The following is a 144,179-nucleotide window of genomic DNA, read 5'->3' on the forward strand; positions in this document are numbered from 1 at the left end:
AAATACTCGATATGACCTTATGGTAATATAATAAATACTCCCATGATCTTTGATAGTTCAAAATCACAATTTATAGTTTAAAGCTTCCTTGCCCCTTTAAATATGTTCATCTTAATAGTGACATATGAATAAGGACATGCAATGTAAAGTCAGTGTCATGTGAGTCCTTATTGCTCTATTTGCTTCATTAAGATGCATAGACCACATGAAAATTCAGTGATTATACTTTCAATAATTAAGAAATAACATATAAAGATATTTTTTAATTTGATATTAGCTGAAAAAAATATTTTTTCAAATTTTGGTATGTGAGCACAAAGTAAAAATATAATCTTTTATAAGGTTAAAACAAGTAGATAAATACGTATTATGTGACAATTTGCATTTAATGTGACATCACTACAACAAAACAATCTTTAGCGGCAATAAATTAACATATTAATAAAGAGTCGTAAAGTTTTTACCGGGATTAGTTAAGTATCATTTAGATCTAATCTCGCTAAAAGTTTTAAGGACATATACAAAGAGTGTTAATTGCCGCTAAAAGTATATATTTAGTGACAATTAAGAAATTATTTTTTGTGATAGTGCGTCCTGTGTGTATTTATGTAACATAACACTTGTTTAACTTTATATAAATTTATATATCTAGTTGTACACGTCCAATGTTAGATGATGTAAATATCAGTTAACACCAAATTAAAAAATACGTTTACGTTTACCCCATAAATTAAAATTTGCATATTATCAAAATCCCAACTCTTGGTTTATCATAAATCTTTTTTTAAAAAAAAATATATTTAAAAGTTTGGGGTCGGGGAAGAGGAAATCAGGGAAGGAGCACTCGTCGATAAAGTAAAAATTTGAATCGTGAATCAATTAAGCTACTAAAATGCTCTCCGATTTATCATAGGTCACTTTTCATCAACTAAAATTAACATACAACATTAGTCTTTGTTTTTTAATTTAGGCATGTCATGTCTCTATATCTTGAGGAATTTATAGGAAATTTTCAAATAAATATTGTACAACATAAAATATTATGCCACATAATTTTATATAAAATGTGTTTGTACATAAATATGGGCTAAACACATCTTATATTGGATTATATACTATTACAATTTTAAAAAAAAAGGAATTAATGACGGATAAAATTTTATAGCTATATAACAAACGTCTCATGCTATTTAACTACAGAAAATTCAATTAGCTAGGAGCTATTTAACTACGGATTAGCCGTGGATTATTTACAAGTCATGTATTTTCTATTAGTATATGTGATTTAATTAGTTTCTCCCAAGTAAACATGAAGTTTAATTTCCCCTCTTCATTTGAAATTGTCTTAGTAAAATATAATAATGCGATAATAAATTTCAAAATTTTAATGAAGTAGTATTTAAATTGTTCCAAAATGACTTTATTATCTACAATTTGTTTTAGGAAATGAATGTGACATGAATATCCTAGTGAGAACTGCCGGCAATGCCGGCTCGCAAAACCTCAAAAACCAAATGAATTTGGATTTGGTCGCCGATTTGAATTGCGGTGCAATGATGGTACTGCTTCATTGTTAATCAGAAGTTTTGTAATCGAGATCTGAATATATTAAAAAGATATTTAATTTGAAATATCATTCTGAATGAGTCTTGTAATACTTGATCATGAATTTAATTACAATTCGAGATATTAAACGAATGAAAAAAATAAATTGAATTCGAAGTTAATAAAAATAAATAATTGATAGATGGGGAATTAAATAAGCTCACGAGAATTTCCACATATCTACACTACTTAGCCAGCAATAAAAACCATTTATTTATTTTTAGGTATATGAAAGTTGTGACTATTAGAAGAAGGCAGGCCATGACTTGGCAAAATCCAATAGTACCAACAATTAAAAGTGGGAAACACATATAAATTTATCGTTTCAATTTGTTCGTTTTATTTATTTTTTTAGTTAATTTAAAAGAAAATATCTCTCATTTTTTTAGAAAACTCGCATAATATATTTTATGTTTATATGATTAGATTATATTTTGAATTTGTGATAAGTTAAAATCAAAAAAATAAATCAAGAAAAGAATGTTACTAAAAAAAAAAGTCAAAGTAGAGTGCTTTTGTATTTAAGACAAACATGAGGAAGTTGGGAGCATAACTTTTTATTAATTTTGATTACTAAGTCAATATTTAATGCGCTACGAATTTGCTTTAGTTTTATATATTTTATTGGCAATTTCATTTTGTAGGCCAGACAATCGTACAAATATTTGAAGACAATCTAGATTACATTATGGCAGCCTGCTGCTTAGATTAATTAATTATCCTTGATTTCTTTCGCTAATTTTTCATATTATAATCAATAATCAACAGGTTTGACGCGATTTTTTAAAAAAATTCATAGAAGATAGACAAAAAAAATAGTAAATACTTATGCTTTTAGTAAATTAACTTTTCGTGTTCCTTGAGCAGATAAATTTATCGGTAAAAAATGGAATATCACTATTGGTATGACTCTTTTTTATATAATTGAAGATTTGGATCCACCATGTGCCTTTACTGGAAGTGTTTGTTAAGAGTTCTTATGATTTTGAGGAGAGGCCAAAATAAAGCTAAAAAGTGATTGTCTTTTCTCTTTTACTGTTTTTCACTTTTAAATGAAAGGTGGTGATGTCAAATCACTATGATTGTATCCTAATTTAATCAATTGTAGGAGTAATGACAATGGATTATGATTAATGACTCTGCTAAGCATTTTCAGAAAAAAACAGTAATTGTGCATTAATTTCCCAAGAACATGGGGGAGTTTTTAATGTGGAAACATGTTTTTCATTAAAGTCCACCCTCAAATAATTTCCATTTTGCATAAAGAAATGATATTGCAAATTCAGCCCAAACCAAAAAGAGTTTGTAGCCCAATACTATAAATGGATGGATCTCTAATTTTTTTTCTAATATAATTGTCTATGAGGAGGTTAGAGGTGTTGTGTAACGAACGTAAAATCCTACTAAATAGGGTCTAGAGAGGTAGCTGCAAGCTTTACCAGACTGTTTCTGAAAGACTCTCGGTATTAGATGAATTCTGGAACCTCGCTCCCTTCTTCCTTTTCTATTTCTTCTTCCCTCAGAAGATTTGGTTACACCCAACATTAGTAAAGCTATTAAACTTGGAACTCAACACACACCAACATAACCTTAGCACAACTCGTTCGTGACTTCGTGTGATCAAGTGTAAAACTATTTTTAGCAGGAGCTTAGTGTATCGAGTGAGCCTATTCGTAGAATGCAAAAACAAGTTCAAAGACTTGATTTTCCAATTGATTGCATTTATGAGAAATGTTGCATCCATATAAACATCAAAACTTTGTAACTCACAACATCAAAAATTACTAAAACTTTTCCAAATTAGTACAAAACAAAAAGACATGCTGTGAACTAGACAATTATAGAAGTTTTGGCTATAAATAGCAAATTGTAGCTCCAATCAAAACTTTGAATGATGAGCAAAAACCAAATTTCAAGATTCTTGATTTTGCAATGATTTCCATTTATGAGCTAATGCATCAACCACACCATCAAAGCTACCAAAATTTGAACTTACCACATCAATGCCAACACCCAAACTCTCAGCACCAGCAGCTGTAACAGGGCCATGAGCTGCCACCACCATTCTTGGACATCTCCTCCTCACCATTGACCAATCCAATCCAAATTCCTCCAAACTCTTCAACAAACCTTCCACTTCTCCAGTACTAGTAAACACAATTGCATCAAATCCACACTCTTCTTCACTCTTTGCCACCACATCCACAGCGCATGTCGCCCCTGCCCATCGCGTCTCATACGCGTCTAATCTCAATGGAATCCACCCCCTTTTCGATAAATCATCAAGGAATTTCGGCACAACAGGTGGTTCATTCAACCCAATCACTAATGGAACTGGGCATAACACTTTTCTTCCTTGACCTAATCCTAATGCCTCCACTAACCCAGATGGGGTTGCAACTGAAGGAACCAAAACTCGAATTCTTTCAGGGTTTTCACACATTTTTCGAATGAAATCTCGATCCAGAAGCTCAGCATCATTACCCAAAGCTGCAATTGTGAGAATTTCTCCATTTGGGGTTAATGGGGGTGTGGGGTTCATAGATAAAGCTTGTGAAAAAGCAGTAATCCCAGTTCTTGAAGTGAACGCTAGAGCTGAAAATTCTTCAAGAAACGAATTGGGTTCATCGATACCAGCTTGTGGGTTGAGGTAGTGATGAATGGAAGAGATTGTTTGTTCCGTAGATTCAACAATGACGGTAGGACACCAAAGGGGTGTCCATCCTTTGAGATGTATGAGTTCAGATAATCTTGGTGCGTAGTTTTGGGGAGTGGTAAAAGCGATGACACAGTTTCTTCTACTGTTTTCAGGGCTGGGAACTGGAAAAGGGAATAGCGGAGGATGCTGCATATTTTTACAACTATCATTGGCTTATCACCTTGGCATTCAGTTTTATCTATCTATCTATGTCAAGTAATGAATGGAGTAGAAGAAGGTCTTGTAAAATCTAGTAATTGTCAACACCATATTGGGGTAGTACAATTAATAATTTATCGTGTTGCATCATTGACTACTAGATCACATTCTTGGTGGGTGACTTTCACCTTATGTTTTTATCTATCAGTGGTTTCTCTTTAGAGGTTGACAAAAGAATACTGCAACTTTAAAACATGGTTCCATTATTACTATTTCTAGTAAAGATAAAGAATCTGTCTTGTCAGCAGCTAAAAGAAGGTTTGAGGGAAAATTCCACAATAATCAGTTTTCAAGAATTGATGTGAAATCTTTCATTTCAAAATGCAAAAAAATGCAGCTACAAGGATGATACTGGGAAAATATTACCCCGTGTCCTCAATTAAGGGGATGAGAAGTCTACCCTCAAACTAACAAAATCTTGAAATGAAAAGTTACAAGACCTTCAAAACAGATGCAACTTATGAATTTATCTTTGAATGCTTGGAAATTGCCTACTTTATTGCTCTGCCTTGGCATAAGATTTACTAAAATTCCTTAAGTTTTCCAAGGTAGTTCGGATTTGATCAGATATAGTCATGTACAGACATTTTTGTGCTGCTTCGTTCAATCCCCCGAGGATGTTTCTTGGCCACTGCCCACTGGAAGATGATGAATCCCGAGACTGAGATAGAGCCATCTCTCGCAGTTCAGGAAGGTTGAATTCCATTGGCTCACCAACAACTATTTTTATCTCCTGGTTCCATAAAGGGACTGGAGGTCTTCTCCCAAAAGCATAGTTCTCAGGCATAACCTGAAAATTGATCAAAGCACACAATGCATCACAATCCCAAGGATCAAATTTGAATTATATAAATAAACGCTGGTTCAATCTCATAATCAATACTTAATATGGATACGACGGATGCATGTGTGCATGTGTGCGTATTTTATCTCCTCAAAAATGGTTTGAGCATAAAGAAGAACAGAAGATTGTTAGACAGTCGCAGCATTTTGGCCACTCTTATTTTCTTTTCCTAGGATTGGACAGGAGGGAAAGGAGAAAGCAACTACGGTATTGGCTCAATTTATTGGTGAAGTTCACAAAAGAATCAATGAACTTCATAACAACAATGAAGCAGTGCCATAAATGCAACAGAGTGATTTTAAAACACTTTCGGAACTGCATAACCTCTATCCTCTAAGCTACACTACCTTATTCTTACGATAAAATTAGTACTGAAACACGTGAATTAAACAACCAATGTGAAATATATAACTAGACAGGTACTATAAATTACAGAATAACAATAATTCGAACATCCTAAGGCCTGCCTACACAACCGAAACCAAATGAATCCATTGTCCCTTGCTATTTAGGCATTAGCCCCATTGTTCGTTTCTGTGTGTGGACAGCTATCATTTCAAGAACCTACCTTTTCAAAACCATGATGGATAATTGGCAAGACAATTGGAGTCACGGGGGCACGAGCAATGAGACTGGCAGTTCCCCACTTCAATCGTCTTATAGGAGCATCTTCTTGACAGACCTTCCCTTCTGGAAATGTATGCAGCTGCCCATTTGGAAGTTGGTCTTTAGCCAAACATGTCATTTCAATTTAGCGGAAACTTAATAGGAAATGTTGACAAAATTATACATCATTCTCATGACTTCTGGATGAAATGGAGGTTATGTTAAGTGACACTGGATCATTTCAAATTCAATCCTCAATTCCAGAATAACATAATATCATATCATATGCATATCCATTTTAGTGTAACAAAATAACACCTAGAGCGTACTAAAAGATCAATTGACTAAGCATAAAAAAATTCACATTAACATCCATTACTAGATGAAAGAATACAAGGGTAAAAGGCGAATTACCCAGGCTCCTTCAGTCAAACGATCAAGAGCTTCGTTCATATGTTCTTGATATATTCCACCCCCTCTTGTTATTGGTATACATTTCCCTGCACATCTTCACAAAGTGAGTAGTAACCCCCACCAACAATTACATTCTGTATTAAATTGAGGAATTCATGTAGGCCTGCAAATGAAACCCAGAACCTCAAATCCCCTAATGCACATCAAATTAAGAGTCCTCTGTTTCACGTTTTGGCAAGGGAAATAAATAAGAAAATATAAAATTGACTGTTATACATGTCAGTGGAGAATAAACCACACAGTGACAGATCCAGATCTGAATGGTCAATACGGAAGCATGTTGAACAGAAGTATAGGTGCAGAAATGAATAATTGCTCGATATGGAAGCTTGCTCTACAAGAGGATGGATAATCTGAATAACCGCTCAGCATGAAAAGCTTAATATCCATGTGAATGGTACAGAAACCACAGGTGCGCATGCAGATTCGAGTAAGTGCTAACATGGAAATTTCAAGCTAAACCTAAGTCCTATTCCACCAAGATATCACCTTGAGTTTTGAGGCACTACTTCAGTTTATATAAGCATAGGTAGTTACACATTTTTATCACGATTATGCAGCTGATTCCAAAGACATTTATTGCATCATTCCTACACCCAAAAGCCCCTTCACTACTGAACCATTAAAAAGTAAATGATCTCCAAATATTCTCAAAGTTCTTGATAGAATATCTATGCAAGAACATGCTCTGTCCTTCCTAAGGGAACCTAATATTCTGCTTCAAAAATGCATGTCCACTGACAAAGCATAACTTGCATTTTGCTTTTCACTTTTGAACCCTACTATGATATGGAGTTCATTTTTGAGGAATAGTAAGGTTGTAAAATGACGCACTAGGATTATGCCAAAAATTACATACGGATCAGTTCCTTTACGATTACTGTAAGAAGCTGAGAAAACCTATCATCCTATTAACTGTATTTGACATCTTCTAGCCTACACCAAAATCCCAAAAGGGAAATAAATATATATTTCATAGTGTAAATATTCTCATAGGGAATGCATCTGCGATGAAAATACATGTCCACTTTCAAACATCTTTGGTTCCTCTCCTTCCAATTCACCCACCAAACACACTGAGGAATGGTCTACCATATATCCCACTGTGATATAAAGTTCGTACAAGTAATAAAAACACCAAAAGATAGGGCATGAAAATACAAGAACAGAAGTGTACCAGACCAACAGATTACACACCGATCCGGAAAAAGTATGACAATACTGTATTTTTAAAGCATATGTCTTCCGCTGCCAGTACCCATCGAGCCAGCTTTGCATCACAAATTGGAAAACCTTTGAATGCCCACATAACTGGGTCATCTAAACTGCAGTTAGAAACACAATAGGAAATAAGAGACATGACTACAACAATCAAAGTATTCGAGAAACTCACTCTATCAATGATTAAATCAACTATGCTTCAACCCCAAAATGGAATTTTTATATGAATCCTCTATACGCATACCAAATATCAGCAAAATATTTCTGTAATTCTTCGTCCGTTAAGCATTAAATTCAATAATAGCTAGTTTACCCAATAAACAATTTCACCAAATTTCTACTAACAAGTTTTTTCTGTCACAGGAAGCTCGTAATGAAGAGATAAAGTGACTTACGTGGACATGTGATTGCTGACGGTGAGGAGAGGAACGCCGGCTGGGCGGGATCGAACTAGCCGGATAAGGACGTCGCCGTTGTGCACGGTGGTGGTGTTCAATAGATTGGCCACCGCCTTAGCGAAAGTACCTATCGCCGTGATCACCACTTTCCGAGGTATACCCCCCAGGTGGTTTGCTCTCGCCGCCCATTCCATCGTCCGGCCACCCATTTCCCAAAAATTCCACACTGATGTCAAAGTCCGGCGGCATAAACTCCTTTCATTGGGCACCAAGTTATTACAGACTAATTAAGTATCAGAAATAGACACAATTGGTCCCTTATATTTGAGGATAAGTGCAAATATGAGCCATTTTGATAGATATGCAGTCCTATTTTTAAAAAAAAATGATTTTCTAATTCGATATTGGTATTAGATTCTGATAAATTTAGATTTGTGTTATGTAGGTCTCATTTTGTCTAGCAGCAGTATTTCGATTAGGTTTACTTATATACATAGAATACGGATCAAAATCTCTGATTAAGGGTTAAAACATCTTAATCTTTCCATCGAGATGTGAATTTAGAATTTGAAGACTTTGGATGTACCGATAGCGAATCTAGGATTTTATTTAAGAATTTTATTTAAGAATTTTATTTGTTTTAGTAACTTTTAAGTGTATTTTTGCTTTTAATTCGCGTATAACACACCTTTTTACTAATTAAATTAAATTAAATTAATGACACATATAATGGTTAAATAAATTTAAAGTGCTATTTTATTGAAAGTTAAGTACCTAATTAAAATTTCATGGAATAGAAAACTCTAGAGTTAATATAATGAGTCAAACATAAAATTTTTCCAAATCATTTCATATATTTCTAATTATGCAATTTCTAACTTTTTCTAGATATATTATTTCTCTTTAAATTATTTTAAAATTGAAAGAAAATTTTAAATAGGAAAAGGTTAAAATATATCTCTCAATTTTGATTTTTTAGTTGATTATATCCCTGCTATTAAAATAAAATTATTTATAACCTCACAGTTACTAATTTCACTATTTATACCCCTCAATTGACGGAAATTTCCAAATTAAATTAAATTAAATTAACCCAATTTTTTTTTAAAAAAATCCGTTCCTCAACTTAAACCCAATACCCAACCCGTCTAAAAACCTAACCCAATTAAGTTGGGTATTGAGTTTAAGTTGAGGAACGGGTTTTTTAAAAAAAATTAGGTTAATTTAATTTAATTTTGGGGATTTCAATTAATTGAGGGATATAAATAATGAAATTAGTAATGACAAGAGTATAAATAACTTTGTTTTAACGACAGAAATATAAAATTAAGAGTATTTTTAACTCTTTTATCTTTTTTAAAATCTAATCCAAAATTTTTATATTAAGAAAAATGTTGTTCCTTAAATTTGAAGGAAGTCATTAAAAATGGTGGGGACAAACATAAGGTGAGAAATTAACTACTCTGTCTGAACAAACACTTTCTTCTTCAAAGAAAATTCAACTAACCATTGGAGACTCCAAATGTGAACTCTTTACTCTTCTTTTTTTTTTTTTTCCATCTAAACGAAAAACCCTATCCACAATGCCCAACCCCACACTCAAAATTAGTCTAGGTTTTGCTATACAGTGAGAACAAGTGATGATGGCTGTTAAACTTCCGTTCCCTTTGTTTCTACTTTCTTGTTTTCTGCTTCACCTCTGTGCTTCTACTTCTGTAAGTAAAGAAAAGATTATAGTAATAACTTTTTATTTAGAGAAAAGGGTGTCTGAATATGTTGTCAGAATTCATTTTAGTGTGTGAATTTGGAGAAAGTTTTGATTTTTATTTTTTTGATTTTTTTTTCAGGTTTCTAATAAGACACAAGTAGTTTCCTCTGCTGGGAATCAAAGTCATGATGATGGTAATGTTTTGGAATTAATTAGATTATTGTTCTGTCTATTTTCTTTGAACTGATAGATTGGCTTGTGCTGATTAGATTAGAGCTCTTTTCAGAATCAGTAATGGAGTTGCATCTATAATCATCTTTTCAACTTAATGTTCAACTACTCTATGTTACTTTGTGTATAATATGTTGGGATTTCTTACTGGTGCTTCTTATGTAATGCGTGTATATCTATGTGCCAATTGCTTATTTAAACTAGCATAGTGAACTTTTGGATTTGAAGCAAATAAAGGATGACAAATACAATCTTGTTTATCAAGTTTCTATAGGTTTAAGGTCTACAAGTTCGGGTGTTTTGTGCCAAACTATCATTCATAAATCAAGATTTTGAAAACTACGTCACTTCCCAGCATCATTAAGCTCAGGCCATAAAAGACTGTCTTGCAACTAGTTATCCCACAAAAATAGAAGATGAACTTGCAACTATTTATTTATCAGCTTCCTACTTCTTCTTAAAAAATTAATTGACCAGCCTCTCATTTCCAGTTTGCAAAGTTATGGATTTCCATTCCTTCAAGACAGTTGTTCTTGGAATATTCTTAGAACAATATTCTATTTGACTGATCGATTATCCTTCTAAGAAATCCTGGTGGTCATAATCACCTGATTGAATTTTATTTTTTCGGTCGAGAAAGGAGCAGACGTAGATTCTGCTCATTTCATGCTTAAAGGCATGTTTAGGTTACTCTTAAAGTGAAACTTTGGTTCTATTTGAGGGAGATAACATATATGCTTTTATGGTGGATCAATGATGGCGTTGATGAATAATGTTGTCCAGTTCCTTTCCTATTGAGGAACTCCTCCCTTGGATTATATTAATACACTAGTTCAACTGGAACTTATTTGGACCTCTCAACGTGGTTTTCTTAGTGTATATTTTTTGTTTTTACCGGTCAAGTTATTATGTCTCATCTCTTTGGCACCGTTGTTTATTGTTTCGCAAGCAGGAAGATGTGATCCTGGTTGGTTTAACGGCCCAAAAGGGAAAAAGTGCTTCAAATATTATGCTACGTCTTTGCAATGGAATGAATCAGAGACTTACTGCAATGGTTTTGGAGGAAACCTGGCTGCCATAACATCTTCAGAAGAACTGAACTTTGTCCAGAAGCTCTGTGGCAATGATAGTAACGGATGCTGGGTTGGTGGAAGGAGCATCAATATCACAGCTGGGTTGGGTTGGAAATGGTCTGATAATGCTTCTAGCTGGAATGAGAGTATTGCTCCTAAGACAACTTTGGACTCAAGTTGCAAAAATTTCTCATGCTATGGCTTTAAGTCGGTGGATTTGTGTACATCGATAATCAGTGGTGCTATTATAGCTGAGAGATGCAATGTAACTCATGCTTCTATATGCACACTTGATGCTGGTAAGTGATTGCAGACCAATTTATCTCTAATAGTTTCTTTCACCCAGTGTAATTTTGAAAAGTAGTAGCAAAACTCTTTCCCTGATATAGTGTGGTTATAATATGTGATTAAAAACTTCATAGTCCCCTTTTTTTTCCCCACGAGAAGTGCATTTTAGCTAACCATTATACAGGCCTACATTGTTATCTGGATAAATCTATTACATTCCTTAATTGTTTTTTATATAATCTTCTAAATTTTACATTAGGGAGCAAGTGTCGCCATATGCGGTGCCACAGGGAGTATCTCATTATTCTTGCAGTTGTTAGTGGGTTGATCCTTTGCACTACTTTGGCTATTGTGATATGGCTTCTTGTATTTAGGCGAAGTAAAAGACGCAAAAGATCATTGCGTGCTTCATTAGCATTAGTTCCCCCGTCTTGGAAAATTTTCAGTCGTGATGAAGTAAAGTCCATGACAAAGAATTTCAGTGAAGCAAATCGTCTCCTTGGGGACGCCAAAACAGGTGGTACCTATAGTGGGCTTTTACCTGATGGTTCAAGGGTGGCTGTGAAAAGATTGAAGAGGTGCGGTATTCAGAGGAAGAAAGAGTTCTACTCTGAGATTGGAAGGGTTGCAAGACTTCATCATTCAAATCTGGTATCTATCAAAGGATGTTGCTATCATCATGGTGACCGCTATATTCTGTACGAGTTCATCATCAATGGACCCCTGGATAGGTGGCTACACCATATTCCTAGAGGAGGTAGGAGTTTGGACTGGAGCATGAGAATGAAGGTCGCCACCACCCTTGCTCAAGGGATTGCGTAAGTAGTGTTCCAACATTATCTTCATGTGCATTGTAGATTAGGAATAAATATTTTAACTCATCCTTGAGGTGTATTGATTTTAGTCAGAAATGTGAGTTTATTCTTTAAATTTTATCATACTTCCATTCTTAGTCATGAGTATGAACTCATATATACATGTTTAGGTTGATGTCCAATGAAGATGTTATTGTGGAAGTCAAACAAGGGTGAAAATAGATGATAAGAATGCATTATCTATATTGTTAAGAAAAAAAGGTATTATACCTGTCCTGCAATATTCCTTTGCCTATTTTCTTTTTTCTTCTCTAGATATTTCATTCAGAAGAAATTCAAATACTGCACATCTTGACCAAGATACTTCTTGTTAACATATAATGCAATTAATAAATGAAAGCCTTTTTGGTTTACAACATCAGTTCCAGTGCCATGTAGAATTCACTTCCTAGGGATCTACCTATCTGCTTTTCCTACTCCAGCTAGATCTTACCATTGTCAAACGTGTCTTTGCAGCACTGCCCTTCTGGCTTCTCGTGTTTTCTTTCAGGTTTGGGGTGGATCTTTCCTTTCTCAATTATCACATACTCGGTTAGGTCGCCCGTGTGTGTCTTTCAATTTAAATTGTTTAAGCAGGAAATCTCTTCATGAATCTCACTAAATATTGTAGGAAAGCTATGATTGATTTTCTATTCGGGGATTCATTATTAAGTATTATGACCCTATTTAGGTGACAGAATTGTTGAACTTTTATCTAGTGAATATTTCCTTGACATGGAAATTATGGCGAATAAATTTTTCAGGGGTTTGTGAGACTACTCAGACCTAACCCCCAACAACAAATATACATGGAAGAAATATTGAAGTGTACAAAAAGAAGCCAATATATTATCCAATTATTCACGATGAGATAGTGAAGTAATCAGCATAAGATAGACAAAACCTTAGGCTTATCTACATCACCAGGTTTAATATATGCAATGCATTATGTATGGTCCCTGGTAGTTTAACTTTTCATGGACTTCTTTATTAAGAGGTATTATTTTCCATAATTTATTCAGTGTAAGTTGAAAAATATAGGCCACTTGAGTAAGCTGGGTTCGTTTTATAATGTACATACTTTTAAAGATTTCAATAGTTTGCAAGTACTTTGTAATTTTTATATTCTACAAGGAATTCAGACAGAAGTGAGTGAGAAAAGATGAAATACTTGAGGAAATGGATACCAGCGACATCTTAGTAAGAAAATAAAAACTGCATATTACTGTCCTGTTGTCTTCATGAGTTTTTGTTCCAGTCTGGTTGTGTTATGGTTGTATTTTTAACCATGAAAGGTGGTGACAGTTTTAAGACTCTGTTTTGTGCCACTGTCTCAGCTATTGCATAAGAGGAAGTGAGAGTGGCCAAAAGCATGACATCGTTTGTTTGCTAATGTCTATGATGGCAGTTTCTTTGCTTATATTGTTTAGTGCTTACTTCCATCAAATGTGACAGGTTTCTTCATGACAAAATGAAGCCACAAGTTGTGCATAGGGATATCCGTGCAAGCAATGTCCTTCTTGACGAAGAATTTGGCGCCCATCTAATGGGAGTTGGTCTGTCTAAGTTTGTGCCATGGGAAATCATGCACGAGAGGAGAGTCATGGCAGGTGGTACTCATGGGTATCTTGCTCCGGAGTTTGTTTACAGAAATGAGCTTACTACAAAGAGTGACGTCTACAGCTTTGGAGTCCTCTTGCTTGAAATAATTAGTGGACGAAGACCAGCACAGGCAGTAGATTCTGTTGGATGGCAAAGTATATTTGAATGGGCCACGCCTCTGGTGCAAGCTCATCGATATGTTGAACTCTTGGATCCTCTCATATCATCTTCTTCCTCTTCTCAGATTCCTGAAGTTGGAGTCATCCAAAAAGTTGTTGATCTTGTTTATTCTTGTACACAACATGTACCATCAATGCGTCCGAGGATGTCACACGTCGTCCATCAGCTACAACAATTAGCTCAGCCTCCTATTGTAAAGTAAGTGGATAAGAGTTATAGATCAGCATTTCTTTTGACTGAAACCAGCCTGCAATCTTTTATCCTAGTTACAAGGGCTAACTGTATTAGGCATTTATTTTTTAAAACTTGCCAATGACATGCAAGGCCTTGAGCCTTGAACCAGTCCATGATGGTTTGAGATGTTATACAACAACTAATTTGTATTACCAAAGCCAGTATGTTTTCATCTGCTGCTGCTGCTTTGCATTGTTTACTTGTAACACCTATATTTCTATAATTTGTTTCTGTTTCCTGTGTTAAAACTATCACTATGCATTACAAATAATGTAATAAAATGTCCATGAAATTTTCATGAAATCTTGCTAAAGTTTTTCCAAATGGTCTTTCTACAAGACTTCATAAACTTTATTTTGAAGTTCTTTCCATTACAAATTATAGACACGTAATTTTTTATTGAACTTTAAGATACTATACTATTTTTAGTACATAAATATTGCTTTTATATATAAATTAGATATTTTTATTTTATTTAAAAAGATTCGAAAATAACAAAAAAAATTATTTTATTTTTAGTTTAATAAATAAGCTAGCATTTCTTATTTATAATTTATTATTAGCCACTCAATTTTTATTCGTTTAAAAGTATTTTATATTATATTATATTATAAAAAAAATGCACTAAACTACCCACTCACCATCCCCTATACACAAATATATACTACTACACCAAAAAAAACAAAAAAAAAATCAATCTACATTTACACGCACAAGAACAAAAAAATATTAGGAATCACTCCCAAATCAAAATTTTCAATTTTTATTTTATTCTTCTTTCAACAATAATTACACATTCATATATTTTCTTCTTTATCCATTATTTTCATATCAACGCAAATATGTATATCATTACAAATCATATACAAAAATATGGCGGACGTTCTAATCGAGGTTCGATCAAGGTTTTGCGGTATTCAATTTCATCTGACTCTTAATTTATTTATGGAATTTGATGTAATTATCATGATAGTTCTCATACACGTTTATTTTATTCGTAATTTGATTGAAATGAAGAATGTGTTAGAGAGTTGTATTTTTGTATGCTTTATTAAAGATTTTTGTTGTTTATTTTGTCCAATAAAAATTGAGACTTATTTTAGCAAATTTATCATTGTTTTGTTGGATTAATAAGAAATTACAATATGCATGCCTAATTTTGTCATTAACTTTAAGGTAAATAAAAATAAAAATATAATATGTGTTAGCTTAATTTTTACATTAACTTTAAGGGTGAATTAAAATAAAAGAATACAAGATAATTCAAAATTCATCTTGTATCTTAAAATTTTAGTATTTGATTTAATTTAATAATTTCTTATAACATTAGATGAATTTTAGGCATATTAAAAAATATTTGTTTCAATTAAGAATGCGATTACACATCTTTGTTGAGACACTAAAAGAAACTCAAGGATGCGGTAACACACCTTGGTCAAATTATTTTAATAATTAACTTCTATGTAATTTAAACCAAGAGGTGTAAATTGAGATTATTAGGCGTGATGAACTCGAGAGGGGAAGATAGTTATGTCTCTAAATGTCAAGATTGAGAATGCAGTTATGCATCTGGTTCAAGAATAATAGAAATTAAACATTAAAAATACGCAAACCATGGCATAGAGACACAAATTATCCAAAAATATATCCAAACGATAGTTAAAATAAGTATAAGTAAATTAACGCGATCGTGCTAGAATCACGAAAATCGAGGAATGCCTAATACTTCCCTCTCGGTCAACAGAATTCATTATCGAAATTTCTGATTCGCAGACCAAACAAAGAGTCATTTCCTTTTGATTAGAGATTAAACAAAACAGAGTGACACAAATTATAAACTTTTCTAAAATAAAGAACTTCAAAATATAGCAGTACTTTCTTTTTTCACCAGTTAGCCATTTCTCAAACAAAAAAAGCATCCGCAATGCGTAAACTCAAAGAGTTTAAACTACGAGCTAAACCAATTTTTGACACCATTAACCACTTACATAATTTTTCAACAAGTACTTAAATTTTTTCGAAAGTTTTAGCGAGGTTATTGGTTACTGTATGTTCTCATCATTGCATGTCATATCGCCGCTAACTCGAATCGAGACTTCTGATAAAAGGTAGTTCAAATTAAGTAACAGGTCAACTTGTTTTATTGCAAATATACATTCTCATTACTACAACTATAGAAATTGAATGGATACATATATATACAAAAATGGGATTATGAATAGCAAACTAGCCTACTAGTTTGCATTGCAAAATGCCAACAATTACAAGAGTGTCTCCAAAAATGCAAGGACAGCCATTCCAGCTGCCCAAACATCATCATCCAATACATGTTCTGCTGGAGAATGGCTGATGCCTCCGCGACAACGCACAAATAGCATTCCCACCTATCGAAAAGTAGTCAATCTTTAGTAAAAATAAGAAGGAAAATTACATTCAAGTGTCAATGAACCAGGTTAAAACTTTGAAACACCTATATAGGATGTAATAGTATAGGTGCACAAGGTGGCTTGGATAAGAAAACGAAAAAAGATCACGTCTGGAGTAGTAAAATACAAGGTTTGAGTATAACTCACCTTGGTTAGATGAGACATGGCCATTGCATCATGTCCTGCTCCACTCATCAGTACAGGAACATCACCTGGATCCTCATCAGTTATTCTTTTCAAAGCAGTATAAGATGCAGATTTTAGCTGTCTACTCAGGCTAGGATCGCAAACCACAGCATTTGCATCATGCTAAATCAACAAGACAAGCGTTAGTCATGAACATGCATCAGAATTCGCTACATATGATCTAAGAATCTCTCACCTTTCTCTCAACGTTACAGAAGACAGAACGCCTATCACACATATGGTAGAGTCTATTAGAGAATTCATAAATTATAGCTTCTCGTCCTAAGTCATCCATCGCACGTACATCTACGGTGAATGTGACCTGCAATAAATGCACATGTAGTAATGAACATTCTAGAAATTGGAGTACTTACCCTGTATGAATAACAAACAACAATATGTAACTTGTGTGTCAGCAGTTTAAGGAGAGCTTGCCTGGCCTGGAATGACATTACTTGCACTTGGCCAAGTTGATATCTCTCCAACAGTACAGACCAGAGATCCTGCAAGAGATTCCACTGTTGAAGATGTGCATTGACCATCATATGACAGATAATAGTCAGGTTGTTTACAAAGACTTTCCAGAAATACAATTAGTTCAGCAGCTGCAACCATAGGATCCTGTCGCATATTCATGGGTACTGTCCCTGCATGTCCTTGTGTGCCTTTCACTGTCACCTGCAATGCTTAATTCAAAAGTCTGGTCAAGCAAGCATTACTTAAACCAAATTTATAAGCGGCAGTGTACACCAAAGGAGATTTTAGTCGTGACAAGTGGAAGTAGCCAAGCTGTAGATTGTGCCAACAACACATTTCCCAGGGAGATAATTTTCTCACCCTTTAGAGCTCTGACTTAACTATTCCTCTCTTACTGATCAATTGATTTATTGCCCAAGGGCTTGAAATATGTTTCTTGAATTTATTAATTGCAATCTTTAGAATTTAGCTTCAATGCACCAAAGTAAGATCCAATTCTCCCATAATAAGGATCAAGATTCCAACTTGGAGTTCAATCAAGCAAAGTGGTACATACATCATATAAGTACTTCTCTACTTTGTAACGCCATATCATCACAAAGACGAAAACTACTTGAAAATGTGCTCCTACTAAGTTACATTAAAAAACTTAGAATAGAAGTAGACGACTTCTGCTGTAGAAAATTCAGACTATCTTTGATGCTGCGATCACATAAAGCAGCCGAGAGGCGGTAGGATAAGAATACACACCTTCAATCTTGTCTGCCCTGCAATGCCTTTTACTGAACCAAGAGGGAGACCGACATTCTCCAGTACAGGTCCCTGTTCAATGTGAACCTGCAAAAGACCATTATAATAAGATTTATCATCAGCAACTACATTACCTGGGATCTTATGAAGTAGTTAGTGACTTTGATATGGTATATAGAGAACTATTATTGACCTCAACATAGCCCCAAACAGATTCTGGTTCATATTTGAGCTGCAAAAGGTTTTCTTCTGTAGTCTCTATAGAACTTGCTCTCAGAGCACCTTGCACTGTCACACCACTGAAACACTTGCACATTAGTATACTGTGACACAGTAGCTATACGAACAAAGACAAGCTTTTGGGTTAGCCATACAAACTTCTTATCATGTACTTGCAACGCTGAAACTGGTAATATGCCAGCAATAGCTGCACTACCCAAGAAGGTTGACTGAAACCTTACTCCCTCCTCATCACTAAATGCGATTACCTGCAAAATAGTACATAAGAAATTTGCAATTTTTAATACTAAAAAGCAGGAGAAACAAAATATTTTATGATATGATATCAACTCAAAATAAAAAAGATGGAAGGAATACAAAGGAGAGTTGACAGCAATTACACATTGAGCCACTGGACTACTACTTGTGCTGTAAAACTTGCTACAACTTCTCCTTAAACAACTTTATTTTGTCATTGCACATTAAGTATATTCTTTCTGACTCCTGATAATCCTGCTACCACAAATGATGACTGGTGATATAAAATTACTTAAGTGCTTATGCCAATATTTAGATCATAGACAGACTGGTGCAAAAGTGTGATAGTCTCCCCTAGAAGGTCTACTATTTTAGATTCTAAACAGACAGGATTATTTGTTAGATATAACTCAATTCTCCCCTAGAAGGTCTAGTTATGTCAAGTACATGAAAATAAGGAACGTAAACTCAAATTTGCATGTTCAAGGTTATAGCATTTCAAAGAGGACATGACATACCATTTGAAGCTAGGGTTAGATGGGCAAGAGGGTGAAATTACAAAGCTCATTAGTGAGTTCATACATCTCAAAGCTGAAAGACAAGGAGATAAGAAAAAGAGATGAAAGATGCGAGAAGAGGGAGAAGTAAAACCAGGGAACATTAATACATACTCCAAAACTCTAATAGATGGATTTGATATTGTCCGTGCGCAGGTTACAACTATGTCAGCAAGAATCAACTCGAATGTTGTGATAATATTTTTTAAGTGTATTACCGTAGGATTCTATTTGATCATAATGATAATTTCTTTTGGTAATACCATAGGATTATTTGTGCACTCTCTTGCATGTTGCTCGGACTCTCCAATAATGCTGCACTCATGTCAGATCCTTAAAAAATGTCCTGTTTTTGAAGGATGACATGAACCTAGCGGTTTACTTAAGAGTCCAAGCAACATAGTTCTCTTGTACTTTAGCTCCCAAGTTCCTCTCATCGGTCAACAATTTAGTTATCTAGCAACATGAGGCAGATGTGGACCTAACTGTTTGCATGTTCATAATTGTGAACAAATATATACCATGAAAAGAGAGATAGCATAATGATAGAAACCCCAGGTAGTAAGGATTTATCTAACTCATTATTCAGATATCAGCATACTAGACTATGTTGGTCAAGTCAGAGACGTACCAAGTATTAACCCCATTTACCATCCACTTTCATCGCCTCATATGCAAAACACATTTTTAATGGAGCTTGCAACCACAAACATAAGCCTCTTCAAGGATTGGTTTTAAGTGTAAACCCAAAACAAAATTGGAACAGTCTGAGACTTAGCAGTCGACACCAGAACATAGCCAAAATTTAAATGGGAAAGCTCATGACTAGTGCCTGAACTTTCTGGAGTTAGAGTTAAAGAGCAATTACTTTTTGGACTTCAGATTGAGCAGTTCCGCTAACGGATTTTGTCTTTAGGAGACACAAATAAAGTACAGTGCCCCCACTCCTTAAAAATGCATTACTAGTGTGATTGAAAAAGAAAAATGAACTTCTGGTTGCAACAAAGAATAACAGGACAGAAAACATGAAAGACGATTGACATTCCAGGCTAACATGTTTTATGTGTCTCACCTCAACTGGCCGCCGGAGTTTACCCAACCTTCCAGAGGAATTCAGTGCCTTCAATGCAGATATTGCACAAATTATGCCCAATGAACCATCAAAGAATCCAGCATCAATAACTGTATCCTGTTGAAATACAAAATATTTAATGGCAGGTCCTTCTGCAGCATCTTGAACTAGTAATGCTGTGAAGTTAAGCAAATCTACTATCAGAAGAAGATGTAAGTAATCAATGCTTCACCAAATGAGAGCCAATTAACAAAGCCTTTTCACTTGGATTAATTCCTTCAGCCCGACCATGGACATTGCCCATTTGGTCCACCCACCTGGAACCAGGAGTGCTCTCAATTAAGTTTCTGAAGCATTAAAAATACTGTAAGATAAGTTGAAAACATACGTTTTCAAGCCTGCATCTTCCATCCATGCACGAAGAAGATTTCCTGCTCTGACCGATGCAGGGCTCTGGAAGGTCCTCTCTAGGTAGCCATTTGCATCACTTACCTGTCACACAACACAACAAATTTGTTAAATCAACACAACAAATTCATTATTCATTGATGCATAATGAATTGTACACTAAGAAAGATAAAAACTCAGTTAAGATACAAGAAAAAAATGCTTCCCGGGAAATTTGACTTCCACTAATAATGATTAGATTAAAGTAGTTTGTCTTGCTTTGATACCTTTCCAAGCTCATTAAGTCTTCCTACAGCTTCCTCCTTGAGGATTTCAGGGAAAAGATCATACTTTATGCCTTCTGTATTTTCAGCACCTAATCATCACAAAGAGCACCACATTATTACAGATTTTAGGTATTTAGCATAAAAAGAGCAACTGAATCAAGGGGGATGGGGGGACGGATGAATCTTGTTTAGTGAGATGAATGGAACAGTTCATTGCGATAAAGAACACAACATTTGGGTTTTTTAAAGAATCATTGTTTATAGAACTTCACATTGGAAAACAATCAAACTAATGAAAGAAACAGAATCATAGCTGTGTACATCATATAATGTTACAGTTCAAGACGAAACAAATTGAAAATGGCATGAATATACAAACTAGTGAGAACTTAAAGGAGCTAATTTTTCCATCTTGACAATCACTAATTAATTCTTATGAAACAGCTAGTATAACTTCAACCTATGTAGCTCGGACTCTCCAAAACTCTTTCCCCATCCGTATCGAACCCTTAAAAAATACACTACTTTTAGACTATCCAATACGCGTAGACATTTTTAAAGATTCCGAACAAAACATAGATTTCAAGAACACAAAGAACCAGCTACCTAAGAAAAACAGGTCACAATATAATTCCATTTTCACAATAAAGAAACCATCTTTTTTTCTAAATAGAATCAAATCAACACATAAACTTCAAAGACCTAGTAAAGTCAGACAGAATATACTTCAACTTTTACACGCAAGCTTTCCACCTGGAAGAAAAAAAAAAGTACAAATACTTGCAAAATCATCACATTTCCAAAGATCCTAACAGAAACATTAAAAGGGTTCATTCATTACCCAAAAGGGTGTAAAAAAAATCAAAACTTTACATGTGAAGAACACAAATAATTACCAAATGATGTGTTAGCCATGGCGAACAAAGGTGAAAGAAGAAGAATGAAGGATAAGATTGACATAGATTTCATCATGATTGCATGGGGAACTGGAAATGAGAATGTAATAGAAGGAGGAGGCGCCGCCATGGCTGCTTGCTGCAAAGGCTTATAAAAGCAAGCGAACAACGCCACGGCACTCCAAAATTGGAATGAGAGAAGATAAAATGAACTTAGATCGTCGAAATCCAATACAGACCACTACTATATACTCAACTATTTACAACCTAGCAATTTTTTCACCGCAATAAAATGATAAGTATTCTTGTTATTTATTTATTTAATACGATATATTTATAGTAACAAATATTTTAAAAGGTTGTAATGTTGGTTTCATATTTGATTTGGATTTTTTCAATAGGAAATTATTTTTGTTAAAAATATGATACAAATTTAATTGAATTTTTATATAAATATCGAATTTCGACGAGAGGGAAAAATAATATTACTTACCACCTTGTTATTTGTTCGTGACTCGTGAAGGCTTTATTTGGCTTTTCTTTTTTTTTTCTTTTGACGATGTGGGTCCAAAATTGGACACGGACCCCAAAAAGATGCTGTGGGTCCCAATAAATATTCATCCTATTATTTATATTAATAATTAATTTTTAATATATAGACTGTTTCGTCATTGCTTTGTCTCAATCTTCGAGGATATAATACGTACTTTTCATGTTAATTATTTCTTAATTCGATTTCTCTTTCGTCTTTTATTATATTTTTAATTTATTAATATTAAATTAATATTTTCAAAAATATAGGAAATAAATATCAATATTTTATTAATTAATTAATATATTTTTTAAAATCTGTGTCAAGTCAAAATTTATATAACAAGTAAAAAATTGATAAAAAATATTTAATTTATTTAGTATTTTAAAAATATATTTTTATTTTTATTTATTACATTAAGTTTAAACATATATAGAAAAAAATTATATCTTATTTTGAGGTTAAATTTTTCTCAATTATAATAAGATAATATATTTTTAGAATGACCTAAAAATGATGCCACATAAATAAGATAGAAGAGATAAATGATATGAATATTATAATAAAATATTAATATTATATTTTCTTTTAAATAGTGTCTAAAGTACAAAATGAATCAAAAAAAAAAATCAATATAGGCAGAATTGCAAGAAAATCTTTTTTTTAATATAAATTTTAGTATTATTTTTAAAATAATATTTGCTCACATACAATTTTAACTTTTAAATATTATCATATATTTTTTCATTCAAGCTCGTGATTTGTGAAATTGAAAGATTATCTTCACTTAATTTCATAACGCTTGCCTATTGCAAGTGTCGGTTGCATTTTTATACTCCAAAGTCCAAACTAGCTCAAGAAAAGCATAATATTTTTACCATACATATTTAAAATGTCAAAAAAAAAATAAATAGTAACAGCTACTTGCTAAAATAACACTTCATATCGATTAAAATAGTAAAGAGGGACAAACTTCCAAAAAAATAAAATAAAAGAGGTCACTTTTATTTGGGTTGTATAAGTGGTATATAAACGTTTCTATAATATATATGGAAAAGACACAGGATAGAGCAGTATGAAAATACCTGCCAGTTTTTTATATATATATATATATATATATATATATAATATACTCCCTCCGTTTAAAAAAAATGTTTCTATTTTCTTTTTAATTTGTTTAAAAAGAATGACCCCTTTTCTTTTTTGGTAACACTTACACTTTAATTTTCCACGTAGCATGTTTAAGACCACAAGATTAAGGGCATTTTGATACATTTGATGTAACTTTAATCTAGAACTATAAGATTAAAAAATCTTCATACTGTTCTTAGACTCCGTTCCAAATCAAACTAAGTCATTCTTTTTGAAACGGAGATAGTATATAATTGAAAAAATAGATGCACAAGTCCTAAGTGACAATTTGTAGTCCTACATATGACATCATAAGGTTTGAAAACCATTCCATTGGGAGTTCCATCATTCAGACGGACAAGACAGATGGCGAGGCAAGAAGCCCCGCAAACGCAATTCAATAGGGAAGTGCATTATGCTACGTAGAACGTGTATGTCTACTTATTTAATTTTAAATAAATATAAATATCTATTCGTGCACATCTTAATCTTGGAGGACATAGATGTCTGTTAAGATTAAGTTAAAGAACACCTTTACGTATTATGTCTTCATTTGATTTATTGAAATAAAAAAAAATCAACATTACGTGCTTTTAAATCTTTGTTGAACTTCAAATATTTACTTTTCTCAATGTTTGGGCTTTCGTTGGCTGTGTACATTCAACATTCAATAGGTTTAATGACGGAAGGCCCATTACTTACGGCCCAACTTGATGAGCTGTTTTTGGCTGAATTATAAGGCCCAACCTGTCAAAGCCCAACAAATAAAACTATATATAATTGATCATGGAATCTAGGGTTTAGAACATTGCCTATGAGAGATCAGAGCGAGCTAATGAAACAATGGCGCTCTAGTTCCGTTGCGGGCATATACTGATTATCAGTCCTTTCTTCATCTATGCAATTGTATTTTACTGATCGATTGCTTCTGTAGAGAAAGGTCTCACATTTCCTTTGTATTTCTATTTTTTTTTTACAATTCTACGGCCGATCCAAATGATTTCCTTAAACATGTGTGGGAATTCAATTTCAATTAGGGCAGAGTCTCATCGTCCCTTCATCGTGCTTGATCTTCATCCTCTTTTTACTTCACATATTCTGCCCTACATTTGAGCTTCAGATTTTAAACACTCAATTAGGTTAATCGACAATCTGTTAATTTTTTCACTCTAATTTTTTGTTTTGGCTGCATGAATATTAACTAAACTAATTAGACTGTTTTTGTTAATTTGAAGCTACCAAATATGAAATACGGCCATTTATAACTAATAGATTTAGTTTTTCTGATTTCTAGAAAAATATTCTTAATTAACCAAACTAATTTGTTTTCAAAATTTTCTAATGGTTGACTAATTAACCTAATTTTTTTAATAAAACGTCGTCCATGTTAATTTGATTTTGAAACTCTTAACCAATCACCTATTTACATTTTAGAGCCTCTCTTTAGATTGATTTATTTCAATATTTCTAGTATTTTGAAACAAAAAAGTTAAATTAAATGTAAAAGCTACGTTGTACGACCCATTTAGATTAGTTTTAAAAAGGCAATTGTGTCGGTTTTGGGTACAAGTATCCTCTCGCTTAATGGCTGGAGGCAGGAAATAGCAGGAACCTGAAAAAGCAGGAAAGGATAGACCTAATTTGATTTCGAACGAAATTTAAGTAAAGAAATATAATATTTTAATTTTGTGATTCTAAATTAAAATTATGTTAAATATATAAAAATATTTTTTAATGATTTAGTTTTAAACATGTAGTTAAAGTTTAAAGTATTTTCAAAAGAAAAGGGTCATTCTTGTTTGAACTTACTAAAATGGAAATTATTTTTGCGAACTTACTAAAAAGAAAATTATTTTTGCAACAAATTAAAAAGAAAATGAGGATATTTTTTTAAGTGGTCATTTATCTTAAAAATAAGTAAGTTATATGTTAGATAAAAGTGCACTTGAAAAGAAAGTTATTGATGTATTTTGCAAAGAGGAAGTACATCATTACCCAATTAAATTTATATTTTTTTTTCAAGTAGACGCCTTAAGTTTGTGGGGGTCATATCACTCCACGAAATAATTTAAATTCATAATAAATACATCATTTTGATCCATTTTCATAACAATTATAATTACACAAGCGCGTGAAAGGTTAAACTTGCAGCCCCAAATCAATGGAAAACTTACATATGACATTGTTAGATCAAAGTGAAAAGAGACCCATGTTTCTTCTTCGCCAAATCACCATTAATGGCTATTGAGAGCTTTTCTCAACAGCAAAAGTTGGTTGGTTCTTTACTACGCAAAGCGAATTTCTGTACTATATTCTCTATCATCAAGTTCTAGTAATCCATCTTAAGGCGTTTTATTAGAAAAATCAACTCAATATCATCAAATCTAGTCTTGATTTTGAAATACCCACACAGCTAAAAAAGATTCAACTAATTTTTGGGGAAAAAAATTGAAATCAAACACTAAACTAAAAAATAGCTTACAAAACTTATATAAATATATATTTACTACGAAATAAAAAAAATCTTTTAAAGTAAAGTAAAGCAAAAGAATTGGAAAAATAAATTGAAAAGAATGAACATGATTATTTCCAAAAAAAAAATTATGAGTCAAAATGTGAGTGGGTCAAAAGTAAACAAGTAAGAAAAATAAAAAAATATTATTTTATTTGGGGTGAAACACACGAGATTGCAAATATTATAAAAATTATGTATTTAAAATTGTTAAAAATAGTTGAACGATGGTAATAGAACCCCTACAAAATTTAGGTGTCTATTTCAGAAAAGGATACAAATGTGATGGGGTAATTATGTATTTCCTCATTTGCAAATAAGAATAGTTAAACACTTCTTTTAATCAAATGACTAAAATATCTAACACGATAAAAAGTTGATTAATTTAAAAAAAAATTAAACTTTAAAAAATTAAAATAAAACAAATTTATATTTAACATTTAATAATATTTGATATCATTTACCTATTTCATTCATGGTTTTGTAAAGGTGGGAGAAGATAATGCGATTGTTTCAGTACTTGAGTCAATGGAAATCCAAAGCCAATGACGGAATTCAACAATCACTTCTTATCGCCAAATTCCTCTGCTTATTACATGTCACAAGCAACTACGTTTTCTCTCCAGTAATGGTACGTATTTTCTCCATTTTATCTGCAATTTTACCGCTAAGAAATTAGGTTATGCGGATAAAATTTTTCTACTGTTTTAGGTGTACGGTCCGAGCATGTTGCCGACCCTGAATCTTACCGGTGATGTTTTGCTGGTTGAACATTTGTCGCCGTTGTTCGATAAGTTGGGACCTGGAGATGTAATCCTTGTTCGGTCACCTGATAACCCTAGGAAGACTGTAACTAAACGAATTATTGGCATGGAGGGTGATACTGTCACTTTTCTAGCTGACCCTTCAAAAAGTGACCGGTATATTAGCTTAAAGGTGTGTTCTTTTCTTTAGTGTAATTTTGCCCTTTTTCCATTCTTGGATTGATTGTTGATTGTTGTTAGGTGAGGAGCCATAGCCTCAAACAATGTGTTCCTTTTGTTGGCTAAGTATATGACCATATGTGGGCTAGCATGAGTTATTGTTGTAATGAAGAAGTCTAGGAAGGCTTAAAGAAGAATGTGCTAGGATTAACCCCTTTATAGATAGGGTGAGCAAGGAGGTTCTAAACAGAAATGTCCTAGGATTTAGCCCCTTTAGAGATAGTGGCAAGTCAGGAGTTTTAGACAAAAATGTCCTAAGATTAGCCCCTTTAGAGATAGGGGTGAGTTACTAGCTTGTAAACGAAAATATGCTAGGATTAGCCTTTTTAGAGATAGGGGCGAGTCAGGAGCTTTTAAACAAAAATGTCCTAGCATTGAGCCCCTTTAGAAATAGTGGTGAGTCAGGAGCTTTTAGACAAAAATTGTCCTAGGATTAGCCCCTTGAGAGATAGGGGCGAGTTAGGAGCTTTTAAACAAAAATGTGCTAGGATTAACCCCTTTAGAGAAAGGGGCGAGTCAGGAGCTTTTAAATAAAAATGTGCTAGGATAGCCCTCTAGAGATAAGGGTGAGCCAGGTGCTTACTGTGGGTATTTATGACTCTGGTGGCAGCACGTGACAGTCGAATAACATGATTCTCAAGGAGTTACATGACTGCCAAGCCAATTCTTTTAAGACTTGTGGCTGCTTTAATTTCTATTGTTGATGATTTTCTATTAACTATAGTCCAGTTTTGTCATTGGTCTGTAGATTCACTGTTTTTATCTTCCTAGTGCTCTCTGTCTTTTCTCTTTCCTTATAGATGCAAACCTCTTGTTCTTCATTAGATTTCACCTTAGTTAGAGATAACAGACAGTTGCTAGTTTCTGCAGTGAATGCTTTAAATTCTTGGAGTCCCTTTACTTCATTAAGCAAATGAGAGAAAAAGTTGTATCTTTCAATCTTTGGACTTCCTAGTTTTCCACCCTTTCATAGAAACCACACATGGGATAAAACAAAAGGAGGTCACATTAGATGGTTTGACCTATATAGACCAATAAATTTGTTTGTCAGTGGTTCGGACTCTAGGATGGTTTAGTGTTAAAAGATAACATTGGTAGATTTAAAATCCAATGGAGTGAAGTTGTTTCAAAAGACCAACTATTTGTCCGAAGCTAGTTAAGAAGATACTTTAATGGAAACACTGAATCCTAACTAGTTTAGCATTGAGGTATAGTTGTTGTAAAGAGAACTGCATATGACCAAAAACATCCACTAATTGCTTGGGAAGTACTCTTAATTCTTGCTGAGTAATGGACCTTACTGTCTTCTTTAATATTTGTAATTGCCAGGACCTAGGATATTGTGGTGTCAATTCTCTTTAGAAACCTGAAATTTGGGCTCTGAACACAATGTTAGGCATGCCACCAAGCTTCCTTATGCTTACCCACTAAGGTTTTCTCTCTCATTGTTGTTTCCAGGCTCACCTTCAGTTTCTTATATCCAAGGTCTTATTATTTTGGCAGAGTATGTGAATCTATTTCGTTTGCCACATTTCATCTCAAAGTAAACGGGAAAATGAGAATCCAATTTTCTTTTTAATACCTGAGTAAACCCGAAGTGTGAGTAGTGCACAGTTCGAAACTCTGGACAATGGGCCTTGCCCTCTAATCTCTATATATAACTGAGGATTTTATTTGAAGCACTAAAGATGCTCTATTTTTTACTTTATTTAGATGTTGTATGCTTTTTAGTAGTTTCATTCTGATTTTCTGGAATACCACCTGAAATAGCAATTTGAAACTGGCTTGGAATTCTTTCTTGTGTTAATAAATATATTTCGTTAGAAGAGAAAAAGTTTATCCATCTTTGAGGTGACTATCCACTGCTTACGATGTGACTGAGGCGATACATGTTTTCTCATTCCATAATATACTGTAGTTTTATTTTTGATGCTTTATATTCTTATAGTTTCTTTGGTTTCTCCCATCCTTTTCAATTCTTTTCATGTGGGGTTATCTAGGTTCCAAAGGGGCATGTTTGGATTCAAGGAGATAACATCTATGCTTCAAAGGATTCACGACAGCTCGGGCCAATCCCTTGTGGCCTTATCTCGGGAAAAGTGTTATACAGAGTAAGTTTCATTACCTTTACTGTCTTGAGTCATTCGAACCATCTTAATGAATCCTCAACTTCTTAAATGATTTTACCTCTGGGATGGATTAGCATCTAGGAATCGTGCTTTCCCTTAAAAGTTCAGTATACGACTAGAAAACTCTAGCCCATGGCTTAGGCAAGTTTACGCAGAACTCTGCTAACTCCAAGTCTAATATGCAATTGTAGTTCATCTGCCTTTACATCCTGAACAAGATAAGAGTCCATAACCATCATCTGCTTTGAAGTCTTTACATTTGATATTTGATGGTTGCTTACCTTTACTTAGAATGCTTCTTTATGCAAATTAATCGACTTACATCAACAATATTAATATCGATATTATGGTCATAGATACACAAATATTGGGGGTGGAGTAGCCATTTGAGAATCTCGTATATAGAAACTAATTAGCACCCTCTTGTGTTTTTGCATATGTAGGTATGGCCTCCAGAGTGTTTTGGTTCATTATGACCACAAAAACAATGTATTGTACTGAAGATATACAATTAAAATGAGAAATGTGATTCTTTACTAGTCCTTATTACCTAATTCTAAATAATGATTGTTAATTTATTTTGGTAAGGATGCTTTACCATGAATTTGATTTTTTTGTACATTTGCAATATTTAAGGTATGAAATCAAGAAAAATGTTGAGAGACAATATTTTCGAGACTAATTATAAAGATCAAAGCAAACTTAGATAACTTGTGAGTACAGAAGTATTAAAGCGCCTATTATATATACATAAAAGCTATATCATACAGGTAATGTATAAGATATCAAATATCTTCACAAACATTAATTACATCGTAAATTGAGATGAAATGAGTTCGGAACTTAAATAAGCCACCAAATATATATATATCATTAGATATTTTTTATATTTTTGTATTGACATGTAATGGTGATAATCGATAAGCAATATGTATAAGAAAAGTATACGTTGAAATGAATACGATGATGTACACTATTTTAATATTTATTATATACGGGTGGATGGTGATTGGACTAAAGTTTTCGGGAAGTATTTAGTGCACATTTTCATTTATTCTCCACCATGTGCATATTCCTTTGACTGAGTAATGTAAACTTTCCTAATAGTGCAGGAGTTAATTACTTTAATATATTTTAGTTTATAATATTATGTGTTTTAATAGATTTTGGTGCATTTAAATACGTCCAGATACATGTATCTCATATATATAGGGTCAAATCTAGATGTAATTTGTTCTTGATACATCGTAATCAAGTTAATTTACATATATTCAGGATACATAGCAAATCTCACTCGCTTCTCTTCTATCTCGCTTGCCACTCTCCCATGTATATGAGATACATTGTAAATCTCACTAACTTCTCTTCCATCTCTCTTGGCATTCTCTCATGTATATGGTATTACATATATCTAATGTGTATCTAGTGTGATTCACATGTATTATTTTGGATATGTTCGAATACCGCTCGCCTCTCTCCGCAATCTTGCTTGTCTCTGATCCCTCCTTTTCTGGGTATCTAGTTGCAACAATAAATGTATTTAAAGTTTAAGATACATATGACGATACTCTTAATTGATGGTGAGCTATATAATACTTTGAAAGTATAGGTAATAAATAATATATATATATATATATATATATATATATATATATATATAGTAGTGAAGTATTAATTTTTGTAATGGTAAAAAATGCCTTTGAATTTTGTGAAAGGAACAAGAATGTCCTCCATTTATAATTTGGTTCAAAAATGTCCTTACCGTTAATACTTTGGCTCAAAAATGCCCTTAAGCTTATACGAAAGGAACAAAAATGCCCTCCGTTTATTGTTTGGTTCAAAAATGTCCTTGCCTTCAATACTTTGGTCCAAACATATTATTGTTATTTAATGGGTCAAAATGCTCATATTCAAATAAATATATTATTATTTTCTTTTCAACACGTTTTTTTTTCTCATGATATATTTTTTTACAAAAATAGCAAATGTTAATCCTACTTTAATTCATGAAAAATGAAAAAAATTAAATATTTCTTATTTTGGTATCATATTTTTATCGTAATATAAACATAAATTAATAGTGGATATAATATGATTTTATTTGTATGAAATATATATATATATATATGTCGAAAGGCTACATGAAATTATTCTGTTTTAATCAATAAAATGAGATTAAGAACAAAAAAATATTCTTTAAATTTTTATTTGTTAAAATGATTTCAAGAATAAAACAAGAATAGTGTTATTTAATAATATTTTAATTAGAAAAAAATGTGTTAAAAAAAGAAATATTTATTAGTAAAAGGGCATTGTTAACCCATTTTGTAATTATAGAAGTATTATTAGATCAAATATTAACTATAAAGACATATTTAAACCAAAATATTAACGATAAATAATTTTTGAAACTAAACTATAAAAAAAACATATTTTTATTCTTTTTACATAGTCTAAAGACATTCAATAATTGCTTAATGAATATGGGTCGTAGCTTAAGTGATTTTAATGCCTAGTTGGTTTGGCCAGTAGTGAGACAAGATTATTTAATAGGAAGTAAATGAGATTTGCTAGGAATGTAAATATTTTTTGTTTTTTTTTTATTATCTAATTTGATGAACATACTTAAATAATGAATTATAATAAATTTATTGCACAATTGGAGTATGAAATTAGGGGTGGCAATGAGGCGGAGTGATTGCGGGACGTATCTGCTTAAATTCGTTAAGATTTTTATTCGTTCCATTTCGTATCACATAATATATTTGTTGTTTTCAACCCAATCCGTCCCGTCCCGTAGAAACCTGTCTCGCCCTATCCCATTCCATATATTTTTTAAGAAGCATTTTAAATAATAGGCTTAGTAAATTTTCAATTTAAGAAATTAAAACTTTGTTCATTGTTAATCGCTAAAATTAACATATTATAACATTATTTTAACATTTATAACTCTTTTAATATGTAAGCAACATTTTCTTTTGGGTAGATTTGAATTGGTTACAATTGATGTAATAATAAAATATTAAATGCAAGTAGTGAGATAATTTTTTCTTCTTTCTTGTTTCTTAGTCATTCAAAACAGTTTACGTAAAAAAAAATTATTTTGGTAAATAATACTCCATCACTCTTATAACATGTAAGAAATTAAAATTACATCAAATCATATAAATCCCGTAACCCGTCCCGCCCCATATTAATTTTAAACCCTCTTTAATCCGCCCCACGTAACCTTAAACCCATCCTACATTCAAACAACCCCCCCCTCCCACCCCACCATCCCTATATGAAATTGGCCAAGTAAAACTTTATCATGTGAGGTAATAACCAATGTCACTTGTCATGGGTAGAAGCTTTTTTTAGGTCTACAATAAATGCACTAACATTATGACTAAAATTTTATTTTTCACAATTTATATCACAAATATAAATATTTTTTCTTTTATTTATACGTTACTCCAAAAAGCAACTAGCTCAACAAAATCTCTAACTAGGTATCAATCACTTGTAGTTGCTCAACAATAAAAGAGAACACATCAACTAATTAAGATTTGAATAATTTTAAAGAGAAATTGTGAATTAGACTTCAAACATTACTTTATAAAAAGAAATATAATCAACATTTTTGAATAAAATAAAAACTATATAGTACAATATTTGTTAGCCAAAAAGAAATTAACTTACATTGAGTACTTAGGTAAACTTGTAACAAATTATTTTAACTAATTTTAACAACATGAATGGGTTGGATAACGATTTTCCTGTTTTAGTATTCATTATCTAAGGACAAGTAACTTTGGCCCATGCCACATTTCTTGATAAAAAAACATAATATTTCCGCCTCCATTTCAATCTATTTTTTAAATGTATTTTACAAAGAATTTCTCTTTTTTACTTGACGATCTCAAAAATTAAGAACGTTTTAATATATTTTATTAATTTTTAATTCAATACTATAAATGCTAAGTCAAAGCAAGATAATCAAATTGAAACTGAGTATTCGATTCAATTTAATGATTTCCTATTATAAGTACTTATGTTTAAAAGCACGTGAACGGTTCTAAATATTTACTAATATAGACAGTAGGAGTAGTAATTATTAATTAATGATGCAATGAATATAGAGGAAAAATAAATAAAATCATCAAATTTGAAAATGGGTGACGTGCTTAAATAATTACTGATCGATGAACGACCATGCAGAGATGTCATAGGCTAATTAAAATTTGTAATATACTAGTATTGTGTGCTATGAAAAATAAATTTTAGCAAAAATAAATATGTATAATGATAAATCGTACTAATGTCATTTATCAGTAATTAATTATCATTGAATTCAGTGTCGCTATAGACTTAGGAACATTTTTTTAAAAAATAATTACTTTTGAAAAAAAACATAATTAAATTGTTAGATTATTACTGTCAACTATAGTGTTTTCGAGGTATATATTAAATTTTTTTAACCATTTATAATGTTAATTAAGACGATGAAATTGACTTCTAAGTGATATCTATGTATTATCATATTTTAATTACATTTATTTTTTCTCTAAGCAAATAACACAAGGAATCAAAAGGTTTGGAAGCATGCATTGTCATTGAGTAAAATACAATTAAAAAAAATGCCAATTTCAAAAATATTAGTACTCTAAAATTAGAAATTTCTGTTTACATAAATGGACCAAAATTAATTCCACGAAACACCAATTTTTATAGACTTAGAATCTAAAAACTTCTAAAACTAAAAACTCTGTGTCAAAGTTTTTTACTCGGTCCATCCGTTTCAATTTATACATCTAAGTTTTATTTAATATATCACATGAATTTTTTTAATATGAAATGTATTAATATGTCACGTGAAAAGTTTATTGATTTGATTTTCATATGATATGTCACATGAAAAGCTTTATATTTTTTTGATTTTCGTTTGACATATAATGTACTAATATATCACGTGAAAAATTAATATTAAACGAAAAAAATAACAATAAAAAAGAGACTCGTGGTATGTCTATGGATGATGTACAAATGGAAATTAATTTTGTCATCATAAACATGAAGAAGTTGTGTTTAATAATATGAAATAAATCCAAAAGATACCTACTATATTTATTACACTTTAGATCAAGTCAAAAATATCAAACAAATTAGGTGTATTTACTTGCCATACCTAAGATTAATCTCTTACCACATTGATAAAAACAAATAATTTACATTAATAAAAAGGAATTTTTTTAAGAGCTCTAATTTCGTCCTATTTTCCTATAATTCCTAGATATATTTATTATACGTAGTTCCTCGATTGTATTTTTCCTTATAGGTCATAATTTATCATTATATTATAAATAATCGCTATATCGTAAATAGAGAAAATAATATTTTTAATCTTTATAAATTTTAATATTTATCTTTGTAATATTTTTGACTTTCGACCAATAACTTCATAAGAATAGGAACATTAAAACTTTCCCAAGTTTTATGCAATATGTGAGTAATTAACTATTATTAATGTTAAAATTTAGTGAATATTTGATTAATAAGTATACGTTTCAAATAGTTGAAAGTTAACTTTTTTAGTCAGATAACAAATGATTTAAAATTAAAATCTACCAATGATTAAGGGACAAAAAAATGCTATTATTAAAGTGTAGGAATCTATTTTTAAATGAATAGAGTAAAAAAAAAAGTATTTATGAACTATTTAAGATAAAATAGATTATATTATGTTACACTTATAGAATAAAAATACCAATATCATTAGCCAAATAATTGAAAAATATTACTTCCACCGCGTAAGTAAAATATCTTCTCCAGTAAAGATTGAAAAAAATATTTTCCTAAAGTTAATGTTGTGAATCATAATAATATTCAGGCCATTAAACTCACTTTGAATTAAAGTATTTTAGCTTGATCGAACATAATTAAATTAAAAATATATATAATCTAATCTTAAAGTTGTCATATAAAATAGGAAAAATAACTTAAATACACAACTATAATTTTTATATTCTCTAATTTTCCCTACTTTTTTTAAATATTACATAATTCTTTTTTTTTTTAGTGTAATTTTTTAGATACATTACACTCTTTCTCCTATAATATACATTTACCAATTTTAATGCCTATTTTTTCTCCATTAAAACACTCAACCTCTTAAATTAGTTTTTGAATTTTAAATTTTATCCATTTAAACATTCAACTTTTTAATCAGCTTTTTGATTTTGAATTATTAAATTTAATTAATTTTAAATAAAAGACCAAATTTTAAAATTTTGAATTTCAAAATTCAAAAAATCAGGAAGTAGGATAACTTCCATATCTTTCTACCATTTTGTTCTTACTTCCATATCTTTTGCTTACACACCAAAAACATAAGAACCAGTGCCTCTTGCCTTATAAGAAGTTAAGGTGATAAAAACAAGTAGACAATCTTCATCTCATCCCAATACATTCTCCCAGTTACCACTTCCCCTTCCTCTTCCTCTAGCATCAACTTTGCATAAGGCCAAACAGGACTCAAAGAATTAAAGTTTGGTTAGGCCTACATTGTCTCGGGTTAGTATTTTGATACTTAAAACTGTTGTTGAAATTAGTAAAAATTTTAAGGAATCTAGTGTGCTTGCCGATACATTTGAATAAGTGTGTATAGTGTTTTAGATGGTGAATTGATACATGAATTTGTTGTGTATCATAATATTTTATATTTATTATGAAATTTTGAAAATTATTATAATGTATCATTCAATAAGTTTAGTAAATGCGTCATCAACTGTGCTTGATGATACATATAGAATCAGTGTGTACAGTGTTTAGTCAATTCACTGATACATGTAGTAGATATGTATCACATGTTTTGCATATAGTATGAATTTCTGAAAACTGATATCATGTATCAGTAAGGTATTAGTTGTTTAGTTGATGTACTGATACATGTTTTGAAAATTGTTATAATGTATCATTCACTAAGTTTAATAACTGCGTCATCAACTGTACTTGATGATACATATAGAATCAGTGTGTATATTGTTTAGTCGATGTTTCTGATACATGTAATAGATACGAAATTGAATCTCCAACAACGATTTCGTCGATTTTGTAACTTTCATTCTGCAATTCGTTCACCCAAATTCCGGAATTTCTCATCAAAATCGAAGTATTCATCTTGAAAAATCCACTGTAACAACAATAAAATTACTGTAGTTCGAAATTTAACAGATTGTTCAAAAAAATTGTTTTCAAAAATAGATGATATAATCTTTGTTTTTCAAAATTTGAAATTAATATCCAATTAAGTGTTGATTTTATATTGATTAATGATATGTTACCGTAAATTTAGTTGTTTTATTAACAACATTAACTGTACCATTTTTTCTCTTTTTTTTCTCAACAGTTTAAAATTACCATGTATCATTTACCATGTATCACTAGAATCTAAAGTATCACGGCTTAACAAATTTAAGAAATTTTTTGTAAATACTAAATTTGCCGGGACAGAATGAAATTATTGAATTACAGTATGAGATTCCTTAAATTTTTACTATAAAATATTGAAACTTAAAACTTTATTAAATATAAAAATATGCACTTTTTATAAAATAAAATAAAAGGAAAATAACACAGGAAAATAACAAAGCTTAAGTTTGAGACGGATAGTTTAGAATCAAAAAGCTTCGACAATTAGTTATTCTATGTATTTTCTTTTACGCATTTCTATTTTTTTTTTAATTTCTCGCCTAGTGTTTAGAGTTTATATTAAAGTCTTGATTAAATTTGAATCGCGCATTACATGGCCTATTCGAGAAAGACGTTCTCAATGTAATTTTCTCTATACCCAAAACTTAAACTCAAAACCTATGATTAAGGATGAAATCATCTCATCCCGATACCAAAACTCAGGTTAATTTACGTCCCACCATTTCATTTTATCTTTTACAATGCTCTTTTTATTTTATGTTATAATATCAATTTCAGATTCATTATTAATCCTTTATGATCTTGATTGGGCATGAAAAAAAAATTCAAAGAAATTTGTGATACATTTATATGACTATAATTTAACTTACCATTTAAAATAAAATTCAAATCCAAAGTTAAATTATTTTCAGATTTATAAAAATGACATTTGCGTTGGAACATATTAAACTAACGTTTGACTATAGATTTTTGAATTAAATATTGAAAATCTATCTTCAAAATTTTAGTCAAATTTTATAAATATGTCTTAATTTTTTTTTTGTTCCAATCACAAAACTTAAAAATAGTCTTGCAATTCAAGATTTCACTTGCTAAAATCAACATTCAACAACTAATCAATAATATCCCCCCAAAAGAACTTCACTTCATTATTTATCAAAAAATCAAAACCCCAAACTTAAGATACAAACTTTCTTCCCCTCTTTAGTAAACTTTAAATCCAAATTAATTATAATTCCTTTATGTTTTCACCTAATTGCCAAACTTTGTATGGATGCTTAAAGTGAGAAGTTGGTCACTGCTTTACTTTTCTTTTATCCCATGCCACCAAAACAAAGAAAAAATTAATACTATTGTTAAAGGCCTCCCCCCCCCCCCCACACCCCCCACCCCAAATGAGATTCACCATGAAATTTTTTTCACTTTTTTCCAAAATTGAACTTTAGAAAAAATGTTTAGTCATAAAATTTCGAAAGCTCAGCAATTTCAAGAATTTTAAAAAAAAATATATATATTTCACATTTTTTCACTTCAAGTTAGTTAGAAAAGGACAAAAACGGCTCCAACTTCAGTTTTCGAATACAATTTTTCACTTAAAAACAAAACAAAATCTACTTTTTTTTCCATTTTCAAAATAAAACATGAAAAATGCTCACTAATTTAAATACCAAATACCAAAAAATAAAAAAGGCAAATTCATTTTACACACGTATTTAAAGTGTCATATAATAAATCTTCAAAAATATATATAGAAAAGCAACATCAAAAGAGAGCCTTTTCTTTGTCTTTTTTCACACTCTTTGTCTGTTTAGATTATATACTTCCAACTTTAATTTCTTTTCATTTTATTTTCAAAACCTCTCTCTTTCCATTTTCTAGCTATATTCTCTACCCCCAAATTAAATAATAATTATTATTATTATTAAAAAAAAAATCTTCTTCTCTCCCTATTTAGTATATAAATGGGAAACTAGAATGTTTTTTTTCTTAAATTCACTCATTCACATAGAAGGCAAACAGCATGGGAGAAAAAACATGGGCTTTGTCCTTGTTTTTTATCTTTGCTTGTCTATCCAATGTTTATGGAAATGTTCATTCATATGATCATCAATTGAGGAAATTACAAGCTTTTACAGCTGAAATTGCTAGTCGCGATTCGATTTCTCCTTTTCCTTCTCCTTCTCCTACTAGATTTTCTCCATCGCCATCATCACCATCAGTAATAACTGTAAGTCTTTTTAACTTTTTTCCTCAATTTATGTTAAACGTATCGTAAATTACCTATTTTATGTATTATATTAGGTTACACCAAGTCCAAAAGTATATCATGTAACATCATATGGTGCTGATCCAACTGGAAAATTAGATAGCACACAAGCTATTCTACAAGCAATTTCTGATGCACTTGAAGGTCCATCTAATGGTTTCTTAATGCAAGGAATTTCAAATCTTGGTGGTGCTCAAATTAATCTTGAAGGTGGAAATTATTTAATTAGCCAACCATTACAATTCCCTATTGTTAGCCGTGGCAATCTAATGGTACGTTCTGTTATAACACGTTAAATTATACTGACTCATCAATAAATAATAGAATGGTTACATGTCTTCCTTTGATTCTTTTCTATTCTTTTTTTTTGGGGTCAAATCTCTTGACTTGACCTTTTTGAAATATAGAAAAGTAAAATTAATTTTTTTTTCTCATGTAATCTCAAGACTTTTTAACTTACATTTCTAAAATTTCTACCTAGTTAGTTATTTTAATTACGATATTACCCCTCCATTTTATGAAACAGATTCATGGAGGTACCCTAAAAGCTTCAGATGATTTTCCAAGAGATGGATATTTACTCGATTTATCGACATCTTCAAGCAACGGTCCTGAGTTTTTATTCGAATTCATAACTTTAAGAGATTTATTACTTGATGCAAATTTCAGAGGAGGCGGTATACAAGTGATAAATTCACTAAGAACAAGCATTGACAATTGTTACATCACACATTTCACAACAAATGGTATCATAGCCAAAGGTGGACATGAAACATACATTAGAAATTCATTTCTTGGACAACATATCACTGCTGGTGGTGATAAAGGGGAGAGGAATTTCTCCGGCACCGCGATAAATCTAGCGGGAAATGATAATTCTGTTACTGATGTAGTGATATTCTCAGCTGAAATTGGTGTAATTGTATCAGGTCAAGCAAATTTGTTATCAGGTATACATTGTTACAATAAGGCTACAGGATTTGGTGGGACTGGAATTTACTTAAAACTCCCTGGTTTAACACAAACAAGGATTGTGGATTCTTATTTGGATTACACTGGAATTGTGGCAGAGGATCCTGTTCAACTCACAATTTCAAACACATTTTTTCTTGGAGATGGATTTGTTAAGTTGAAGTCAATAAATGGTGTTGTGAATGGAGTTAACATAGTGGATAATATGTTTTCTGGATCAAATAAAGGGATTGATATTGTTCAATTGGATCAAAGTAATGGACCATTTAAGACAATTGAACAAGTTGTGGTGGATAGAAATAATGTTAAGGGGATGAATCTCAAGGGCACAATTGGAAGTGGAGTTGTTGAAGGGAATGGTACATCATGGACTATGGATTTTAATCCAATTCTTGTATTTCCTAACCTTATTAAACATGTTCAGTACACGTTTTTCCCTAGCGGGAACGTGTTCGTTAATCATGCTTTGAGAAATATATCGAATAATAAGGTTATCGTTGAATCTAACGTTCAAGTTCCAGCAAGGGTTCTCGTGACGGTGGATCAAGGGAAATGAGCTTATTTGAGCTAACAAAAATTAGGGATTTATCTAGCTAGTTATTATGTTACAAAGGTGATTAGGTCTCTTTGAATCATTCTTGAAAAAAGAAATGTTTATGTTTAAGAAAAATTCAAAAAGTATAATCCAGCAATACAAGGAATGCTTTTTGATTGGCAATTTTTTTTTTCTTTCCTAGTAAAGTCCAATCCATGGAAAGATAAGGGTAAACGAAAACGAACCAAATCATAAAGCAAGTCAAATAAATTTTTTTTTATTAATAGTTCCGTTTGGTATTTGAAAATAAAAACTCGACTATACTCGAATTATAATTTGATTAATTCAAAATCAAACCAATTCGATATTTTATATATCATTTTTTTTACTTGATTTTTATGCTTTTAAAGTCTCTCAAGAATAATATACGTCTATCTCTAGAAGTTAACTAATTAAGTTGAACAAGTATGGGGTCTCATTCAAATTTCCAAATTATAATACTTATATATGCCTAACTTTGAGGATTTAATTAGTAAGGATTTGTCCATTTGTTGAAATATGTACTTGTGAGTTTTTCGTAGTTTTTTATCCAAATTTCGTAGTGATTTGACTTGGAAGTTTTTCACAGTTTTAAAGCAATACTTAACTTCCTATTTGAAATGGTCAAAAAGGCATTCACGCTGTTTGGCGTGAGGTATAAGAGATAATAGTCATAAAATAAAACTCTAGTATCTCGGTGTGAAGGAAGAAATTATCATTGCAAAGATATTATAAATATGTTTTTCGAAATACTTATAAAAGACAGTTTGATACACATAGCATATCATATTAACATGGTTTAATTTGGAAGGGTGTAATATAGACAATCTATCTACCATAGTACAAAGGATTAGAAACTACTTTCATGTCACGGTCGAACCATTGACCAATAAGTCACGAGGAAACAATTTTACTGTTGCTCTAAGGCTCGGCTTCAGATTCAATAAATAGCAAGTTATAAGAACCATGTCTTTTTTACAATTTACTCAAGGTGATATTCTTAGAAAAGTTTGAAATGATGAAGAGTATTTAACCACTACAACAAGTTTTAGGTGAATGTAGTTGGCCATGAAATCATCATATATCCATGTTGTTGTGGTAGTTGGTGAGGGTAACCAACAAATAGAGGAAATTTCATTATAAACTTGAGCTTTCAAAGGTTAAGTAAAAAATGGATCAAATTTTCTACATAACTTTCGTTTAATTTTTTTTTTCAATTACATGTGTTTTTAGTTATTACTTTCTTTATGGTTCAACAAATAAAATTAAATAAAGTGAAAGTAGCTAGGTTGCTTAGATAAGGGGGAAATAACAACCTTGCCAATCATATTTGTATTCACCTAATAAAGGGACTCTTTTAATTTCTTCAAAAATGTGGGAATTGATTGTGCAAAATATGAAACGTGGACATTGAAGGAAAAATAGAACTCAAAATTTGAAGGTACTTATTTTTAATAATAAAAGGAATATATTTCTTTTTTGTTCCAAAGTATGTTTATATATATAACTATATATTATAACCTTTTTGATTTGTTATTAAACTTATGAGAAAAGATGGTAGATAGTCAAAAAAGTAGTAGATTCCGTTCATGTAACATGGAAGGTGTCTTTTTGCAAGAAATATATTAAAGATCATATACGTGTGTGTCTATATTTCAAGAAGTATAAACATATAGATGTATGAGTAAAAAATACTGAATCTTTGGTGAATTCTTAATTAAAAGAAAAAAAAGTTAGGAGCGTTGAGTAGGGGGGGGGGGGATCAGCGATGAAGCCAAAATTATCACTAAGAGCGTTTAAAATCTGAAATAATAGACACACAATTCAATTGAAGGAGCGACATCTATTATGTAAAGATGAAAACTTATTTTAGTCATGTATGTGTAGAATAATTTTCTAATTGAAGGGGTTCCACAAGGTCACTCTGCCCGAGAGGTGATAATAGAACTTGAAATATCATTTATGTAACTCATTTTTCTTATAACGGATATAGAGTTAACTAACATAAAAAATAAAAGGAAAAATTATGCGGCTAAGCAAATTTATACTACGTAATTATTTATTAATATTATAGTTTGTTATAATTATCTCTTGCGACTAACATTAATTAATAATTACGTGGGATGACTTCGAGTTGTGTAATTAGCCATATTTGTATAATTCGCAGCTGAGAATTGTTCTTTTGATTTATATTTATAAAGGTGATTTATATTTGTATATAATAATGATTTCCTTTGGTTTTTCATGTTTGTCACCATAGACATTCAATCTTTTTGTGTATAACCTTTTAAAATTTGTATAAACGTGTACTTTTTGAATTTTGTATAATTAATTTATGTAATGTAATTTGTATAATATATTAAGTATAATTGTTTAAATTTTATGTGTTTGTGTTAATTAGTAGCAATTTTTTGCTATTTCAAGTTTTATCATATTTGTATATATAATCGATAATTTATATTACTCAATTATACAAAAACACGTGAATCACACAACATAGATGTTAATTATACAAATGAGATGTAAATTATACAAATTGTTGCCCTCTCTCACTCGCTTCTCTCCCAGCTCTCCCCAATCTGGCTCGCCTCTCTCATCTCGCTCGCCTCTCTCATCTCTCTCCCCAATCTCGCTCGCCTCTATCGTCCCTCTCCTAGTCTCGCTTGCTATATATACAAACACATATGTATAATATACAATTATCTACTGATATACATATACAATTCACCTCTCTCCCACTCTCAGTCCTCTCTCGCTCATTTCTCTCCTCTCTCTCCCAATTTCGCTCACGTCCCTCATTCCTATAACATGTAGCTACGAATTGTAATTATCAAACTATAGTTATAACGAGTAATTAGACTATTTTTGAGTGGTTATATGCGAAAGTTTCTCTTCATAAAATTGGACAAATTGTATGAAATAAAAAATTATTAATTCAACTTAAATGCTATGGGCCATAGTTTATTTTAATTGTAATTTGTAGGAAACATCTCATTTTTCGTCATCTGATTCGTTATACAACTAGCCATTTTTGGTGTACAATTAGTCATTTATACATTTCTATATAAAATGATTTGTATAAATCGAGAGAAAAGTGAATATACAAATACATATATTTTTCTGTCCTATACATTTATAATTGTACAAATACAGATTTTATATACAAATTATAATGAATAGATGAATTTATACAAAAATGAACAATTTGTATAAAAATGAATATTTCTAGCGAATTATACAAATCAAAAGCTCCATAGCAAACATAAAATTTGTTGTGTAGCGCAATTATGCAAACTATAGCTATAATATATAAACATAATTTTTATATTCACTATATGTAAAAGTTATTCGAATTAAGTAGCTCAAAACTGACCAAAAAAAATTCCGTTGCCGGGACTTGAACCCGGGTCTCTCGGGTGAGAGCCGAGTATCCTAACCAACTAGACTACAACGGATTGCAATGATATATACTTCATAGAAATAAGTAAAACTCTTTTCATATTTATGCTTTTGTTCTTATACTTTACGTTTCATATAATTTGATAATAGAGATGATTTATCTTAATTGTGATTGAGAACTCACCACTCCCACCAATACAAGTTCACAACATAGTTTATAAAAAAATTATATTCAAAATTTAAATTCGATGCATATATAAATGCATTCCACAAGGAGAAGTCAAAGCATATATAAATGCTTCATCTAATCCAACCAATTAACTTTGCTAATAACAGTTGTATTCTCTTTCCAATGCTAATAAATGCTACAACAATTTTCAAGTCAGTATAAAACATTTATTTTATGGGATTATATGTATTTCTTTGAGTTTTCGATTAAAATTATTTTTCAAATATATTTCTAAATTAAATTACATTTTTAAAGTATCGTTTTTAACAGAAAATGTTTTTTAAAAATTTAAAAGTGAGCAGTTTTCATCCTTCTACTTGAATTTATTAGAAAACTAACAAATTCAATAAAAATCAAATCATTCATTCATAATTATTATTCTTAACTTTTTTTTATAATTGAATTTAGCATTATGCAAAATCTTTTAATCTGTCAATATGTAATTTGATATAAAAAATATCATTAGTTGAATTTTTTTTATTAATTGAATATGTTTCTTCTCAACTGAATATTCTAGAAGCAGTGTTTGTTGGAGACTTCGCTTCTAATAATATAGAATGAAATTCAAATGCGAGACTTAATCAATTTTTTGTTCACTTTAATGTCATATTAACCAAAAAAATTATTGATCTAAATACAATTTGGTATTGAAAAAGGCAAAGATAATTAAGCTTCAAATTCTTTTCGTTACTAAATGAGAAAAAAACCAAATCATGTAACCTCACACCTTCTAAACATTTTTTTGTTTCAATAAGCAAGAGTGTCTAAAAATTTTAATATATTTTTTTCAGAAACTTCTTACCGCAGATAATGAAATTATGCAAGAAAACTTTATTAATAGACATGTGAACTGCTCATCTTTTTGTAGGATCCCTCAGTTTTTTTGATGATATCTAATATAAGGATGAAAACTATTCACTATTAAATATTTGAAGGATGTTTTCTGTTAAGAATGATATATTAAGAATGTAGTTTAATTTTGGTGTATAGTTTAAGCATATTTTTTGCCATTTTTTTCGTTTACTTTTCTCTATCTACCTATATTTAAATTACTTTATTATTTTTAATATATTAAGAGAAAATTTGTTTTTTACCTTTAATATTAATTATATATATTTCCACTTTTATTTTATTACTTTTTGTCATAGCAAGAGAAAATATTTTTTTACTTATTTTAATAATAATTTTTTATATATTTCACTTTTAAATTGCCATTTTTATTTTATATATAAAAAGTACTTTTTTTTGTATTTACACTTTTTCTAAATTATATTTTAAAATTTTGAAATATATATATCAATTAATATGAATATTATGTTAAATCGTAATAATATGTTATTTATTCATTTATTATCAATAACTACGAATTACATTTTAAATCATCTGCCTATGTATATATCATATATGTATGCTAAAAGTGTTCGTATAATTTAAGGGCGGAGCTAGTATCTTTATTGATTATCTAAAATATAAAACTCATAAATTTAATATTTTACTTTTATTCATCAATAACGTCTAAATTTATAATAAAAAAAATATAGTACAGTAAATAAAATTATTTATTTTTTTATTTAATAATCTTAAATTTAAGCCTTGAATTTGAAAAAATCTTTGATAAGAATCAATAACCCCAAATGAAATGCATAAATCAATCTATGGGCAATTTCCCTTGACACGTAATATAAATTAGTCGAACTACAATTAAAATATCGGTACCAAATGGAAAAAATAAAAAGAAAACCACTTAGTCCTACTTACAAATAACGAGGCATGTACACTTGCCAAATCCCATAAATGTCACTCTCTATTTCTTCTTTAATTGGAATTCTTACATTTAATTCTTTCAAAGAAATGATGAAGCCATTTTTTTGTTTAGCATTCTTCATTTTTCTACTTAATTATTTTGTTGTAAAAGAGGCAAATGGTTCTCTTAGAGAGTTGAAGCTTTATGAATTTAAAAAAGGACTTGAAGACAAACATTTCCAATATTCTTCCTCTTTTATCTATTCATCACCACCTTCAACTCCTCCACAACCTTCTATTCCCACCTCCCACTCCATAAAGGTACCCAAAATAATGCTGCTCAGTTGATTTGACTATCTGAACTTTCACTTTATCGATATGTGTGTTATTTAGTAGAATTTTATAATATTTTAACAACTTTTTTTGTTCTTGTTGGTTTTAGAGTGAAGGAGGTGTTATATATCCAATAGGGTATGGTGCAGATCCAAGAGGAACAAGTGATAGTAGTGAAGCTATAAAAGAGGCTATTGATGATGCATTGAAATTGCAAAATAATGGATTTGTATTGCTTCCTGGTATTAGTGATCTTGGTGGTCTCATTATTGATTTACAAGGTGGAAATTATAAAATCAACAATCCTATTGTATTTCCTCCTGGCATTGGCAATATTGTGGTATGTCATATACATCCTCCATATCCAATTTTTTGATTATTCGTTCAAGTTATATATACTGACAGTAATACGTAAAACGGTTCCGTATAAAACAGTCACAAGGAATAAAACAAAAAAGAAAAATTTTCATGTGAAAAGAGAATGTGAACGTGAATATTTCTTTTTGGACTTAGAAGTGAGTCCATTTTAGGATTCAATATTTGTTTATAACGTATGTCTTTCGTAGTAATACGTTATTTGAGCAAATACAAATTATAGGTGATTTGAAAAACTCATTTACGTAAATTAAAATTATTTTTTTCGTTTTAATTTATTGGTTTCCTTTTAATTCACAACTAATTTAACAATACTGTTAGCTTAATTGAAATAGGTTAAATGGGAACATTAGTGGTAGCAATCGATTACAAGATATTGATTTGATTGGGCAGTTTTCAAACTGAAAATGCAATTAAATTGTCTACAGACATGTGTTCATCTTTATTGAAAAATGCATCTTATGTTCAACTTTTACCTATCGATATGACAAGTGCCTACCTATGTGGCAATCGAGGGAGTTAAAAAAAAACGAAATACAAATATACTCTTCGTTTTATTTTATTTTACGTGACAAAATCTGACTCGACGTAAAATTTAAGAAAAAATTAAATATTTTTGTTCGTGATTTAAAATAAATTATAAAAATTTATGTATCTGTAAATTATTTCATTTAGAATAAAATAAATATTTTATAGTTAAATTATCATGTAATAGAAAAAATATGATAATTTTTTTAAATTAATTAAAAAAAGTAATTCTTATTAATTGAAACAGATTAAGTAATAGATATTTAGGATCGTTAATAGATTAAGTAATATGATACTTTTTACATTTTTAAAAAGTAGAAACCATTTTAAAGTTACAAGAAAACTTTTAAGTAATGCCCTCAGTTAGCTTAAATAAATACTTTCTCCATTTCAAATTAATTGAATTGTTAGTATTGACATTAGCTTCATTAATTAGTATTAGAATTAATTATTTTAATCATAAATTTGACAATAATTAATAAGAGTAAGAATGTAAAGTTATACGTAACTTATGTTTTTCTTAAAAGAATATGCAAAACCTCAACAATTTAATAAATTGAAATGGAGGTAGTGCCCTATAAATTAGGTACAATTCAATTGAAAAGATATCTCTATTCTTTTGATAGACTATTGGTTTTCTTTGTATATATTAAATTTTTCTTAAACTTATGCATGCTCTTATCCTGACAAATAATAATGGATAGAGAAAAAAAAATTAATAAAAAAAGTAATTTCGTAAAATATAAAGACTATTAAATGCTCCAGAGTTTTAAAATATATGTTTTATAGTGAAATAATATCTTTTATTAAAAGAGGCAAAGGGAGAAACTAGAAAGTACAAAGGAAGATTTTCCCTATTGTTATTTGTTTTTTGGAGTTTTAAGAATAAGTTGTTTATCATATTGTGAGTATTTTTGGGTTGTGTCAGAAATGATGAATAATTGACTCTTATTAATAATAATAAAAACAATAGTTTCGTATATATCACTAGACTTTCGGGTATATTCATAGTCATTTGAATATATAGGTGAGAGGTGTATCAAGGAGTGTATGCGATAGGGGGATAGGAGATGTGTTAACGAAAGAAGAGTGATGTATTCGGGAGAGGATTTTGATTTTTTTAAAATTGGTAGAAAATTAGACATTTTTTTTTTTGCAAATGTTGGGCAAGTAAAGGACTACCTTAGTTACGAAACCCATTGGGTTGATCATAAATTTCATGATCAAGCCCAATATGACAGCCCATATATCTTAGAGAAAATTTTACGTGTAGCAAATATAAAATTGCTTATTGTATGCTATGACTATACTTGATAAAATTAGATAAAGTTTTAGTTTGCTATCTTATTGTTGTATAAACATACAATAAGATATGTTTTCGTCATGAAATTGTCTTCTGTTGCTATCTCTAAAATCAATATGGTCTCGATTGTTTGTATAGTATCCTCAATAGCATGATTGATTTTTTTAACTGGGTTACAATGGAGTTTTTACGGTTGAAAAAGACGAAAAAGTAATGAAATTCGAATAAAACAGAATGTGCATGACTTCAGTAATTTTTTTCTTTTTTCTTTCTAACCGAAATTATCGACTTCTTATTTATTATTTTAAACAATGTAAATGTATACTAGCAAATATACAAAAAGACAGCTCCGTAGCAAACTAAAACTTTGCTATAAAATGCAATTTATGAAGTATAGCCATAACATACAATTAGCAATTTTATATTTGCTATACATAAAATTTTCTCATTAAAAAAATTACCTAATCAGACATAAATTCATATCATATTTACTAATTCAAATTATCATGTATTATTTCACTATTTAATAATTTCATACTAGATTTTGAGTGACATATGTATATTTTTGTTACTAGATACACTAAAATACAGAGAGAGAGGGGGTAAGCGAGAGAAGAGAGTGACCAGTGAGATTGGAATGAGACGAGCGAGAGAGTCAGATACATGCAAATTCACTTGGATACAATGTATCTAGAGTAAATTATACTTAATTTTGATCCTTGTGTATATTTGAGATACATATATCTGGACACGTCAACTACATGTTTTTGAAGTCCAAAAGCATGCAAGATTTGCAATGTTACAAACTAGTGTGATTCTAAGTAATTTTTCTCTTAAACTAGTGAAATTTCTTTAAATTACCCTGCGAGCTATTGGTTGGGCGAATCGATTTTGATCTTGGTGAATTGCCTTAATATTTTCAGGTAAAAGGGGGAACCCTAAGAGCATCTGATACATTTCCAGATGATAGACATCTAATTGAACTATGGTCACAAGACTCTCCCAAGCCCATCAAAGACTACAACATTTCCCATCACCATAGTAACATTTTCGATCGACGTGACCAAAACGTCGCGATTCGCTATGAGGGCATTACGTTCCATGACATCCTCTTCGACTCAGGTTATCGAGGAGGAGGTCTATATATCATTGACTCAGCTAGAATTCGCGTAACAAGTTGCTTCTTCGTTCACTTCAACACGGAAGGAGTCCTCGTCCTGAGGGGCCACGAGACCTTCATATCGAACACGTTCATGGGACAACATCCAACCGTTGGCGGAGACAGAGGTGAGAGAGATTTCTCAGGCATAGCAATTGATCTTGCTAGCAATGACAATGCAATTACTGATGTTACAATCTTTTCATCAGCAATTGGAATTGTACTTAGAGGTGAGGCTAATATTGTCACAGGGGTACATTGTTATAACAAGGCAACATATTTTGGTGGAGTTGGTATTTTAGTTAAAGCATCACAAAATAGGATAGATAATTGTTACCTTGACTATAACTCTATAGTCATTGAGGACCCTTTCTTAGTTCACATCTCAAATGGATATTTTCTTGGAGAGGGAAACATTGTTTTGAAAGCGATTAACGGTCGAATTTTCGGGCTAAATGTGATTAACAACATGTTTAGTGGTAACCCTACAAAAATGACACCAATGTTGAGTTTGGATGGAGAGTTTATTGATATTGATCAAGTTGTTATTGATCAAAATAATGTGAATGGGATGAGTTTGAAGTCTACTAGTGGAAAATTAAGTGTTGGTGGAAATGGGACAAAGTGGATAGCTGATTTTTCATCAATTCTTGTGTTTCCAAATAAGATAAATCATGTACAATATTCATTTTATTGTAGAGGAGGGGTTGTTGGATTTCCAGTACATGCTATAACAAATGTATCAAGTAATGTTGTTGTTATTGAGAGTGATAAAATAGTTGATGGTGTGGTGTCAGTTTTTGTTGATCAACATAATATTGTGGGTGAAAAGAATTTTTTCATGTGAAAAAACAAGCAATTGGAGATGATGTTATTTAAATACTTGTTATCTCTTTTCTCTTCTCCTTCCTCGATATTTGGTACTTGTATTGAGATCAGACTAATTTAAAGTCGCATCAGGAAGTTGCACGTTAATGATAAAGCATTTGAGATCTCTTTTTTTTTTCCTCCTTTGATGTTTGATACTTGTGTTGAGATTGAACTAATTTAAATCAGAGTAGCACGTTAATGATAAAGCATTTCATTTTATCTTTTTCCTCCCCGATGTTTGGTACTTGTATTGAGATCAAACTAATTTGAATTTGCATCAAGAAGTTGCATGTTAATGATGAAACATTTATCTCTTCGTTTTCTCCTCTCTTAATATTTTATAATTGTATTGAGATCTAACTAATTTGAAGTCGCATTAGGAAGTTGCATGTTAATGATAAAGCATTTCATATCTCTTTTCTCCATTCATCTTGAAATTTGGTATTTGTACTGAGATCAGACTAATTTGAATTTACATGAGAAAGTCGCACATTAATGATAAAAGCACTTCATAATAAAAATACTAATTAAATAATCAATTTTTGAACTCGAGATAACCAAAAATTAGAAATACTACTTGTTATCTTGTGGTTTCTTTACTTGATGAATGTCTTTTTGATAGAAAAGTTTATCTTAGGATTAAATTGCATGTACAATGATAAACATTTTCATGTATAAAATGTGTGCAAAAAATTTAGTCTAACTGAATATGTATAGTTCATAATGTTTAGGAAGTAATTTAAAAACATCCAAACACTAGTGGATATTATAATGGGATTTGCCTTTACCTTTTGTTAAAATTAAAGCAAAAGGAGTTAGAGATCACATATCTTTTCCCACTCCCCAAATTTCTTCTTCTTCTGCTTAATTAGGCAAAGAAAACTCACAAAAAGAATCTAAGAGTCGAAAGAAAAAAAAAAGGAATTTTACACAAACATCTGGTCAGATTCATTATTTACGTTATCTAGGTTAATTCTTAAAAAAAGAAAAAGAATCAAGTGTTACGATTCGTTAAATGTTACTTTGTAGGTTATAAGTTTAAACAAAAACAATTGATTAGAAATCAAGTTAAGTTTCTTGAGAGTATTGAATATTCTTAGGAATATTTAAAAGACTAAGCTAGTCATGGAGTCATATAATGTGGTTTGAGCTTAATTTGATCCCACAATTCCAAAAGTATCATAAAGCATTTAATAATTTTGACCCTTCATGTTTCCTAAAAGTCAAAAATTTACCAGCATAATAATACCTAAATGTGTCTATTTATTTGACATTAATTGATATCTATATCTTCTAATTTTGAAGTGTATAACAATAAACACACATGTTTAATATTGCATAATACACGTAGAACATCATCTGAGATGTGTATATCTATTTGTTTAGTTATATACTGACTTAAATATCTATATACTTATGCACATATAAAATAAAAAAATATATATATCGATTGAAATTAAGCGAAAAAGAGTTTTTGTGTATTATGCCTAAATTAATTAGGTCAACAATATGGTTCAGTGACATCTTTGTGAATATTGACACTGCCTATACTTTGATGGTTTTTTTTTATTTTTAAAAAAACATCCTTAAACCCTATTGTCGTTTTTGACGTATATCCTTTTTTTTTTATTTACAACTTTTTTTTATTTTGGCTTTATATTATTTTCTTTCCATGAGCAATCATCTATCACATTGATTTAGTTACTTGCACCAATGGAATTTGTACCACCAAAACATACTATCTTCATCATTAAATTAATCAAGAATATGTAGATTTTTTTAATATAACTTCGAACTAGCTTGTACGTATCTTGACTTAGAGTAATTTTACGGAATACATATTACATTCTATTAGTAAAAATATAAAATAATTTTATTCATCCTTTTTGAACTTGAAATGTTCGCCATTAATTAGCGAAATCAAAGTAAAATGCTTTCAAAATTTTAATATTTTATATTGTTTTTTGTCCATATATACTTGGATATCTTCTTTCAATATCATCAAATCAAACATATTATCATCTTATTTCATATCTTGGATAAGAACAAATCATGTTCATAATTTTTTTCTTATACCTCCTTTGTGGGAGGGTGGGGTGGGGTGGGATGGGGGGGGTCCCAAACATGTTTTTTTTATTTTTTTGGTGATAGCATAAACTAAAAGGCTAGACAATGGATAACCAACTAGCCATATCCTATGCCACCACTTTTTTTTTTTGCTTCTTCTTTTCTATTAATACCATTGAATTAAGTCTCATTTTTCACTCCTTCATATATATCTCATGTTGAAGCTCTACCCTAGATCGAATTAAATATCGATAAGGAAGGAGAGGTTGTTCTAATTCCAGAATCATAACGATCATTTTTCTCTACTTAATTAATATTCTCATGGCTAAACGTCCCCTCATGAATATAACTACTCCAACACAAAGCCCAATGATGAGCCTAGATCCTTTTAAAACCCCTTTTCTTGATCATGATCAACTCAATAATAACAATGGGAGTACACTACACTTGAACATGACACTAATCGTTGCTGCCCTAATATGTGCTTTAGTTTGTGCACTTGGCTTAAACTCCATGTTACACTGTGTGTTTCAATGCACTCAAAGGACTATCTCTGAGCCAGTTGAATGGGTAGCTTCAAAGAGAGTTAACTCTGGACTTAAGAAGAAAGATATGATTGCTTTGCCAACATCTACTTATACTAATGCAATTACAAGCACTACATCATCATCATCGTCGTCGTCATCGTCATCGTGTGCTATTTGCTTGTTGGATTTCATGGATGGAGAAAGAATTAGGGTTCTTCCTCAATGTACACATTCTTTCCATGTGGTTTGTGTTGATGAATGGCTACTATCACATTCTTCTTGCCCTACTTGTAGGCTTCTTCTCAAGTCTAGTAATTGTTTGGGAATTTGCACATCTCTAGTTTAAAATTATGTCTTGTGATAACTATGAGAATTTTTTTTGTTTCTGAAAAAAATATTTTCATCTAAGAGATGGGAGTGTTGATGTTTGATTTTGCTTTTATGATATAATTGTGTGCTAGCTAGACATTATGTCATTGTAACAAAAAGTTGTTACAATTATTAGTTCTTTGGTAAGTAGGAGAGAAAACTTCGAAATGTATGTATTCATGTTTTATTGATGAGGTAGGGAGTTAAAAAAATGATTAATCTTCGATTTGAATGTTAGCTTCAGATTTGGAGCGCATTTGATTTTTTTTAAAAGTTTAAATAAAAAAAGGGTCAATTCATGTGGATCAAATATAACAATTTAAGAATACAAGATATATGTATAATAATCTATCATAATTACCCTAATTCTTTTTCAAAAGTTTAGCAATGAAATGTAACTTTAGTTTCAATAATTGAGAGTTATTTTTATGATAGATGAAATAACAATTAACAACATGAAACATGATTAACTTTTTTATGCCTTTTTTTTAAAAAAAAAACACAAAAAACTTTTGGACAATTTCCAATTAAATGGACTTAATTTGAAGTATTATTTGTTAATTAGTACTGTATTAGACTAATTGTTTTATGAGTTTATTTTTCAATAATTTAATCCAAATTAAAGAATCTTAGGTGTAGCAAGAAAATACAAAATATTGAAACGACGTCTTTACACCATCAACATATTAAAGCTACTTTTTATTGGGATTATCCTCCAAGATTTTCTTTCTTATCGTATCACAAAAATTATTTGGTAACTGATACTCCAATCCGTACATTTCACGTTTTTGTCCGTTCTATTTTATCTGTCGTTTTTATCTACTTTACATCTATTCAGAAATTATAGTAATAAATACAAGGTATAAATACTTAACTAAGTTATTTTGAAAATCTTAGTACTCAGACTTAATTGGTTGACTATCTGAACTCCCACCTTATTGGTGAAGATTCGATTCTCCATATTATTATTCCCTTCCTCTATCCCCAATTAAAAAAAAATTGATACAGTTTTATGTTTAGTAACAATTCAACTTTAAAATACTTATTTTATCCTCAATGACATAATTTTATAATCACACAAACATCTATGACTTATTTAGGCCACAAATTTAATAAGTGTTTCATTCTTTTTTTAATGTTCGTCTCAAATCAAACTATATTAGATAAATTAGGACGAAATTGATGTTAAGGCTTTATTGTTGAATTCTTAAAATGACAATTATTTTAAGAGAGTAAAATCGACGATACTACAAAACCTAATAGTATTTGACAAAACTAGCAATCCAACTTTGTGTTGGATATTTTTTTGTTCTCACAAAGTGAAGTCCATGGCTCTTAGTGTATTCTCACTTTGTTTTGCTTTGTTTTTGTTTCATTTTCATATAAAGTGATTAAAATTTCCTTTTTCATGTCCTTTTTTCCCCCTATTTGTCGTCTCTCTTTGTTTATGTTGTCAATTCACACACATATTGTCTGATAAACATACATATCTTATCATAACGTAGACTCTCCCTCATCACCAGCGAAATCATAATTTTTACTAAGACAATTTAAAATATAAAAAGATAAAACACATAAAGATAGTATTTCATGACTTGAATATTTAGTTCGAATTTGATTAGCTTCACAAATTTGAAGAAGAGTTTTCCAACTTGAAAATTTAGCTCAAATTTAAGAAGTTATGTACATACAATTAGCTTCACATAATTTAATTATGCAAGAGAAATGTTAATTGAGTTTATTGCTGGAAACAATTTATGTTTGCAACTTTCATTAAGCCCCATAACTAAGCTTTATTTTATGTCGATTTTATTGTCATTTATCTTGTAAAGATATATCTTACTCTTATTAATCAGACGTTGCTAGTAAACAACATTTACAGTATATCTGAACTTGTACAAATAGCTTTGTCATTAAACCAATAACATCACAAGCCCGTGGAGAAAAAATAGTAGAAAATGTTGTCTTTCAAGTCTTGAAAATCAAAATTTGTGATATATAGTTGATCTAATGTGATCAAATAAAAAGTTGACCTAATTAGAGTAATTAAAAACTTTGGGGTACATATTGATTATGAGAGTTCCCATTTTAAAATTTAAAAAAGGCTGACTCTGGGAATCATTTCTGGTTCATCAAGAGAAATCACACCAATCTTCTGCCTCCAGATACATCAGTAATTAATTATCACTTTTGCTCCCAAAGTAACTTGACCATGACTATAAAATATTGTGTAATGAACCATATGCATCAGTAAGATAAACAGATCTACATCTCCATTTTGCTAACAGTAAGAGCAGCCAGCTCTACCACTCCAAATTTGCAGACATAAACCAACACCTTGCTGTCTACAGTGTCTCTCATCCAGGTGATCGGGATGATGGTCTCATAGTGCGGTGATGAAAACATTTATCTGTGTTACTTGCAATTCACTCTATTTCCTGCACACATCCCATACCAGAAACAATTAGCAAGAGATGTTTTGATACTCTGAATGTTTCTTTTGAAACAGTGTATATAATGGCTCGATACATGCAGAGAAAAGATGAGTTCCGTTAATTGAAAGTTGAAACCAAAAGCAGGGGAAGTTTAAGCATTTGTTATCACAAACACAAGCTTTAATGTTACATTGAAATGACAGAATTTCCAATTATAGCGAATCAGGAACATGACGCTCACTATCAAAATACTAGTTTTTGATCCCAAACGATTGGTAACAATTTTTGGTGATTTTCCTCACATCTTGTTAGCCGCAAGGTGTATTGTCAAAATTTATGATCAACTATGATGCCATTAGGAACGTGCACAAAGCTCACTGTCAAAAACTTTAAAGAAAAAGAGATTACTCCGCAATTGTCTCAGTGTCACATGGTTCACACACACTTCAAGACAGCATGCAATACTTTTAGTTTCAAATAATAAGCAAGCCAAAACCAGAAAGTGTGGCTTAATTTCAAACAAGAAGCAATCTTTACTAACCTGCTACTCTTTTTTGAAGGAACAACTAGTCCCCTTTTCTCCAGGCTTTTAAATCGATCTCTTGCAAGGGTGCAACATCCCTGTTTGAAACAGGAAGACAAATAACATAAGAGAAAAAATTTGAAAATACAGACAGCCAATTTGGAGAAAATTGAAATCAGGAATGCAACCTTTAATTTACGCAGGGAACCAGTAATCTCTTCAGACAGTAAAACCTGAGCAGGAGCAGGCACGAATCTGAAATCACATAGGTCAATTATCTTTTTGTCAACACTGAAGTTATAGCAGGAAAAAACCAAAACCACAAGAAAATGAGTCTCATTGCTCAGCTCATGCAATCATCATTCTTTGAAACCCCAAGCTCCCAGTTGAAACATTTTTAAAAGAGTTATAACCATAAAAATCCCTTTAAAATCTGATGTTCTATGAAAACACTTTTTCTCAGCAAATCAATTGTTGAAATTTTTTACTTCAAAATGAAACAGTACATACTTGCGCTTTCCCAAGCGTGGTGGACAAGATTTTAGTTTTTCTTTTATAGCAGTGACACGACGTAGATGTCGTTTCTGTTTTTCTCCTTCCTCTCTCTCTATTTCTTGAATAATATCCGGTAAGCTGCAGGCACAAGAACATATCATAATCTATACAAAAGGCAAATTCTATTTAACTGGAATATGATGAGCCTGATATTCGAAATATCAGCAAACCTATCAATCTCTTTGGAGAGTTGTGCTGCTTTTGTTGCTTCAGCTTCTGCTTTCAACTGTTCTTTGCGTCTAGCCCGTCGATTCTTCTCAACTTGAGTCAGCATTTTGGGCTTTTGCGGCCTGAATGAAGTTAAAATTGATGATGTATAATTTCATATAGTAGTAAATTAAAGATCTGACGACTAGCAAAAATGCACTCAATGTAACATGGATTGCCAACGTAGCTGAAGTTAGCACACTGCAAACATTCAGAACACATAACTGACTTACAAAAAAAGAAAATCTTGAACGCTGGTTCACTCTACAACTGACCATCATTAGGACATTTGGATCATGACCACCAAAGCAAACAGATATAACGTCGGATATCACACTTACTGGGGACTTAGCTCACAATCTAACTCAGCTAGATTAAGGATCAAACCCCTTTACATTTAAAAATCTGATTTCAGATGTAGGTGACTTAAACTGAGGTCTGAACATATCCAAGCAACCAAATATCAGTGATATACAATGTACTCATTCAGCATCTTTAACCAAATATAAAGGATACTCGTTGCACCCAAGGTGTGGCCTACAGTCAATAAGTGGTTGAGAACCCTAAGGTGTCAGGTTCAAAACTCAGTAGAGACAAAAAACACTAGGTTATTCTTCCCATCTGTCCTAGCCTTGGTGGACAAAAATAAGAACTACTACAAATGCTGGAAATAAAAGCTTCTTCCCCCACCAGCAGCAAAAAGTAAACAAACAGAAAAGGGCAAAACTGGATTCAAATAAATAAGGATGAAGGAAGCACGATGTCTTAGACCATCAGTCGTAGCAGTACATATATTGCCTTTGACCTCATAAACATCCATCAGCTTAGGACTATGTCAACTATTAAACATGCAAAGCCACATAAAATAAGATTGTATTTCTAGTGATCATGAATGATAAGGAATTGTGAGCCACGAACAAAAACGAGGACAAGGCAACTCATGTTAGCCTTGTAAAGTTGCAAAAAAAAATTTAGGACTTAAAGCTAATTGGGTATAACCAGTGTCCAGAGATTGAAATGTTATTGAGTTTACTGCAGCAAAATTTATCATATAGATTTAACACATCGAACTGTCACATAATTAATTTCTCTGAAGCCTAAAGCCTAAAGATCGTCAAAGAAGTGTCAATTCACTATACAAATATGAATAGACACAGGTGAGTAAATTTTAAGTATAATTTTAAGTACTCCCTAATACTAAGCAAGCAAGGAATAGAACATGTTTCAACCCCTAACACTATCACTACAGACGAGCAATATAGAAGCTTACCTTTTATCCAAATCTGTTTTTCCGTCTTCCACTAGATTTTCATTCTCCGTGTCACTCCCACTGTCCGCTTCAAGGAAATACATCTGAGGCAAATGAATCTTCAGTGCATACTTTACCCAGTATAAGAAAACATAGCCCATGATGCATCTGCAACAGCCATGGTCAAAAGTACTAACAAGAAAGTAGCAGCTTAAACTTACATCTTCTTCATTGACTACCTCTCCAGGAACAACCAATGGAATAGGCTCCGGACCCAATTCATTTCTATAAATTTTCTGCATTTCATCTGCAACAGCACAAGCTAATGCATCCTGAATTGAGAAGACACAGAGCGAATTATTAATTGCGTGGACTAGGAGCTCGATAATAGCAAAATGTGACATACAGAAAAATTTTTACCTGATGACTTTCGGATGGAGGATTGAATGAGCATCCTGGAGGCTCAACTTCCACAGCAGGTATAACAGAAGTCTTGGGCTTCTGTCACAGGCAATGCATATAAAATTGATTACATATACTAATGCAGATTTCTCTCTTCCCTTTTCGAAAAGTAAACTGATGCAAAATTGTTATTGTTCTAGGGAAGTCATACGTTCACAATTCAAATGCTCGAGCTTTAGGATAATAAATAAATAACATACACAGTTAAGATAACAAAAAATGGAACTAAGAAGAAGAAGAATACAGGGAGGTACAAAAAATATACACCAAGGGGTCTTTAGAGACAAGTTCTGAAAGGACTATAATGTAAGGATTGTATCTTAGGGATTAGAGTAATACAAGTATTAAAAATGCATGAATAATATTTGTACATTTAAATACGTGTTCTGTTTAATTATAGAAAATGATCAAAATACATGACAGTTATTTTGATCATTTTAGTTGTTCTAATACTGACTTTATAACATCATCGTAACGCAACCAAATAAGCTTGTGTCACCATCCAATCTACCCCAGCTACTGAAAAGGGAAAATTATGAAAAGACTTCACTCCGCAACAGCAGGAAAGTACAGAAAACCAAACCCTGAAATGCAATTACTATCTAAACATGCATCACATATTTTGATCAAGATCTTTAGACAGCCTAGAGCATCAATAATGCTAAAAGGAAGGATCTCAATCTGCCAAACTGAGGAATGATCAAAATGGAAAAGAATCTCTTTTTGGATGCATGTTATCTTATTCAATGAAAGCTTGTATCAGTTACAGATCATTGTATCTGTGCATATTCTAATTCGTCAAATGAAGTGGTGAAAGTTTGTCGAGTGAATGGAAAACTAAATGAATCAATCAATCAACTATGTATCAATCACAGACATAGTTAGGGTCAGCTATAATGGTTCACCACATCCATTTTGCTTTATTTAGGTCCATTACCTTCCACGATAAAGGATCTTTTATATCCAATCTCGTGCGTCTTTTTTCCTTTATTACTCTCATCTATCCTCTGAGAGGATAAGCAATGCAGAGGATGTGCAAGGAAAAGGTTCATCGCAAAGATGCTTTTTAGATGTGATGTTTTCTTGAAAAATAAGAGATTCAATTGACTTAAGACGACTTATTTTTTAAGTGGACTAAGAAGTAATCACTATAAGGCAATAATAGTAGTGCTCATAAAGAAAGGCAGGTTGCATTAAGAAAACCTATAGCAGGTATTGCAGTACAACTTAGAAGGACTACATCCAGATGATTTAAAATATGTTTTTCATGTAAAAGGACACCAAAATTGAAAAGAAAGTTCCTGACAAGTGGCCACAAAAAAGATAAGGAGAGGAGAAAAGAAATAAAAATTTTCAAATACAGGTAGGAGAAAAAAGTGTACCTTTTTGGTTTTGATGACCAGTTCATCTGCAACAATGCAACGAAGGCTGTATTAGAAAAGTCATTTTACTACAAAAGTGACGAAGAACAAAAAGGCTCTAATCACAAGGACACCTTTATCATTCCAAATGTCAACCATGCCAGAGTCTCCACCAGACGAATCCTAATCACACAAAGTTAACAAGAAATAAACAATGAGGATCCATTAGGCATTTGCACTCAAAAGAAAAGATTTTTCTCCTATTGAGAGAAGCACATTATGCCAAGGAAGCATCAGCCATAACATCTTGCAATTGGAGAGTTGAACATTTAAAATGAAATAGTGAACAACCTTTTGACCCTGTTGAGCAGTATCCTTGGCTATCTGAAGTTTACTTTTCTTCTTGGATTTCTTCCCAGTTGAAGAAGGTACAGGTTCAACAAAGGCATTGCTTTGTAGTATACTATCATATCGAAGTACTTTCTCCCGGTGTTTTTCAATTTTCCGTTTGACAGAAAGATCTGGATTGTAGACATAAAAACTTGTCATTTGATCACTGAAGAAGGATTCACCAACAAAAAACGACAGAACTGCAGTAAAGGGAAAAGGAAGATGCACCCATGATGAACATCAACTGCTACATAGTCCAGAGACATAGTACTTAAGGTGATTCTAAACTGCCCTCTTCTAGTCCAAAAATGTCAGTTACTATCTCCAAAATTCATCCGGCTTCATATTACAGCCAACAATTGGATGGGAACACGAACCATTGACTGAAAAGCAACACCCTAACAATTACTGCAAGTCTAAAACAGACATGAAAGTTCAATCTGCTCTCAAGATTGAATTTTTTCCATAATTACAACTCTATGAGATACCGAATTATTTGGTCTACTTGTCTTAGTACACAATACTCTTGACTGATTCTACCAAAACAAAATTCTGGAGAAGATTATCAGAGCACTCAGTTATTTCCCGTGTACCAAAAAACTACTGTTAAAAGAAAATACCATTTTCAAATGTGGAGTAAACCAGTTATCCAACCAACGTTAGTTCAATACATCTGTTGGAACAGTAAATCACATACATACCATCCATCTAAAGACTATATCAGCTGCTAGAACATATACGTGAACACCAGCCTGATATCAAAATCGGCTTGTTCTTTTTTTTACCTTGCTATTTACTTGAACAAAAGATACTTCTGGAAATTTTCAACCGGGAAAAAAATGCTGAAAAATAGAATACCTCTGGATTTGTCGACATAAAAGAGAGAGTCACTGGGAACTTGAGCAAGAGAACCGCCTGAAAGAGCATCTTTAGTGGAGTTGTCAAAGAAATCTTCAATATCCTCCGTACTTATGTTGGCTCTCCATGCCTTCTTCCCTTTCCTTGAGCTCTTATTCTTCCCCATCTCTCTACTTAACAAGTGCAGTAAAAGTCATATTGAAAACATGGTCCCAAAACAGATTTAGCATAAATGTAAAACAGTCACTTGAGAATTTATACCTCTTGATTCCTAAGTGAACAAGTAGCTAAGTCAAAGAGATTAGTGGACAGTGTTAAGAATAAATCTGTCGAGATTTGGCAAGCTAAAACTCTCGTAGAATGGGATATGGATCTCTGACAGCTGCTGCACAAACAGGGAGGGCCAAACCAATCTGGAAAATTATTACCACTAAAGTCTTAATGGATTTAGTCTTAACTAATGATCCTAAGGTTAATTATTCAGGATTTAGGAAGTGGTAAGCACATCGAACAGAGCAAAAAAGTCCCTGAACAATCATGGGTTTATGAACAGTAAAATGAAGAAAATAATCGCAAAAAAATAATTGCATAGGAAACTGCTACTCACTCTATCCCTAATTACTAGTCCATTTTGACAAATCAAGAAAGGCCAATTTTTTTTTACCTATTATACCCTCAATTAATTACTTTGTAAAAGGTAAAAACTTCTTGAATGTCTTAAGTTTCAATTCATCCACTTCATAATTAATAGGGGTAATATGGTAAACTCACTATGTCAATTATTGTTTTCTTAATAGGTGTGCAAATTCAAAAGTGGACAAGTAATTGGTGACAGAGGGAGTACTTCTTACTCACAACTTAAAAAACAAAGAAGGGTGCTATGTTCAGAACTTTAAAAGGGGCTCATGTAGTGAGTTTTCAACATACTTAAGCCATTCAAGACTAGGAAGGGGTACCATTAATCTCAAGTAAGCAGTGACAATTCTCTTAAATGCCAAATCTTCTCATTTTTAAAAATACAAACACAACCAGAGAGCATTATTTTTGAACAAACTTGATCTTTTCTTGAACAAAAATAAAACTCCTCTCAAGTTAAAGGGGATCTTAAATAAACAAAGAGACAGATGTTACCCAACCACATAACGGGATATGATAAGCCTCTTATGTCACAGATCAACTAGTCAACTACTCAAGCATAAACATGAAGGAAAGCTAAACAAGTTTGAAACTAGACTTGCAAACACATAGCTGAAACAGGCCATCTACAAGTTTTTGATTATCCTTAAATCATTTCTTAGTACTTATTTCAGTTAAAAATCACAAGTTTTAGACCCTTCATGAATAAGAGACTCAACAAAAATAGTCTTGAACATAATACAATTAGACCCCTCACAAGATGATGTTGCTAATACTGGAAGGGGTTTCCCTTTATTTACAAGTGAGCTAAAGATATTCCTCCTGGACAGCAACCTTATAGCTGAAAACATATACAACAAGACTTCATCTCAAGTTTATGAATGAGAACAAGAAGGCCAACACAAGATTCTTTAGCCATTTTGTGCTAATTTTAAGGTGGCAAGATAACTAAAAGTTCTAGAATACAACAAGAACCTTAATTCAAAAATCCCTGATTAGTCAAATACTTGTTGATAGAAATTTATTAAACCTTTACTATCTAGACTAGAGGAAATCACGACATACAAACACAATATATCCACATGAAGGGGCTGCCGCTAACAGAAACATAATAGAGTTCAAATAAATTATAGACTTAAGCTTAACAAGACTGATCACTCATCTTACTGACCTCTTCATAGTTCATAGACTACTGATCCTATATGGCATCTAATGAACATACATCACACTTAGCTATTAGCTACTGATCTCCAGAGCTAGTTCACATTGTAATTAAGCTAACCATTTCTTTTTCTCATTTAGATCTGATAAAGAAAAACACAAAGCATAAAGACTAATGAATCAAAACAGTAAAGAAGATAAGATTCTAACTCTAGGATTTAGTCCTTTTCATTTTGATGGTTCCAAACTCACATTGACATCTCTATGTAGACATAGACTAGTAAAGCCTGGTAACAGCTGCATGTATTGCACATTTACAATCAGGGGCAGCTGTATGCATTGGAAAATAGAGAACTTGCCTTAGGCCCCCAACCATTTTTTAGCAATAATAAGATAATTAATAAGTACTCTTAAAAATAAAAAGGAACAGTACAGTCCGTTTCAATCTTTAGTTTAAGGCTAGAAGATTCAACTGTCTTACTTTTTTTTTCTTTATTTGCTTTCTTGTATCAAATCCGGTTCGGTTCTTCGGTATTCAGATTTGAAATAGTGTGTACCAAATACCGAACCAAACTTCGGTTCAGTGTTTTTAAAATGGTTTTTTGGTGCAAATGAGAACAAAATTATCAAAATATTTAACTTATAAAGTTAACATGAAAATTCAAATAAATAAAGGCTCTTAGTCTCGTAATGTCTCTTTTTTTATAACACTCTTCTCAGCCTAACAGCCTAGCATTCTTCGCTGTTGTCAAGTATCAACATTCAATACTTAAGTAATAAGTTAGCACTGCTCTTATAACAATGAACTAACTTAATAGGCTAAACTATGAACTAAATTTGGTCTATTTCAAGGTGAACTAACATAGCAGGCAGCCCACTCGCAGGCTCGGAGCAGTACAGCACGGCTCACTTGCACATAATAGTCTAACCAGTTGCCAGCACCGCAGCAGCCATGCCAATTAGCAAGTTGCTTAGCAGTCACAAAAAAAAAAATTCTAACTTGGCAAAACACTTCAGCAACAGCAAGCCAGAAACACAATCCAAATATAAAATAACATTACCAGGAACAAGGCAGCCAGCCCAAAAACATTCAACACAAGAATTCAATACTTAAAACAACAGAAATATCTTAAAATTTAGCTTGCTGTTTTGCTGTAGGCAGAGAAAAGAGACCGAGAGATACATACTAAATATTACTAATGGGAGATGAGGTAGCTTACAATCCGTCACGCTGAGAGATAGAGAGTCGACAGACGAGAGTTTTGCTGCGCCGCTGTGCTTGCTGGTCGCCGACACAGTGTCTCTGAGAGTTCAGAGAACAAAAAAGAGAGAGCTGGAGGCTGTGGCCTGTGAGTTTTGATTTAGGAATTAGGGCTCCAAATACACATAGGTTAGTAGGGCTAAAATCGGATATGGGTTGGGTCAAAAATTTATAATTAATATAAATATTTTAAAATTTATTATAATAAAATTTCAGTTTTTTGGTGCACCAAAAAGTGACGACCCTTGCATAGAATCAAATAACTGAATTTTCAAAAATCAAAATCTGACACCAAATCAAAATATCATAAAACCGAATTCAAAAAATTAAATATATTCTATTGCATTGTATTCATGCCCATACCTAATTAAAGGTATAGTTCAATAATTTGAATCTTCATTTTTTAATATATCAATTATTTTAAGTTAGGATGACACTAAAAATGTGACGAAGGAAATATATATATATACACATCAAACCAAACGAGTAATGATATTTAGAAAATATAATTATTTGAGGAAATTAGCCAATCAATTATGGTATGAATATTTTTCTTTTACTTTGTTTTACTTCCTTATTGGAAAAAAAAAAGCATAAATATACAACTTAAGTACCTAAATGATGCATTGTCTTCCCAGTACTTGATAATTTAAGCACCTAATAATATATTTTGTCTTCACAGAATTGATATACATCAACTTATATCATTGAAGTATACATCAATCTCAATTTTTAAATATACAATTTAAGCACCTAAATAATGCACTTGATATACATCAATTTTTTTATATCATTAAAGCATACATCAATCTCGATCACCAAGTTTCGATAATGATTTCATCTTTCAGTCACCTCTCAGCAAGTTCCCAAATACTTTGTCACATCAATTCATACACACAAAGATGACCGGAATATCTAATAATTTCAGTATTGTGATACGAAATGAGAGTTTTGACTTTTTATTAATGTAGCTATTAAAAAAATCATTAAGAACAATCACTAATTATGCCTTAGCATATTATAATATAAGTAATCCTCTTGAACGGAAAAAAACCATGCTGACACAGAGAGCATAAAGTCATTTTGCCAGAAGATATTTGACCCCATCAATAAAAATTTTAGTGCATCGCGATTCATTAATACATGTACCGTGTATAAATACATCTACTCGGTCCTAGCTGTATCAATTCCCAAAAGAGGAAAATAAAATAGAATTTTCAAGAACATATTTAGACAAATCACTCTGATTGACAGCGTTATGGTACAAGACTATGCTTGATCACGGTTTACAACACAACTAATTGCCACTACATTCTACCAAAATAAAACACGCATATCACACGCGCATCCAAACGTTAGGACATAATACATCTTCATCCAACTTGATCCATAAACTACATTTTACATCACCACATAACATGAGAAAGTGAACAACCCTATTCTTCATCTTCACCATCGTAGTATTCTTCATCATCGTCACTGCTCCCGTAATAGTAGTCATATTCATCATCATCCTCTTCTTTGTCATATAGAAGCCCTTTTATACTCTTGGTCCTCATCTGTTCTTGAATTCGGTCTCTTATGACAGTTCCCTGTTGAAATTTCAATGTGTCATCAGAAGTGCAAATATAAACCACTCTCATTCGTGTGTGGGAGGTGCTACTGGAAAACCCTAGGGGATTGAACACCAGATAAGAGAAGAGGAAAAGAGAGGGATGGGAAAAGCAGCACAGAGATCTTACCATTTTGTGGCAACCCTCTTCAAACATCTCAAGGAAACCAGCAACCAATCTATCAGCATTCTCCACCCAAATATTTCGATGCTTTGCTACTGTTTGTATCTGCAACAGGTACTCTTTTTTAGCGTGTTTTGTGCTAGAAGACTAGAAATAGCTTAAAGTGATGGTTCTTCAATGACGACAAGCATCCGTCTTATGTTTAATTCATTAAATTACGAAAAAGCTATCAGAACTGCTACATACTGCTCTATTTTTGGTAACACTGAGTACAAAAGACATAGTGAGAATAATCAATGGAGAAGAAACAGCTTCCTTTACTCAGAAACCTAGCATATAAGATGAGAAGTAGCTTCGTCTACATAGTTTAGCACTTCAGCTCACTCTTCAAAAGTCCAGATAATTGCGACTCCCACCATCTCCACCACCCAAATTCTACAAGGTGATAAACTATAACGAATCGGAAATAATACTCCACCCGTTCCAATTTCCCCAATCATTGTACATTTCAATTTGAATTAGTAATTTTATGTCCAACTCTAAACAGCCCTTACCAACTTATGCATCCGATCATATATCTACTATCTATTCCAACAAATAATATAAAAGAACGGGGTTTGGTTGCGTTGGCAGTTCCTTCCAATTTATGTGAAGGCATTTGACTAAAAGGAAGCTTCAAGTTCATTTTTTTTTAAAAGGAAGATTTTAACCTATAGAAATTTACGTGGCAATAAATCATTTCGCTAGGGATAAAATGGAAAGTTTGAAGTTAAATTTTACTAAATTTGGGAAGATGTCATTCTTTTTGGACAAACTAAAAAGGAAAGAGTGTCACATAGAGGGAGTAGTAATTAGTAGAATAGTAAGAGGAAAATTTACCCGGAAGGTAGTACACATTGCAACACAACATTAACCATAATCGGATGCAAGCTCAATGATAGAAATAAAGATATAAACTATCCCTATTAAAAAAAATACATTTGTTTACTATCAACTGAGCCACATCATAATGGGGAAGCAAACCACAAAATTTCATGAACACTTCATTATAGGCTGAGAAAATTACTTATACTAATTAAAAGCTCCAGGCTTCTCAACAAATGAAACCACACCAGATTTGAATTAAACAAAAGAACCATCCATCTACTAAAACAAACAATTCGGTCGGCAAAGATATCTACTTATGCTTCTAAAAGTGGTTGGACATCACCCTACTCATAAGAAATAGCAACTAAATGCACAAGTATCGATCCAGGCTAATATAGCTGATATGAAAATGTGGTTAGCTATTGTTTTGTATCCAAAAGTTCCTATGCATGCATGACATAATACAAATGATTCATCTCCTTGGGGACAAACTTGACCTTATGTAAATGTTGTCAGCTTTAAATATAAAGGATCTAATAATACGAGAACCTACAAGAACATGTCAGTTGCACAGCGATGATAAAAGATTAGAACACCTAACATTGACATATAATGTTGATATTCCATTGTAGGATGTGTTAAACCAAGTCACCTCCACTTTATAATATTCACCACCACAACAACAACAATATACCAGTATAGTCCCACCAGTGGGGTCTGGATAGGGTAGGGTCTATGCAAACCTTACCCCTACTGCCTACCTTTGTGAGGTAGAGAGGCAATTCAATTGTATCCTCGAATTCAACCTTACCTTATATACCATCATATTGCTTCCCGTGCTACCCTTCATTGCTCAAAGTGTCATTTGCACAATATTTCTATGTGTTCTAAATGCCTTCTATGTGGAGAGAAAATGAAATAAAGAGCCATCTATTATTTATCCATTGCAAAGTTACCACTACTCTGAAGCAGCTCTTACCGAGTATGAAAGGGTTCAGATGGATAATGAATGAAACAAGTAGCCACCTACTTATCCATTGCAAAGTTACCTGTAATCTGTACAGCTCTTACTGAGTATGGAAAGGCTCAAATGGATAATTAAGAAAACTGCTGAGTTGCTAGCATGTAAGTTACCTGTAATCTGTACAGCTCTTACTGAGTATAGAAAGGCTCAAATGGATAATTAAGATAACTGCTGAGTTGCTAGCATGCTGGAATGGTCCAGACAATTTTGTAAGGCAGAAGAGATGGTGGAGAATTATTCCTATGTGCATCTGGTGGACAATAGGAAAGAAAAGGAACGTGTGGACTGTGGTGTTTTGAAGATGTAGCCGACTCAACGGAAGACTAAAAATATATTCTTATATATTTTTGTTTCAAATTTTCGGTGTAAGGAAGGCCTAGCAGAAGATATAGAGATTATGTAGTTGACATTATTGGGTCATTGTAACTAGTTAAGTGATTGGTTTATGTTTTTTTGGGGGTTCCTGTAACTATGTTTCTCTATGTACTCTTTAGGTTATATAAAATATGGTTACCTTCTTTTTAAAAAAATAATTTGCATAAATGACAGAAGACATAGATCTCAATATCCTTTTTCCTTGCTTTTTCCAGATAATTGCCAAACTTTATTCAAAAACCACATATTCCATAGAGATTGGAGACTCTTCTGACAAGTTTGTATTCGAAATAGAGAAATGAAAAGCAGACAAATACTTAAGAATATACCTTCTCTTCCACTTTCTCTTGTTGTTTCTTTACTCTCTCATGCAACTTTTTCAAACCCCTGTTCACTCTCAGCCTTTTTTCCTAAAAGAGGCAATGATGAAGTTAATACCTGGCAAAGCAAATAATGAAAGAAAATGTAATCTTTGACTCTGCGCCATTGATTCTACTATTATTAGTGAGGAATAAAAAAACTAATGCTAGCAGAAAGTCTACATAATTTATTTTTTTTGTCGCGTAGCAGAAAGTCTACATAATTCAATTAGCACCCTTTTTCTTTTCATTGCATTTGCAAAACAAGAACAATTCTTTCCTCAGAAAGGTAAGGTATTACTACATCACCAAATCAAAACACTAAAGAGTATACCTTCACGTAGCTCAGACCAAGATCCGTTCTTGAATATCCTCTGTCCAAATTGCGCATCACATATTCATTGTAGTCTTTTACAATCCTCATTATTAAATCTGAAGTAGATATTCCATCAGTCCGCTTGGTCTCCAAGAACTTACCAATGGACTTAACCTAATAACACAGGTTTTAAAAATATTCACATTACACAATGGCATTAAAGTAGGCATTAAAGAGTGAATATCAAACTAGATATCTTACACTGATTAAAACGGATCAACAATGAGCAAAATAAGTAAATAAAGACCGACTTTCATACAGCATATTAAAAAGATGAACAATTTGCAAATCACCCCGGTTTATGCACACAAAAACATTGTACAGACACAAACTAAATTGTTTAACAGAAACATCATATGAACAAGGTAAAAGTCGCGTATGATAAACTGAAGTTCATTTTGGACTTACATACTCGTAAACATCATTTCCAGCTCCACTTGCATCCGCATAACTGACGTGTACAGACAAGAAGACGAAAAATTAAAAGAAAAAATATCTCGGAACCCAGAATGAAACAACAATACGAACAAATAAAACAAAATCACACAACGGGGGAAGACCTTAAATTAGTTATGTAAAGCTAAATCCATCTTAAAGTAAAATAATGAATAAGCAGATAAGGCATATCAAAAGCTGGTCCAAATATAGTTCCAAGGAAACAGGGACGCTTATGCAAATCAACAGAAGTAAAAATTTTGTGGGCCGTTTTGCCTTACGGAAGAGCGTCATGTGCCACATAGTCAATCCGATGTTTCTCAATGAACTCTGGGGTTACAACCCAAGGCGCATCTGGAATAACTTCATCAACCCATCTGCAACAATGCATACACAATTAACCTACTTGAAAATGCACCATACAAATTAAAGATAAAGGCAGATATCAACCATTAGAAGCTACAATATTAGAACCATCATAAGCGGCATTTTTTTTTCCAAAAGGAAGGTAACAGGCTTGTACTGATACTAAAGTCAGCACCTGGCAAGGGCTGAGAACTGTATGTACAACTCAGAAAGAGAAAAAAAGGGAAGCCTGATGTGACAGTCACTTGCAAGCCACCTATTAAATCTATCCAGTCCCATATATGATCAAAAAGATCCCGTACACCAAAAATAGCACAAAGAAAGACGATTCATCTTGATCTTCTAAATATAACTGCTTTTGTCTTCAAAAATATTTTGAGTTCCTTTCTGTCTCTGTCTTTCTCACCATTTCTTCTACCAATCCGTTTGACATTGATCAGAAGCACAAAAGATAATCAGCCATAGGCCACAAAGCCTAAGCTAATGCTAAAGAGCTGATGAAGTTCAAAAAATTAATAGGACAATTTACAGGGGAGAGATTCTGCAAACTATACAACCATAACAGACCTTCAGAAAATAAGTAGGTGTTGAAATCCCATAAAAACATCTATAATTCTTTTCTGTCCTCAAAAGATAAGGCAGGAATCATCTGCGATGGACTAATCAACTTTCGATTTAGACCAGCGTTCATAGGCCTCTTTTATGCTTTAAGACCGAAAATAGAGAAAAACATGCCCCAAATATCTGTGATGATTGTGAAGTGAAGCAAGAGAAGTCGATTGGGATCTAATTTGATTAGGCATATGAAGCATCTACTGACTCTGAATTTTCCTTCTGTAGAGTTTATCCTATGCAAGGCATGCTTCATGTAAAGCTGTCCAGCTAGAACATATGATCTTGAGAGAAGCTTTAATTTCCAGAGCCATCTATCAATTACCTCATTGTAGGAGAGCATAGATGAGCAAAGCCTCCCGATACTGAATAGGGACCATCCTTCCATTTTAGGTTGTCAGTAATACATGACTTGACAAGAGTGTTCTAATTTAGGCCATACCTCTATAAGGTGAGGCAGTTCCCAATCTTAAATATTCCTCCTGAACTGTATTTGCCAGCAGTTATTTTGCCAATTCTGAGAGATGGTAAAGTTATGTTCTGAGCTATCTGATACAAGCTTGGAAATTCATTCTTTAGGGTAGATCCCCCTAACCATTTGTCTTCCCAGAATTAAATGTTGGTACACTTCCCAATTTAAATTGTTATCTATATTACATAGCAGAAGGCGAGGCCATTGTTTTGGGATTACATTGCACACAAAATCATTAAAATTTTGGGGAATCACATCCATTCGAGATTCAATTTGGCTGGTTCCAACACATATATCAATATATGAGTTTGAACTAGCCAAGTTGAATCTTGAATCGATGTGATTCCCCAAAGATTTAATGATTTTGTGTGCAATGTAATCCCAACACGATGGCCTCCCTTTTACTTTTTAATATAGCTAACAATGTCTTTTACTTTCTACCTTCCGTAAATTTTGCATCTTCTTGATGCCTTATGAAATTCATTATCTTATAAAAAGATGATCTTCACACATGCTATATTACTCTCATCCTTGTGTCTCTTATTTGTCACAACAACAGCCATTTTTTATACAAAATAACTACCTCAACTATTCATCTCATTCACAACTGAAAGGAAAACGAACAAACAACTACAATCATTTTAAAAATCAAAGTTACCCTCAATAAACACAATATAAGAAACATCTACATGAAAACATAACTTCATATATTTGTAAATGTACTATGAAGACATCAGACAACTGAATGAATCTAACCCCGGCAATTAGATATACTCAGATCATTTCACGAAGAAAGATCATTTTATTATGCTCTGACTGGAAAAACATTAAACTTAAAACATAATTGACAACCCCATAAAACCAACCTGCAGTGGCGCAAAGATTCATATCGCTCCTTTTCATTCATAACAGTTTTTCCCTTGAATTTGTGAGTGATTTCATCATTGCAGCATCCAACAAGAAGCTGAGCGTTAGGCAATCTACATTTAGGCAATGAATAATTCAGTCTAAAGTAAAAGTATGTTCAATTTCACAAATTCTTCATGCCTCTACAATCATACAACTAATAATATTCCAATAAGAATAAAAAACAACAACTTAGACAAACACCTATTTGGTTTTCTTCTTTCACCGACACATAAGTCTTCTCACCTAGTCTTGCTTACCTACGTGAGAAGAAATCAAGCAGATATCTCATTGGATCCCTCTCACAATCACTCAGAAATCCAGCATCACAATAGAGAATATAAAAGGCATGAAATTTTCACAATAAAAGTCAATTAATGATTCTAAAAATCATATATAGAGTATTACGACGGATGAAAATAGGAGAAAACATACAGTTTCTTAGCTTGTTCGAGGGCGCGAGCATGTCCGAAGTGAAAGAGATCGTAGATTCCGTCGGCGTAAATACGAGCCGGCCGATCTGTTGGCGGTGGATTCGGTGGGATCGGCTTCAACCGTCGCTGCGGCTGTGGTGGTGGTTCTAATTGTGGATCTTCTCCTCCTCCTCCTCCATTCTCCATTACTATAGTATTATCGCCCTTCTCTCTTCTCTCTCTCTTCTCCAAATACAATTGTAACGCTTAAATTGTAATTTTTTTTTTAAAAAAAAAAGTCTTCTTATATTTAACCTCTTTTGTTTCTTCTCCACCCCACACCCATCACTCCTCTGCCACACACACAAAACACGGCCGACTACTACTCCCACGGTTTCATAATAATTAACAAGTTTTATTTCTCTAAAATCAATTTCAATAATTATAAAAATCGAAAATATTATCTCAATTTACGTGACTTACTGTTATTTTAGTTAGTTTTAAAAAAAGAAAGATATATTTTTATATTAGATGGACCTAAAATTTTCATTAAGTAGATTCGAAAAGAAGAGTGGTGTTAAAGATTCGAGGTTTGAATTCTTCAAACACTAAGTCGACCTCTAATTCTGTATTCAGAAGGATCAAAAGCAATATATAAACATAAAAAATCTTTAAAATAACTTAAATATATAACATAAATTTTTATCGAGAGAGTTCGGGTGAACCCCCTCGGTAGACTCTAAGTCCATCCCTAAGTAACAGTTTTACCATAAAATATCTATTATATCTTTTTATGATTTATTGTGAACCATAAATTTTGAAAATCATCTTTTCTTTTTAAAATTTTATATCTAGTTAAACTATCTCATATAAAATGGAACGAGTAATTAAAAGATTGACAAAATGGAGTGGAAATGAATATTTGAAAAAAGCCTCGTGGTTTGTGGGGGTCCTAGTTTATTTCTCCTTATTTTAACACGAGGCTTTATGGGTCCAAAAGGGGCCCCCTCATACATCAAAATCCAAATTTATCAAAGCTTTTATATAATTATTCAAAAAAAAAAAAGGTTTAGGAGGAAGATAATGTGAATTAAGTTTGTGTTTCCACGTAAAATTGACATATATTATTGCAGCTTTTTTGCTTTTCTTAGAAAAACATAGTAGACATTTATTAGTTATATTTGGAGTTTGTAGTTACCGTCAAAGGAGATTTTGACTTAAATAATATCATTATTTCGTTATTTAAATATATTATTGCAATATATTTTCGATTTTTAGAAAAAAAATAGGAAGATATGTATTAGTTATATTTAGAATTTATAGTTATAGCCAAGAAGATTTGACTTGAACAATCATATTATATCGTTTATATGTGTGTTGATATTTCATACTGACATTTAATTAGCTTTTAATAATTTAATTCTGACATTTTACAAAAAATTAAGATAAAGAAATTTTAATAACGATTTACAAACAGGAAGAAGTTTAAGAAATAAAACTACTAATATACTTAGGATTGTTGAAGTTGTGTTGATCTGTGACTAAATATTAATATAAAATTATAATAATTTATTTCATGTTATAATATTATTTTATTATTTTAAAATAAATATCAATCGATCGCGATTTTTTTTTTTTAAAAAAAAAAAAATTTGATTGTAGGTCTAGCGCATGCATTTAACATCTTGAGATAAGAGCCCTCTTGAATCATGAGAAGAAGATATCCCATTTGTAACAAGATAAGTATTCTCTTGGAGAGAGTTATAATTTTTAAATTTTAATATCCAGTTAAATTATTCTTTTATTTTAAAATTATTATTGTGTTTTTTTTTATTTACATGTCCTTTTATAAAAAAATAATTAAGAGGGGTATTTAATTATTTTATTTTTATTAAATATTTATTCTATTTATGTGCTAAAATATTGAAGTGTTTGTAGTTTTTAAAAATAATTATTATTAAGGATAATATAAAATAAAAATATTGTTTTAAAGTTTTAGAATGACGTGTATTTCAAAATTATTTTTCATAAAAATAATAAATATTTTGATACAATGGATACTGAGAACTAAGAACTTCCATTTTGTTGTACCTTTATGTAACTTTCGAAACATTAAAGTTTTATTTCAGAAAAATAAATTGCATTTATTTTCAATAAGTTTTATTTAATTTGGTTCAGACTAATGATTTTTTCAATAATTAAGAAAGTATTTGATTTTTCTAAGTAATTCCAAAGGTAAATATTTATTGAATAAGTAATTCCAAAGGTAAATATTTATTGAATAAGTAATTCAAAAGGTAAATATTCGTGTGATAGGGACCAATGTAAGGTATAACTTTCTCTTTAATTATTTGACATTGAAATATGTGGCACTAATTCATGTAATAACTACTCCCTTCTCCATTATTTTTTTAAAAAAAATATTAACTTTCTACCTAGAAAAACAAAACTCTATTTTTAATTTTATCCTTGATATTAATTACTTATTTCTCAAAATCATACTTCAACCTAAAAGATGAAGAGCTAATTAAGTGTAACATTCTTTTCAAAAGGAGATAAAATATGCTTAGATAAATACTTGTATATTTTTATAAATTAAGATATTTTTCTTAGTATTTTCCAAGCGTGGAGTATTCATATATTTATTCAAAAAAATAATTAAATCAGAACGTGCTACGACCAAAAAAAAAAAAGAAAAAAAAGAAGAAGCTTCAGAAGAATATTCTAAAAATATTCATAAATAATACTTCAAAGTAGTCGTTCAACTTGTTGGGCTTCCACATTGTAGGCATGGTATCCCCATGTCTTGGTCATAATAGATAGCTTTGATTAAATTAAGATCAAATACATAAAGTAGATCCCTAAACTTGTTGGGGGTTTTCCTCAGGTACCTCAACTATGTCATTTTCTTATTGAATCATTGAACCCCCATAATTTCTTCCGTTTAAACAAACACCGTTGTCTGATGTGGAACCAGATTTGTGAGAGGTATTGATAGGGGATACATATGTTGTTCCACTAATCATTAGTACAATTGATGGTGAAAATGTTTGAGAATAATTATGTTTTACTTAAGTCATTTGAACACATTAGAAAACAAATGAGACTAACACGGTTTGTCTTCATTCCTTCAATCAAAATTATTACAATTCGAACACAATTGAAGACATTTACAATAGAAAAGCTGATCAAAATCAACCAATAGCGTTTAAAGAAACAAATTATGGGTGGTTCAATGATTCAATTAAAAAATAACGTAGTTGAAGTACATAAGGGAAAAAATTCAACAAGTTTAGGAATCTGTTTATGTATTTAGCCTTAAATTAAAGTTGACCAACACAACAATGAAGGATATGTAGGTCGAAAAAAGTATCGGAGAAAAATGATAAGGTATGACATAATTTAATAAAATAGAAAACACGACATTAGAGGTCGTGGATCAGAGAGAAAACATGTAGGTAGTTGAATATTGTATTCATTTTCTAATCAAGTGACATGTCCACTTCGTAGTTGTATTTCCTTTTTCATAGTTACTTTCATTTCTTACACTTGAGCACGAGGATCTTTTAAAACCATCTCCTTACCTCCAAGAGAGACGGATAAAATCTGCATACACTTTATCCTCCCAAAGCCTCACTCGTATAAAATTATATTGGGTATATTATTACGATCAACAATATCCTTTTGAAATCCAATCAATTACAAATAAACTACACATAAAAACAGCTTATAATGCAACAAGCAAGTCCTTGTCACAAACTTGTGACTCACAAGTTATTGATGCTAACCTTTCTAGCCCCACTCAACTGTTCCATCATCCATCATAGAAAAATAACTCACTTGAATACATTCGATCCCAAATATTAGTCGTTCTGGCAAAACTGAATTTATTTCAAAATACTTGACGATTGAGAGAACCGAGAAGTCACTTATGTAGTTTTTTCAAGATTTACCCTTTAATGTTCCAATTAATGGAGTGTTAAGACATGCATGTAAGGTAAATTTCGACAAAATAGTAATTTTTGAATCCTTTATTTCCAGGCAACTTCCAGACCCTTGGCAGCAGCCTAAAGTACATCATGATAGTCCATTTTCACCGCGTAAAAGCTAAAAATACATATACAGTAGCAGAACCTGACCATCAAACTAGTTACATCAAGTTGAGAAAGCACAAGTCTTGCGATTTAATATACATGATTCTAAGTACAGATTTTGAAAGATGACCGGAAGTACACTTAGCCTCTTCTAGTATGAAGTAATTGACCTGGACTGACATGCAACGCGCCATGCCTAATAGAACAAACACAATATATATGTGTGTGAAGTTTACATGCAAAACACAGAATGCGATGACAGAACAAGTAAACTAGTCCTGTAACCTGTAGGAGTGACCTAAGAGTGAAATTTTACGCAATAGAAGTTTTATCAAGTCGAACCAAAGCTGCATCACAGTAGTTTCAAGAATGATGACTTGTGGAACTGTCATGCACCTATCAATGATTGCCACTCTAACACTAGCGTAAACATTACCTTAGCAGTTTTCTTTTAGGTCTGGAACTTCATTTTCAGATGGTAATCTCTCCACAGGTGGTCCACAACTTCTCGGGTATCTGCCAAAGTCTTTCTTTGTAGGCTTTGCAAGTTCCACAAATATAACCCTGCCATTGATGTACTGACAAGGGAAGAGAGAACGTGACGAAGAAGACATACTGTGAAGGGAATTAAAAATCCAAAACAAATTTATAGAGTATAACCTTGTGATCCATGCTATCAAGAGCAAGCATGGCATTTTCTTGAGAAGTGTACTGAATAAAAGCATATCCCTTTGATCTCTTAGTCACTTCATCCTTCACAATCTTAACTGGTAAGGGATGTAGATACATTAAAAAATACAGGTCACAATCTCAACTACAAGAAAGAGTAGAATAGATAAGAAAAATTATCTTCAAGCAACGGTACATACCTTCAGCAACATGACCAAAATTTGAAAATATTTTCTCCAGACAACTTTCATCAGTGGAGTATGATAGATCTATGGTTCAAAAATAAGACACAAATTTTGGAACTTTAGGAGAGAACCACAACCGTTGAATGAAAAGCATGTGATCGATATATCTAAGACAGAAAGTGAATTCTGAACTTGTAGCATAAGGGTTAAAGAGAAAAAAAATCTTAACATGACATTCATTACATCTACAATTTGGTCAATGGAGAACAATAATTAGTGCAATGATAGCTTAATACTTTAAGGAAGGATTTTAACTTAGTTAAATATGGAATCTATCATTTAGAGGCATCAAAGAGGAAAATTCTGGACTCTTCATTGAGCAGCACTAAGTAAGTTTCCAGTATATGTATATTAGTAAATAGAAAACCTTCAAGTTTACAATACAAGAAGTCAACATTTTCTCGCTAAAATGATACTGAACACATAGTTCCTAAAGGGAAAGTAACAGCATTACATGGAGATACTTATCTCCTTCTACATAACCTCATTCGTTCTTCTATTTTTCCTCGTTTTTTTTCTGATTTTTTACAAGCAAAAATCTCCAGTGACTGCTTTCAGTAGTCAGTTAACAGTACTCTTCTTACTACCTTGGAATGTCAAGGTTAGTCAGAATGCATTTTACATAGGAATTGCTTTCTAATATCACTATTTTACTTCTTTGCCAACTATAGCGGGAAGTATAGCCAGGTGCTGTATATTTGAAATAATGACTAGCTGAATCACTACAAGCCTGTAGCCCCTTTTTAATTTCATGCCCTTTAAGCTCAAGAAGTGGGATATTACCCAATAACATGAAGTGTTTACTTTTCATCAAATATCATAACTACTCGGACCAAACATCTGAATTCTATTCAGCCGGAAGCACGGTTTGAACCACGTAAATGTCTAGATCTAGCGTCTTCGAGCAACTTCTTCAACAGGAAGCAGCATAATTGTAGACTTGAAATCATGAAGTTTAAAGCAGCTGATAAAAATTAACATTCTACCACCACCATAATTGAAGAGCATCACTAGCTTTTATCATCTATGTGAAACAGAAAAATGCCACCACTTCATAGGCAGTAAAACCTCAAAATCCTGAATCATTACAACGATAGATCGATGGTCTTACCAAATACATCTGGCCAATCAACATATACAATGTTGCAATGTCTAGTTTTTACTAGTACCAGGATGCAGAGACAAGATATGACATAAAGAAATATAAACTCCTAACATTACTATTTTCAAAAAAATAAATAAATATAAACTCCTAAGAGGTTTATTAGTTAGTATTATCACAATAATGCAGAGTCAAGATAATGTATAAAGGAGCATACAATTTTATGAGGCTTATCACCTAAGTTTCCGGAACTCTTTGCTTTTGATGCAACATCCGTGTCGGATTCTTCAAAAATACACTATTTTTGGAGAATCGGACACGCAGCTGTCAACATTTTTGAAGAGTTCAAGCAACATAGCTTATCACTAGTTACTACATCACTATTTGATCAGAATAACAAGCAAGCAATGTGGGTTGTACATTACTAGTGTCAAGCAGTACCCAGACGACAACAAATTCCACCAATAGAGATCCTAAACAAACTTAATTCTCTCTTTGATTTAAGTTCCGCCCACCGTTTCTTGGAAAAGATACTACAAAGTCAATAGAGTTTTTCAGCTATGACCAACAGATGTTGTATCCAAGCTTCAAAAAGTCTTAAAAGTTTAGCTTTTATAGGACATGGATGAAACATATAACGAAGACAAGTTCAAAAACTATCATCCACACTACACATAGATAGTAGACACCGTATTATTGATTCAAGCTGTAAACTTTCAATCTGATGCTAGCTACCAGTACGAAGCTAATGTCATCTTTCAGATGTGTTCTCTAGTTTAACAAGCACCTTCTCTTTTTCCAGTAGGAACAACATTGTGCAGGGAAGTAAATCTGGGCCAACAGAGAGTAAAATGTTAGAGTGGGTTAGAGTCTCACATTTGTCGGAGAATGAACTGGTGGTATGGTTATATAGAGTTGAGCAATCGCAGTAGTCCTCTCGTTAGCTAGCTTTTGGGGTTGAGTTAGACACAGGTGTCACCAACAAGTGTTGTGGTGGAGCGGTAAGTACTCATTCATCCTTAACCAAGAGGTCTCGGGTTCAAGCCCCTTGGGTACGGAGTCGCCTTTGTTAGGGAGCGTTTTACCCCAACGTGGGACTTTCCGGCGCAAATCCGAATTTACTCGGGCTCCAATGTGGGTGCCGGACACCGGATGGGAAACCCAAAAAAAGAAAAAAAAAGACATGTGTGTGAATTTAGTCGGGCTCCAATGTGGCTACCGAACATGGAAACCCAAAAAAAAAAAAACACAGGTGTCATATATGAGAGTCAGGTCCATCCTGTTAAAGTCTTTTCATTAACTAGTTTTTGAAGTTAAGTTAGCTCATATATTGAATAAAATTCATCCAGTTAACTTAACCTAGTAAAACAAATATGTAGATTATCTCCTATCATTTGGGATAAAGTACAGTTGTTGATATTAAATGTTAAATATAAGGAAGAGGGAGTAAATTGCTTACTTCTAACCATAACTTTGCTGGCAAGAGGGTAGCTAGAAAAGCTAGCTTGGGTTTTGAAGGATTTGTGTCCATTTGGTGTCTGCAACAGAACAACGGATGAGCTGCTTGGCCATACCCCTTTGCACATCAACATCATCAATCAACAAATGAATGGTGGTTTGTCAAGAAGAAAATAATCCAAATGGTCCTTAATATATGGGTGTATGAATGTTTTAGTCCTTCATATTATACTATACTATAAAAAATAAAATTCATGTAAACCTTTTCATATATGATGCTTAAAACTAAAATAATTCTTAATGAGTATATTTTAGTTCTAAACTTAAAAGTTAACTACACTTTGCTTTTCTTATAACATACTTTTCATTAGTCAGTTGAGTTATAATTTTAAAATATAAATGTATATTTATTATTAATAATAAAATAAATTCATAAAAGACTATATAGGATTTGATTATAATCATAATGTTTCACTCTCTTTTCTCTTATGACTCAATTCGTTGAAAACAAGTTATATTAAAATTAGTTATCTCGAAATTGTTATCTCATTCTCAATGTGTACTATATTTCATCAATTTAGAGTTAAGTTTTTAAATAACTTTGTTAACGATAGGTGTATGGTTGTTCTAAATGTATAATTGTAGGAATATATTTGTTCCGAAAGTATAACGAAGGTTAAATATAACTATTTCTGAAAATACAAGGGCAAATCTAAGCATTTCCCTAAAGAGGTGGGCAGTTGTGCATAATTCAAAACTTTTGGGGCTTAAAGTCTACATTCAACTCTTTCCATGTTTTAACTTCCTGTTTCCAGTTTCTACTCATCAGCGAACAGCAAATAGCCAAATATCATCAGTTTTTTTTCTTTCTTGTTTCTTCGATTCGTCTCTGTCGACCGATTGGATCCCTCAGAGCTAAAAACTTCGAAGTAAGCTTGAAAAAATTGTTGCAACTACAACTTCCGAAGCTTTTTTTTTTCATTCAATTCTGTTATTTCAAAGGATTTCGATCTGATTTATTCGATTATTGTTTAAGAACTTAAAATTCAGGAAAATCCTTACTGGGTTTTCATCAAACTTTGGAACTAGATATGGGTTTTGAAAATTTTCAAGGTTTTGAATATTTAAGCTATGTTAAATCTGATTTCTTTTTCTGCTGGTGGTTTGTTAATAGTTTAAGATTTGATTTGATATCTGAATCTGTCAATGTGTTCAAGATTCTTAATTTCTGAATCATGGATATTTTTATTATAGTTTATCTGTTGTTGCAGAAGCCTTGCTTTCTTAGATGGCTAACCGAGCTCCTGTCAGAACTAACAACTCAGCCCTCATTGCCATGATCGCTGATGAGGTGAAATTTTCAGCATTTTTGTTCTTTGGGTGTTGCTATGTATGCTTAGAATTGATAGTCTATGCTCTATTTGTATTGTATCAGACGATTCGTAATGGGATCGAACCAGGTTTTTCTTTGTTTTCACTATTTAGAGAGGACATGTACTTCGGTGCTGGAATCATTCACGTGTATGGATTTTCCAAGGAAACAGGTTCTGGGGTATCTAAGTCACATATAGTCAAGTAAACTATTCTAGCCTGGGAGTTACTCACTGTGCTATATATAAGGTGAGAAGTGAAAAATTGATGGACACACAAAACAGGAGTGTGATGACTGTAAAATGATGAAAGCTAATTAAGACTAAATAAATCATGACATCTCTCTTCCTGAAATAGAAACATTGATAGCTTATCATTGCGGATGAGCTGTTGGTTGTTATTTCTCTAGTGTGTCTCTCTCTAGATGCTTTGGGGTCATCAGTCATCTTTGAGCATAGATATTATACTCTTATCTGTCACATATTTGATAACCTTATTTGTCTTGCACGAACTAATTAGAAGACGTTTGGACGAGTTATTATAATTGATGTGAGTTTACAGTTGATGTGACTGATGGAGCACTGGTTTTAGTTGGGACGTAATCATGTATATGTTTTGCATCATATGTACGATCAGAAATCTGTGGAAACGGGATAGCAATTATATATCTCATCTATTGTTTGATTACGTTTTGGTATGCAACTTTTTAAATTGGTATACTAATTATCCAGTGTTCTTTGAATCTACCCACTTACTTTCATGGGACTTTTATGATGAATATCTTGTTAGTCTACATACACGTGGTAGATGATATATAGACATACTGATGCTGATGAAAATAACTTGTTTGTATAGGACACAATTACTGGATTTTTACTGGCTGGAGTTGGCAATGTTGATTTGAGGAGGAAAACAAATTACCTTATTGTGGATTCAAGTAAGTTCCAATTTTGGAATTACCAGTTCTCCAGTATTTTGAGGATCTTTCATTTACTTTCTGCTGTAGTTTATACTCTCCACCAAAATAGAATGGTTAGTTATTTTCCAAATTAATAAATTCTCTTCCAAATGGCTAGTTTCTTTTACCAATGTGGGCAAAGGAGCTTGAAATTTGGGGGAGGGAGTTTAGATGTTAAGTTTTTTTTTTGGCTACATATTGGAACAACCTCTCTACCTTCAAAAGGTAGGTATAAGACTGCATACATGCCATCCTCCCAGATCTCACTTGTGGAATTACACTAGTATGTTGTTGTTGCAATTTTTGCTGCTACATCTGGTTCACTAGCTTCCTGTTTAGATGTCCCACATTGGGAAAGGGATGGGAAGTTGGTCCCCATATATGGACTTGGACAATCCTCACCTATAAGCTAGTTTTTGGGGTTGAGTTAGGCCCACGATCCATCTTTACATGGTATCATAGTCAAGCCTATCCTGATTCTTTGCTCACTAATGTTCGCCCCCATAATATATTGTCCACGCCCCAGTTAACATGATCTGGGCATTCGGGGGAGTGTTAAGACGTCCCACATCAAAAAAGGGATGGGCAGTTGGTCTTTTTTTATGGACTTGAATAATCCTCACCGTATAAGCTAGCTTTTGCGGTTGAGTTAGGCCCAAAATACATCTTTACACTTCCTATTGATAGGAATAATTAGATACAAGTGATGTGAAACTTAGAGGATTGTGCAAAATATTGGATAAATAGAGAGGGTGATGAAGGCAATCTGTTTAGTTGCATAGTAAAACGAAGTTCTCAAGCTAAAAAGGGAGTTTCTGATATCAGTGTCCAAGATGAGGACTGGAGTAGCGAGTACCTTAATATCCTGTGCCTTCCAAGGTAGAAACAAGAGAATGCTTCAGTGGATAAAGATCCATATGGCATATCCTTATGTATTTTTAAGAAGAAGAAGTAAATTAGTCAACCAATGGCAGTACATTGAGTGTTGGGTATTTTCATGGAGATGTCAGCCACCGACAGTGTTAAATTCAGAAGTTCAGGGATTGCAATTATAGGCTATAGCTGTAGTCTCTGTTCCAAAAGTTATCAGATATCAGAAATTATTGGTCATGCTCAGTTCCTTAAAGTTGTTTCACCATTTCTCTCATCCCTTTTCATGATAAGCCATGCCCCTTTGGTTGTGGAGGATAAAATATTTTCCCTTTTTCTTTTTTTCATTTTGTAGATAGCTTTTATCATCTCTGCATAGTTACATTTTTTAATTTCACTTGGTTAGTGTAGTTTTATTTCATTATATGATATTGCCATATTGGGGAAATAGTTAGTCTTATTATCCCCATTTTACCTTTAATGACATAACTTGTTGGACCTAATTTCATATAAAAGTTCACCTTTTCATTAAACAATTTCAATCAACTCTTCTCACCACAGAAGAGCAATTAATGACTATTTATTCTGGAACAAACGGCTATCTTGATTCATTAGAAGTTGGACAAGGAAATTTCTTGTTGAGCTATGCACTACTGGCATGCTGCATCACTGTGGGGCGCAGACCAAGGTATTATTTAAGGACGCCATAAGAAATGCACTTTGTGAAATACTCGAAGAGAAAGCAATGCATATTAGCACCCAAGGGTGTGGCCTAGTGGTTAATAGAGTGGTTGAGAACCATGAAGTCTAAGGTCAAATCCCAGCAGAGACAAAAACATGAGGTTTTTCTCGCTATTTGTCCTAGCTTTGGTGGACCGAGTACTTGGTACCAGTTGCTGGCGAGAGGTGGCAGGTATCCCATGGAATAAGCCGAGGTGCACACAAGCTGGTCCTGGACACTATGATTATCCAATAAAAGACAGTGCATATGTAGGAATCATTTTTTTAATAAGATAATAGATTTCATGGAACACATCAAAGAAGATGCAAAATATACAGAGCATAGACAAGTAAAAGACATTGTTAGCTCTATTACAAAAGGCTAATCTAAAGTAAAGTAGCTAACAAAGTTTAAAAAACCTCAGGGAATTGACAGCTGAGAAATTACTCCAGCTGCAGAAACTTCCATGGCCAATTAACTAACACTCCACAGGCATATGGTACATGCTTTTATTTTGCTAACTCTCTCATCTAAACTAATATAGGAGACTCTGAATAGAGTCAATCAACATTTATAACCAAACCGGTTGACCTTTTATTGGTAATGAATTCAAAAAGTACTTCTAATTTAGTTGTTGAGTGAAGGATGGTTTATAGGGAGCTGGCATTTCCTGTGAGTGGTAGAGCTTTTCATCTTTATCTCAAAGTTTCAAATTGTGGAAAGAAATTAACATAGATTCCCTATCCTCATGTTCAGAAACAACAGTGAAGCAGATTGAAGATGCTTTTAAGGAATTCACCACAAGAGAGGACATCGCAATAGTGTTGATCAGCCAATATGTAAGTTTTCTAATTTTCTCATTTGTTGTTTGGTTTATCAATTTTTTACATGTATTATGTAGTCAGGAATATTATCTGTAATTACATGTAGCTCTGCTCAAACGCCAAAATAAAATTTGTTTGTGTCAGCTGTTAATTATGTCGTATACAGTGTTTAAATGTTTATTGATCGAAATCTTTCATTGTTTTTTTTGAACTAAGTATTATCTGGCCAAGCTTCAGTTGCTCGCAAGTCATCAGAAACCTGCTAGAGTTAAAAAGAGTAATGTGATCTGTATTTCCTGTTGGAAGTTAATATCATAGTGGCTACGGCATCAATCTGCTTGCATTTCCTCTTCCAGAAAACAAGTTCCATAGGAATTGTAAAAACAAAAATAGATAATAATTGACTATAGCCATATAAAGCCTGCCTGTCGAATCACTATCACCCCCATCAGGTGAAAGTGGTTTGCATAAAGGTGGGGGGGAGGGCACATCTAAGACGTTTTCCTAAGGGTCATTTTGCTTGTTTGGTTATGAAATACAAGTGACGAGGTGTGTTCTCCATGTCAGTTTTTTAGGCAGTCTGAAATTCGTTAAAATGAGGAGATAATTGTTCATGCAATTTTCCAAACAAGATAAAGAAACGATATAAAAGTGATTTGACCAGATTAAGAAAACCTTGCAGTCACTCAAAACAGAGATTTGAAGATATCCAGTTTAGTTTAGTACTCCTTTGGTTGGTTTAGTGTATAAAGGGAAAGGTCACTAGTTTTGCTAAAAATTAGAAAAACAGTCTAATCCCCCACCCCCACCCCCACCCCCCAAATCTCCCGGTCGAATCAAACTTAGCTAAACCCAGTTTAGTAACTACATGAGCGTAGCACTTACTGTTTCTTATCTGTCATTAGAAGTATTATTGTTTTTAGATAAATTAAAAATTGTGGGTTGCAGTCAAAATGCATCTTTTACTTTTGTTGTACTCCAGTTCAATTTCAATCTACTAAGTAAAATCGAACTAACACTGTGTAATATGGTGGAGGAGTTTCGTATCTATCTACAGCAAGAACTTTAAATTATTAGGCTGCAGTTTATGTCTGTGGGGAATTAGTGCCCTCCATTTTCTTTAATTGAAGACTGACGAAAAATAAGGGTCTAAAGAAGAGTTAATTGACATTTAACTCAATTTATTCTTGGTTTATCCTTTTCAGGTGGCCAACATGATAAGATTTTTGGTTGATAGTTACAACAAACCAATTCCAGCCATTTTGGAGATTCCTTCAAAGGACCATCCATATGATCCTGCCCATGATTCTGTTCTATCACGAGTGAAGTATCTCTTCTCTACTGAATCAGTAGCTGGCGATAGGCGTTAATGTTGGAGTAATGTTTCTATGCCCCAACTATTTCATAATTATCTTGATATTGTATCATGTCCCCACTCTATCAAGAGATGATTCATTTTGTAATCTGTTTTAGATATTTAAGCGGTTTGTGTTGTTCTCGACTGTTGATTTTCAAGTTGTATAAGTTAAAAGTGACTGTGAATGAACAACTTGTTGCAAATAAGTCAGTTGCTCTGTTCTTTGGGAGGTTCAATTGATATTATGAATGATTATTCTTGAAGAGGAATCAAATAAACTATTTGAGGACTGCATCAATTTTCTGCTCTTTGATCTCTCACTGTGCTTATGGAAAATTTCTTGTTAGCCAAAGAATGTTCTCAACTCTGTGCTTCTGAAAGTGACCATTTGTTACTTCGTGCTCAAAAGTGACAACGTTTTCTTTTGCGGAGACATGATTTGAACTCGTGACCTTAAGGTTATGAGCCTAGCGAGCTACCAAACTGCTCTACCCGAATTTGTAACCTCTATAAGCAGATCCATTTTCTATGTTTTTCCTGATTAAACTAGAAGTGAAATGGGTGCACAAGGATATTGTGTTTCGCTTATATACAATCATAAAATTGAAAGACTGAGTTCTACGTCTGAAACTTCAACCACAATTATTCCTTAGTATTTCGTTGCTACAACTTCTATTTAGTTCCTTCCGTGTTTACTCACTTCACTCTCTCGTTCAGTATTATTAGTTCTTTAAGATAACAGATTCTCTTATTTTTACAGGAAAATAAGTTATTTTGAACTCATGTTGACTCCTGAATTAGCAATTTGGCCCTTCTATTACTTTACAGTCAAATCTGAGTCTAAACAAAACAGGTTTTTGAGACATAAAATGGTTTTGTGGATATTTTATTTTCTACTAAAATCATGTATACATGTGTAAAAGAACTTTTACTTTTTCAAATAATAAAGATGAAGCAAGGTCAGGAACGATGAATCTCTTTATGATAAACAAATTCATTTTGTAAGTTCGTTATTACATGTAGTTCCTACAAAGGATCGGACTAATGACATACAAAATATGAGTTCTCATTCTTTAGAGATTACAACTGTAATAAAAACATCTATCGACAAGGCACAAGATATGATCACAATTTTATAATAATGACATCAATTAAGATAACATTAAATATATACATGATATCAAATAGAAGAAAAGAAAAGAAAAAATCTATTTTTAAAAAAATAATAATTGAGGTGTTGAACCTCAACCAAATCACTCCATTTCTTTTCTTCTTCCAAAAAGACACTAAATTAAAAGATAACCATCATGATCCCAAATACTTTCAGTAATCAACTGATCATCTCCAGTAAAATCACTTAAACACAAATTCTCCAACTCAAAATCACCTATATCCATCGTTGTACTATTACTAGAATTCGTCGTTGACGATGAACCAAATGTTTTATTTTCATTTACTGATACAAACACACCTCCCTTCTCCTTTTGAGTATCATTGCAATTGTAACAATCATATCCAAATGAAGATACATGAGTTATTGTGTTATCTTCTTCAAAATCATCACTATTCTCATCTAATCCAAAATTTAAGTTTATTGGACCTTTATGAGCTCCCAAAAAAGTATTAGCAGTATGACATCCTGTAAATTGTTGTACTAGAGCTCGAAAATTCGATGCATCTGCATTGAGATGAGTCGTTGGAGTTTTCTTTGATGCTCGAGATCTTCTTCGAATTGGTGACTTTTTTATGCTACCATTTTTAGGACTCAACTCATGACTACACAAAGAGTTTGTAGTAGTAGTAGTAGTAGTGTCACAGTTTAAAGTTGATGATTTTGTTATTTGAGGGATACAAGAGTTTTGCATGGTTTTTGTTTTTGTTTTATAATTATGAATACTTGTGTTGTGAAGAAATGAAAAAAAACAACCTAGGCAAGAATGTATATATATAATGGATTTTTTTTTTTTTGGTTGAAAAATAATTAAAGATGAATGGTTGACTATTTTTTTTAATTTTTGGTTTTGATTAAGTAAGACCAAGATATATAGGTGTGTTTCGAGGAAAGAACGTGGGTAGATTATGATATATGTGAATGCGTCATTCATCTATATATATATATATATATATACTTTTCTTATCAATATTATTTTAGTGAACTATATATTATAATTAACTAATAAGAGAAAATGAGAGTAATTTCAAAGGAGATGAAAATCCTCATTGATCTGCGTTGGAAAAAATCTTTGATTAATTTCATTATTGGTAGTACATATCATCGAATTATGTTTTTAATAGCTTTTCGTTTCATTGTTTGATGAATATATTCTTGGGAAAAAGGATAAATATATCTCGAACTATCGCAAATGGTACGCAGATACCCTTCGTTATATTTTTGGGATATTGGTCCAAAAACTAGAGTTTATATATGCCCTTGGTTCTAAAGGAAGACTAAATAGAGACACATACGCAATCTTATAATGTCGAGTCGGTAGATAAGATTATGACTACGTGTGTGTATGTGCGTTAGTATAAAGGGTATATATGATCTAGTTTTTGAACAACAAGAAGTTCAATGTCCCAAAAATATGACGGAGAATATCTGTATACCATATACGATATCATTTTTCCCTATATTCTTTGATCATGTTATTCCTTTATGATGGTTAATTTGAAAAGAATAGAATTTGTTAGCTTGTTAGGGTCTTATAAAGTAGAGTATAAGTATAATACACTTAAGTAATTAAGCATCCTTAATCATCTCCGCGTTGTAATGGGAAGGCGCATGTGCTACTTGAAGATTGTGATAGATTTATAAATCATTGTCTTAAAAATTAATATTCTATTTAGTGAAAATGATTAAGTAGTGATTATATTATCTAATGGTTGACCATGAATATTGACACGCAACCTAGAGTACTAAATTATATTTTTCATATGCCTATTATAAGGTCCTGTTCACACCTTTGTTTTCTATGTTGCAAAGAACACAGATACTGTTGAAAATTCATCTTTGATTTTATTTCTGCCTTATTTTCGATAGATCTTTGACTTAAGTTACAAAGGATGTAAAATAAATACAGTAATGAAAAAACTATATTGAACATACTTAAGAAGAGAATAAGTGGTAAAATCTTCGTGATTTGAGTTTTATCACTCGAGTCTTGACTTCATTGTACAGGTTTTTAATGACCCTAATGTTAGCTATATATACATCTTTAGCGTCAAAAGTTTTTATCAATCTCCTCACGAGATGTATGGCTTTTTTATAGTCGCACACCCCAACCCCCGGGCTATGGAACTAAATTGTTTTTGTTGATAGACACACCCCTTTTCATTGATCTTATTTCGATTATTCTCTCTCAAATTTTCATAGTGTAGTTTAACAACGCGATACTCCTGTATATAATTATCACAATTCTGATCTATATCCCTTTTATTCATGTACAACAAAATCATTTGCCTACACTCTTTCGGAATTCACTAGAATCTTGTATGACCCCATCATCCTTCCTTTTTTCTATCTCATACATAACCTTTTTAATAACATTCAAAATCTCGATAACTTTTAAAATACTCTTAGATTTTATCCGCCTCTCTTTAATATACTTCAAACTTAATATTTCTATGACATACAAAATCTCAACGACTAACGTAATTACACGATTGGAGTATTAGAACCAAAAAAGATGTGAAAAAAATTACATGATATCATATCTTTTTTGAAATACTAAAACTTGAAACACGGTTATGACAAAAGCAGTACAACATATAAATGGAAGAAATGATTTTTTTTATATATTTATATAAAAAAAGGAATTATAAAGGTAAACACATGTCAAGTCTTTATAAGTTAGTATATGTAATTAACATTATTTGTCCTTATCGATACATCTTACAATGAAAATAAAAATTGTATTGCTATTTGTTTTTTAAATCAATTGTTTTGGTCTTCTTTCAACGTCAAATTATCTTTTCACATTTTAAAAAATCCAAGATTCTTTCGAGGTATAGCTAAGGAACATTGGACGAATATCCTCTCTTCGTTTCATTTTATATGACGTTTTTAAATTTTATAATTTAAATAAATTTATTTTTTATAATAATTTTTTCATAAATTCGTTAAATATTTTAAATTATTAATTATTGTATCTAATGATATTTTTTTACGTAGTTTACAAATAATCAATTTAAAAATTTCATGCGCAAACTCTCAATAAAATTTAAATTGTTTGACTCTCGAAAAACAACGAAAAATATCATATAAATTGGAATATTAATTTTTGTATTGAGTTGTATATACTGTAATAGTTTTTACACGATTAATATATATAGTATATTAACATTATAACTATCATCACTAATTAATTAATTGCTATCATTTTAGTTAGTTTCACCTACAATATTGGCAAATGAACTTATATAGTCGTTCTTCTAGAAACTCAGTAAACATATATTTTATCTGTATAATTATAATAACGATATAACATAAACTATATCAAAAATATTATTAGCAGCAATTAATTTTTAATCATCACTAAATATATATTTTTAGCGGTAATTAGCACTCTTTGTATATGTCCCTAAATCCTTTAGCGACATTGATTCTAATGACACTTTGTTAATACCGAAAATAACTTTAACACTCTTTATTAATGACAATATTCAATGGCGCTAAAATATTTCTTTTTTTGTATTAGTTAAGAATGTAATTAATTACCAACTGTAAATATCTTTTATCGAACAATCAAATATGTAACTTATTCTCATAAAAATGTATTTGTAGTACCTTATTAGTGACATTAATATTTTTTTACACGAGTGCTTGGTATATGATTGTTTGGTGTGTGTATATATATATATAGAGTTTTTTTTCCTTCTATTTCAAGAAGAATCTTTCGGTATTACTTAAACTCTCAACCTATCAATTGATGATGGAGGTGTTTAAACCTGACTTGTCAAAAAGTCGAAACAAGACTTTCGATTCATCATGTCTTTCTTTTGTCTATGAAGAATTCTTGTAAGCTTGAAATCTCTTTTTCTATTTCAAAATACACAATCACACGTTAAACGATTTTTCATTAATCCATTTAATTTGTTTTTTCTTTAAACACTTATCATGCCTTAAACGATTTAGGAACCTAATAAACCTTAGTTAAACTATGATATCCATGTTTAAAAGTCAAATGTGTTCAAAAGTCTAAACCAAACAAGAAAAAAAAAAGTACAAAGATGATCAAAAAGTAGTTGTTTGTGTATTCAACAAGAGATATACAAAAATATGTCTAATTAATTAAGCTTTATGTATAGCACTCTTAGCTTTCAATTACCTATCTCTACTCAAATGAAACTAGAGGATCGAAAAATGAAAATAAAACAACTTATAAAACTATTAATATTGTTTTGCACTTAAATCGTCGATCTCCAATTATGTGTCATCCTACAAGCTTTAATTTGCTTGTATCTCTTCTACAATCTATACCCTTACAGTTTTAAAATTAAAAAAAATATCACTTCCATTTGTTTGAAACAGAATGACTCTATTTTTTTTTTTAGTTTGTTTAAAAAAGAACGACTCATTTCTTTTTTTGACAACACTTTAACTTTAACTTTCTACGTGGCTTTTTTAAGACTACAAGACTAAATGATATTTTGGTACTTTTGACATAACTTTAATTTAGAACCACAAGATTAAAAAAATTTCTATTTTTCTTAAACTCTGTTCCAAGTCAAATTAGATCATCCTTTTTGAAACGGAGGGAGTATTATTTTTTTTAAAAAAAAAAAGGAAAAAAATGGGGGGGAAAAACGGGTGACATAATTGACATTATTGCTTGGTGAAGACTATTTATTATATCACCTTAGTCCTCATATATATATATATATCTATATCTATATCTATATATAACTTTGACAAATTATCTAAAAGTCTAAAGAGTAAGACTTGTACACTTAAAAAATAATAATTAAAGAATTAGAGAGAAATACTTCTTCCGTTTTAAAATAAATGAATTTTTAGAGTGTAATAAATATTCTTCTTAAGAAAGCTAATTAAGGACATAAATGAAAAGATAATTTTTCTCATATTTTTTTTAAAAAAATTTCATAAAATTATATGAGAGATAATTTTTTTAAAAATCATTAAAGATAAGTGAAATATAGAAAGAATAAAAAAAATACACTGGACTTTAAAAAAATCATTCATCTGAAATATAAAAAAAGTGACAATAAGTGTATTTATTTTGGACAGAAAAGGGAGTATTAGATTAAGATCAAAGTTTTTAAAAAATATTGGACCAAAAATAAATATGGATAATCTAAGCTAAATTATCCTTTATACTATTTTCTCAAGAGATTTAAAAAAATAAATAAAGAGCCATTAGCATAGATACCCCTAGAAAAAATCCTATTTCTTTATTTTTTGTGTTGGGGTCGAAAAATATCATTGACATCAAAATAACAAATATTTTTTTTGCTTTGCATAAGTTTATATTCCTATATTATAAAGATATATCACAAAGTTAGGTTACACACTCGTACTATATATATATATATATATATATATATATATATATATATATATATAATAATTTAATTCCTATAAAATTAATATCGTAGTAGGCAAAAGTTTAATGTTAGAACCTATAAATTATGTTGTAAGAAAAATAACTTAATTCCATAGAATTTATTGTAAAAGACAAAAGTTTTGTTTGAGAACCCACAAATTACGTTATAATAACCAAGAGACATATAACTTAATTTCTATCGAACTTATATGTAACAAAATGATTTTTCTTTAAATTTATCTTGAATATATAAAGAATACTTTAATCCATAATATTTTATTAAAAGTCTTCTCCTAATAAACAAGAAATAATCTATGTAAAAGATCACAAACAAAATATGACGAAGTAAAATGTACCCAAAAATTAATAGAGTGATTATTTAAAAGGAAAACGTTGGATTATTTTTAATTAGGGAAAATGTGATTGAATTTTCTTTACATTAAAATATAGCAAATGCCTAATTCATTTGCTTGAAAAACAAGCAAATGAAAAACTCCTTTTTCTTGTTTTTCTTAGTTTGCACACCAAACATAACTCACCTTTTTTAATAGTAACTTGATTAAAGCATGAAAATTGAAATACCTTATTATATATATATAAATATATATATTTATTGGTTGTTGATCACACAATTTTAAAATTGTTATCGAGTTGGTAGAGGACATTTTCTCCATGTCAAAGTAAAATACTTATTTTTACATTAAACGTTGATCATATATATATGTTGTTGTTTTACTAATAGTTGCAATAAATAATTCTTGTTTTAGATAATTAATTTCCTCTTGTTCACATTAGATAAGGGCAAATATTCACCAAATTTAAACCAAAAAATATGACACTAGAACTAAAGTACACCATATACATGCAGCTTAAAATGCCCTCCCCGTTCTTAGTGTTTTTTTTTTTAATTTTTGCTCGTGTCTGGTATTCATACCGAATTCGTTTAACAAAGAACTTGCGTAGAAAAGTTTCACATCGACGAGTAAAATGCTTCTTAATATATAAAGACACTGCATACTCAGAGGGGACTTGAACTTGAAATGACATTAAAAATGAAGAAGTACTTATCAGTCCAATGATCGATTCCATTTACGGTGATTAGTGAAACGTCATTGGCATTTATGTTATTTTAGTGGAACTATTATTAGTATTATTTTTTTCAAATTTACCCTTATTGCTGCATACTTTCATATTTTCATTCAATTTCTTTATAAGATATGCTTATAAATCCTTGAAAATATTGTCCTTTTAATTTATCAAAATAAGCTTATAAATACTTCGTTATATTTCACTTCTTACTTATTTTTTGTCCAAAGATGATTTTTTTTTAATTTTACGATAGATGATTGTTATTTCATCAATTTTTGCAATAATAACTTAGTTCACGAAGGGAGTAAACATCATTTATATTAGGTAACATGATATTTTGTATAGTTTGAACCAATATAGGTGATCACTTGAAAAAGTATATGTACAAAGGTCAAACCCTATGCAAAACTTACCATATAAGTTATTGAATATTTTTTTTTATTTCAATTTATACGGCATAAATCAAACTTTGAGAGTGAAATAGTTAAATTTTAACCTTAAAGTGGGACACTAAATTATATTTTATTTGAATCTCAAAATTTGAAACGTGTTACATGAATTAGAATCAGGAGCGGACTCACATAGAATCCGTTGGGTGCTCGAACAACTATTATAGAACCTCGTCTCTCAATATATATATCTATGTAGAAATTAAGAGGTACTTATTTAAAATTAACATGGAGAGTACCTGATGAACAAATAATCTGACTAATCTATTGGCTCTTGGTGGACGTTTTAGAATCTTTTAGTATTGTTGAACCTTTCGGAGTTTAGTGAAATTAGGACCATCAAAATATCTTAAATCTGACATGTGGATCAAGTTACATGTGAACTAAGATTATATTACGATATCTAATTTAATTAACAATCCATTATCCAATTTGACAGAGTCTAAATCATATATACATAACTTATTTTAAACAAAATTCAGAAGTATTTAATGGCTAAGTCTTACATTTTTATTGCCTTAAATCATGGGTTAATTAATATCAAGGGGTTGAAAGAGGGTTTTAAGGTTAAGTAATTAGTACCTTGCTCTTAATCGAGCTTCAATTTTGCCCTTTAATCTTATATTAATAATTATCGATTACCCCATCATTAATATAAAGAGTCGGTTCCTAGTTCTAATTGTACATTTAGTTACATATATATTGGTTTGCAATATAACCATAATTTAAATTTTAACTAAAAAATATTACGTTTTCTTTTCCTTTTTCTTTTTTGCCTTTGGTCCTTCTATCACGACAACATTATTATTACTTTCTCCGTCCATTTTTATTTATCATGCTACGCTTTTGACTTATTTTCAAGTTAAATTAAATTATATTTACTCAATTTTTTTAAAAAAAAAATTTAGATATTCAAAAACTATACTATATATTGCAATTTTTCACATAACAATATGATGAAAAATTATATCCTAAAATGTTAGTCAAAGTTTTTATAGTTTGACTTTAAAAATGAAAAGTATGACAATTAGAGGTGTCAAATGGGCGGGCTGGGTTGAAATTGAAGATATTAAAATAGGTTGAAATAGAAACGGATCGGGTCTTGATTCCGTCAAGTTTACTTTGGGCTCAAATGGACTAAAAATGGGATAGGTCTTGACCCGTCCAATTTGATTCGATTAATCTCAATAATGTTAACATCATGATATTTGACTTTTACAATCACAATTTGAATTTCAGCTCAAGTTTTTTTTTTAAAGAAAAGCAACAAATGGATAGATAAATCCTAAAAGATGTTAAATACATAATACTTCATAGATTTAGTAAAGGAACATATCTTAGTAAAGCGTTTTAAAACGGGTTGAAATTGAAGATTGGATTGCGCTCAATTGAGGATTCTCTTAAGATGAATTAGGCTTGAATGGTTGACATTGAATCTAATTCAAATTATCTTGAGTCCAGAAATTCTGAGCGAATTATTTGAATTCATTTTTAACACGCCTAATGACAATTAATAGTGGACGGAGAGAGTACTTCGTTAGTACTACTATTTATTGGTAGTGTCCGTACTAACAAAGGTGTACGAAACACAAATTGACTTTTATTAATTACTTTAAAATTTTTGTGGCAATTATAATATTTATATATTGCTATGGACTTGGTCTTCATTAATATTTTTTTAGGAAAAAAATTACTTGGTGAGGAAGATTATCATTATGATCATGTCGTTTACTTTGACTAACGACTCCCTTTCGGGCCGGATCGGATAAAGAAAGGAGCTAAAGAATGAAATATTCATCAAAGTAGTCCTCTCCTAAGATTATTTGACTAATCAACAATTAATCTGACATATTAGTGATAACATGAAATTCAAATACTGATGTCAATGTTGAGATAATAAATATTCCCTTCATCTTCTTATAATTAATTTTTTAATTAATTATTTCATATTTTTTGCCGCTAACTTTTCTTTGAAGTAATGAGTTGTAATAACATACAAAAATAATACGATCAGAGTTTGTTCTGATGAAATAGTAAATATTTTTCAATTATATATATAGAGTTAAAAGGTTTTGATTGATGTTGAGTTTTTGAATAAGTCGCATTTGGATTGGTAAGAAGTATTTTTTCTCACGTGAATTTGGATTAATTAGACTTCAAAATAGAAATCGAATATTGGATATGAATTCGTGATGTTTAACTTGACTTGTAAGTTTACTTCTGCAACAAGTCGATGACTTCTTCAAAAGATAAGTACAAGGACAAAATAAAGATTAAAATAACAAAAAATTTAAACAATGTGGAGCTCACTATTTTGTTGACTCGAAGCTTCTAATAATATGATGGATTTAATTATTTTATTTTCTTGGATAGGAACTATAGTGATGTAATGTGATGAGAATTGGTGATGATCTTGGGATTAAAAAAAATACATTTTTTTTAATTAAAAAATAATGATGTTTGATTTGATGGAATTATTATAGTTTTTCTAAGGTTGGCTGGATGTAGACTTACTAACCAATTACCTTAATTTCCATGTTTAGACTTGGTCTATTTTGACCAAGAGAAATTTCTTTTTGAAAATTCTAAGTCATATGTAATTAAACTATTCTTTATATTAATTGTTTTAAAAAGAAAAAATCGTTATTTTGCTTGACAATTGAATTTGTTGTTTGAGTTTTTTGAGTGTTTCTTTACTTAACAATTTTGAAAAATGATTTGATTTAAAACTTTAAAGGAGACTTTACATGTTTTAGATGAACCGTTTTGATTATATTTATATTGATTTTGTTTTTATAATAAGAAATAACGCTCGATCTAAGTAGGAGAATATATATTCAAAGGCTTCCTAGCTATGACATAGCATGGATATGAGAGTCTTTTTTGTTCTGTCAGAATCATCTACTCATCTATTTCATTCTTAGATTCACCACGTATCGTCATGTGATTTGATTTAATTTTGCTTCATACAAAATTTTAATATCTTTCGATTAATTTTGGACACACTGATCAATTAATTTCACAAAATATTATACCCAAATTTTTATTTATATTTGGTTCCTTCAAAACCTCTTTTTGATTTATCTTAAGAGGATGGGTAGGGAAGTTGATAAATCATATCTATATATACAAAATTAGTTAAGAGTTGCATTTTATTTTTTTGGTTCTTTATATAAGGTTGAATCAAGACTCAAGATTATCACGCATTTTGCATTGACTTTTAACTTATTGACTAATCACAAATTTACTATAGGTTGTGTTTCGTATGATGAAAGAAAATATTTCTACAAAATATTCTTCAATATTTCGTAAATTAAAATAATTGAACTTTTTTTAATAGTTCGAAAAATAAGTTTCACAAGTGAAATTCATCATTTAATGTATCCTGGAATCCCTCTAGTCCTACCTCTCACACCCACCAATCACTCCCACCCATCCCATCCTACTCTATAGTGTTTCTTAATTTTTGAGATTTTAAAAAATCATTTATTTCGGTAGAAATATTTTTCTTTAGACCAATAATTTTTAAATTTATTTTTTAAAAATAAGTCATCTGATTGTGGGGGGGAGGGGGGGGGGGGAGTAGGAGACTCATATCATGAACAAAAATTTTAATGAAATGATTTATAACGGTAAATGTTTATAACATGTTGCAGACAATAAATTTTAAGTCTTACTTTTTGAAACAAAATTCATATTTAGTCAAACACCATAACATAATTGAAACAGATAAAAGTATCAAGTAAAAAAGAATATATATCAAGGAGGAAAATTGAGATGATTTAGCAAAATCTAAATTTCTTGTACTTAGAAAAAAAAGAATATTCCTTTTCAACATTCTAATTAGGCAACTACCATCCATAATCATCTACACTTAACTTACTATTTTCATAATTAACACTATTATAACCACTCTCTTGTTTTTCTTGTTGTAAATTATCCTTTGAATATTTCTCATCTTGATCTTCATGATTATTATTATAATAGTAACCATAATTCATAGAGCCCTCTCCTATTGAATTACTTCCAAGCAATTCACTTTGATCATTTTGTGGACCAAAACTTAGGTTAATTGGACCCTTTTGATTATTTTTGAACGTTGGACAAGTGTGACATCCAGTATGTTGTTGCACTAGTGCTCGAAAATTCGTGATGCTAGCGTTTACAAGCGTTGTAGGTGTTTTCTTGGATGATCTAGATCTCCTTCGAATTGGTTTCATCGTGGTGGTTTTAGGGCTTGTTAACTCGTGTATATCATCGTTTTCAGAAATTCGTGAAGAAAACTGATGATGATGGTGGTGGTGATGATCGATAGTCATGTTTTGAGTATTTGTGGTTATGATGGTGGAATCAGAAAAATACTCATGTGGATTATTTTCAAGTGCAAAATCTTGTTGATAATAGTATTGTATATCATGAGTAGGTGAATATGGGATAGTGTTATTATTCATGGTTTAAATTTATTTGGGTTGCATGCATTAATATTATGAAGCCAAATTATGAGATTTATATAGGACATTTGTGTAGTCAAATTATGACATTTTGCCATTTGATTTTTCCTTTCTAACCAAGTTTAAACAATGTTCATTTTTTTTGACTATTCAAATATTCCAGCCCCTCCTCTTCCTAGATCTCCGATTGGAAAGAATTTAAACTTTATGAACTCTGAATTTTAAAAAAAAAACACATTAAAAATAAGTTATTGAATTGTGAATTTCAGTATTGTAATTTGTATATATTTAATACTCAACACTTATTATTAAAGATATAAATCTTAAATTAAAATTATTAAATTTGATATAATAATTTTCTAACTTTATCATATATTGAATTTTGAAACACTATTTAAGTGTATAGAGAGTCTTACTTACAAATTACAATCATGACATTTAATTGTTGAGTAGAGAGGTGGTCCAACCTTTCACATGAATTCAAACTTTTATATACACATATCTAATCCACATTTTATCATTTTTATACGTTAAGCATATGTATTTTAACTTGTTATAACAGATAACGCATTTTATCGTTCAAATAACTTGTCTCATTTTTTCTATCAACGATTATACATATTTATTTATCTGATAAAGTAAAACTTTTTTTTGTCATGTTGGAAGATTATTTTACTGTTTCTTTTGTTTGTTGAATAAGTTCAAGTGGGAACACAATTAGATGTGTATAAAAGCCAAAAATACAATGTAACTTCTAGGAAATAGCACCCATGTTACATGACAAAGAGAAAGAAATAAAAATGCTAAGCAAAGGAAGATGAATCATATCTAGCAAAATCCAATAGCATCTTATTTTGATTTTGCTTCTTCTTTCTCTCGATTAATTAACTACTTTCTCTGTTTCATATTACTTGTCATCTACGTAGATATGATTTTATCGTTAAAAAAAATTAATTAGAAGTATATTTTAGTTAACTTGTTTTAGAATTAATTCATCGTAATAATAAAAATAATTTTTAACAATAATAAATATATAACATTAAAAATATATTACTCTTGTAAATAATGAAATTTTGTGGAACTCTAGAAGACTCGTTCAATTTGAGTTGGGACTCTACAAATTGTGTTCAATTCAGATTAGGATTCTTGGATGTTACTCAACCTTAAACCAGTTTATGCCGATATAAAGGATACTAAATTCCCTTAAAAGGCATCTCGAAAATTCCATAAAGAAATCAAGATCTCGAATACTCCACAAATTGATGGGTTATTCACATAGGTCAAATTTAAATCATCCTAGTTCGAGAACTACACTACTAACAGCCCTCGAATCATGGATAAATCCTAAGAGAGTAGAATCAAGGGATCAACAGAATTGTACCCGCTATCTTAATCAATAAAATTATGTTTCTTCATATTTTATTTGTATGATTTATTTATTTTCCATATGTTTAAAATTTGTTGCAAACAACTATTCTTTACTGATATCAATATATTGTTTTTAGAATCATTTACGAAAAGTCTTTAAAATGGAATTATTAGTAGTAATTGTCCCAAAAAAAAATTAGTGTATGATTTTTAGTGTAGTGTATACTAGGCTGGACCAGGTACGAGGAATGAATCTATATCAAGTTGGAGGCATCGCTGGGAAAAAAGCCAATTGATTCGATTTTCTCGAAATCAACGAATGAACTTAAAATCATAGATCCATTTTGTGATCCACGCGACTCAGATTGATTGGCTACCTGCACATTAATTAATTAACTAATTGTCATATAATTGTTGCAACCTGCACATGTTTACTGCGCATGCATGAGGTAGGTACCGTTTATTGTCTTTTTTCAACTGATTTTATGATATTAATTTACTTATATTAATTACTATAATTTATATATATATTATGACCTCCTAAAAGTGCGATTTGACTCACCTTAATAACTACTCCTTTGGTTAAAAAGAATTTGTCTGTTAAAGATTTTAAATAAAATTAGGAAGTAGGTAAGAATAAGTATTCTTCATTTTTATTTGTCTATTATATTATTTTAAAAAGTCAATAACAATTGTTTAGTTTATGAAATTAATAAATAGCTTATTATTTTATATCTATTTTATCCTTGCTATTAATTTATTTATTTTATGGAACCTTAGGATAACCTTCCGCCTCTATAATTTTTATCAGAACCTATGTTTTTCGAGTGAGCACTTTGTGCTCACTGGTAAGCCCTCCACTGTATAATAATTTACTTATTTCTAGTCAAGACTCAAGATTACAATTTTGGAGATTCTTTTAAGTCATGTGTATATTATTTTTTAAAATTGTGTAATTAAAAAAGGATAATTAATTTGAAACGAAGGAAATATTATTATTACTCGATTTAAAATTAAAGGTAAAATAATTGTCTTCAAAGTCAAGTCAATTCTGGATGCTGTGTACTCCAATATCTTAAAGCTAAACACTTTTTTTTTTGGGGGGAAATATAATTAATTTAATAATTGGTCAAAGGTCACAATTAATTTCACTATAACCTGATTAAGGAAATTTGTTGTCTACCCAACTAGTCAAGTAAATGAGTCAAAAGTCTATTGATACCATCGAAGAGATAGAAGCATCTTGGACTTGGATGGATCTTGAAATTTGTTTGGTACGTAGACTAAATTTTTTTGCAAAAATACTTGTTGAATTAATTCATTTTATTTGAAAGAGAGAATAAAATAATATCAAGTTGAATAGAATGAAGTGAAATATCTTAGAATTGAAGTTGACATTAGATGTATAATGCATTTAATTGACAATCTAAATTTATCTGAAATAAATCTATACTGTCAACCAAAACGTATAAACTAAACTCAAACTTAATCCTAAAGTTAGTTTTTCTACCAAAGTACTACGGTAAAAGTACAGGTCGTGTCGCTGATCATCCTCTCTGTGTACTCCCCCATCCCAAAATAAGTATCAACAACAAAATAATTATCGCTTTAAAAATTATATATATAAAATAGTGCTAATTTGTTTTCAATTATACCCTTGTACTAAGGAATTACTTCTTAATAACGTTCAATACTCGAGAAACATTTAATTATATACAAGAGAAACCTAGTAAAGTATACTTTATAATTTATTATTTTTCTTAACAAGTGTGTAATATCACAAGCTAAAACGGCACTAATTTTTTTAGACGAAAGAATTTAAAGGAAGAAAAACTGAAAACCAGAGTCAAAAATAAAAACAAGAAAAATGGACAATGAACTATGAGTTCACACTTGTTCACATATGTTTAACATCATCACACACTCTGAAATAATAACTATATATATAACACCTACCATTACAATTTACATATTGGAAAGAAAATGACATTTCAAGATTGTCTCCATCAGTAATTTGTTTTACATTCATTTACAATTAAGAAAAGAGGAATATTTTACAATGCCATGCTTTTGCAATTAGATCAACATATCCAATAATGTCAATTGTTTATTAGTCAACAGTAATAAAAAGGAGCATGTGTTATGTGTATCTTTCAACTTTCAAAGTTGACAAGATCTGCAGCAAATAATTCAAAATGGAGGCTCAATCAGACAGATAACCAACATTATCCATCAGTTTTTGATTTGACTGGTCACCAAAACAATATGTGTCCTTTACCAATAATTTTAACTGATTTTAAGAGATATTTGATCCTAATATAAGTTTTTAAAATAACCAAACAGTATACATCTGAAGAAGTTAAAATCTAACTCCAATCTTAATTTACTAAAATTTCAGTTGGAATTCATAAGAAGATATATATTCCTACAAATGGAAGAAAAAATAGCAAGTGGATAAATCCAAAGCTAGAGTTCTCATAATTCCCCATGTAATAGTAATCTTAAGCATAAGCAACACAAAAACAGCAGGATTTACATACAACAAAGGAAAAATAAATCGCAAAGATCACTATCCCTCAACGAGTAGAATACTCTTCATTAGATATCTAAAAGTCGAAATTGGCATTTCAAAAAGAAGAGGAGAGGCAGAGGTTGATGTTTCTGATGTTACTTGTGAGGTTCATTACTGCTGATGCTGCTCATATATCTGCATATAAGTCTCAGAAAGCGCAACCATCTGGGGAAGAGTTTCAGAAACATGTAGGTCTTGCATCTCATACCTGCATCAGTTTAAAGCATTAGGTTACCAAGTTAACAGAACAAACTATTACCCTTTTTTCCTTCTTTTTTTTTTTGTGTTGGTCTGGTGTGTGGTAAGAGTTCATATTAGAAACACATAAAACTTAGTGATATGAGCTGTGTAACTAACCAAAGTTCTTCTGATTTTCGTTGGACAAACACTCTGTATGAGCCTTCGCCTGGCTTTCCATCATGAACAATATTAGCAATCAAATCATATTTTGAGCGAAGTTTCTCATTCTCCTTTGGTGCTGGCAGGGGAATATAATCCTTGAGCTCTAGATTCTTCACCGGGAAGTTCACTGAAAAAAGACCCATGAAACTTCACAAATCACGGGATAGAAGCCTAACAATGCAGTTCCTAAGTCTACTGCAAATACTCAAGGTTAAAAACCTTTTCTGTTATAGCTAGTTTTGTTTCTTTCCTCCTCCACACAGCCCTTTCCCTGCTCTACCTAGCTGTCTTGTGTGGAGAACGAAGTGGAAGTGGGACACCTCTAACAAATAGATTTAGAAAATATCTTCATCAGGAAGAAAAAATTACACATCCAGCCCCATCAGGGAAGTAAGCCTGGAAAACTGAACCCCTCATCACCCGGCTCTCCACTCCATTCTTAAATGTGCCCACATGTGGAGGTTTTGGAATCAGAAAGAACAATTCTAACAAGAAATAAAAAAGTTCAAATTAACAAAACTAGAACTTCAAACCCCTTGGTGCTCCCCACTACCCACCCCTCAAAAAAGGTTTACTGATATTCAAGTGTAGAAGAGGCTAAATGACATTCTAATTTACAATAAGTTCTAGCATATGCTAAATGAGCAGCAGAAACCAGACTGTACAAAACAGCTAGATATCATGTCCAACCAAAAATAAGGATAAAAATTTGAGGGATGAGAATTTGATGGTATGAGCTAGGTTGGGGGAATTAGCGGAGCTAGAAGGAGTATTGAAGAGGCTTTTACATCCATTGAGCGAGGGCATATTAGTGATACAGTTGGAACTTACAAGGCGTCTACATACATTATGAATTAAATGTCTAAGCAATTTCATTCAATTCAAGGTATATTATCAATAATAAGTACTCACCAAGTGTAGGATTTTTCTCCATAAAGAAATTGTTCTTTGTAAACCTACGCATGTGGAGAATTAGATACTTTGGCAATTTTGTCACACGGTATCCCATCCTTGCTATACGGGGCCTTACAACTTCAGTCACAGTATCACCATCAAATTTCTTTAGTATGTTGAATAATGGAACCTGCATTTACAAAAATCAAGTATAAACTTGTGATGCATCATATATAAAAAGGATGCAGATAAGGATGTCATAACACAGAGACTAAATATTAGACAGTTCAAAAGCAGGTGACTCAATAAGTTTCGAGAACCAGTTCAACACATTGAACACAAAGCTCGATGAGTAGCATCTTCCCTACTTCCCCGAGGTTATAAGATGAAAGAAAAGAATGAGGCAAAAGAGAGCACAAATAGATCATGAATGTGTCTAAATAGGCATCTGTACAGCAATATTGAACTGTATCACTAACAAACGTATTCCTCCAAATCAAGTTAATTAAAATTCAAGAGATCTCAGTATCTCACCTCCAATTCAAAGAATGTCAAAGACAACTGAAGGGCATTAAATTTGGGGTTGAGAAGGAGAGATTCTTCTTCCTTTAATTTTTCTTCTTTCCATACACTTAACTGTCTTTCTCTTTAATTTTTGCTCTCAAACTTACATTTCCTGTGGTATGTCCTCCCTTCCCCAACACACAAGGCCAACATCCAGACTGCCATGTTATTTATTATTTCTAAGTAAGTTATATTCCTCATTACACCTGATGTATGAGGTCATGGTCTTCAAAAACTTACATTTTATTTCTCTTTGCTCTTTTAGTTCTCAGTCACTTCGGATAAGTTTATTTAGTTACAATATTTAACTAATGAATAACTAGTCAGTAGACCAAAGACTTCAATACTATGAATATCAAAATGAGATAGGTTCATTAATTTCCTGTGATTACTCTTGAATAGGAACGGGATAACACGGCTATAGTTTCAAGAGCCTTCCTTTCATTTGAGTAATTGCCAAGATTTATTGCAAGAAGATAAATTTGTTGTCCACGTAACACTTGTAAAACAGTTTCCCTTGCAGATATTATTCTAAACTGTTTCATAACTAATATCAAGTGAATGAAATATCTGATCAGAAGAGAGGTTGTTTTCTTTATATAAAACTTAAAGAGGAAGTAGAGTTTTAACCAGCTAGAAAAGACACTCCCAGCAATTAAACCAAAACTTTGGCACATCTAAGTGATTTCATTCGCCTCAGATAACTCAACAATCTAATTGAACTCTATAACACTCGATAAATGAACTTGGTGAAGAACAGTCAAGTGCAAACTATGTCTCAGACTAGGTGCAATTTTTTTCTTTTGAGAAAGGTAACCATTTGTATAGAACTAGAGGTGCAACTTTTTCCTCAAGGAACAACTCGCTCTCACCTTTTCTTAGCTGACATGTAGACACTTGTATTTCAGCATGTGTACAAAAGTTAGTACAATGACACATTCAACATGGGAAAATTCCAATACGATGACCATCGCTCACCACAAACTGTCGACTAGGGAAAAAAAGGCAAAACCTTTCCAATGATAATCACAAATAAAAAATTGAATTTAAAAAAGAACCTGGGGAATAATATTCTTTTCCATGACATCTGTAAAAAGAGGAGGTGGTGGCAAATCAAGTCCAAGCATTATAAAAGGCATTCTGCTAGTTTCCATGCCAGTATTGTGAGATTCATGTTCACCATCCTCCCCATTCTCCCTCTTTTCAGCAATAGATCTATTATGCATCTCTTTCACAACCTCCAATTCCCCCTATGAGAAAAAAGCATCATATGTTAACAAATTAATGCTCAACTAGGATATTTTTAAATGTAGAAGACAGTTATCTTTTTGCAGCAAACCTGAAAGCACCGATGGATTATGCTACTGCCTTTTTTGGAACTTCTAAGCTCCGTGTGAAGGGTATTCAGGAGCCATGACATAAATTCAACAGGGTCAGACTGGGCACCTATCCGAAAACGTTTTTTACTAGCTTTCATAACCGCTTGCAAGAACTCATGCGGACTGACCTGCAACAACACTTGGTCAAAATAAGAAAACCATGAAGAACAGACAAACAATGAATTAAGCATTGCTAACATGCACCTGTCCTTTAAAGTTCCTTGCGTGCCAAATCTTTCGGGTAAGCTCTCCAAATCTATGAACAAGAGGAGATCTATTGTGTTGATAATTCTCAGGGATAAGAAAGAAGTTTCTCAAGGGAGTTACTCGCATCAATGACTGAATCGTGACATTGACAAAATCAGTCTCCTTGATGTTATTCAGCCCAACCTAAAATATACCCCAGCACTAAAAGATTAGTATTTAGACTAAAGGGAATATAGTAGCTTTAACAAATAAATATGACATAAAGAAGTGCAGTACCGTTCCAGGAAGATAATCAGACCCATCAAGTGCCCTAGACCACTGTCGGCTCTTATCGAGTTGCTTAACCTGTTCTTGAGCAAATCTGTCAAATAAGGACAAAACAAACAAAAAGAGTGAATCGCAGTCATATAGTACAAGAAGGATCCCAGCTTATCGATACAGGTGCACTATAAATATAAAAATACAAAGCAAAAATTAAGTGATAGCAACTGAAAAGTGATCTTGACAAACCTTGGATTCAGCACATGAATAATGTCATCAAGCGATGGATCTATGACTTCATATCCATCAGGAAGACAATAAACTTTCTCTGTTCGTAAATTGATGAACACGTGGTGTCCTGCTTCAAGACTGTGTGTATACGCATGAGATTTTGGTCCCCTTCCTTGAAAATATTTCCCACAGACTAAACATGCATACACATTTAAATTTGTAAGAGAGACCGAACAAAATTTCTCGAAGTCAAAATCCAATACCTGCAAATGTAGATAATATGTATTAAAGGGGATATACCAGACAAGAAAAAAATAAATGAGAGAGAGAGGGAACCATCAGTCTAAGTACGTGAGCGAAAACAAAATAGTTTACTTATGACATCAGTAGAAATGCATGAAGTGTAACAAAATTTAGTTTGATATTCAATTACTATAAGCCATAAGGCGCTTTCTTTATTAGGAATTTCATCAAACACTTAAAACACAAGTCACAAAAGTATCAAGCTACTGACACTTTAATAAACAGAAGGCAAGTTTTTAAAACCAAAACAAAAAATGGAGAAGCATCTCGGAACTTCAGTACCACTAGGATGAAAAGCTGTCACAATTACGCTATGCAATATAAATTTCAGAATTCCACAATTAGATATAAGATTCCAGTATAGATATCTGTGGTTGCAGGATGAATTATAATAGATAAAACTGTTTCAGAAAAATTGAATCATAATGTTACCTGTCTGTTCACAGTATCAAGATAGGGGCAGTCCCTCCTAATCTCAATTGCACGATTTCGCTTCCCTTGGCTTCTACCATCATCCTCATCTTCTTTATCGTCAGATGAGTAGCCATTTTGCTCCTTGTCTCCACCATTATTTATAACTTGCTCAGGAATGTGTCCTTTCGTACCATCATCCTCGTCGTCTTCATCATCATCATAAGATGCAAGTGGAAGAAGTGGATTCTCAAAAGCAACTGGTGGAAGAGAGGGAGACGACTGATCCATTACCTTCTGCCGTTTTGCAGTCGACTCCGCAGGCACCACGCCATCTTCTACTTCTCGCTTCTTTGTCATTCTCTTCTCACTCCAAACTATTTAAGATTCACTGGAAATGATATAATTCAAATCAGCTACCAAAAATCAGAAACGATTCAAAGTGATCCAAAAGATGTTTTGAAACAGATGATAAAAGTTTAAACTTGCATATATTATTAAGAGGAATACCGAATATCATTTAGCGAAGTAAAAAGATAAAAAACCATTAATTATAAAAATCAACGTAATGATTTCGACTTGATTCATTTTATTTTACATCTTCAAATCTAAGAACAGCACAAAAGAATCAAGAAGATAGAATAAAAGCAGCACTTCCGCAAAATTGCTAACCTACTTTAAAACAACTAGAGAAACATAACAAATTCAAAAGAACTTGAGGAGTAATTTGTTGGGGAAAGAAGCATAAGACAAACTGACACCCATTTGAGTGTTGTTATCATCTGCGTTTTTTCTGATTACTCAAGCTAAACATGAAGGAAAAAGAACTCTTTAACTCATCAACGAACTCATTAACTCTCATCTCCTTTTTCTTGTGTCCTCTCAAGAACAACAGTCATGGCCTGCAAGTTGCCTCTCTATCTAGCCACACCCATTTTTAGGCAAGACATTTATACAATTCTCACAATCTTGTAAGCACCAAAACAAACACTAAGGCATTACCTGCCATCTCCTAGGTCCTACCACTCTTAATTCTGGCTAAGTGATTGATGATACAATACAGACTACTTGCACTAAAATATTATCATTATTTCCTTCTCGGCGACATCACAAGAATCAAAAAGGTTAATTGGTATGCCCCGACAGAACAGAATAAAGTATCAGTTACCCTTATTAATACCACACAAAAACCGAGACTAGTGCATATACTGGCACTTTTAGTTTGCAACTGTAGCATAAATCAGTGGACCCATAAGCTGGTGTTGGTATAGAATGATCAATGATTAAGGTGAACACAGTGGAAATATATCAACATCATGAAAAAAGAACAAATGTAAGAACTAAGGCTGATATTGCAGGATCAGAAGTCCCAAGAAAGGCACATATTTGACATGCTTAGCAGTTAGCACAGAGGACACATGGTTGAGGTATATAACAATCATGCTATTGCAGTCATGCTTTTATGAAATGTAAAAAAAAGTTACATTTTTATGTTTAATAAACAACAACAGCTACAACATATCTAATGTAATCCCACATTCACACGTGGGGTCTGGGAGGGGAGAATGTACACAGACGTTATCTCTACTTCCGTAGAACAAAAAACATTATTTTTCTTGATATGACACAAGGTTCAAACAATAACTCAATGTCATTTTTCCTTTATCCTTTTGTCACATGTACCAACTTGAGAAGGATCAAAGACATTGACTGACCAATCATACTTTGGGAGCAGCTACCATTTGGTAACTGCATGGAACTCAAAGTAACAATTTTGAAGATTTTTGTCTCCTCATAAGAAAAGCATCCCATCCAATGTGTACATATTTACTACTAGAATCTAGAAATGCACCCAGATCCACCATATATTGGAAATTCCCACAGCTTTATCATTTTCCAGCTATTTTCTACTCTCTTAACTTAAATCCTTTTGCCTTTTGCTCCTTGTTACATCTTATTCAACAATTTACTTAGCAAGTCCTATCACTAGTGGCGGAGCCAGGCTGCAAAACACTTATTAGGAACCCTCTAACCCTACAACCAGAAATAGCAATTTATTGCCAGAAAATTCAAAACCAAAAGCTGCTAACATCATCCTAGAATTGAAAACGCAAGGTGCTAAATAGTAATACTAATCCCACATTCCCCAACTCCGATAATACGTATCTAGTTCATTTCCTCAAGCAAATAGATCAAATTGGTATATGGTTCTCAGTTGCAAGAAGCAGTATCAATACTCTAAATGTCCAAATTACTACGAAATCATACCCAAAAACACAAGAACTAACATACCCAAAGAAAAAAAAGAACTTTTACTTATCTCCTCAAAATGATTGGATAAAACAAAACACAATTTCAAGTATTTGAGGATTACAAAGATTGCAGCTAGAATTTAGAGTGAGAATAAAACCTGGAAAATTAACGTTCTGGATACAATTTTTGCAGAAAGCTCGAGAAGAAGAAGAAGAAGAAGCAAAGAGCCGATACAATTTTATTTCTTTTTATTTATATTTATATATTTTACAGAAGCGGTTTGGGTTTACGGGTTCGGGGCAGGATGAATAGGCCTAAAGCCCTAACCCAATCTCCAATTGGAACTTTTTGCTTATGTAATTAGTTAAAAAAAAAACCTAAGCATATGTAATTTTGTATATAACGAGTCGTTGGGATGGCTCGGTTGGTTTGGAAGGAAGAAACGGTTATCCCGTAATTTCTTCTGAGTCAACTTTGTCATATATGGTATATGGCTTGCGTATAAATATTACTTTTCTATATACTTAAATGAAATTAAATCATATGAAACGAAATGAAAATGAACAATAATTGTATTGAGCAAGCTCATGTATTGAACTTTACAAATTCCTACATTTAATCAATTTTAAATTATAATCGGACTCACTTTATTATCTGAGAATAAAAAATATAATTAGAACTCGTTAAGGAAAGAGAATGAAGACTGATACATATCAAGTTGATTTTAGGCAATCAAAAAATCAATAGAAAAATATATAAATCAATAATCATATTTTGACATTTGACTAAAATATCAAGTATATTCTTTACAAAAACAATAGTGATATTACATGTTATATTTTGGGTTTTACTTTTTGATTACATAGTTTTGTTAATAACTCAATCATTATTCTAAAAACGGTTAAAAGCCAGACATTCATATTTTTGGCACATAATAACCACCTTAAGTGGACTACAAAATGGTGTTGTAGTTGTGGAGTCTTGGTAAAGGTAGAATATACGTAAACCTTTAGCTCTGCGATTAGCTAGAGAAGCCACGACTCCATACATGAAGCGCGAACCTAATAGTGTAAAAAATCTCTTACACTATTCACATATAGAAGATAAAAACTCATACTAAAAAGAAATGCTCTTCAAAAGAGGAAAACTTACAAACAGACAGCATTTACATTGAAAGGGTGGTATATTCACCCTATGTATGAAATCTAAAAGAAGAAGGTTAAGGAATACACAAATCCAAGTTGATCCTAATGCTACTTTTTTCTTTTCAAGGCTCTTCATATTTTGATCTCATTCCTACTCTATAGTTATTTCCAAGATAGTGGTAAGTCTGGGTTTCTTGTATCTCTTTAGATACAGAGATGAACATACAACACTTACAGATGACATTGCCATGCATGCACCAGCTACCCATGGTGGCAACTCCAGTTTTAGAAAAGGGAAGAAAACCCCAGCAGCCACGGGGATGGAAATCACATTGTACGCCATGGCAAAGATGTAATTCCACCTAATCCGCGCAAATGTCTTTCTTGAGAGGTCTATGGCAATGATGACATCCTCCAAGTTGCTCCTCATCAACACGTATTCTGCAGCTTCTATTGCAATATCAGTTCCTGCTCCAATTGCCATACCAACATCAGCAGCAGCTAATGCAGGTGAGTCATTGATTCCATCACCTACCATAGCAACTATACTGCCTCCTTTTTGAAATGAGCGGACGACCTCAGCTTTCCCTGCTGGCAACACCTCTGCTCTAACGTCCTGAATACCGACCTGCAATTCAAAATGGCATCCAAGGGGTCATACATTTAGCCCAGAATTTGTGGGGCTACCTTAACACTTCTCAATAAATTGCATTAACAAAATTTTAACAGTACTACATCTATCCATCCCCTGTTTAAGCAACTGCATTTACTTCAGCTGATTGGATGAAATCACACTTTTTTATCCTCATACCCCCACCTTCCCTAAAAAGAATAAAGAAATATACCTCTCTCAATTTTCTTGAAATCCAGTCCACTCAAGGAAGACAAACAAAAGGCAACAAATTACAAAAGAAAATCATCTTTCAAATTAAAAAAAGGGTAAAAGCATGTAGAGTTTTCCCCACTCTGACACCAGGAAGTCTGACTCCAGTGATTTCTAATAGTTTTACTATGCAGTGGCGTCAAAGAAGGCTCGGTAGAACAAAGCCTCAAACAAGTCTTGTTTCATCTTTCAACAGATGTAGCTTATTTCAAGCTGGTTTCAAGAGTGGATAATGATATCTTACATGCTAGTCAAACATGGGGACAGGAAATTGAAGAAAGAACCCTAAATGATAACTTTCTGGAAATTGAACTAGGTTACCAATTTATCTATCCCCAGTATTGTAACTGATATTACAGTGTAGAAGAAAATATTGATCACGAGGAGGAAGATTCAAACCTCCTTAGCAACTGCACGAGCTGTTCTCCAATTATCACCAGTAACCATGATTGGTTTGACACCCATTTTTATAAGGCCCTCTACAACAACAGCCGCTTCTCTCTTTAGTGGGTCTGCTATCCCCAGAGCTCCAATTACAATATTATCATGAGCAACAAGTATGCCAGTCCTTGCACTTTCTTCCAATTCTACCACAAAATTCTCTACGTTGGAAGGTATAGTTATCCCATTTTCGGTAAGAAGCTTCCGGTTGCCAACCTGTTCATGGGCATAAAGATGAGAAATATAGACTTTTTCCTTATTAGAGACTAAGAAATTAACCACCTCTCCAAATTTGTGAACATCATGCTATTGAAAACTCACCAAAATCCATTTTCCATCTATGGAGCACTGTATACCTTTCCCAGGCAAAACAGAGAAATCTGATACATCATGAAGCCATCCAGAAAACTTAGCCTGTTCACTGTAAGTCTGTAACTCGCTGGTATTAGAAGGCTCGTCAAAGAAATGGAAATGACGAGCGTATTCCAGGATGGCTTTAGCCAAGGGGTGTTCACTGCTAGCCTGCATCATAAGCATACCCCTTAGATGATATGTAGCTAGAAGAGAGACTATTGTGGTAGTTTTTGTAACTTTAGAACATTAGAATATTTTCTTCATCAAAAAAAAACTTTAGAATTTGTTTTTAAAAAAAGCTACTCCCAGTTCCACTTTACAGACACTCTTACATTTGAAGAATCAAACAAATCTTTTAACCACAACTCTTACATATACTTAAATATTTTTAATTTATAAAATAGTTCTAAGCATGTAAACAAACTTCTTCATTCTTATAAAAATGGAGGAAGTATGAGTTTTATTGGTGACAACATTTGGCAACAAATGACTGCTTTTAGTTATAAATAGAAGATCCTAAAAGTTCCATCGAGCAAAAACTTTCAAGTGGTTGCTTCATAGTCGAAAAAAAAGGAGAAGAAATACTGATATCTTAATGCTCTGAGACTGATTAAAAAATATCAGGTAAAGTGCTATAAGGTAATCAGAGTTTTATTTCTTAAGCACTTCTATCTCCTCAAGAGAACAGCATATGAATAGCATCAATAGATTGTAGGAAATGGTTCTGTGGGATACGAGCTAGAAAACTTGAAAGTAGAAAATAGTTTGTACAGATGAAGTCTTGTCTTTTGTTTCTATTAATTTTGGGTGCACCCATGATGTTTCTGTTACCATAGATGACTGCATACCTTCTTTTTTGGGGGTTAGGTTCTACTCTTTGTATCACTAATGTACCCAGGATTTTTACCCACATTATTATTATCTTATCAGAAAAGACTTGAATGTACCTCTGCAGAAGCTACCAAAGTAAGGAATTCTCCACGATCCATCTCATTGAAAATTTTGACTGTTGTGACTTTAGCATTTCCCTGGGTCAAAGTGCCTGTCTTATCAAATATCACATGACTAATCTTCTGTGCCCTCTCCAATGCATCTCCTCCCTTTATCAGCACACCATTGTTGGCGCCAACCCCTGTCGCAACCATAACAGCAGTGGGGGTAGCCAAACCAAGTGCACAAGGACATGCAATAACCACAACAGATATTGCAAACATCAGAGAAAACACAAAATAATTGCCATTTTCTGGAAGCCATTCTTCTGGATAGCCTCCAAGAACCCCAGCAACATACCTGGTTCAATGGGTAAATAAAAAATATAAACACAGCTTTCCAAACAGTAGTGATAGAAGTAATTTGGAATGACGAAATTCCAAAAAACTAATTAATTGGAAGACAAACTCACCATCCAAAGAATGTTAATAAGGACATAGTAACAACTGTAGGAACAAAAATGCTTGCGATCTGCAAGTCAAAAGAGTACTCACAGTGAGAAATTCAGTCAAAAGGAAAGAACAAAACAGTCAAAGAGACTCGTGGACAACAAAAGCAACATTAAAGAGATATTTTCATTCTTCACTAAACTCAACCACATCATAGCAAATTCACTGCCTAACTGTAGCTCAATATTACACTTAAATAGATAACTCCCATTATAAGAAATGACAAGGACGGCACAGCCATCAGCATTCAAATATGTATGCTACAGCTTCAAATATATCAGCAATGTGAATACTTTATAACCAAATAAGGGAAAACACAGTAAAATGTTGTACAACACTCCCAACTATCAGAGATTTAGGCTGATGGAATAAATGAGAATAGAGGTTGAACTTACTAATGCAAAGAAAGATGGATAGATAGTACATTAATGAAGGAAATGGAAGAAGATATTGAACTTCCAATTTAATCAATGCTTCTACAAGCCCATCAGTGATTGTGTGCTTAAGGAAAGCAAATACTATAAAATTAACACCAGATAATAATCAGCTTGCACTGACAATACTCTTCAGCAAGATGACACTAAGAATACTCACATAGTCGGCAAACTTCTGAATGGGGGCCTTTGACATCTGTGCTGTCTCAACCAGAGATATTATCTGACTCAAAACTGTGTTCGAACCTACTTTTGTGCCCTGTATGTGAAGAGAACCATGTAAATTGATTGTACCTCCAATCACCACCGAATCAATCTCTTTCAGAACAGGAGCAGATTCTCCAGTGACCATACTCTCATTCACATGGCTTGAACCCCATACAACAACACCATCCACAGGAACTTTTGTACCAGGAAGTACTTTTAATATATCGCCAGGCTGAATCAATAAAGCATCTATCTCTCTTTCTCCAACAACTTTTCCACCTGGAATTTAGGGTAAACATAATATCAGTGAATTTCAAATCTTAGGTCGTGTGTTCGAACTTGTATAACCTTATTTTTTGGTTTCGTATAAGAACAAAAAACAGAATATCAGTGATAGGCCCCTTTTGCACTACTGAAAAAGTCGCAAATTGTTTTAACACATTTACCAAGAACTAAACATGGTAATTTGTCGAAGCACTAAACAGAAAGTCCAGATGTTTTCACCTTTGTCTTTGACAAGCAGTGTAGCTGTAGCTGGAGTAAGCTCGACAAGTTTTTTGATAGCACCCGATGTCTTTCCTTTAGCAAGAGTTTCCAAGTACTTCCCCAGAAGTACAAATGTGATTAACATGGCACTTGTTTCAAAATAAGTTGGAGACCAGAACCCAGAAACTGCACCATAAAGTAATGCACATACAGAATAAACATAGGAAGCTGTAGTTCCCAATGCAACCAAAACATCCATGTTTGTGGAACCATTTCGAAGCGCTCTTCCTGCTGCAATATAGAAACGCTTACCAATACCAAATTGGACAACAGTCACTAAAGCCCACTTTAACCAATCACCCATTTGAAAGGGACCACACTGCCAGATCAGTAAAGAGTAAAGCAGAGGTATCCGAGGGCAGAGAACTCGCATTAGAATCACAGGAACCTGGCAGAAATTTGAATGTATTAGATGATAAATGCATACAAATATGACAAGTAAAAAGACAAAAAGGAGGATAAAATATCTCAAAACAATCCCATTATATAACTGGAATTTAGCAGAACCCTTTTCACGTAGAATCATATATCAAGAATCATATTTTCTCAAAGACAGTTGTGCGATATAATTTGAAACTACATGTTACGGGAGTAATGGAACATGTAGCCTGTAGCAGACAGAATCTTTACATATTCAAAGATGTAACACTTCAAAAGCTCCATTAGATCAACAGAAACCAAGTATTGGAAGTTAGGAAGCTTCCATCACGCATAACCATGTCCTTCTAACCCCCTCAAACATGAGGCTAACGCAAAAAAGCTAAAACAAGAAGAAAGGATAGCTGTACAACAAATAAGCAGCAAAAATGTTACTTACACTGAGAGATAAGCTTGCTGTAAAAAGCCGAAACATGCGCGAGGACTCTTCTAGATCTCTGGAAGCCATTCTTGTATAAGGGTTCTTGACAACTAACTTAAACTTGCCACTGCTTCCCCCTTCAATGCCATCGACTAAAGATCTTGAGCCAATAACTTCAGGATCAAAGACAACTTCAAGCTCACTTGATACCCGATCAAAACAAAATTGTTTAACTCCATGCAACTTTGAAAGAATGCCTTCTAAAAACTGTGCATCCATCTCACCAGAAATACCAATCACCCCAAGTACAATCTTGTCCTGCTCACTGCTCTGCACAAAGGAAGCCTCAAAACCAGCATCTTCAATTGCATTTGCTATATCATCCTTACTGATTATGGTTGAATCATATTCAACCTCTCCTAGTGATGTAGCCAAAGCAACTACCGCCTTTCTTACACCTGGGAGATTCTTTAGGATACCTTCAACAGAATTTACGCAAGCTGCACATGTCATACCACCTATCGTGAACTGGCCTACTACAGTTCCATGTGGATTTGTATGAGATGCAGCGGGTTCGGAAAGAAGCTCTGCCTCAAACCCAGCATCTTCTATAGCATTTGTAATATCTTCATCCTGAAAAATGAATCGGGACACGTAAAGTTAATTTTTCATATTTTGCATCAGGCTACATGCCACGTTAAGAACATCATACCAGATTGGACAACATCAACGGTGTAACTAAGCTATACAACAACATCAACAAGAACCAGTCAACATACTCGTGTTTGATAGTGACTGTTTTTGGCAGAAGAGACTTCATCAAGCTTATCATTTTTGGGTTAACTAGATCATGTCTGTTGTTTCCTAACTATGTCACTTCCCTCTTTTTCATATTTAAGCTGAAGTACAGACAAGAAGTTGACTTGAACTTGAAAGCATCAGTCCAACCATTTAACGCAATGTTAGGAATGAGGATGGAAAATCAAACTAAAATCAGAGTGCACACTATTGAAATAACTGACCCCCAATCAAAGAAAATAATGATTACATCCTTATTAATAGTAACTAAAATTACATACCATACAGACAAAGAAGCAAAAACTAAAGGCCTAAGAATTAGGATAAGTGAACGCGTGAAAAATAAGCTCAGACAATCAACATCAACTTTTGAAGTCCTCTCTATTTCACTTGACACCAGAAACGAGATAATCTAGTACAGCATTATATCCTTTAACAGATACCAAGAACTCTTAACAAAATGACAACTCATACTTGCTAGGGCAAAAGAAAACGATCAGATTGCATATGACCAAGGCATAACAGCTCAAAACAAGAATGATAATCTGGTTGATCAGTAATAGGTGACAAAGTGATAACTTTGTACCACCGCCTCTTTTCTCAAACCTAATATTCACAACCACCTCATCCATCAACCACAACAACTGTTGATGTTCCCCTGATAATGTAGGGCCAAAAAAGGAAGAAATGATCCTGCATACTTTAAAGTGTATAGTTCGTACAAGTTAAGAATCAGTCAGAGAGCTAGAGAACTGTCATTTCTTTCACTCTTAATCTTAAAAGAGTTACTCTTATTGCTCATGTTTGATAAAGGTGTTTGACATCCACTAAACACGGTAATGATGGTATATGTAGGTCAAACAACATCATACTTCATATGCCATCTATTAATTTAAAGTTGCTATCTGGAATACTTTGTTCAAATAGAGGAATGTGATCTCCAGTCAATATGTGAAACCTGGACGACCAATAATATGTATGATTAGCCTAAGGGGCACTTGGGTAATACCAGTTTGATCATTTTGGTTACCTATTTGATACACAAGCACTTTCATCATCTTAAACAAATAGTTTGTGCTTAGTTAGAGGACCAAATCATTCCAAGTGTTTGTTGTGCTTTGTTATGGCTAAAACAAATGCTAAATGTGTTTTACTAGATAGAAATCTTGAAATCTCAGTCCTAAATCTTTAATGTTTTACCAGTACATAGCCAATGCACAGCTTTACATAGCACAGGGCAATATATTTAGAGAAAATTTGTGATATCAGACCCTTTTCTCCATTCCCAGTAGAGGGTGGAAGAAAGAATGCCCGCATCTTAGCCCTGATCTACCACATTCTGTTCTCAACTAGCAAAACTTCCTCATACACGTTTTGCAATGGGAATCTAATGGACAGAGAACTTCAGTGACTATCAAACCTTTATTGGTCAAGACACATCCCCAAAAGTTGTGGGCATATCCATCTTGGTTTCGAAGTACTATTAACATCTCCATCTAGAGTCTAATTCCCCAAAAAGGAAGCATTTGAAAGCAGCTGATTTAGATCAGTTCTAAGGCGTGACGTGAATAAAATACAACAAAGTTAGGTAGAATAATGATGTCCAGAATATCCAAACCCAAAAAACACAAATAACAAGAGAAGCTATTCAAATATCAAGCAGTTAGTCCCAACCCATTTATCCCAAAGAGCTAAAACCATCATACTAAAAATTCAGCAAAACTTCCAAAATCATCAAAACCCCAGGATTAGTAAGATGTATAACTAAATTTTCATCAAATGAAGACCAACCCATTTCACCAAATAGCTCAAAACCTCAACAAGATCAATAAATTACTTAGAATACCAACTAAACAAGCTCAATCAAAAAAAAAAAAAAAAACTCAACCTTGACCAAGGTAGGATCGAAGACGACGTCAGCCTTATTCTGAAGTAAAGCAACAGAAGCTTTAACAACCCCATTTACACCCATCAAAGCTCCTTCCACTGATGTAGAACAAGCTGCACATGTCATCCCGGTAACTCTAACCTGAATTCTCCTCAAATTCTCATCCAACTTATCCAAATTCACTTCGTCATACGAATCCAATAGCCTCACTTCCTCTCCGGAACCATCTATATCATCCTCCGCCGCCGCCGATGATGACTTCCCGGTCACCGTCAACTGCACGTCCCTCATGCTCGGTGCCATATGATTAACTCCCTTAATAACAAAACCAAAAAAATAATAATAATAAACCCAATTCTGATATTCCCCGGTAAATATATTTTCTCCGGCGATATATATATATATAGATATGTATGTACCGGAGAAATAGATATATGGGTTCTATGTAAAGATTTGTTTAAACATTTTTAGAAAGAGAAATCTGTGGGTTGAAGGAGGAGAGGGAAAGTGGGAACGACAGCGAATTTGTAAGTAAAAAAAGAGACGATGCAGAATATTCAAATGACTAAAATGACCTTGAATAATTTGTAGTACTAGATTTTTTTATTTTTTGTACTACAAAAGTTTTTCTTTTTTTAAAATCATGAGGACTTAATTTTAAAAAATTAATAATAACGATTATCTTGGCATCAGATAAATGTATTATGTAAAAAATTATCAGCGCTTATAGTATTATGTCAATTTGAGGAATTTATGTAATTATAAACTTATAAGAGTCAAATGGTAATTTTACCATGAAAATATGTGACTTATGTCCTTTAACCTTTTTGAATTATTGATAGCATTAAAAGTATATTTATATTTGATTAACTAAACTTAAATATATCGTCAATCTTGTGATATGAGCGAAATATTCCATTAAATTCTCGTGAATTTTAAAGATGTTTTCAACACTTCTCTCATTTGTTTATTAACTGTCTCATGCTTTTATAAGAGTTTTGAGATCACTTGCTATTTTGTGTGAAAGCAATGACAAGTAAAAATAAAAAATAGGAAGTTTCAATTGGTTGGTTTTTTGTTGGGTAATTAGAGGGACCCAAGGAAGATTAAGGAGTAATAATGAAAGGTAAATGAAGAGTGATTAATTGGTCAATGATTTGAAATGGTACCCAAAAAAAAAAAATTATTCAAAGAAATTTTTTAAAACATAGAATTCAAGAGTTTTGACTTTTCGGTTATAATATAATTACTACTAGAAGGTTTTGGTTAGAATTAGGAACCAACCTTTTTGGTAAGTATTCAAAATTAAATCATAATTGACAAGTAAAATTTTTAAAAATATATTGTTGTTTTCGTCTACTAATTATATTCTCAATCAATAATGATCATAATTTTTTATTAGTTTAAACGATTAAAAGATAAATTACTTTTAAAATTAAATAAAAGCTACTCTTTCTATTTTTTTGTTTTTATATTATTAAAAAAAATATCTTAGTTTAACTGCTTTTTGGATTTGTAAATCGAATTTTTGTTGTTATTGTTAGTTATATATTTTTAAGAGAACGATGGTTCAATGTCATATGAAATGTGAAGTATATATTATTTTTGTTAATCAATTTTTATTTATATTGCTTTTTTCTCCATTAGATATAGTAGCCTACTTTATTGTAACAATTATTTTAACAAGCCATGTTGCCTTATATAATGTTGCAAGAAGCCAAGTTATTTTCAAAAAGTAGAATGTCAATATTGTATTTCTCGAAGAATTATATTGCAATCATATGGTATAGCAGATGACTTAATTAGAGATCTCAGATTTAAGCTCTGAAAAGGATTTTATGTCACATAAATTTAAAATACTTATACTCTAATGCAGGTATTGAAGATCGGATAGACCAAAAATATATATCGCACCATATTTGGTTTTAATATATCATAGTATTAACTACCTTTCTAAATTTATTATAGTACTAGTGCTTAGTACATCATATATATATATATATATATATATATATATATATATATGTATATGATAGTATCGGTTAATATTTTAAATATTCTCGTACTATCTTGTTTTACCATTATATTTTTATTTGAACATCATTGTAATATTTCTTTACCTATTTTAAATCGTTGACATTTATTGCCATATATAAAGTTATTGTCAATTTTTAAAAATAAAGACAAGTATTGTATTATATATATATATATATATATATATATATATATATATATATATATATATATATATATATATATATATATAATGGATTTTTAATTGTCATTAATCTGATTAATAGATGTAAAATTTATTTTCTTTCTGTTCTTTTCTAATCTGATTTTTTTTAGCTTCAAATTGTATCTTGATATTATTAATATTTTTATTTACTTTTTTAAATGTAAATATACATTTTACTAGCTCTATGGTTAAAAAAAATCATCTTTTTTTTATTGACTCGAATCTACACAGTAAATAAAAAGAAAATAATTACTCCTCTATCCACATGATCCACGTTTAATAAAATACCCTTTATTTTTATGACTTGGTCTTATTATTTAGGGTCCCATGTTTTTTTAATAAATATCATATAAAAAGGGTAGTTTAGGAAATCTCACACAAGCCACATTTGAATATTTTATAGTTTAATATACACATTAATATGGCACTATTGCAGCGTGTTCCTTCGGGTCACGGCAGACGACAGGCTTCGAAAGCATTGACCGTTCTACGTTACTAAATAATAATAACTCAGTAATTCAATAGATCATTGGTATAAGGTATAAGATATAAGATATAATAATTTTGATTATATATATTAAAAAAAGTTACATTATCAAATCATCTGATGAATAATTATAGATTAGTATATACTTACGCTATTGCCTAAAAACCAAAGCAAATGATATATTATTTATATTATCAATATATATAGATCGAATAGACTCGGAGTAAAATTTCCGATTTTGGTTATGTTGAAATTTGTTGAAGTTTACTATTTGGAGAAGTCATTGCTTCTAAGGTATGTTGGGTGTCATGTTTGACTTGCCTGTACTACATACATTTGTACTCCCAAATTTTGAAAATTTCCAAATTAAACGAATTTTTCAATTCTTATCTTAGAGTAGTTGAACTCAATTAATACACAAATTAAATTATTAAATGCGTTAATTCAAAGTTTGTTTTTTTTCTTTTTCTATTGTAGTGTTCAAAATAAATTTTAATAGTCTTATTTATGTATATTAAAAAATATTTTTCCTAGGTTTTAAATGCAGTAGAAGAATGTGTGTTGCGTGCGTGTTGCGTATAATACTTAATAAGATAAATATTTTTTAATTGAAATTGATATATTTAAAAAATAACATATTCGTGCTCATTAAAACACGTTATATATAATTTTAATGTTTATAGACAAGTATAAGAATTTTCAAAGTAAATTAAGTTGATATATATATATATATATATATCAATCATGAGGAGTGTGTGAATAGCAATTTTTAAATTATATATCAACTATAAAAGTTAAACAAAAATATATATCAACGATGAGATTGATGACACTATATTATTAAAGGACATAGTAGAACATTTGTTGGATGTATCATTCTGTGTATAAACAAATATGTATTGATTAAATTTTAAAAATATTTTTTTTTGAAAAAATATTATCATAATATTAATAAGTTGTGCTTGACTAATCAATTTAAAACGACTTGTTAATACTAGCTAGATTAATAATTTGTGTCGGACCAGTCTAATTGATTTGGTTGATTCGATCGGATCATTGTAGTTGCTTCATACTTCTCATTATAGATCACTATATTGACTCGGGTTTGACGTGTTGTATTTGTTACGTATCGATTCTTAATTTGAACGTTAAATTCTAATTTATTTCTATACATTTTAACATTCTAAAATAATCTATGTTTTCATTGAATAAATTTTTAAGGTGAAACTTAAAATTTGAAAATTTAAATTTTTTTGAAATTTTAAAATTACATGTATTTTACTTAATTTTTATTATTTTTTTAAATTTTATAAGTCAAGATTTCAGTAAACCCCAAAAATTAATCTGAGCTAGTTCTTTATATTAATCTAATTAAATAATTTTAAAAAATTATAATCAAATACTAGCTAAAATTTATGAACGATATTACCAAAAATAGTGTCAATAAATCTTTATAGTGAAAATCATTCCAAAGCAAAACTATGCTTTACAAGTATTACTATAATAATAGACCTCAAAGGTCTATTCTCATTCCACTTAAAAAGAAAAAAGAAATTAATATCTTTGCTCTCATTGGCAACTACAAAAGGCAAATTTACATTGACCATAAATAGATTTCAATTAAATGTTCATTTGAAAAGCATTTTTATCTTTTTTTTCCAATTGGGAATATGACTTTGTTTCCACAATAAATTCAATGATATAAGAAGCAAAGACAACATATCATATGACAATCCATCATCCACTAAGGATGTATCGTTGCGTATTTATTTATCATACACAATTTCAACCGGTGCTAGTCCAATGTGTAACTCATTTTGTCCACGTAAAAATAAAAAAAAATAAAAAATTGCTAAAACGAAACTTCTATATATATGTGAAACTTAATTTAATTAGAAAGATCAAAAAAATATCCATGCTCATTTCTATTTACATCCGTTTAAGTACCACATAACGTGCACAACATATGATAATAATTTGTATAGTTTCTAACTCCTAATTAATTAAACTTAAAACAAATTATCTTGTGATTTAGACTGTATTACTAACTATTTATGTACTAGAAAAGTTGTAGTACTATATACTTCAAAACATGGCAAAGGGTAAGCTAGTCCTTTTAATTTAATATGAAAAGGATTAGTTAGTAGTAGTTGATCCAAATGTATCTAAGAAAGAATTCAACTAACAACTTCTTTATGGAAATTAATAAACTAAGCTTTTACCGTTTTACAATTTACAAAATTATAACTATCGAGATTTTACGAGTCATATATTTTAGTATCATCTCTATGTTCATTGCAATATCATTATCTGCTTTGTTATACTCAATATCCGATAATAAAATAGTAATAAATTCAATTATCACTATAAAAGCTATTGAATATTACCGCTCTTCACGAGGGTGTACGTGATTAATAATCTCCTATTTCCATCGTCGAAAAGACTTTGACGTCTATATTAAAATCAACAACTTTTTGAAAATTGTTGGAAAGATGGGCACAGGTGACCTAAGACACCATATAGAGAGAGCAGATTAGTTGGTGCAATGTCATAAACCTAATTTTTTAGTTATGTGTGTTACAAAAAGACTTCTCACCAATAACAAGACAAATTAGGCCAAAGAGGTTGCTGACCAGATTTTCCTATATAGTTGAATTTATTTAGAAAATTATAGTAATAAGTCACTCTCATTGATTTGGTAAAACTTTATTGTCTATTTCTAGTGAAAGCTAGCTTTTGTTAAGGTTGGAAGCTATATGTAATATAAGTTTGTTATATTGTTTGTGACGGAAAAGATATATTGGAGTTTTAAGGTGTTTAAAAATAAAAGAAAGGTATTTTTATTTTGCGATTCTATTGTTATCTGTAAATTTAGAGGTTTTTCTGTTTCAAATTATATACATTGAAAATTTGAAATACTCTTACTACATTGTTCAGTGTATACTTTATTGTTTGTGATTGAAAAGATGTATTGGAGTTTTAAGGTGCGTAAAATTTTTAAAAAAATTATCTCGTGTTATCTATAAATTTTAGAGGTTTTTTTTGCTTCAAATTATATACATTGAAAATTTGAAATACTCTTGTTTGTATTTCTATATCATTCTTAAGAAACGCAAGTATTCCGTGTATGTTTTTCTCCATCATTTAAGTTCATCAAAGTTCTGTAATTTGTATTATTATATAGAAATACATTATTAAATAACAAGATGTTAGGGGCGGAGCTATAGCATGGCAACGTTGATCAGATGAACAACCTTCGTCGGATTTTTTTTCCAAATATATATACTAAATATGATTTTTTTAAAATATATATTAACTGTTGAACAATCTTGACACAATAAAGGTTGACAGCCTAACGATTAAGGTTGTGCAAAAATACCTTTGTGTTTTGGGTTCGAGCCAAAGTGTGTGGTTTTATGAATCCCAAAGAAGAAGGAAAAAATATGAGATTTAGTGGAAAATGAAAAAAAGAAAAACGCACTACATTTCTTAAGGTATATTTTATACTCAATTCCTAATAAAAAGATTTCACTGTTCTATATATATAATTTTTATCGTTTTAACTTTCATGTAATAATTTTCAAGACGTAACTTTAATATCTTTATTAAGTATATTTACGTCACATTCTAAAAATAATATTTAATATCATCCATATTAAGTAATTTTGATCAGTTCTTTTTGTCGCTTGTCACTTTTTGAAATCTATTTAAATTTTATTCCATACATATCATCTCAATATGCATATTTAAATCATAACAAATTCAATTCTTACTCTTAGTCATCTATTTTAGGAGTAAATATCATTGTAATTATCATTTGTTTTAATTGTCTGTGTGTGGCTTTTGTCAAGATATATAATCTTTCCTATAACAATAATTATAATAATAATAATAATAATGAAGACTTTGTTCAACTCTCTTTTGTAACGATTGACAACACATGCTCTTTCTTTGTTTATCTTTATTAATAGTAACAATTTAATTTCACCACTAGGAAAACACATCATGTTCCTTTACAATAATTTCTAAATATATTTGTTTTATTATCCAAAACAAAATGATACATACATATATGGCTTTTCTACTTTAATTTAATTTTTATCTTTGCTATGATTAGTACCTTTTGAAAGGGAACTTAATGCAACTTTTCTAAAGTTGAGTTCATAGGTGGCTAGAGCATCATATAACCTTTTTCTTTCATATTTTTATTGAAAAGAAGAAGAAGAGAATAATCAGAATAAAAAATTATTACTGTTTTCCTAATTAAGTTATGATAATGTAAGCATACATAAGAAATCAGCATGCAGTGATATAATTAATAATTAATTAGCCATATAATGCATATGTGAATGAATAATACAAATAGTTAACATTAATTGACCGTGGATTAGGTCTATACACAAATACTCAATTAGAGCATTCAAAATAAATTCGATCCGTATAACATATTCAGCCTAAACTATAGATTTTGAGCCAATTTTAAACACGAGGGATGAGGCTATTGAGTTCAACAACACTTAGCTTGTGATCTCAAATAGGATTGACTTGAGACTGATTTTGAAGTTAAAAATAAAAATAAAAATCCATAATAATTATCTAATATTTAAAATCATTCATATAAACCATTTATTCTGACTTGTTTTTTTCTCCATATCTTCCTTTTTTTATTTCTTGAAACCTTAGTGGATTTTAATCATCAGATTATAAAAAAATTTGTCATTGATTAATTTTCTTAATTGATATTTGAGTTCATATTTTTAAAGTTTTATATGAATTTTAAATATAAGTCTATAACATAACAAAAATATAAAAATGTATATTAGAAATTGCCCAAAAAAGAAGGGCAACTTACATAAATTTCATAGTTTTAATATGAAATTACAATCTATCCCTCATTAAGTTGTAATTACATTAATCCTTTAATAAGTAACACAAACCATATACATAATATGTAGGTCGGATACATTAAAGAGTATCTCGGATACATTATAACATAAACCGAATACATAATATGTAGCTCGGATACAGTAAAAATTAGATCGAATATATACTATGTACCTCGGATACACTAATATATAGCTCAAATACATTAAAGAACTAAGAGATTTTAAAAAATAGAATGGAATAATACAAACATAAATTGTGTATTTTACACGAAATATAAAAATAACACTACACACACATTTAAGATGTTAAATATCAAGTTATAAACAAACTTTTTAATAATAAACTACTTATAGCATATTATTATCAAGTTATAGCATATCAAGAAATAATATATTATTCTCATTAATTTTTTAAAATAATAATTAACTTATTTAAATAATTTAATTACCTTATTTAAACCAATGTAGTTAATTAAATTTATTATTTTAAGTTAACTTTTTTAAACAAACTCTTAATTAATGTAATTTAAATTAAATGTTATATAGTTACCTTTTTATAATAACTACAAAATAATAGGGATTTTATCTCTAAAACAGTTACATTTTTATTTTTAAAACTGTAAAACGTTATCTAAAAGAAAATAATTTATATTCCCCAAATTTTTGTTCTTCCCCAACTCTTTTTCAAAATCATTACCTCTGCACGCCTATCAAAACTTTTCACCATAATTGGCACGCCTAATTTATTTTCACCAAATTTTCTCTCAAAATCACTTCTCTCTTAACAGTCTTCTTCAAGAATTCTCAAATATTTGCATTCAAATCTTCATTTTTAGCATTCAAATCTTCAACTCTTGCGATAAACAAACCGTACAATGTCGAAAAGAGGCAACGAAACCCCGAGAAAAAGTAGAAGATTGAATGAAGAAGCAAGCTCAGACGATTTTCATGCTCCATCTTTCAAAATTTTATCACAAACACAATCTCAACCTTCATCTGTTAAAGTTAAATCTAGATCAGGGAAATCAACAATAGAAAAAAAAACATCCAAAGGAAAACGAGAAGAAGAGAAAAGGGAAAGAAAAGAAAAATGTAGATGAATCTGAGGAAAGGACGAAAGAAGGAGAAAATAAGAGGAAAGGAAAAGAAATCGAGGAATCATCAGATTTTGAATCTGATTTTGTGGAAGGGTTGATAAAATCAAAATCCAAAAAATCAAGAGCATCTGAAATCGATACTTCACATTTACAAGAAGAAGAAGAAACAGTTAAACCCCAAAAAAGTTCAAAGGTTATTAAAAGTTAATTTTTTTTAAAAAAAATTATGTTCTGTTATTTTTATTTTCAGTTATTTGGGTATAAAATAGTTAAAATATAAATTTCGTGTAAATAAATAATGTATGAATTGTGTATGATTCATTGTATGAAATTACAAATCTCTTCATATTACAATATTAATTGCTGAAACATGTATTTTTATGTATGATTCACTGTATGAATTGTGTATGATTAACTGTATGAATTGTGTATGATTCACTGTATGAATTTTGTATGATTCACTGTATGATTCACGGTATATATAAAATGTGTATGAATTGTGTATAAATTTTTTTGTATCAAGTTTTTTGATACTGTTGAATAGTAATATCCATAATTAGTTATACTTTATGTTTTGATTTGTATATTTTGGTGTTGAATATATTGTGTACGAAAGAATGTTGTAAGTTTGTTTGAAATGTGTATGATTATATTGTATTATGTTTTGTATACTATGTGTATGAATTATGTATTTTTCAATATTATGTTGTAAGTTTGTTTGAATTGTGTATGATTTACTGCATTATGTTTTGTATACTATGTGTATGAATTATGTATTTTTCAATATTATGTTGTTAGTTTGTTTGAATTGTGTATGATTCACTGTATTAGTTTTGTATTACATGTGTATGAATATGTGTATGATTAATGTATTTAATTTTTACAATTTTTTAGGAGAAGAAGACACAAACACATTTGTCTTCATGTATTAACATGAATGTGTTTGCGGATTTGTTGACCTTTTTAGGTCAAGATAAGTTTCAACAATTCCTAGATGAAACACCTTTTGAATTTTTTTATAATTTGCATCACATTAAAATTCAATGTCAATTGTTGAGACACTTATTTATAATGGGAATTAAAATGTTAGGGATGACTTTGGCATTATGGAAAATCAAAGAATGATGAAGGCGCAATCAGTGAAAGTGAAGTTACAGGAACAGTTGCTAGCAAGAAGGGTGGACCTCGAACTCATAAAGAACAAGTTATGGACACCACCAATTATCCTACTCCAAAATTTCGTATCAGGAAGTAGAAATCTTCATGGCACAATGTACATTTATTTGAATGACTTGTTTTTTTTTAACTTATGAACAATTTATGTATTTTTCCATTTTTTTATTATGACTACTCTGATGGTTTTATATAAATTACTACTGATTATTACTAAATGTGTCTCACTTTAACATATATGAACACTGTATGAATAATGTATGAAAATCATATGAATTATGAATGTCATATTAAAATTTGATATATAGTACATAGTAATGTTAAATTATTCCATAAATTTGTTTTGCATGAATACTATACACATTCAAATACAAACAGAAAGGGATATTAATTATATTACTGGTATGAATACTGTATGAATACTGTATGAATTATATCATACAATTATACATTAATAAATGTGTATCACCATCTTGCATACATTATTCATACCAGTAATATACATACAATTTGTTTCTGTTTGTATTTTTATTATGACTACTGATGGTTTTATATAAATTATTACTGATTATTACTAAATGTGTCTCACTTTAACATATATGAACATTGTATGAATCATGTATGAAAATCATATGAATAATGAATGTCATATTAAAATTTGATATATAGTACATAGTAATGTTAAATTATTCCATAAATTTGTTTTGCATGAATACTATACACTTTCAAATACAAACAGAAACAAATATTAGTTATATTACTGGTATGAATACTATATGAAAAATGTATGAATTATGACAAATTATAAAATATATTTTTCACAATACAAACAGAAACAAATTGTATGTATATTACCGGTATGAATAATGTATGAAAACTGTATGAATTATAACATATTATAATTTAATATGTATAACATAAACATACATTATTTTTTTATATGCAAGTATTGAATTTGTATAAATGTATAAATTTTGTACGTAGTCCCCATTATGAAAGCAATAACTGAATAAATGTTATATGATTATATGAATTATTATTGTTAACATATGTCAATATATGAACAGTTGTATATACAATGTATGACATTTGTATGAAAAGTAATATTATTCAATAAAAAAACATTTTATAACAATGTAATGCCTCAAAAACACAGATTTAACATTACGACATCATTGTTTTTGTACAGGATAATTTGAACAAGTCTTCTTATTGTGTCCAACCTGATGGCATCTACTGCATGTGCTTTTTGTCTTCTTGAATTTCACATCTGTGAACCCCTTCAGCCGTTCAAGTTTGGGTCTTTCTGCTGCTCTTTTTGGACCAGGCAGTATCAATTTAGGATATGAAATATAACTTGGTATATCCCATGTTCGCTCGACAATAATGGCATAAGCATCTTTGAAATTCTTGAGGCTATAAAAAGCAGAACATATGCAATATAACATGGGAATTTAACATATGCAATATAACATGCAATTTAACATATGCAATATAACATGGGAAAAAAATACGACACATTAATAAAATATTAAAAAAAAACTAACCTGATGAATTCCATTTGCCACCATGTTTAATTAAAATTGACACAATTTTCTCCATCAAATCAAATCTAAACTTTTTCAACCTTCAATTTTAATTGTTTTTCCAAAAAAAAAAACGATAAAATATGACAGAATTCGAATATATGAATATAGTTCAATTTCTGGAAAAAAAAATGATACACGTTTATGGAAAGAAAGATAACAGAATACAATTTTTTAAGGATAAAAAATCAAAAATAATTACCATTAAAAACGGATTGAGATAATTAAGGTGCATATCTATAATTAATATATTTTAAAATCTCTTAAAAGGTGCACATTTTGTTATCAGTTAATAACAGTAACTACATTCAAGGAAATTATCCAATTTTAATTATTCATTTTTTAATTTTATTTTTCGTCCTATTTAGAATAAATATTTACAATATTTTAATTTAAAGAAATGCTATAAGTTGATATATTAAATGTTATAGAATGAAAATCAAACTCTTATGCCATAACTTGAGAATATGACTACATAATATGCTATATACCTAATTTACACTTTAGAAATTTGATTTGATTATTGAAAAATTTGAACTAATCCGACCTATGCCATTGAAAACTTGCTTATTGGGCCGGAATGAGTTTAGGCTAGTGGATCAGCTCTAATATTTGTTCCAAGCCCAATAAAAAAGCGTTGGGCTATTGACAAATAAGCCCATATACTCAGAAGCCGCCACTAAAACAAAACCATTTTTACAATTTACCCCCATATATTTCTATTTCTCACCGTTTCACACCCCTAACTTGTTACTTCTTCCAAACTCATCCTCCAAACTTCTCAAAACCCAGAAACCCCGTCAAAATTTCAGCCACAATCCGTGGAAGAGAGCAAAGATGAGAGGGATTCTCCGGCGGTTGATCGGCGGCAGACAGCCATTCACATCATCACGGCGTTCTTCTGAATTAGGTCAAACATTAATGGTGTCATCAGCAGCTACAGTCTCTTACTCCACTGTAACTTTCATGGAGAAACCTAATCTACTTTATGGATTCCCAATTGCCGCAAACCTCCTCTCCGATTTCCAGTCTCTTCACGTTCTCAATCAATATCGAAACTTCTCCAGTCCATCTTCCTCAGGTTTGTCAGTTACACACTTCATTTCCGTTCCCATTCATTAATTTGCAGTTTGATGCACTAAGCTTCCGCTATGAGCGGGTCTACTGTACCAGCCTTACCTGCATTTCTACAAGATAATGTTCCTCAGCTCAAATCCATGTGACACAACAACTTCTAGGAGTACATTGAAATTGAAATAATACTAATTAGTACATATTTAAGAAGATTGTAAGCAAAGAAATAACGGCCTGTTCTTTTTCAAATATCAGATTCTCAAGCATAATAGACTTGGTGAAAATGGTTAAGAACAAAGAAAAGGTTTTCAAGACTATGTATATTTGCTTGATAAGTAATAAGATGTTTTATTGATGTAAATAAAAAGCCACCTTTAAGAGAATGCTGGAATAAATACATCAAAAAGGAGAATTTTACCGCGAATTATGAAAAAGATGAAAGTCAATCATAGCAGGCTATAAAACAAATGCTGATTGATTGTGTCAAACACAATGGAATAGAATGTGTATTTTATTATGTAAAATAAATTAGTCGGTGTTTACATCAATCCAATGAATACATTACATATTTTTTTACATTTGTTGTTTTCACTAAATCATAGTAAACTAATATATCCTTACCTCAATTTATCACTTAACCATAATAAATTAATATTATTTGGTGTAAATACTAGGTGCAGGTGCATGCAAGTTCTGAACATTAATTAGCGGTTGATTTATTATGATAATGGTGACTTGTGTTTTATTTTTCTAAGTGGCTATTTGTTGGAGAAAGTTGGAATTTAATGATATGTACTTCCACCTCAGAAATTTTCTGGAGAGGTTTTGGTGAAAATGGGAAATTTTCAGTTTTAATTAGTTCGGTGAATATTGTTGTATTTCTGTGAATGTAAAAAGGTAAAACCTTCAGGGAGAGCGAGATGTGTAGTAAGCGCATGTCACAAGTCTTAATCCTAGCTGTTGGACCAATTTTAGTTTTAAATGGAGAAGGGTAGGGGTATGAGCCCGTTGTCTACCTATATCGGCTTTTTTCGGCAATTTTTTTATATAACGGTGCAATGGTATTTTTTATTTTGATACTGAGAACTCCAGGGCGGCTATTGTTGAAGTAGGAAACAAGCTGATTTCTGTCTTAGCTCCTAATTCAACAAACAGTTAGGCAGTTTGCAGTGAATTTAGTGAGATTTTTCTATATTTGTAGGCTAAATATGAAACGTAGTTCTATTGCATTTATCTTTGACAAATCTAGTGGTTTTCGAGGTTGTCCTGTGGTTAATCAATGGAAATAGGTTAAATCTAGTTAGTCTTATGTCTGATTCTTGAAGTTGGTGATTCCAAGCCCGCCGTACTTTTGGTTGGTGACAATGGTAGTACAAGGGGATTGTGGAGTAGATGCACTTCATGAGTTTGAATCTTGTTGTGGATCAAGTACTTCTCAGTTATCCCAAAGAAAAGTTGACGATCACTGGACAGAGTTGACAATGACAAGTTTTAGAAATATAAGTCCAACAATTTTGGTTTTCTATTATTGAATGTCTGAAAGTCAAATTATTATGTTTAGAAGCTCACCTATTTGCTGTACATTTAGGAAAGGAAGAGGATAAAGAGAAATCAGCTCCAAATATATGGGATTTGTGACCGACTGTTTTGCTGAATTACCTACTGTTGGGAGTCTGAAAAATTGCTCCTTATACTAAAAGCTGAAGAATTGCTGAGATTTTCGTCAGCATTGTGTCATTTTAGGTGATGAAGTTCACATAGCAATAACCCTTGTCATTTGAGGATACTGGTGAAGATGTCCTTAATAAAATTTACTTGCCTGATATATTTTACAACAAGGATACTGCAGAGGGTGTATTTTATGTTAAGGAACTGAGGGATATTATAGGGTAACTAAGGGAGTGACTGGTATGGAGGAAAATAGTTTTTGAAAAATGTTTTCCAATTTCTTATGTTTGGTTGGTCAAATTTTAAAAAAATATTTTTCCTGAGGAAACAAGTTCCTTAAAATGAGGAAAATAATTTCCCTAGTGGAAATTTGAAAAACAAATGTCATTTCATGTTAATTGTCTCCTTTTCACCCTTCAACATATTCCACCCACCCCACCCTCGTAGCAACCATCTCTTTCAAGTTTCACCCCACACTCCTACCTCCAATCCCACCTTTCACAGTCTTTGTGTAGATTGTACACATGTTTTGGGATAAGATTTTTTCCTTATGTGCCAAACACAAGAGAACAAATAAGAAAATCATTTGTTTTTCCAAAAAACATTATCCAAGAAGTTCTTTTCCATGGAAAACATTTTCCTTCATACCAAGCACACCTTAAATAAATACTAGTTGTGTCTAAGGTTATAACACATATAAGTAGAGCTATGTACTTAGCTTCGATGGCTCATACGAGCTCATTTAAAAGTTTCCCTAGTATACTTTCAGAGGGGGATTATGACCAATTATGGTAAGAAAATATAGATGTGATGCCTTATTTGGAGTAAAGATAAGCCTGTTATAATCACCTGAAGTTTGGGTTCACAGGGTGGCGCTAGATTTTTTTTTTGGGAGAAGGTAACAGTTGTGTTTATTGACAATTCAGTAGATGGGTTGCACTGAAACCTTATTTACATCAAAATCAAAAAGACATCTAATTGACTCTAATTCTAACAAGATCCTAGGATGTCTATAATTGAGTCAGTCCTCTAAGTATATTTGTTTACACCAGAAACAAAAAAGTCTAACGCAATTTTGTTTGATCATCTGTAGATAGCGCCACCAATATGGAAGGCAGGGTGGCGCTAGATTTGTCCACATAGTATTGTGTAGTGACAAATATAATTTGTGTTTTAAGAGTGCTAGTTATGTAAGGGTGTCATTTAGTACGCTGGACACACATAGATAGTCTTGGGATAAAAAATTAGTATTGCTTTATCCCTTCTTTGGTTACTAATTCTGAGATAGTTATATCAAGATCAGAAATTAGTACCAGGATAAGTTATTCATGCCATAGGGGGGAACAATAGTACCAGAATTAGTTATTCGCGGAATAAAATAATGAAAATAAGAAAAATACCCATGAGGTCTCTCAAACCCTTTTTCTACTAAATAAGTTGAAGGATATTTTTGTAAATAGACAACTTCTTAGGAATTATGCAATGCATGTTATTTTTAGTGCAACAAATCAAACGGTCAATGAGAAATACAGTAGGATAACTAATCCCAGCTTCTTCAAACCAAACGACCCTTTTAGTGCAACAAATAAACGGTCAATAAGAAATACAGTAGGATAACTAATCCCAGCTTCTTGAAACCAAACGACCCCTTAGAGTAAGACATGTACTATTGGTGGTCCAAAAGAATCTCAGCATCCAACTTAAAATATTAAATCAACGGGTGGAACATCCCAGGATTAATTGAATCACTTTTTGAAACCCTTGCACAATCTATGAGTGACAAGTGGTGATTTTTACACTGTATCGCACAGTAACCTTGTTCTTAGGGTTTCCTTGTGGACTGGTACTTCTTTTGTTGAGAAGATTGAATAGTGGACTTCATGTAGGAGATATATGTGGCTCAACAGGCTGAAAAGTTGGTTTGGAGCTGAGAGAAGAGTAGGCTCAACAAGTTAACACATGAATTGGAGTGAAGTTCATGGCTCGATAGGCATGAAGAGGAAGTGATTATGCAAATGGTCTCTCTAAAGTTTGGCTTTGGTACCATGTGAAAAAATAGAAATTTGGACCTTGCTCAACTACAAAAGCTAGCTCATGAGATGAGAAATTGAGGATCACTCAAAACCATATAAAGAAATCAAATCATCCATCACTGATGATGTAAGGATCTACCATGTGGATTTGAATTCGATCAGTGAAGATCCTAAGTCTCTAACCCCGTTAATGTATTATTTTAAGCCCAACAGGAACTTGATATTTTTGGTATGTTTTGATTTTGTCGTCATACAAAATAAAAAAGAGAGATAGTGGTTTATCTAACCCCCACCCAAAAATGAACCAAGCGAAAGAAAGAACTCCAGTAGGAGTTTGATTTTTTTCTCACATCTTCTCTTTAATTACATATGGAAAAATAATTATGTTACATTAAGGCCCTTGCTGCCTGTTGACCATTTTGAAGCTTGTTTATTTTAGGTCCATCAAATATTGTATCAATTGAGTCTGAAGAACAATTCAATACTTCACTTCGCAAAGTACAAGGTATTTCTATGTGATTAGGCTCAATAATATACATGTTTAATTTTGTTTTGTTATGACTTATGGGTCTTATACTTGCTCAACATCTGTTTGTATGCTGCAGATGAATCCTTGCCTGCAATATTCTACTTCACTGCTGTCTGGTGTGGGCCCTGTAAGTTGGTTTATCATATTTATCTAGTGAATAATCTTTTTAATTTAATCGATGCATAATTTCAAAGTGGTAATGGTCTTCATACATTTTTATTCGCTTCATTTATGTTCCCTTGAAGATCGCTCATTGTACATCATGTCAAAGTAGCAATGAAAACTAAAAAAACAATACTCTACTTTTCTATTAGCTTATTTTAATTAATAATATAACTAACTTGACTAGAAAAGCATCCCTTTGTGCTATTAATTATTTACTTCTTTGCTCCATTCTTATTTCAGGTAGGTTGTTATCTCCTGTGATTGGCCAATTAAGTGAGAAATATCCTCATGTGACAACATATAAAGTTGACATTGACAAGGTAAAAAAACATCAGATTGCTTTCAGGAACCCTTATTAGTGTGTCATGGAACCCACTCTTCTGGGGTGCTGATACATGTCAATTCTTTCTTTCTTTCTTGGATAAGTTGAATATTTGTTTTTCTACGAATAAACCAATTTGGTGGTCATATACAAAAGGAAGCTACATCAGACCAGTAAGATGTATCTATATACTGAATTACAATATCAGGTCATCTACAAAGTAGTGTAATCCATTGTTTGCCAGATAGCAACACACGTCACTGAATGAACATCTGAAGATATTGTTCTTTGTTTGAATAAGTGACGTATCTTGGAGCTTGTAGCTTGCCATACCTTTCTACTGGGTACATTGTATGTTAGAGTTTATTTGCAGGTAACAGTTACAATGCTTTTAATATGTTTTGGTTGGACACGAGTTTATTAACTGCAGATAGCAAATGGTGAATTTATATTCACGATTTGACAAAAAGGAAGAATTGAGAGAAAGATCATCATATGTCTAATTCCTTAAATTTGTGGGTTTGACTTTTGATGATAGATGAAGTTTATGCTATGTGTTTTAGTTTGAACACTTATTCTTATTATCTTAAGATACTTAAATTTGTTACTTTTTAGCATTAGCTTAGAAAACTTTTTAGATAAGATTAATTTTTGTAATACTTTTGGACTCACTTGGAGCATTCTGTTTTTCCAAGCCACCTTGTTTAGTGGTTGATTAACTTGCATTCAATTAATCTTATCCACCTGTATGCTGAGCGTTTTTCCACATGCAGGAAGGGCTTGGAAATGCATTGAGCAAGTTGAACATTACCTCAGTGGTAAACATCTGTTCTTCTTCTTATTTTTTCAGTTAAACTTTATAACTGATTTAGAAAATCCTAGTTCACTATTTTCCATTTCTTGCAAATGTATGATACTGTTAATACCTATTCCAGGATAATATGAATATTGTGCTTATAAGTTATAGCTAACAATATTTAAATGATATGTTCTTTTTGTGCAATTTCAAAAATTATATGTTCATTTTGTGTATCATCGTTAACGTATACTTGACAATTTTTTGTCCTCGCTGGTAAAGATCTATTTAGCAAGAAGTAGTACTTTTTCTTCATGTGATCTGGTTTAGGAATGACATATGCATGCTTTCTACATTTATTTATTTAAATATCATAAGAGAATTTTAAGTTTGTTTTCAATGGGTGGCTAAAGTGATCAAGTAGGAATAACAATTTGGAGATCCTAGGTTCAAATCCCAGATACAACACTGGCTGTGAGTCCATCTAGTCTAAACCTTGTGAGTAGGTTCTCAGCCTACAACTGTGCTTGTGGGTTCTAACAGACTGCTCGGTGGATTAGTGTGTATGCAAGCTTACCCAACCACCATCATCATGTATGAGAAAAAAAAAAGCCAAGTTCAAATATGCCCGGAAAAATCAACTTCTAATAATGGATTTTCCAGTAAACATAATATGATGTTGTAACTTATCACCAAGAAAAGGTACATAGTATAGATTCAAGGCACGTCTTTCCAAATTAAGATATTTTGCTTAAAAAACAAAAAGGGTATCTTAGTGACTATGATCCTCTAGAAGGTGCTGTCAACGGCTTTGCATGTTTTGGTTATTTAGGTTCATACACTATCAGGTGATGCTTGGTTGGACAGGTCTCTCTAGAGGTCCGCTAGTTAAGTAGCTCGCTCACTGGCAAGCATGATTTATCCATTTTCCCATAATTTAAGGTTTTCTTTTAGATTTACTGTTGACAGAGTGGTGTTTTACATCTTAGTATTATCTGTATTTTCACCTGAATCAAAGAAAGATATTGTAAGTGGAGATTACAGATGATGTATATTCATCAAAGGGGAATAATCTGAATTGAAGAATGATAAGGATATCACAAGTGACTGAGAGCTCACTCCTTGTGCCATAAGGTTTATGAAATTAATTAAAATTGATGATTTTGACGATGTATATTAGTTCATGATCAGATTTGTTTGATAGAAACATTGAAAGGTGGTTACTTATACATGGTTCATCCATATAAAAATGAAACAATTCTTTGTATGCAGCCTACATTGCACTTCTTTCAAAATGGGAAAAAAACATCTGAAGTTATCGGTGCTGATGTCCAACTCTTGAAAGAAACCATGGAAGAGCTCTACAAATGATATTTCAACCTTCCAGCAATTCATGTTTGGCTGGAAGTTGATATTTGCAACAGTAAATCTTGCGTTTCACTCTTTTATAGTTTCAGTGATCATTCATAGAATTTAAAGTATGCTCAGTTGTAACGTTATCCAGTGCCAAGTATCGTTCTCTCTTTCTTTATGGTAAAAAGCAACATGTTTCCTGTGTCCTTGATTGTTATTTTGGTTTTCCTTTGTTGCCCATTTTGTTGCACCGGTTGAGGGTAGAGGATTATTCAGATGCATACTCTAGTCTTTGGATGTGAATACATTTCAGTAAGTCTTAATGCCAATGTTGGCCAAGGGTGTTTGATTTCATGATCTCGCTGGAGGGGGATACCCCATATTATACCAACGTCTCTTTTGGTTCTTCGGTTATCCAAAGGTGTATATTCCCATTTAGCCCGGATAATAGTCCATAATAGTAGCCTCATATCGTGGTAGGTTGCTTGCTTTGTCTATCGAGTCGTTACTAATTTCACTTATCATGGGAAGCTATATGTGTTGTTATTTTTTAGGTTTAAGTGTAACAGAGCTTAGTTATCTTTTGTTAGGCTTCATTTGAAGACTAATTGTCACAGATTTTGGAGATGTATAGAAAGTAATCTCTCAAAAGCTATATATGTTTCCCCAGTAAATCCCAGAGCCAAACTGCCTTTTGAAGGGGCACAATATTTTTTGTTCTAGTTTTTGTTTTTAATAAAACAATAACATTCCCAGTGTAATTCTATAGGCGGAGTTGGAGATGATAGAATATACGTAGACCTCTCTTACCCCGGGATTATTGTGAGAGCTAAAGAGGATGTTTCCGAAGGTGTATATATATATATTATTTGCTCAAATTTTAATCATTTTTTATATTGAATTTGAATGAGAGTTGCATCCAATATTTATAAATACTGAGGTTTTTTGTTTTGGTAAGATACAAATACTGAAGTTGAGTATTGTGTAATATTGTAAGTTTAGTTGTTAATAATATTATTTTGAAAGAATTATGAGTTCTCTGTCAATCCTCCCAATTCTTTTTAAAAATGAAATTCGTGTTCCAACATTATAAACTTCAAAAAATACTCTTTATGTTATGGATTAGCCTCTTTTTTTTTTGGGAAGTTAGTAGTGTTTTACTCCCTTAGTCTCTATTTAGTTGTCCACTTTAAAAATAGCACACATATTAAGTTAGCAAATAATTAGCATAGTAAAATTACAATTTAATTCTTATTAATCATGGTTTAACAAAAGATGAATTAAAACTTAGAAATTTTCAAGAAGTTTAAATGAGGTATAATAGGCAAAAAAAAAAAATTGTTCTTTCTTGATTTGTCAAAATGAATAAGTAAATAGAGACATTTAAAAGAGCAAACATGGACAAGTAAATAAGAGCGGAGAGAGTAACTTTTAACTTTTGGGGATAACATTAAAATGCCTTCAATCCATTTAATTTACATGGCACTTGTTCAAAGTTTAAGAAAAAAAAAGGATTTAAAATTTGTAGTCAAAAACAAATTAGACATTTGCATAATCATAAATAATTTCTCTTAGAACAAAAGTTAAAAACATTTGTATCTTGATTTTGGATACATTCTGATACATCACGTTCGTGTTTCGAATATATTACTCAACATTCTGTTATATCTAGTAAAGTGATGTATCAAATCAATACATCGCGCAAAGTGACCTATCTAAAAATAGGAGAGAGAATAAATTTTTGTAATTTTTTTGAATAATAGAAAATTTAACAGAGTATGATAAAATAAGTTTTGTATTCAGATAATTTTTATATAAAAATATGACATTACTATTAATACAAATTAAAAAAACAAATGATGCTACATAAATTGAGACGGAGCAAGAATATTATGTAAAAAATAAAGAGGTAGAACAAATGATGCTACATAGATTGAGACGGAGTAAGAATATTATGTAAAAAAAAAAAAAGGTAAGAAGACCAAAATAGAAGTTAGAAAGTTTTAAAGGGAGGTGATAAAGTATAAGAGCAATTTGATGCTTCTACTGTCCCATCATCACTTGTAACAAACATTATAACCCATAGGATACTTCAACTAACATTAGCTACCCTTCCCATTTCAGTGAAAAGAAAACTCTCTATTGGTATATATGATGAAATAGCTATACACATAGGGTCAAAAAGGGGTTGTGGTAAAGTTAAAAACTGGTCAAAGGGATTTTAAAGCAATCATAGGTCTGAAAATAATGTTGGGTCCATTCTAAAATTCAAATTTTCTCATGTTATTTTTTTTATTTTTTTTTGGGGGTTACTAGAGAAGGCATTTGTGTACAAACAACAAAGGGGCCCTTAATAGATAGATAAGAATGGCTCATTCAATTTTATTTTACTTGTAATAATGTAAAGAGGGTTAAAATAGTGCTAGAGTCCAAAAACACAAAACAAATATGCCCACCTATGAAGTTTCACAAAGGGAAACAAATGTGGTGGACCTTGTTCAAGATTTTTGATTTAATTTTAATGTGCGGAAAGGACTAAGGCGACATGACAATATATGAATGATCTTTTTATATTTATAATAATAATGATATCGAGGAATTTATGCATACCTTCGAATACTTCAAATGTTTTCGACCCCCCCCCCCTTTTTTTGTTAAATGTTCGTGAAGTGAGAGCATTAATAAAAGAAGAGAATTTTGGTAGAAACGATGATTTTAACATCTAATTTTGTATCATTGTTATACTCTATTATTTTAAAGTTACTTTATTTTAAATTTAAAGTATGAATGTGAAAAAAGACACCGCTTTGAATGATCTCATCTTTAATAATGAGATCATCATCATAGCATGTCTTAACTAGATAGTCAGTTTGACATTGTTCGAATGATAAGCATTTTTCATTTATAATTTTGAAATTATGGATTTGAATCTCCAAAAACGTAAAAAAAAGGATGGAAATTCCTCGAAGGAATGATAAAACAAACCAGCCAACTCATTGTGTTTGAACATATATTTTACTAGAAAAAGTTAAGGAATCGTTTGGTAGCTTATAGAGTTATGGGGGTACTACTAATAATGTAGAAATTAGTTATGAGTAGATTTATATATTATTTTACGTAGGTGTACTCTATTAGTTATTCCACTTTCTATCCTACAAAAAAATAATATATAAATTTTCTCATAACTTATGTATGCATTAATTATTTATGCAAGTTTCTTAATTATTTATCTCATATATTATTAATTTTATACATGATAATTTATTTTCTATCTATCTATCGAAATTATATAAGTTATTCGGATAAAAATACGTAAAATCTTATCCATTTATCAAACGATCCCTTAAAGTTAAAAAATCTACTCCCAAAATCTATCGAAATTAAATTAGATTTTTATGTAGAATTAGTAGACGAAGCTGTGGTCTATTCAAATGAGCATAGGTGCAGAAGAAGCCGCCAAAGAGAGAGGGCATTTGCCAGCTACAAAGGCTGCAGGGGTTAAGTATGACAAAGATGAGACGATAGATATTACTCATTCATTTTCGTTCGATATTCGTTATTTATATTATAATTTGATTAATTTGATTTCATATATTTCATTTACTATTTTCTATCATGAATTTTTTCATATTCAGTGTTCGAACTTGATCTCAAAATCTTTTATTCATGAGGAGATAGTATCAAATTTTTTTGATAGTACAATTAAGAATTGTTACATGAGATTTCTTTTTTGACTCACGAAAGAAATCGATCTAAATTTGTTTCTGTGGTTTCACACGATTAAAGTTAACGTTGTAAAAAACGTATTTTCCTTCGTCCTAAAAATAAATGTCATTTTACCAAATTACCAACGCGATTAAAGTTGATATTGTACGGTTAGATGCACATTTCCTTCGTATATAAATATATATTCCTTCCGTCAGGTATTATTTATCATGATTTCTATTTTCAGAGTTAAACTATAAAAATTTTGACTAATATTTTAATATGTATTTTTTCATCATATTAATATGCAAAAAAAATTGTAATTTATTCAATATGGTTTTAGAATATCTAATTTTTTTTATTTAATATATCGACTTAATGTAATCTAATTCACCTTTAAAATTAATCAAAATTGACTTTCGATAAACGTAACATGATAAACAATTCCGAACGAAGAAAATATCATCTTATTAAAAAAAAATTACCTCAAATTAAGTGGTATTGTTAGAAATTTAAAATAAGTTTCATTACATTTTTCCAACTACATATTCATATTTCATCTTATTGTTCAGCTTTCAACAAATACAATCATCAAGTAGGAACAATTTGGTAAACAATACTTTACATTTACTGAATAATTAATGGATGTAACTTATTTAAGCCGATAATACTTATTTTGAAACGAATAAAATATAACTAGGCAATTAATAGAGATGTTACTTTTCAAGCTCTAGAGTAAATGTCAATCATTGGGAACTTGAATCAATTACTCCCCTAATCCCAGCATTTTGTGACTGCCCTAAAAAGCATAGGTTTTAGGTTTAATACATCTGAAACTATAACTATTCATTTTTATGTAATTAATTAACAAATATAGTTGCTTAGAAAATTTCGATACGTATAAAGTGTTAGTATGAATAAATGTGCCTTAAAAGGTTAAATTCACAATTTTTTTATAAGTAAATTGAAAATAAATTATGACTAACTAATTTATCGTACCACAAAGTATCAGTCGTACCAAGTTAATTCGACACATAATTTTATACGTAGTACTTTTAAAAATTCAAAATTAAAACTATGAAATTAATTTTTTTTATACTATATCGACATATCGTACCATGTCCACTCCTAAAAAGTGGGTAATTGAAGAAATAGCATAAATATTTGGGACCCAAAGAAAGAAAATAATTGTTTGGGTCCCATAATTTTTGGTATAAATTCAATTATAGAATGTTGTTCAGTTTCTTTGGTTTGACCATAGATTAGTTTTTGATTGATTTCATTAATGAATCTTTTTTTTTTCTCTATTTCCAATTTGGTGGTCTAGAACAAGGGACAAAAACATATCATGTGAATACTATGTTCTTTTCTGAATTTTTTTTAATTACTTCTTATTATTTCAGCATTCTCTATTGATGTAGTATTAATTAAAAGTTAAGCAATCGTTTACTTGAGAATATGTTGTCTCGAAATAAGTTATTTCATCATGTATATTGGATAATGTATCTTTTCACTAAGACAAAATTGCGGAATAAATAATTGAGTTTTTACTTAATACCTTCAAGAAACATAAGATAAAATAATTCTACATTATTATTATACGTTATACCCCACGCCAAACCATTCAAGTTGATAGGATTTGTAGGAAAAGAACTCCTAAACAGTCCATTATTTGTTAGGCTTCCTGTCATAAGATGATTGTAATATTATATGCATAGATCATGATAGTAAGAGAAGATGCATGCTAATTAAGGGGCACAATACATAAATATTTTTTAAATTTTGAACGTGCATAGATATATTTATATTTGTATAAAATTAAACAAATAGAGATATTTATATTTTTTAATTTTGTTTGTGTATCTCTGTGAATTATCATGTATGATGCGACTGCCTACTTATTAAGCTTTGTATAAATTTAAGTATCTACTTAAACGTATTCAAAATTAAATGTTAGTTGAAACTAAATTAAATAAAGGGAATTTTCACATATAGCCACTTAAAAATGGCCTAATTACACTCAACAACTATAGTTTGATAATAACAATTCGTAGCTGCATGTTATATGAAAGAAAGAGACAAGAGAGAGGGGGAAAAGAGCTGGAGAAAGATGAATTGTATATGTATATCGGTTAGATAATTGTATTATACATATGTATTTGTATATATGGCAAGCGAGATTGGGAGAGGAAGGAGAGAGACGAGAGAAAGAGAGAGGGCGGAGAGTGGGAGAGAGGTGAATTCTATATGTACATAATTGTATATTATACATATGCATTTATATATATGGCAAGCGAGATTGGGAGATAGAGGAGAGAGGCGAGCGAGAGAGGGTAGAGAGTGGGAGAGGTGAATTGCATGTGTATATAGGTAAAATAATTATAAATTATACCTAGGCGAATATATACATATACAAATGTGACTAATTATACAAACTCAAAGTCAACCCACATAATAAATATATAATGTTAGTAACTAAATAATATAAATTTGCTTAACAACATAATATTTTCCACTAAGTAATACGTTTATGTATTATCCAATTACATAACTCTAAAAGACAAAAATGGAAGAACAAAGTTAATGTTAGATAATACAATTGAAACACACTTAAAAGTTTTTACAACTTTCCAAAGTTACTACACATAAATATGATTAGTTAACTTATCTACGCAATAAACACATACAAAAGCATTTCCAAAAGATTTGAGCCACAACAATATCATATGAAAATATTCAAAATTTAAATATCGAAATGAAATTTACTGATAAATTAGAGTCGAAATGAGATGAGATGAGATTTTGTGAGACAGTATCCTGAATTGGGTACAAAAGGGTGAGGCAATGGAAGATTTTAACCTATATGATCAAAGTCTAGTGAGTAGGGCTAATATAATAGACCAAAAACTGCATAATAGCTTGATGGATGGTCCCCATTGCCCATAGGTTCCTCAGTTATTGTGTCAAAACAAGTAGACTTGATTTGAGAGCACTTCACAATTTTCATTGGTTCTGCCTCCACCTTACATTTATCCAATCCCCTTTTCTTTTATTTACTTACTTAGTTTAGTCCGATTAAATTAGA

General features: G+C 31.4%; 14 protein-coding genes and 1 non-coding gene across 28 annotated transcripts; 6 read left to right on the top strand and 9 right to left on the bottom strand.

Annotated features, from left to right (window-relative positions):
* Positions 1–3,309: 3,309 nt before the first annotated feature.
* LOC101267674 (uncharacterized) lies at positions 3,310–4,456 on the bottom strand. The gene has a single exon (XM_004233226.5). It carries the CDS (start codon positions 4,454–4,456, stop codon positions 3,518–3,520), a length of 939 nt encoding a protein of 312 aa, XP_004233274.1. The 3' UTR covers positions 3,310–3,517.
* On the bottom strand, positions 3,310–8,363 carry LOC101267193 (N-acylphosphatidylethanolamine synthase). Of its 2 annotated transcripts, XM_004233224.4 has the most exons (5): positions 8,063–8,362; positions 7,644–7,771; positions 6,387–6,472; positions 5,935–6,072; positions 4,809–5,312 (listed from the first exon to the last, which is right to left on the bottom strand). In XM_004233224.4, the coding sequence occupies exons 1-5, from the start codon at positions 8,272–8,274 to the stop codon at positions 5,019–5,021; spliced, it is 858 nt and encodes a 285-aa protein (XP_004233272.1). In that variant the 5' UTR covers positions 8,275–8,362; the 3' UTR covers positions 4,809–5,018. The 2 variants fall into 2 exon arrangements, with proteins under 2 accessions (XP_004233273.1, XP_004233272.1); XM_004233225.5 differs by lacking the exon at positions 5,935–6,072 and having other exon boundaries at positions 3,310–5,312; positions 8,063–8,363.
* A 1,111-nt stretch (positions 8,364–9,474) lies between these two features.
* Positions 9,475–14,538, top strand: LOC101266897 (C-type lectin receptor-like tyrosine-protein kinase At1g52310). Of its 2 annotated transcripts, none has more exons than XM_010318749.4 (5): positions 9,475–9,780; positions 9,913–9,967; positions 10,954–11,376; positions 11,625–12,183; positions 13,675–14,538. In XM_010318749.4, exons 1-5 carry the CDS (start codon positions 9,706–9,708, stop codon positions 14,201–14,203), a joined length of 1,641 nt encoding a protein of 546 aa, XP_010317051.1. In that variant the 5' UTR covers positions 9,475–9,705; the 3' UTR covers positions 14,204–14,538. The 2 variants fall into 2 exon arrangements, with proteins under 2 accessions (XP_010317051.1, XP_004233271.1); XM_004233223.4 differs by having other exon boundaries at positions 10,957–11,376.
* Positions 14,539–16,331: 1,793 nt separating this feature from the next.
* Positions 16,332–22,201, bottom strand: LOC101266592 (allantoate deiminase 2). Its single transcript, XM_004233222.4, has 12 exons — positions 21,751–22,201; positions 20,855–20,943; positions 20,569–20,672; positions 20,413–20,497; positions 20,181–20,297; positions 18,453–18,562; positions 18,268–18,373; positions 18,075–18,161; positions 17,283–17,525; positions 17,044–17,169; positions 16,809–16,970; positions 16,332–16,619 (listed from the first exon to the last, which is right to left on the bottom strand). Exons 1-12 carry the CDS (start codon positions 21,878–21,880, stop codon positions 16,497–16,499), a joined length of 1,482 nt encoding a protein of 493 aa, XP_004233270.1. The 5' UTR covers positions 21,881–22,201; the 3' UTR covers positions 16,332–16,496.
* Positions 22,202–26,211: 4,010 nt separating this feature from the next.
* Positions 26,212–29,704, top strand: LOC101266091 (mitochondrial ATP-independent inner membrane protease subunit 1a). The gene is made up of 4 exons (XM_004233221.5): positions 26,212–26,556; positions 26,637–26,861; positions 28,909–29,019; positions 29,481–29,704. Exons 1-4 carry the CDS (start codon positions 26,428–26,430, stop codon positions 29,511–29,513), a joined length of 498 nt encoding a protein of 165 aa, XP_004233269.1. The 5' UTR covers positions 26,212–26,427; the 3' UTR covers positions 29,514–29,704.
* Positions 29,705–38,074: 8,370 nt separating this feature from the next.
* Positions 38,075–40,184, top strand: LOC101265794 (polygalacturonase QRT3). The gene is made up of 3 exons (XM_004233219.5): positions 38,075–38,455; positions 38,530–38,766; positions 39,021–40,184. The coding sequence occupies exons 1-3, from the start codon at positions 38,249–38,251 to the stop codon at positions 40,020–40,022; spliced, it is 1,446 nt and encodes a 481-aa protein (XP_004233267.1). The 5' UTR covers positions 38,075–38,248; the 3' UTR covers positions 40,023–40,184.
* Positions 40,185–43,422: 3,238 nt separating this feature from the next.
* TRNAE-CUC (transfer RNA glutamic acid (anticodon CUC)) lies at positions 43,423–43,495 on the bottom strand. The gene has a single exon. It is a non-coding gene; the product is annotated as a tRNA-Glu (tRNA).
* Positions 43,496–45,459: 1,964 nt separating this feature from the next.
* LOC101249046 (polygalacturonase QRT3) lies at positions 45,460–50,076 on the top strand. Its single transcript, XM_004233866.5, has 3 exons — positions 45,460–45,732; positions 45,854–46,084; positions 48,874–50,076. Exons 1-3 carry the CDS (start codon positions 45,463–45,465, stop codon positions 49,954–49,956), a joined length of 1,584 nt encoding a protein of 527 aa, XP_004233914.2. The 5' UTR covers positions 45,460–45,462; the 3' UTR covers positions 49,957–50,076.
* A 4,841-nt stretch (positions 50,077–54,917) lies between these two features.
* On the bottom strand, positions 54,918–64,360 carry LOC101265197 (ribosome biogenesis protein NOP53). Of its 9 annotated transcripts, none has more exons than XM_026029287.2 (14): positions 64,000–64,170; positions 61,244–61,395; positions 60,983–61,155; positions 60,086–60,255; positions 59,869–59,917; positions 59,756–59,781; positions 58,332–58,412; positions 58,133–58,243; positions 57,933–58,015; positions 56,626–56,745; positions 56,411–56,533; positions 56,089–56,155; positions 55,919–55,998; positions 54,918–55,380 (listed from the first exon to the last, which is right to left on the bottom strand). In XM_026029287.2, the coding sequence occupies exons 3-14, from the start codon at positions 61,146–61,148 to the stop codon at positions 55,374–55,376; spliced, it is 1,083 nt and encodes a 360-aa protein (XP_025885072.1). In that variant the 5' UTR covers positions 61,149–61,155; positions 61,244–61,395; positions 64,000–64,170; the 3' UTR covers positions 54,918–55,373. The 9 variants fall into 9 exon arrangements, with proteins under 9 accessions (XP_025885072.1, XP_010317049.1, XP_069150549.1 ...); XM_010318747.4 differs by having other exon boundaries at positions 60,983–61,152; positions 64,000–64,140; XM_069294448.1 differs by having other exon boundaries at positions 60,086–60,507; positions 60,983–61,152; positions 64,000–64,140.
* An 894-nt stretch (positions 64,361–65,254) lies between these two features.
* On the bottom strand, positions 65,255–72,412 carry LOC101264888 (choline-phosphate cytidylyltransferase 1). The gene is made up of 8 exons (XM_004233216.5): positions 72,004–72,412; positions 71,529–71,642; positions 69,494–69,589; positions 69,186–69,228; positions 68,736–68,891; positions 68,372–68,452; positions 65,783–65,881; positions 65,255–65,632 (listed from the first exon to the last, which is right to left on the bottom strand). Exons 1-8 carry the CDS (start codon positions 72,186–72,188, stop codon positions 65,477–65,479), a joined length of 930 nt encoding a protein of 309 aa, XP_004233264.1. The 5' UTR covers positions 72,189–72,412; the 3' UTR covers positions 65,255–65,476.
* A 3,209-nt stretch (positions 72,413–75,621) lies between these two features.
* On the bottom strand, positions 75,622–79,816 carry LOC101264588 (small RNA-binding protein 11, chloroplastic). 3 transcript variants are annotated; one of them, XM_010318744.4, is made up of 5 exons: positions 79,551–79,816; positions 76,945–77,013; positions 76,736–76,842; positions 76,512–76,653; positions 75,622–75,853 (listed from the first exon to the last, which is right to left on the bottom strand). In XM_010318744.4, exons 1-4 carry the CDS (start codon positions 79,684–79,686, stop codon positions 76,513–76,515), a joined length of 453 nt encoding a protein of 150 aa, XP_010317046.1. In that variant the 5' UTR covers positions 79,687–79,816; the 3' UTR covers positions 75,622–75,853; position 76,512. The 3 variants fall into 3 exon arrangements, with proteins under 3 accessions (XP_010317046.1, XP_010317045.1, XP_010317044.1); XM_010318743.4 differs by lacking the exon at positions 75,622–75,853 and adding an exon at positions 75,984–76,115; XM_010318742.4 differs by lacking the exon at positions 75,622–75,853 and adding an exon at positions 75,984–76,271.
* A 437-nt stretch (positions 79,817–80,253) lies between these two features.
* Positions 80,254–85,948, top strand: LOC101264086 (V-type proton ATPase subunit F). 2 transcript variants are annotated; one of them, XM_004233213.5, is made up of 5 exons: positions 80,254–80,478; positions 80,821–80,900; positions 81,776–81,857; positions 84,226–84,308; positions 85,499–85,948. In XM_004233213.5, exons 2-5 carry the CDS (start codon positions 80,838–80,840, stop codon positions 85,661–85,663), a joined length of 393 nt encoding a protein of 130 aa, XP_004233261.1. In that variant the 5' UTR covers positions 80,254–80,478; positions 80,821–80,837; the 3' UTR covers positions 85,664–85,948. The 2 variants fall into 2 exon arrangements, with proteins under 2 accessions (XP_004233261.1, XP_004233262.1); XM_004233214.5 differs by having other exon boundaries at positions 80,344–80,478; positions 80,804–80,900.
* Positions 85,949–101,929: 15,981 nt separating this feature from the next.
* On the bottom strand, positions 101,930–109,409 carry LOC101263781 (uncharacterized). Its single transcript, XM_004233212.5, has 10 exons — positions 109,205–109,409; positions 106,816–107,185; positions 106,099–106,343; positions 105,865–105,949; positions 105,586–105,771; positions 105,342–105,509; positions 105,061–105,252; positions 103,457–103,628; positions 102,500–102,671; positions 101,930–102,350 (listed from the first exon to the last, which is right to left on the bottom strand). The coding sequence occupies exons 2-10, from the start codon at positions 107,152–107,154 to the stop codon at positions 102,254–102,256; spliced, it is 1,656 nt and encodes a 551-aa protein (XP_004233260.1). The 5' UTR covers positions 107,155–107,185; positions 109,205–109,409; the 3' UTR covers positions 101,930–102,253.
* Positions 109,410–110,158: 749 nt separating this feature from the next.
* On the bottom strand, positions 110,159–118,563 carry LOC101263483 (copper-transporting ATPase RAN1). The gene is made up of 9 exons (XM_004233211.5): positions 117,982–118,563; positions 115,314–115,928; positions 114,455–114,884; positions 113,904–114,229; positions 113,273–113,331; positions 112,818–113,160; positions 111,838–112,038; positions 111,475–111,732; positions 110,159–110,820 (listed from the first exon to the last, which is right to left on the bottom strand). The coding sequence occupies exons 1-9, from the start codon at positions 118,282–118,284 to the stop codon at positions 110,344–110,346; spliced, it is 3,012 nt and encodes a 1,003-aa protein (XP_004233259.1). The 5' UTR covers positions 118,285–118,563; the 3' UTR covers positions 110,159–110,343.
* A 9,466-nt stretch (positions 118,564–128,029) lies between these two features.
* Positions 128,030–137,593, top strand: LOC101262775 (thioredoxin O2, mitochondrial). Its single transcript, XM_004233208.5, has 6 exons — positions 128,030–130,530; positions 134,664–134,729; positions 134,830–134,880; positions 135,159–135,238; positions 136,014–136,058; positions 137,309–137,593. The coding sequence occupies exons 1-6, from the start codon at positions 130,287–130,289 to the stop codon at positions 137,405–137,407; spliced, it is 585 nt and encodes a 194-aa protein (XP_004233256.1). The 5' UTR covers positions 128,030–130,286; the 3' UTR covers positions 137,408–137,593.
* Positions 137,594–144,179: the final 6,586 nt, after the last annotated feature.

The sequence above is a fragment of the Solanum lycopersicum genome, chromosome 2, assembly GCF_036512215.1.
Source record: "Solanum lycopersicum chromosome 2, SLM_r2.1".
Classification (NCBI taxonomy): domain Eukaryota; kingdom Viridiplantae; phylum Streptophyta; class Magnoliopsida; order Solanales; family Solanaceae; genus Solanum; species Solanum lycopersicum.

Bases quoted from the DNA above. Each gene is read 5' to 3' on its own strand.
- LOC101267674 (XM_004233226.5), bottom strand. From the start codon at position 4,456: ATGCAGCATCCTCCGCTATTCCCTTTTCCAGTTCCCAGCCCTGAAAAC.
- LOC101267193 (XM_004233224.4), bottom strand. From the start codon at position 8,274: ATGGGTGGCCGGACGATGGAATGGGCGGCGAGAGCAAACCACCTGGGG. The intron at 7,772-8,062 runs GTAAGTCACTTT...TTCTAACTGCAG, and splicing joins GTCAGCAATCACATGTCCAC to TTTAGATGACCCAGTTATGT. The intron at 6,473-7,643 runs GTGTGTAATCTG...GAAGATGTGCAG, and splicing joins GTCATACTTTTTCCGGATCG to GGAAATGTATACCAATAACA.
- LOC101266897 (XM_010318749.4), top strand. From the start codon at position 9,706: ATGATGGCTGTTAAACTTCCGTTCCCTTTGTTTCTACTTTCTTGTTTT. The intron at 9,968-10,953 runs GTAATGTTTTGG...TTGTTTCGCAAG, and splicing joins GAATCAAAGTCATGATGATG to CAGGAAGATGTGATCCTGGT. The intron at 11,377-11,624 runs GTAAGTGATTGC...ATTTTACATTAG, and splicing joins TATATGCACACTTGATGCTG to GGAGCAAGTGTCGCCATATG.
- LOC101266592 (XM_004233222.4), bottom strand. From the start codon at position 21,880: ATGGCGGCGCCTCCTCCTTCTATTACATTCTCATTTCCAGTTCCCCAT. The intron at 20,673-20,854 runs GTATCAAAGCAA...GTTGTGTGACAG, and splicing joins GACTTAATGAGCTTGGAAAG to GTAAGTGATGCAAATGGCTA. The intron at 18,563-20,180 runs GTGAGACACATA...ACTATTTTGCAG, and splicing joins AACTCCGGCGGCCAGTTGAG to GTAATCGCATTTAGTGATGA.
- LOC101266091 (XM_004233221.5), top strand. From the start codon at position 26,428: ATGCGATTGTTTCAGTACTTGAGTCAATGGAAATCCAAAGCCAATGAC. The intron at 26,557-26,636 runs GTACGTATTTTC...CTACTGTTTTAG, and splicing joins ACGTTTTCTCTCCAGTAATG to GTGTACGGTCCGAGCATGTT. The intron at 29,020-29,480 runs GTAAGTTTCATT...TTGCATATGTAG, and splicing joins CGGGAAAAGTGTTATACAGA to GTATGGCCTCCAGAGTGTTT.
- LOC101265794 (XM_004233219.5), top strand. From the start codon at position 38,249: ATGGGAGAAAAAACATGGGCTTTGTCCTTGTTTTTTATCTTTGCTTGT. The intron at 38,456-38,529 runs GTAAGTCTTTTT...GTATTATATTAG, and splicing joins CATCACCATCAGTAATAACT to GTTACACCAAGTCCAAAAGT. The intron at 38,767-39,020 runs GTACGTTCTGTT...TTTATGAAACAG, and splicing joins TTAGCCGTGGCAATCTAATG to ATTCATGGAGGTACCCTAAA.
- LOC101249046 (XM_004233866.5), top strand. From the start codon at position 45,463: ATGTCACTCTCTATTTCTTCTTTAATTGGAATTCTTACATTTAATTCT. The intron at 45,733-45,853 runs GTACCCAAAATA...TGTTGGTTTTAG, and splicing joins CCACCTCCCACTCCATAAAG to AGTGAAGGAGGTGTTATATA. The intron at 46,085-48,873 runs GTATGTCATATA...TAATATTTTCAG, and splicing joins CTGGCATTGGCAATATTGTG to GTAAAAGGGGGAACCCTAAG.
- LOC101265197 (XM_004233217.5), bottom strand. From the start codon at position 61,148: ATGGGGAAGAATAAGAGCTCAAGGAAAGGGAAGAAGGCATGGAGAGCC. The intron at 59,782-59,868 runs GTGTCCTTGTGA...GCATTGTTGCAG, and splicing joins TGACATTTGGAATGATAAAG to ATGAACTGGTCATCAAAACC. The intron at 58,244-58,331 runs GTAAAAATTTTT...TTCTCAATTCAG, and splicing joins CTCCATCCGAAAGTCATCAG to GATGCATTAGCTTGTGCTGT.
- LOC101264888 (XM_004233216.5), bottom strand. From the start codon at position 72,188: ATGGAGAATGGAGGAGGAGGAGGAGAAGATCCACAATTAGAACCACCA. The intron at 69,229-69,493 runs GTAAGGCAAAAC...TGTACACGTCAG, and splicing joins GTGGCACATGACGCTCTTCC to TTATGCGGATGCAAGTGGAG. The intron at 68,453-68,735 runs GTATACTCTTTA...TGCCTCTTTTAG, and splicing joins TTGGTCTGAGCTACGTGAAG to GAAAAAAGGCTGAGAGTGAA.
- LOC101264588 (XM_010318744.4), bottom strand. From the start codon at position 79,686: ATGATGTTGATGTGCAAAGGGGTATGGCCAAGCAGCTCATCCGTTGTT. The intron at 76,843-76,944 runs GTATGTACCGTT...ATCCCTTACCAG, and splicing joins TTTTGGTCATGTTGCTGAAG to TTAAGATTGTGAAGGATGAA. The intron at 76,654-76,735 runs GTTATACTCTAT...TTCCCTTGTCAG, and splicing joins TTGATAGCATGGATCACAAG to TACATCAATGGCAGGGTTAT.
- LOC101264086 (XM_004233213.5), top strand. From the start codon at position 80,838: ATGGCTAACCGAGCTCCTGTCAGAACTAACAACTCAGCCCTCATTGCC. The intron at 80,901-81,775 runs GTGAAATTTTCA...TTGTTTGTATAG, and splicing joins TTGCCATGATCGCTGATGAG to GACACAATTACTGGATTTTT. The intron at 84,309-85,498 runs GTAAGTTTTCTA...TATCCTTTTCAG, and splicing joins TAGTGTTGATCAGCCAATAT to GTGGCCAACATGATAAGATT.
- LOC101263781 (XM_004233212.5), bottom strand. From the start codon at position 107,154: ATGACAAAGAAGCGAGAAGTAGAAGATGGCGTGGTGCCTGCGGAGTCG. The intron at 105,950-106,098 runs GTTTGTCAAGAT...CTTATTTGACAG, and splicing joins ATTCATGTGCTGAATCCAAG to ATTTGCTCAAGAACAGGTTA. The intron at 102,351-102,499 runs GTTAGTTACACA...AAACTGATGCAG, and splicing joins CGAAAATCAGAAGAACTTTG to GTATGAGATGCAAGACCTAC.
- LOC101263483 (XM_004233211.5), bottom strand. From the start codon at position 118,284: ATGGCACCGAGCATGAGGGACGTGCAGTTGACGGTGACCGGGAAGTCA. The intron at 115,929-117,981 runs GTTGAGTTTTTT...TTCATTTTTCAG, and splicing joins TCGATCCTACCTTGGTCAAG to GATGAAGATATTACAAATGC. The intron at 113,332-113,903 runs GTGAGTATTCTT...TTTGACTTGCAG, and splicing joins TTCAGAAGTTTGCCGACTAT to ATCGCAAGCATTTTTGTTCC.
- LOC101262775 (XM_004233208.5), top strand. From the start codon at position 130,287: ATGAGAGGGATTCTCCGGCGGTTGATCGGCGGCAGACAGCCATTCACA. The intron at 134,730-134,829 runs GTATTTCTATGT...TGTATGCTGCAG, and splicing joins TTCACTTCGCAAAGTACAAG to ATGAATCCTTGCCTGCAATA. The intron at 136,059-137,308 runs GTAAACATCTGT...CTTTGTATGCAG, and splicing joins AGTTGAACATTACCTCAGTG to CCTACATTGCACTTCTTTCA.